Source organism: Salvia miltiorrhiza, chromosome 2, assembly GCF_028751815.1.
Source record: "Salvia miltiorrhiza cultivar Shanhuang (shh) chromosome 2, IMPLAD_Smil_shh, whole genome shotgun sequence".
NCBI lineage: Eukaryota > Viridiplantae > Streptophyta > Magnoliopsida > Lamiales > Lamiaceae > Salvia > Salvia miltiorrhiza.
In genome coordinates, this window is record NC_080388.1 from 73,918,793 (window position 1) to 74,034,158 (window position 115,366).

The 115,366-nt window shown below is 34.6% G+C and overlaps 21 protein-coding genes across 25 annotated transcripts; 8 read left to right on the top strand and 13 right to left on the bottom strand.

Moving 5' to 3' along the window:
* Window positions 1–3,949: 3,949 nt before the first annotated feature.
* Window positions 3,950–5,377, bottom strand: LOC131009331 (lysM domain-containing protein ARB_03442-like). 2 transcript variants are annotated; one of them, XM_057936637.1, is made up of 2 exons: window positions 5,233–5,377; window positions 3,950–4,343 (listed from the first exon to the last, which is right to left on the bottom strand). In XM_057936637.1, exons 1-2 carry the CDS (start codon window positions 5,327–5,329, stop codon window positions 4,153–4,155), a joined length of 288 nt encoding a protein of 95 aa, XP_057792620.1. In that variant the 5' UTR covers window positions 5,330–5,377; the 3' UTR covers window positions 3,950–4,152. The 2 variants fall into 2 exon arrangements, with proteins under 2 accessions (XP_057792620.1, XP_057792619.1); XM_057936636.1 differs by having other exon boundaries at window positions 3,950–4,346.
* Window positions 5,378–6,127: 750 nt separating this feature from the next.
* Window positions 6,128–8,435, top strand: LOC131009284 (protein SENSITIVITY TO RED LIGHT REDUCED 1). Its single transcript, XM_057936578.1, has 2 exons — window positions 6,128–6,276; window positions 7,414–8,435. Exons 1-2 carry the CDS (start codon window positions 6,256–6,258, stop codon window positions 8,272–8,274), a joined length of 882 nt encoding a protein of 293 aa, XP_057792561.1. The 5' UTR covers window positions 6,128–6,255; the 3' UTR covers window positions 8,275–8,435.
* A 4,414-nt stretch (window positions 8,436–12,849) lies between these two features.
* Window positions 12,850–23,783, top strand: LOC131009280 (protein THYLAKOID FORMATION1, chloroplastic-like). Of its 3 annotated transcripts, XM_057936571.1 has the most exons (6): window positions 12,887–13,253; window positions 13,727–13,994; window positions 14,320–14,536; window positions 15,166–15,281; window positions 15,437–15,556; window positions 23,774–23,783. In XM_057936571.1, exons 1-5 carry the CDS (start codon window positions 13,025–13,027, stop codon window positions 15,519–15,521), a joined length of 915 nt encoding a protein of 304 aa, XP_057792554.1. In that variant the 5' UTR covers window positions 12,887–13,024; the 3' UTR covers window positions 15,522–15,556; window positions 23,774–23,783. The 3 variants fall into 3 exon arrangements, with proteins under 3 accessions (XP_057792555.1, XP_057792554.1, XP_057792553.1); XM_057936572.1 differs by lacking the exon at window positions 23,774–23,783 and having other exon boundaries at window positions 12,850–13,220; window positions 15,437–15,737; XM_057936570.1 differs by lacking the exon at window positions 23,774–23,783 and having other exon boundaries at window positions 15,437–15,737.
* Window positions 16,373–20,599, bottom strand: LOC131009221 (diacylglycerol kinase 5-like). Of its 2 annotated transcripts, none has more exons than XM_057936480.1 (13): window positions 20,437–20,599; window positions 19,586–19,806; window positions 19,260–19,382; window positions 19,036–19,164; window positions 18,860–18,945; window positions 18,493–18,610; window positions 18,267–18,315; window positions 17,997–18,079; window positions 17,760–17,827; window positions 17,539–17,613; window positions 17,310–17,397; window positions 17,111–17,227; window positions 16,373–16,961 (listed from the first exon to the last, which is right to left on the bottom strand). In XM_057936480.1, the coding sequence occupies exons 2-13, from the start codon at window positions 19,784–19,786 to the stop codon at window positions 16,647–16,649; spliced, it is 1,452 nt and encodes a 483-aa protein (XP_057792463.1). In that variant the 5' UTR covers window positions 19,787–19,806; window positions 20,437–20,599; the 3' UTR covers window positions 16,373–16,646. The 2 variants fall into 2 exon arrangements, with proteins under 2 accessions (XP_057792463.1, XP_057792464.1); XM_057936481.1 differs by lacking the exon at window positions 20,437–20,599 and adding an exon at window positions 20,298–20,430.
* Window positions 23,784–26,594: 2,811 nt separating the features above from the next.
* LOC131009212 (pentatricopeptide repeat-containing protein At4g02750-like) lies at window positions 26,595–28,824 on the bottom strand. Its single transcript, XM_057936467.1, has 3 exons — window positions 28,733–28,824; window positions 27,790–28,632; window positions 26,595–27,529 (listed from the first exon to the last, which is right to left on the bottom strand). Exons 1-3 carry the CDS (start codon window positions 28,745–28,747, stop codon window positions 26,723–26,725), a joined length of 1,665 nt encoding a protein of 554 aa, XP_057792450.1. The 5' UTR covers window positions 28,748–28,824; the 3' UTR covers window positions 26,595–26,722.
* Window positions 28,825–29,632: 808 nt separating this feature from the next.
* On the bottom strand, window positions 29,633–30,675 carry LOC131009275 (cytosolic sulfotransferase 17-like). The gene has a single exon (XM_057936560.1). The coding sequence runs from the start codon at window positions 30,618–30,620 to the stop codon at window positions 29,682–29,684; it is 939 nt and encodes a 312-aa protein (XP_057792543.1). The 5' UTR covers window positions 30,621–30,675; the 3' UTR covers window positions 29,633–29,681.
* A 1,809-nt stretch (window positions 30,676–32,484) lies between these two features.
* LOC131009980 (pentatricopeptide repeat-containing protein At4g02750-like) lies at window positions 32,485–35,029 on the bottom strand. Its single transcript, XM_057937374.1, has 3 exons — window positions 34,558–35,029; window positions 33,594–33,826; window positions 32,485–32,574 (listed from the first exon to the last, which is right to left on the bottom strand). Exons 1-3 carry the CDS (start codon window positions 35,027–35,029, stop codon window positions 32,485–32,487), a joined length of 795 nt encoding a protein of 264 aa, XP_057793357.1.
* Window positions 35,030–38,014: 2,985 nt separating this feature from the next.
* Window positions 38,015–39,948, bottom strand: LOC131009236 (phenolic glucoside malonyltransferase 1-like). The gene has a single exon (XM_057936500.1). It carries the CDS (start codon window positions 39,626–39,628, stop codon window positions 38,258–38,260), a length of 1,371 nt encoding a protein of 456 aa, XP_057792483.1. The 5' UTR covers window positions 39,629–39,948; the 3' UTR covers window positions 38,015–38,257.
* Window positions 39,949–48,632: 8,684 nt separating this feature from the next.
* On the top strand, window positions 48,633–50,107 carry LOC131009981 (malonyl-coenzyme:anthocyanin 5-O-glucoside-6'''-O-malonyltransferase-like). The gene has a single exon (XM_057937375.1). It carries the CDS (start codon window positions 48,755–48,757, stop codon window positions 50,105–50,107), a length of 1,353 nt encoding a protein of 450 aa, XP_057793358.1. The 5' UTR covers window positions 48,633–48,754.
* An 892-nt stretch (window positions 50,108–50,999) lies between these two features.
* LOC131009982 (malonyl-coenzyme:anthocyanin 5-O-glucoside-6'''-O-malonyltransferase-like) lies at window positions 51,000–53,207 on the bottom strand. Its single transcript, XM_057937377.1, has 2 exons — window positions 52,694–53,207; window positions 51,000–51,923 (listed from the first exon to the last, which is right to left on the bottom strand). Exons 1-2 carry the CDS (start codon window positions 53,141–53,143, stop codon window positions 51,000–51,002), a joined length of 1,374 nt encoding a protein of 457 aa, XP_057793360.1. The 5' UTR covers window positions 53,144–53,207.
* A 1,191-nt stretch (window positions 53,208–54,398) lies between these two features.
* On the bottom strand, window positions 54,399–56,574 carry LOC131009983 (malonyl-coenzyme:anthocyanin 5-O-glucoside-6'''-O-malonyltransferase-like). The gene is made up of 2 exons (XM_057937378.1): window positions 56,122–56,574; window positions 54,399–55,328 (listed from the first exon to the last, which is right to left on the bottom strand). The coding sequence occupies exons 1-2, from the start codon at window positions 56,572–56,574 to the stop codon at window positions 54,399–54,401; spliced, it is 1,383 nt and encodes a 460-aa protein (XP_057793361.1).
* A 1,311-nt stretch (window positions 56,575–57,885) lies between these two features.
* On the bottom strand, window positions 57,886–59,768 carry LOC131009984 (malonyl-coenzyme:anthocyanin 5-O-glucoside-6'''-O-malonyltransferase-like). The gene is made up of 2 exons (XM_057937379.1): window positions 59,319–59,768; window positions 57,886–58,812 (listed from the first exon to the last, which is right to left on the bottom strand). The coding sequence occupies exons 1-2, from the start codon at window positions 59,766–59,768 to the stop codon at window positions 57,886–57,888; spliced, it is 1,377 nt and encodes a 458-aa protein (XP_057793362.1).
* Window positions 59,769–61,580: 1,812 nt separating this feature from the next.
* LOC131009233 (malonyl-coenzyme:anthocyanin 5-O-glucoside-6'''-O-malonyltransferase-like) lies at window positions 61,581–64,138 on the bottom strand. Its single transcript, XM_057936497.1, has 2 exons — window positions 63,479–64,138; window positions 61,581–62,768 (listed from the first exon to the last, which is right to left on the bottom strand). The coding sequence occupies exons 1-2, from the start codon at window positions 63,920–63,922 to the stop codon at window positions 61,839–61,841; spliced, it is 1,374 nt and encodes a 457-aa protein (XP_057792480.1). The 5' UTR covers window positions 63,923–64,138; the 3' UTR covers window positions 61,581–61,838.
* Window positions 64,139–66,574: 2,436 nt separating this feature from the next.
* LOC131009231 (malonyl-coenzyme:anthocyanin 5-O-glucoside-6'''-O-malonyltransferase-like) lies at window positions 66,575–68,888 on the bottom strand. Its single transcript, XM_057936495.1, has 2 exons — window positions 68,220–68,888; window positions 66,575–67,638 (listed from the first exon to the last, which is right to left on the bottom strand). Exons 1-2 carry the CDS (start codon window positions 68,667–68,669, stop codon window positions 66,715–66,717), a joined length of 1,374 nt encoding a protein of 457 aa, XP_057792478.1. The 5' UTR covers window positions 68,670–68,888; the 3' UTR covers window positions 66,575–66,714.
* Window positions 68,889–72,332: 3,444 nt separating this feature from the next.
* Window positions 72,333–74,756, bottom strand: LOC131009230 (malonyl-coenzyme:anthocyanin 5-O-glucoside-6'''-O-malonyltransferase-like). The gene is made up of 2 exons (XM_057936494.1): window positions 74,236–74,756; window positions 72,333–73,284 (listed from the first exon to the last, which is right to left on the bottom strand). Exons 1-2 carry the CDS (start codon window positions 74,683–74,685, stop codon window positions 72,358–72,360), a joined length of 1,377 nt encoding a protein of 458 aa, XP_057792477.1. The 5' UTR covers window positions 74,686–74,756; the 3' UTR covers window positions 72,333–72,357.
* Window positions 74,757–76,960: 2,204 nt separating this feature from the next.
* LOC131009238 (malonyl-coenzyme:anthocyanin 5-O-glucoside-6'''-O-malonyltransferase-like) lies at window positions 76,961–78,846 on the top strand. The gene is made up of 2 exons (XM_057936503.1): window positions 76,961–77,459; window positions 77,845–78,846. The coding sequence occupies exons 1-2, from the start codon at window positions 77,013–77,015 to the stop codon at window positions 78,730–78,732; spliced, it is 1,335 nt and encodes a 444-aa protein (XP_057792486.1). The 5' UTR covers window positions 76,961–77,012; the 3' UTR covers window positions 78,733–78,846.
* Window positions 78,847–79,935: 1,089 nt separating this feature from the next.
* On the top strand, window positions 79,936–82,091 carry LOC131009232 (malonyl-coenzyme:anthocyanin 5-O-glucoside-6'''-O-malonyltransferase-like). Its single transcript, XM_057936496.1, has 2 exons — window positions 79,936–80,530; window positions 80,994–82,091. Exons 1-2 carry the CDS (start codon window positions 80,084–80,086, stop codon window positions 81,918–81,920), a joined length of 1,374 nt encoding a protein of 457 aa, XP_057792479.1. The 5' UTR covers window positions 79,936–80,083; the 3' UTR covers window positions 81,921–82,091.
* Window positions 82,092–86,081: 3,990 nt separating this feature from the next.
* On the top strand, window positions 86,082–87,632 carry LOC131009985 (uncharacterized). Its single transcript, XM_057937380.1, has 6 exons — window positions 86,082–86,100; window positions 86,194–86,424; window positions 86,545–86,692; window positions 86,870–86,980; window positions 87,052–87,161; window positions 87,401–87,632. The coding sequence occupies exons 1-5, from the start codon at window positions 86,082–86,084 to the stop codon at window positions 87,107–87,109; spliced, it is 567 nt and encodes a 188-aa protein (XP_057793363.1). The 3' UTR covers window positions 87,110–87,161; window positions 87,401–87,632.
* Window positions 87,633–94,634: 7,002 nt separating this feature from the next.
* LOC131009269 (transcription factor MYB41-like) lies at window positions 94,635–96,186 on the top strand. The gene is made up of 3 exons (XM_057936554.1): window positions 94,635–94,978; window positions 95,102–95,231; window positions 95,369–96,186. The coding sequence occupies exons 1-3, from the start codon at window positions 94,846–94,848 to the stop codon at window positions 96,060–96,062; spliced, it is 957 nt and encodes a 318-aa protein (XP_057792537.1). The 5' UTR covers window positions 94,635–94,845; the 3' UTR covers window positions 96,063–96,186.
* Window positions 96,187–97,055: 869 nt separating this feature from the next.
* Window positions 97,056–99,253, bottom strand: LOC131009297 (myb family transcription factor PHL7-like). Its single transcript, XM_057936593.1, has 5 exons — window positions 99,071–99,253; window positions 98,858–98,977; window positions 97,843–97,900; window positions 97,692–97,761; window positions 97,056–97,612 (listed from the first exon to the last, which is right to left on the bottom strand). Exons 1-5 carry the CDS (start codon window positions 99,165–99,167, stop codon window positions 97,241–97,243), a joined length of 717 nt encoding a protein of 238 aa, XP_057792576.1. The 5' UTR covers window positions 99,168–99,253; the 3' UTR covers window positions 97,056–97,240.
* Window positions 99,254–111,164: 11,911 nt separating this feature from the next.
* LOC131009277 (transcription factor MYB41-like) lies at window positions 111,165–112,894 on the top strand. Its single transcript, XM_057936565.1, has 3 exons — window positions 111,165–111,435; window positions 111,534–111,663; window positions 112,048–112,894. The coding sequence occupies exons 1-3, from the start codon at window positions 111,303–111,305 to the stop codon at window positions 112,712–112,714; spliced, it is 930 nt and encodes a 309-aa protein (XP_057792548.1). The 5' UTR covers window positions 111,165–111,302; the 3' UTR covers window positions 112,715–112,894.
* The last annotated feature ends 2,472 nt before the right edge of the window (window positions 112,895–115,366 follow it).

The following is a 115,366-nucleotide window of genomic DNA, read 5'->3' on the forward strand; positions in this document are numbered from 1 at the left end:
GAGTTATACTTTAACCCTCTATAGTTATTGTTGGGATCCAAATAATAATCAATCAAATTATTTGGTGAAAACTTGCCTTTGTTTTATGTGCATGCACAAAATCACTGCCGCCAAATGTATCCAATTTAGATGGCTCTTAAACCTAATTGGATAATCCAACAAAGATGAAATTAAGGTTGAGAAAGTCAGCAAATCCATGTATGCAATATTATTGGAGAGCCCTCACGTGGAATCCGCATGGGCAACCACCACCTTTAACCTCAAATTCTTCACTTAGACACGACCAACCATGGCCACTCCCACGTGGCCATAATAATCTAGTTACATTGTACCATTAGAAAAAGAAAAATACAAATACAAAAAAACAAAACACAAAAAAAAAAAATTAAAAAAAATAACACACCTAAGTGGACTCGTGAGTAAGGTTTTTTTGAGTTGGACAAGCTTCTTGATCAATTACCTCTATAGATTAGAGGCTATTAGGTTTGATGAGCGTATTCTTATTTTGAGACTACCTAGGTATGCATTGGGTTTATGATTTTCTCCATCTTTATTAATTTGTCTTTGCAATTCACTCTCTAAACCCTTTTTCGGAGGCCGAAGCTTCGTAGACAACGTTTATATCCTTATTCATTTCAAACACTAATTCATAAGATGTACGTATTTGATTCGGATCCGACTCAAATAAACTCCAATTCAAATTTCGATCCATGACTTAATTGAATCGGGCTAGTTCAAATTCGACCTGAATCATACTCAAATCCTAATTCAAACTTATGTTTAAGTCGAATTCAGGTTTGATCCACACACACGAGAATGTGTCTCTTATATGAGTTGTATTGGAGATCAGATTTATTAAAAGAAAAAAAGAAAATCAAAATTCATTGAAATTGTTGGGAAACATCCCACACCGAATGAGACAGGAATCAGAAGCACTCTCTTAGTGCTGCTGTGCCTTTCAAACCTAAATCTATCCAATTTGAGCAGCAATTATGTCTAAATAAAATATTTAAACATTTTCTGGTTAAAATGGGAGTTATGATTACTTTTGCTACAATTATTGCTAACACTTTGTTGCTTTCGAATCTAAAAAGTTCATAGTATCAATTAAATTAATCACAACCAAGTTCCACTTCTACTTCCACCATATAATATATATTCCTTGAGATAATTAATAAAGTTGGACCTTACATTGTTTTCTATATAGATAAAGACATAATTAAATATCGACAGGTGTGCCAGAATCTGCAGAAATTATTGTCAAATCAAGTGAAAATCATTCAATGTATTTAAAGATTGATTTATAGATGGTTTCAATAATGGCCCATTTAAGATGTATATTTAATTAATGACGAATATATAAACTAAAAGCAATTGGGGATACTTTATATTTATATCGTCGTTATCTAGAAATTGCCATCACATCAAGAAAATTTTCAAGTTTGAAATTATGTGGTGGAGCCCCGAACTGATATTAATTTGTGATAATTCTAGGTTTATCTTCTGAGTTAACAATTCAAAATTAAATTAATTATAAACAACTATTCTAAATTACGCGTTATAACGATTTGAAATCTGGATAATTAAATTAAACAAACTTTTTTTATTCTCAACATAGTATAATGTACAATAGGATAGGTTCCAGGGAGATTGCTATTTTTCGTGAGATCGCGAGACTAATGAATAAGACAATATATAATGTTGAATAACGATATTCAAAAAATTAGTAAAATTTTCGTTTTCTCTAAAATTCGAATTCAGATAAAAAATTCTCCCTTCAAATAAATATCAGTCATATGATACATTACGAATCAATGTAAGATCTCACCATATATAGGGGATCTCACTGAAACGCTCCCCATGTACAATATACTAAAAGTCATTATTTTCTTATAATAAATAAAAACAAGTTAGTAAAGTGTAAATATATTTATTAAGCTGAATTAATAATTTTATAATTTCAAACTGTTAAAATAATTATATTTATAAATTAATTCACGAGCTAACGAGCGGAAAAGATGCATATAAACTCTAGCTCAAAGTAAATTATCTCGTTTTCAGCCCTAGTTCTCGTGAGACTTTGAATGGTTGGTGAAGGGTAATTTGGTAAATTTATAGAATTGGGCACACTGATTGGTTAAGGAAATCCGTTGGCACCCAAAAATGGAGCAAAGTTGGAATAGGAATGGAAGTAATCAATAATTTGAGGGTCTATTTGTAGAGCTTAGGTGTCATCCAACCATTGGTGGTATTTTTCTCATTATCTTAATTTCTTCGATTGAATTTTGTTTCTGAATTTCGGGCACTTGTCTATTAAATAATTTGACATACGACGATTTATCAAGAAAAAAAAATTGACATACGACGAAATTGATAGTGATTTGAGAGAAAATATGAAGAAGAAAGAAAATCAAACCAAGAGAAGAGAACGAGTCGGGGTCTACCAATCGATATCATTTGTGAAAGTACCGATTTGCCCTTGTTTTCTCGCCATCGCTATATTTCATTAGGGATGTCAAAAAAAGCCCGAAATCGACATGTCGATCCGAATAGACCGATAAAAAAGGTGGGTTAGAGCTGAAAATTTTTAGCCCGAAAAAATTTAGCTTGAATGGCCCGAACAGAAAATAGCCCAAGCCCGATAGGGTTGGCCTGAAAACCGAGTGGGTTGACCCGATTAATCGAACACATTCTTAATAATTGATTTTTAAACTTTAATACTCTACTTTTTAATTTGATAATAACATTTTGATGCTTGTAGAATATGTTTTGATTTTTTTTAACGGTTAATAACAAACATTTATGATATAAAAGTCAAAGAAAGATAGTCATTTATGTTAATCTATATACAATTTTTATCAAAAACGAAATTAAAGTTAGATATTATGTAAACTTATATTAAAATAACACTAATTTTTGTATCTAAAATAAAGCGAAATGTCTTGATTTAAAAAATATGACATATTTTTATTACAAGAATATGATTATCTATATATATAATTCGTAAAACTTACGGGCCCGAACGGGCTAGCCCGAAACCGAGTGAGTTAGGGTTAGGGTCGAAAAATTTTAGCCCGAAAAATAAAAAAATCGACTAGCCTGAATCGAAAATAACCCAAAACTAAATGGATTGGCCTGAAACCGAGTGGACTGGCCCGATTGACATCCCTATATATATTTCATACGTTGGTGAGGGGGTATGAATGAGATTTCGTAGGAATTAGTTATAGGTGGTGGTTAATTTAATAGGAGTTGCATAGCTCAATACATCAATTTTATAGGAGGTGTTTGGTTGGACTTATAAACTTTTTAAAATGTGTTTAATAAAATAAGCTTTAAAATAGTTTATAAATTATAAAAATAATTTTTTTTGAAGCATTGTAAAAATAACTTTTAAGAGCTTATAAGCTCATAAAAAAATAGTTCTCTAACTCTAATTTATTTTTTTATAATATTATACGCAAGTTATAAATATATTCAATCATAATTTATTATTTTTTTTAGAGAATAATTTATTATTTTCATTGTATAAGTTTGTATTTCTTCAGTTTTCTCTGTTTAGTAAAAAAATTCTCTCCAATACAAAATTTTATAGCTAGCTTGTAAATATAATTGTCCAAACACTTTGATAATTTATAAGTTATTGATAAAACTACATGTTATAAATTCTTAGAACAATTTATAAGATGTTGGAGCTTATAAGCTATTTGAAACAAGCTTAGCCAAACACCCCTTAAATATGATGAAGAAATAAGATGCAACTGTGTGCGAGTGTTGACCTAGGTTAATGCTTAACGCTAAATATTTTGAGTTCGAGTCCATCGTAATGCTATATTTAAATTTTCTTATTTAATTGTTAGTAATTTATATATATAAGTAAACTAGCTAGCAAAATCCTTTTTTTTTTAAATCCAGCAAACTGTAAAAGAAGATTACTAAAGAGTAATAGTAACATCATATAATTAATGTAGCGATTTTATAGAACAAAATCGCGTGACAAACTTTAATTGAGAGTAAATAAAACTTGCGACAAAACATCATAGTTTAAAGCTATGTAAGAAGTAGGAAAATGAAGTCGAATATTATAGTATCTCATATACTACTGTATATGGAAATGGTGGATCCCTTTATTGATGTGAGGTGAAGAGTAGTTTAAGCAGAGCCATCGACGCAGAGCCTTTGACCCACAAAGACTGAGTCGCAGTTAATATTGGGATTAATTGCGAGAAATTCATCCAAAGAGAGATTGAATTCTTGAGCCACGCTTGAACATGTCTCGTCACTCTCAGTTCCATGCACTGAGTTGCAAACTGCATCAGCTGCGTCTTGCTTTTTAAATCCAACTGCTGAGAGAGAGAGAGAGTTTTTAGAAATTTGCTATATTGTAGACGACGAGGGTTTTAATAAAATATGAGTGAAGTTGTTAGTAGAGTAAGGATCCTGCTTTGAATGAAGTGGAGTTGCGTGGATCCCACTATTATAAACGAAAGCGATAAATTTTTCATGGACGAACCAAAAAGAAAATAGTGATAATTTTTATACTATTATTATTGATGCATGCTAGTATATTATAGGGACAGATGCAGGAAAAAGAAAAAGAAAAATGGAATTGTATGTATTTTTTAAATTTTGAGTTCGAGATTTTAGGAGACAATTTACCTATGATTCAATTTGATTATGATGGGGAGTTTTGCAGAAATTCACATAGAAAACTGATAATTTATCTATTATATAAAAAAAGAGAAAGAAAAAAATTGCTTGGTGGGTGCTTGAGCCCCCCCACACCTCGCACCTCTTAGAGGGTATTTGATTAAAGCTTATTTTAAATAGCTTATGAGTATCAATAATTTATAAGATGTTTTAAGAGTTTATAAAATGTCGAGCTTATAAGTTGTCAAAATGTTTGAATAATTGAATTTATAAGCTAGAAAGATAATTTTTTTTATTAAAGAGAGAAAATATTTACTAGAAATAATTAGAAAATCGAGAAACGATGAACTTGAAATAGTATATGATGAAAACAACAAATAATAGCTGAATAATACTTGTAAAATGATTGTTACATATAAAATTATGAAAAAAAATAAGTCACGTTATACGTTGTACTTTCAAAGAGCTTATAAGCTCAGACAAACACCCTTTTAGTGTGTGCGCCGTTGCATGCATGCTTACTGCGAAGAACCCTTTTGAAAATTGTATATATAAAAAAACATATAATTAAGAAATACTTACCGCGAAGATTAACACTCTCAGCTATAGACATCATAAGAACTAGACTAAGCACAAGAGCCAATTTGAAGAAGAATGCGTTGTTAGTCTGATGAGCCATTGTGATTAATATTTAATCTCTCTTTCTCAAATGAATTTTATTTGAGATAGTATTGATGATGAATGCTTAATTATGTTTAGGGTCAGTATTTATAATAATTGCAATCGCATTGTAAATACCGTTCCCACTACTTTAATTATTTTTATTCTTATAAAATCGTTAAATTATCGAAACATCTGCAAATACTGTCTAAATCGTCGTATAACTATAATTTATTTTTTAATATGTTACAATGTTAGATTTGTGACTATAAATAATTTAAATTACACAAACTGTCGGAATGCTTGCCGGCAGGCAGATCGTGATCAAGTAATATGACATTTTTTTGATTCCTTCACTTTTTAAATTTTATCTCTTAAATAAATGTATAATCTTCAAAGAATAGAAATACACACAATGTAAATAATTCATCGTCTAAAAAAATATAAACTTAACTTAACTTCAATGTATGATAACACAAAATATAATTCGCGGAATAACATATAAATAAATATAAATAAAAATATGATCGAACCAAACATGAAATTCCAATATATGAAATCAACAAAATATAAATATATTGTGCCGTTGTGTTTACAATGTTATTGGTGACTATAAATAATTTAGATTAGACAAAATAATGTATAAATAAATAAATAAAAAGAAAAAAAATATAAGTACCATGATAATAAAATCGAATAATAAACCTAATTACCTTTATCATTGGGCCTTTCCAATTACCTTGGTCATTGGGCCTTTCAAAATAATGTAAAAGCCCAAACTTTTAAAACTAAAAGAAAATAAAATTACTACAGAAAAATAAAAATAAAAATAAATATGGAGAAAAAAAAAATCGTCTTCTTCTTCTTCTTCTTCTTCTTCACCCTACTTCTCCTTCAGAAATTTTCCTGATTTCACCGACAGCTGAAATAAGCTTCGCATATGTTATGTATTCAGAAGGATCTAAGGTAATTATGTTACTATAAGTTTTAATCAATTGATGGAGAGCATAAATACTTTTATTATGTCATATAAAAAATAGGTTTTATTTTTTTATATATGTGATAATTGTACTTAAAGAATGCGAATAGGAGGGATTCATAATTGTTAAATTTTTACTTTGTGCTAAAGAAGTGTATTTTCTGGATTCTGCTTTCTCGTTGCTGATTTCTTCACATACTTGCATTAGCTTTTGCATTTGTTTGTAACTTTCTGTGCCAGAGGGAGGAAAGTTATGATATTGGAAGTGAATGCTTTGGTTATTGAAGAGGGATATGTATATGTTTGAACTCGTGAATCAATTGATAAGCCTTCGTTTTGAGAGAGCATTGAGTTTTGTTTTCTACAACTGGAAACTAATGATTGGAGAAACTTAGTAAACAAATAGAGGCAATTATTTTGAACTTTTGGCTCGATTGATAAGCTTTTGTTTTGAGAGATTCTTGGATTCTGTTTACTCTTGTTGGAGAGCATTGAATTTTGGTTTTTAGAACTTGAAACTAATAATTGGAGAAACTTAGTAAACAAATAGAGGCAATTATTCTGAACTCGTGACTCGATTGATTAGCTTTTATTTTGAAAGATTCTTGGATTCTGGTTACTCTTGTTGGAGAGCTTTGAATTTTGATATTTAGAACTTGAAACTAATGATTGGAGAAACTTAGTAAACACATAGAGGCAATTATTCTGAACTCGTGTCTCGATTGATTAGCTTTTATTTTGAAAGATTCTTGGATTCTGGTTACTCTTGTTGGAGAGCTTTGAAATTTTGATATTTAGAACTTGAAACTAATGATTGGAGAAACTTAGTAAACACATAGAGGCAATTATTTTGAACTCCTGACTCGATTGACAAGCTTTTGTTCTGAGAGATTCTTGGATTCTGTTTACTCTTGTTGGAGAGCATTGGATTTTGGTTTGTTGAACTAGAAATTAATGATTGGAGAAACTTAGTAAACATATAGAGGCAATTTTCTTGGAAGTTTCTTCAAAGACTCTCTCTCCTCTAATTTTCCTCAGTGATAGAGAAGTCGATTTTGTATGTGAAGCATTTATGTTATCCTGAAAATTCAACCTGTAACTCTCATGTGGTGCCTTATCTTCAGAAGAAACTAGTGCCTGCGACGATGGCTGCTTCGGCAAAAACTCTAACTCCAGAGAGATCTGATCCATCAGAAGATTGGACTATTGTGCTACCGAGGCGTGGAAAGAAGAACAGAACTGTGAACAAGTTTGTGATCCCTAAACGGCAAAAGGAAGTGCAGTTATGGGCGCCGATAGATCTTGAAACAGATCCAGAGAGAGAAGCGAAGCTGAAGCAAAAAATGGAGATTTGTATTCAGAAATTTGAAAGCTCTGAATTCTACAGAAATTTACTGAGCCAAATCCGAAATCCTGATATGCTGGACAAGTTTTCCAAAGTTTTGGGATCAGAGGAAAAGATGCAGATGGTGATTTATGGGATTGGTAGCATAGAGTCATTCGAGCCCCCCCGGCTGCAGCTCAGCCTCGCCATTCTGTTGAAGAGGAGCTTCGATTGGATCGGAGGAATAGAACTCTTTGACCCGATAATCTCCCTGACAGAATCAAAGGTCTTGGCATCTCTAGGCTGCTCCGTTCTATCGGTCAATGAGCAAGGCCGTCGACAAGCTCTGAAACCTACTCTGTTCTTCATGCCACACTGTGAGGCGGAACTGTACGACAACCTCTTGGAAGTGAATTGGGAGGTGGATCGGTTGAATCGTCTCGTGATCTTCGGGAACAGTTTTGGCGCGTACGAGCAGCACGCGTCGCTGTGCAAGAGCTCGGCCGTGTCGAGCTCGAGGAAGCGTGTCTTGGCTGTTAGGAGCTTCGCAGAAGAGTTGAGAGTTGATACTTTCTCTGATGATTCGTTTCGAGCATTTCATGGTACGAGTTGGCATTTTTTTGGCCCCTCTGCGGAGGAAGATTTGCAAATGATTGTGTGAATCTACATTTTTTGGGGGGGGTATGTAGCTTCTGCAATTGATGCATAAAAGCATCTTATTAGTGAAATTCAATAGCATAATTGGCTATGTAGTTTTCTTATATCTAGAAAGACTAAAATTGAAAAGGATTATTGGGAATTTGAAGTGAAGAATCTTGGGAATTTGATGTGCTGAAAAATACATACTCCCTCCGTCCCACTAGAATTGACACTTTTGAGTTGGACACGGAGATTAAGAATAAAGGGTTAAGAGTGTAATGTAGGTAAGGTCCACTTATTTTATGTGAGTAGAGAACTAGAGACCACATACTATTTTAAGAAAGTGTTAATTCTAGTGGGACAAACAAAAAAGGTAAGTGTGCAAATTCTAGTGGGATGAGGGAGTAGTAAAAATGAATTGTACAAGTGATTTTTTTTTTTTTTTTGAGCCAATTGAATTACTAGGGACTAAAATAGTCATAAATATCATGTTAAATTAGTGTATTTCTTTAAGTGTTTGTTTTGAGTGATAACTTGTCACTGATAAGGCATGATTGATAAATTAGTCCACTTTAATAAAGTATTTAATTGGTATGATTGGACTCGTGATTAATAATTCAGTTCGTATATAATTATTCAAACGAGTGATTATTTATCAGTCTATAGTTAGGTGAATTATCTAATCAACCTTCCAATTTTATTTATTCGATTCACCAAATTAAACGCCTCCTTAGATATAAAATGACGTCGTTTCATCACAATTTGTTCTGTTTGGGCTTTAATTACTGCAATTCAGATATACTTGACTGAGCAATGTGTGTGTTGATTTGGTGGTATTGTGATTAATGCATGATGCTAGAGAGGTCAGGCTCAAGTCAATAGTAAAACGATCTTTAAAATTATTTGTTATTTTACCTGGTCACGGCTTGGAGACTGCTACAAGATCGTCTGCCAACCTGCGATAATCTTAGGAAGAGGAAGATCACTTTGGAAGAAGAGGAGCTTCAATGCTCATTCTGTCACGAACACGGTGAGTCCTCAAATCACCTGTTCGCCCTCTGTTCCAGAACGCAAGAGATGTGGAATGCCTTACAGAAATGGCTAGGGATCTCCACAGCTCGCCCTAGCTCGGTTACTGCGCACTGGATGATGTTCTGTTGTGTTGGCAATGAAAAGAAGATTAGGAGGTTCCTTAAGATGGTGTGGGTTGGTAGTTGCTGGATTCTGTGGAAGAAGAGAAACGACAAAAGGTTTGAAGGAAATGAATGGACGGTTTGAGGATGTGATCTTAGAGATTAAAGCTAGGACTTGGTGTTGGTATAAAACTTTTGGTATTTTTGATAAGGAGATGAATTTTTCTGTTTGGAGCTCCGAGGACTTGATCTCGAGAGTGTTGTAATTTTCGGTACTGCTGGTACCTTCTTTTGATTAATAAATTGCTTGATCAAAAAAAAAAAAAAATTATTAAAAAGAAGAGTAAAAATAGGACTTCAATTCAATGATATGAATTGATGGCCGCTGTTGGTATAACGTATGAGATTGTGAAAGTGTAAACGTTTGGATAAGGGGGTTTTAAAATCTATTGGCATCCATAATTCTATTGAATAATATATACTATAATTTTGTGAAATAAAAAAGTCATTTTCATTGTGTGAGCGGTTACAAAGAAACAAAAAAAAAGGAGAGGATAAGATTAAAAACAAATTGAAGTTGTTTCCGGTTTCATTGAGAGTTTGATGCTGATTGATTGTTGTAATTAATTAAATTTGGTATCCAATCACATATCATTAAAATCGTCAATTGCCATAAATAAAATTATATTAATGTCGATCACTATGTCCAAAAAGAATTTTATTTGTGATACTAACAATATAACTTGTTGATTAAACAATTTTTTTTTTCACTTAGATGGAGGATATTGTAATTAAATAAATATAATACCCTTTTCTTTTTATAAAACGCATTATATTTTACTACGAAACAATTAATCGATATTATATTAGTATCAAATATGTTAAAAAAGAAAATGGACCAGATCAGGTGGTCCAATTGGAATCAACAGACATTTTCATGTCATATTATTCTTACTTGCACCGCTTTAAAATCAGTTGTCTGAAATATTTAATTTCATTATACAAATATATATAATAATAATGATATTAATAACATTTTTAAAATAATAAAATTAAAATACATACATAAATAAAAAAATAAATACATACACAATTATAGTTCTTCACGGAAGATTTGCGTGTAGCATACTATTTCCTCCTTATTCAAATAAGTGTCATATTACATAAAATTACACTTATAAAAAAAATATAATTTTACAAGCAAGATATATTTCTATTGTTTTTTTAAAATATAATTTTACATATATGCCCTTCATTATATTTCTTAGTTATGAAGTGGAGAAGAAATAAAAATAATGCATTTATTGTTAATCTCAATTAAAGACATGAGCACTAAAATGATAGTATCACATGTTCACCGTTCATTATTAATACTCTCTCCGTCCGCCAAAAGTATGACACTTTGGCTGGGCACGAGATTTAATAAAATTGGTGATGATGTTGATGTAGTGAAGAAATGGTCCCACCACTTTATGAGATGTGTGGTTGAGATTGAATTTTAGGGTGAGTTTTTTGTAAATAAAGAATGTTTGTAAGGATAAAATATAAAGGTGGATGGTGGGACCATGACTTTAAAAGAAAAGTGGAATACTTTTTGCGGACGCCAAATATAGTAATTGTGCCATACTTTTGGCGGACGGAGGGAGTATTAATTAAGAATTTGATCGCAACAAGCTAACAACAACATTTGAGATACACTTATATAACCTTATCAAAATGCAAGAAAGAAAACTACACAATACTCGAAAATTTACGTGGTTCGATCTTAGGTGATTGAATTTGCCGTCACACTTCATAATTACTAAAAAACCCTAGGCCTAATAAAAATTAATAAAAAAAATATATTAAAAATCCAGCACCAAGATTTTTGCAGTGTGTAACTGTGTATCTTGTGGTGACAAATGCTCTCCCTCTCTCTCTCTAGAATCTAGCTCGTTGGTGATAACCGTAAAACCTGGGGCCACAGCCCCTTGTTTCTCTCTCTCATTCCACCACACAATTTTATTACAAATATCAAACGTGAAGTAGCTCAACTCCTTTACTTTTCTCTTAAGCTATAGTTGAGTTTACTCAAAGATGCTGCAGAGAAACAACATGGCCGGCGGCATCAACCCTTCTCCGCCGCCGCCTGATACCGGCCGCGCCAAATGGGTTTACGGCGGTGGCGCCGCCGCCGCGGAGAGCCTGAGGAAAGCTAACACCGAGCATGATGCAATGAGAAGAGCAAGGGAAGCTGAGAAGGCTGAGAAGATTATGCACCTCATTTGTTGGGGTCCTACTAAGTAGAGTTTCTGTTTTCGATCTCGTATTTTATTTCATTAATTAGTGCCCGTTGAATATATATTCTCTTCATTCCACTTCACTTAGCCTAGGTCTTTCCGATTCGATTGTTTAGAATAGTATAAGAGAGGAAATTGTAATTTTAATGTGTGTATGTTCATATTTATTTTAATGAAAAATAGTTATTAATTCATAAAGAAAATAAGCCAAGTTAAATGATATAACTAAAAAAATTATATGTAAATTTTAATGAGACGAAAAGAGTATAATATATGGTATTGCATCTTGTTGTTGTGTAATTCCAATGAATATGTGACATGTCAAATGAATTTTCATGTTCTACAATTTGAAGATAAAAATAATCAAGAATTTGAATAATTTGAGAAATTGATGTTCCATTTTAGTTGCAAAGACTATAATGATTACTCTTTCCTTCAAAGGTTTTCATTTTGCAATATAATTAGCCAAAATGATGATAATAATAATTATTAATAGTAATAATGTTCACAACTTATACTCAATACACTATAATTTTTAGCAATATTTGGAACGGTTTATGGCCACATAAAAATAGGAATCATTATTGATATTTTTAATAAAAACAAAGTAATTTAACTGCTGAAAAGAAAATGATGTTACTAGCTGATCATGTTTTGGCACTTTTATATTCATATTAACACATTTAAATATTTTATATGTATATGTGAAAGTTCGACTATTTGCAAACAAGGTTGAATAATTAATTCAACAATTGATGCACAAATTTAGAGAAATAGTATATAATCTAAGCTACAATATATTCCTAGCAAATTGGTTATATATCAATTTCTTCAAGACGTCAACTTTTTAATAATAAATTCTTATATTTTGAATGGAAAACTAATATACTAATAAAAAAAATATAAATAATATGTTTGAAAATTTAAATCCATACAGAACCAAAAACTCATATTTTCATTCGATTTAATTTTTCGAATTTCGTTGAACTTCTAAAAAGAATTACTTCAAAAATAAAAGCACAAATAAATACTCAATAGTATAATGAATAAAAACCAATGAGTCCAAATTAACAATAAAAATTTCATGAAAAGTTAACTTTCTCTGTGATAATTATGAAATTTATGAAAAAAATAAATAAAAAGAATTTAAATTTAATTTATTTTGGAATATTAATTAATGAGCAAACACCACCACCACACAAAACATGAACCAGCTGGAGTGAGAAGGTCAGCCTCACACAACGATGGATCCACGTGTCGGAATCCAATTGGACGACCCCTGACACCCCAAATCTAAAAAAGGAAATCGGAAACGGAAAACCGTTTCCCCCCTTTCCCCATTCCTCGGCGAGAATCAACAATGGCGGCCGTGGCGTCGGTGTCGTTTGCTTCAATAGCTCAGTCAGCCCACCGCAAGTTCTCGCTTCCACCTTCTCACGGATGTCTGGTGTCGAATTTCACCGCGCTCAAGCTCCGCTCGCCCCGTGGTTCCTGCAACTTCCGGAGCCGGAGCGTGCGCACCGCCGTGGCGGTTAACTGCGCGTCCGCCGCCGCAGGCACGCGCCATTCTCACTCTCTAGGGTTTTCCGGTGTTCTCTTTAGCTTAATTTCTGAGAATTATGTGATTGTGTGATTTTTTTTTGACGTATTTGCGTTTTTCTTAGTAAAGTAGGTCAATTAATGCATCTGTTATTGATAAGAATTTAATTACTCGTTAGAAGCTGGAGGTGTTAATTAATGATAGTATTCCAAATCTTAGATTGTACACTATATTATTATTATCATGGGCGAGATTAGGGAGGTTAGGCAAACTTTCCTGATCTACTAAAGCTATAGAACTGAAATGATAACTGAGATGCTGCCTTTGCTTCCATGAGTTGATAAGATTCACGATTGAGTATTTTTATCTTCATTACTAGGTTTTCTCCAAGTTCACTCATTCAATAGGATGTGAATCGAGCAAAATTAGCTCAAATGATAGAAATTAATCTCTTTGCTGTAGTTTTGTGTTTCTTAGCTGTAAATTAGTCATTCTGAAACATCCTACGGATATTGCTTTCAGACCCTCCTACAGTCGCTGAGACAAAGTTGAATTTCTTGAAGGCATATAAGAGACCAATTCCGAGTATATATAATACAGTATTACAAGAGCTGATTGTACAGCAGCACTTGACGAGGTACAAGAAGTCATACCAGTATGATCCGGTGTTTGCCCTTGGTTTCGTTACCGTGTATGATCAACTCATGGAGGGATACCCGAGTGATGAAGATAGAGAGGCCATTTTCAAAGCTTATGTTGAGGCTCTAAATGAGGATCCTGTTCAATACAGGCTTGTTTACTACACCCTTGAACTAATATTTGATGCATCATTAGCTTTTTTTCCAATCCATGTAATTTACCTGATAAAAATTATAGATTTTCTTTTAGGAAAGGTAGTAGTTTAATCAGTTTTTGATGTGAACTGATGCTTACATTTTAAAGGCATCTTCCTGAAGCTGACATCAAACACTTCATCTGTAAGAAAAACTTCAAATGCAATTTAAGTAGAATGTTAACTCTGCTGTCAGGCCATACCTATGTGGTGCTAAAAAACGATTTAGCTTTCTGTGATCCTAGTGGCGAATGTGCTATACTAAAGTAAGCTTTTGCAACAGGGCTGATGCCCAGAAGGTAGAAGAATGGGCCCGTTCTCAATCTGCCACCACTTTAGTTGATTTTGCATCTCGAGAAGGAGAAGTTGAGAACGTCTTAAAGGACATCTCAGAAAGAGCAGGGAGCAAGGGAAATTTCAGCTACAGTCGGTTCTTTGCTGTCGGTCTCTTCCGCCTGCTTGAGTTATCAAATGCAACTGAGCCAACAATCTTAGACAAGGTATAAGTTCGAGTTTGACATTCAATGATTTTTTTGATGATGCTCTTAAAAGTGGTCTGGATCATGTGAAACATTATGTTAGGTAATGATGTTGAATAGTTGTGAATTGATTTCTTTTCCAAAACTGTAACTCTTTTAGAAGCCTTCGTTAGCCCAAATCTCCATCTACTGGTATTCTAGTTGCCTTCAACTGAAAATGTAGGAAATGGGAGATGAGTGGCATAATTATTTTATTTCTCTTCGTTGAATGAAAAAATAAATAGTAAAAAAAAAAAAAAGTATATGAAATGCAGGAAATAATTTATGTTAGTATTATTTTTTGTGTGCCTTCTAAATATGGTGGAGATTTTGAAAGAAGTGCTTGTGAAACAGTTTCTCCAACTCTGTAGAGACCATACGATTTCTCATATATGCATGCACTCGTAATGAAAGAGAATGATCGTTAACTATTTTATGAATATTTTTCTCTTGCTTTCTCTCTTACTTGAAAAGCCTAATTTTTTCATTGAAGAGAAATGTGGTGGTAAGAAATGAGCTCTTTTTTCTCCTACTCACTTTCTTCCTAGAATCTCATAAACTTCAATACTACTATGTCTACAATTCTGAACGGTTCTTTTAAAATTCGACAGCTTTGCGCTGCTCTAAATATAGACAAGAAAAGTGTTGATCGCGACCTTGATGTCTACCGCAATCTGCTTTCTAAGCTGGTTCAAGCCAAAGAGTTGTTGAGGGAATACGTCGACAGGTGAAGACCTCCTCTCTCAACTTTCTTTTTTCGCTGATAATGTTAGATTTACAACTGATGTAGATGAAAGTCTCAAGACCCATCCCTTTTTCTGCTTTCTTATCCAAATACCCTATCGCTATATCTCACGCGTTTTCTGTGCGTCTAAACCTCAGAGAGAAGAAGAAAATAGAAGAAAGGGCAGCAACTCAAAAGGCGAACGAGGCTGTCAAAAAACTGGTTGGAGGAGTACCAATCTGATAACGATGCATTTCGACTTCTGCATCATCCTAGGTACCTCTTGATGTTGAACTGTTGTTTAATTAATTGAGAATGGTTTCTCCAAAGTTGATGCAGATTGTATGATAGAGCTTGCTGTAAAGTAGAAAGAGTTGAGTGCTTAAGAAATAGCTCAAAGAGTTGACAATCTGTTATTGAAATTAATGTAATTTTTGTTCATAATGTTCTTTGATAGTATTTTCTTGCTATACAACATCTTCATAGATCAAGCATGCTGTTCGAGTTTATTACTTTCTTTTTTTTTCTTTTTTTTGATGTTGTAAAATCCATTTGTACTGTTTGGTTGTAAGATTATCTAATTTGCGAAAGAAAATGATTTCTTGTTGAATTTTCATGCAACATGGAAAATGAGGAGAATCCTTAATATATAAGAGTTGGTTCAATTTTCAGCCCAATATATAAGAGAATATTTTAACAAACATTAAATAATGATTCTGAATAGAAATTAGCTAGAGTAGCATGTTAATTAAGATGAAGAGCACGTTTTAAATATTTTTCAAGCCTTTCACGAATTTTAACGATCTCGAACTTATCATTTATACGAATATCTAACGAGCTGAGTTTGAGCTCAAACTCAAATATAACATTATTGAATATCACATAAATCGAGCTCGAATTGGGTTAAAATTTGATAATTGAGTGACGAGTTGAGCTCGTTCAACAAGACAGAAGCTCGAGCCAAGCTCGGACACTTAAATATTTAAATAAGCCGAACTCGAGCCTATTAGTATTCAATTCGGCTTGATTCGACTTGTTTACAACACTGTCCACAATAATCACTAATTTTAGTATATAGTTCAAGATTAATTGATAAAATTAAAATCTTGACTAGGTAAAATCAGTATTGAACAATAATATTCCCAATAAAAATATTTTTTTGCAATCAAACCTAACTAACTTAACTAACCGGCCACTGTTTTTCCTACTCTAATGTACAAAGCTTCAAACTAATTTCCCCAACAAATATATTTTTAAAACGAAAAAAAGAATGAAGAAAAAGAAGAAAAAAACACCAATCTTGAGCTTATTCTTCACCTTGAAAGAAACAAACAACCAAATAAATCAGACTAGCAAGCTTTTTAACTATCAACTGAGGTGGGATAAATCAACCCCTTCTGGAATTCTGAAAGTGTCTGCTGCACCAAACTTCCTCCATTCTTCTTCAACCTCCTCATCACTATCCTTTTCATCGACGTCGAGAGCAACCGGAGTCGAGGGGTCGAGAGCACTCATGGCTCTACAATCATGGGTAGCAAGCATCTTCACTTGGCCAAGATGAGAGATTTCTATCACAACGGTCTCATCGTTCTCTGGGAGAGGTTGCTTCCACGGTTCCCCATCGACTCTCATGTACGTCTCTTTCGCGGAGCCTTTGTGAAACTCGAATCTGATGCGTTGTGCCTTCGATGCACACAAGAAAACAATACAAAAATGGTCATGCAAACTTCACTTGGAAATGGAATTTCTGCTAATCATGTAATAATCAAGACTTAAACTTTCATAAAATACTAAATCACTATGGTAGGAATAGGGGAAAAACGATATCTAACCTGCGCAAGACGCGTCCCATGCCCATTTGGAGCGAGCAAAACAAGCCCGTGCCAAGCGTTTCTGAAACCAACAATCTCAAGGAGGCCATCATCTACGTAAGGCGGGGTTAAGTCTCTCTGTTGCAAGTACAGAAATTCCAGTAGTTAGTTTCAGTTGAAGAATTGGTCGGAAAAGATATTCGTTGACAATATTACTGACATCACGACGTTTATGACTACTCGGAGTTCCCCAAGGATTTAGTCCTCCAGAAAAGCTGGGCAAATTAAGGCATACAATTGATCTGACACTGTATGTTAGACAAAAAGATGCATTAGTGCAAGTTGAAACTAAGGCAATGGACCGCCTCGTGATCTAGTAAACTCAAACCTCATGATCTCGTTTAAGATGCATTAAATGAGCATATGCATAGCGCAGATAAGTGCCGTACCTGTTGGGAATTTCGAGGTCTTGCCAATCATCAGTATGCTTTTTCTTGATCTTAACCTTAGAAAGTTGAGCAATGCTGCAATGGGAATATATATTCAGTGTAAGACAGTGACGAAGAAAGCAAAATCATGAGCACGTATACGGTATATGAGAAAATGCGTTTGGCCATAAGCAAAGTCGAGCAAAAACATCCATTAGAAAAGCTGAAGCATACAAGCTGACCTTGCAGCATGGTTGAAGTGAGAAGGCAAAAACCATCCTTGCGAGCATCCAAGCTTCGCATATGTACTCTGTAACGGAGCAAAGAATCACCTCTTCGATAAAGAAAGATTTAGCTATTGGTAAGAAAAGAGCTATATATAGATGCTAAAAACCATCTTATTTATGTGTAAGTGTAAGAATTAAGATACAGTGACAGAAATCACAATGCTTTTTAAGGGAAAAAAAAAAAATAAGTACTTGATTAACAAGCTGGTTTTTGAATTTTTCTGGATTCAGCTTGCGCTCGGTGTGGAATGCATAAGAAACCTGAGCATCCATACCTGAAGAGCAGAAACATAAAACAACAATATTAAAAAACAAAAAATGGGAAGAGAAAAAAGGGAGCATCCATGGAATTAATGGCCAAAATGCAAGCGGCTTCAGATAGAGTCTTGATTACACAACTCAATATTCGCTTACGATCAAAGGTGTACGTATGTTCGAGGTTTTTTAAGAAGATTCGCTTACCCATGCTAAAATAGTTCCAGAATCCTCCACGATATGTATCACAACCTTCCTGAAACATTAATATTGTGACAAGTGAGATTATTAGATCGAAGCATGAGATTCGATCACAGCAGTACAACGTAGCCATAGTTGAAATGGGAATTACATTACAATGAAGATACAATGCAATGGCACAAGATGCAGGGGAAAAAAACGCCTCAAACTAAAGGAAGAAAATCTTTCTTACCACATTGAGATCATCTGTTGGAGAAACCCGATGAAATGCATGCAACGAGTGTGGCAACTCCAGAGGAGCAACCGGATCACAAGCTTGTTTTGCTTTCATTCGCATAAGAATGTGCCAACTGGTAGGTACAGAAAATTTTAAGCACAAACACGAGAAAGGAAAACTATGTGTGTCATGCCAACACATTGTCTAGAAATAACAAACGAAGATCTTTGGTAAAATGGTATATATAACCTATATAATTTCAAACGATTGATGGTTATAAGACGAGCATTAAGAAAAAGCATGTCGAGATCAGCACATCTATGAAAAATCACATTAAAATACAAAAGAAAGATGTAATTTATGAAAGTTGAATGGAGATTACCTGTCTATCTTCATTTCTTTTGCTTTCCGTACTTGATCCATGAATGACAGCACGGAGCTACGATCAGTTCCAGGATTTCTCTTGCCCTAAAATGCAGCGGATTAGACTGAGAGCTCGAAAACCTAATATACTTGAAACATTACCTCAAAGAATAATAGGATTCATTTCATACTCACCCAGCCAAATGCAAATGGCAGATTGTTTCCTGTTCCCAAAGGCATAGTAGCGATTGGTGGCGGCTGAGATAATTTGAGATCAGAAACCACCCCAAGAAGCCATCCGGCTGTACCATCTCCACCAGCTACCTAAATGTCGAAACTATGAGATATTTACTATGCATTAAATTTCAATAAGAAAAGGAAAGACAAACATCCTTATATTCTTTTTGTTCACAACTTACAATTATCTTCAAATTCTTCTCAAACTCGGAAGCATTTTCATCGCCATGATTCTTCAGCCTTTCCAGATTGATATAAACCTTGCGAAGCACACTATCAGGAGTTTCTTCTCCTAAATCAATAACCTAAAAATAAGGGAGATTGGTTAACTGCTAAACGAATTGTCCATACTAAATGAGGTTAAAATAAGGTAAGCTAGAAATGCTTGCACAAATACAAAGTAGTTTGTCTATATTTGCTTTCATGTTTTTCCTATATTCTAGTGATTTGAAATTGATGGTTTTTCCGCAACAAGAAACTATATCGTGAGTGACAGCTGATTTTTCACCTGTTCTTTGTTTAGTATAGACCTATACGTGACAAGAAGCTCTCCTCCAAGCTGACCACCACTTTTCGAGTTGATAAACACGAGAACAGGGTGCTCAGGCTTAGAATCTAGGCATTGCACCTCCGTGCCTTGCTCAAGTAGAGAGCTCGGGATATGAAACTTCTTGATGAATTCATCTTTATCAAGATGCTCACTCGCCATTCCTATCTCCAAATCAACAACTGCAACACAAATTCAAGAAAATGATTCCTAACTCCAAATCAACAAATGCAACACAAACTCAAGAAAATGATTCCTAACTCCAAATAAACTACTGCAATACAATTACAAAGTGAAGAAAAATGATTCCCAACTCCAACTCAACAACTGCAATACTAAATTCAAGAAATTGAGGACTTATATTCGCTTATTCTCCTCACAATATCACCAATTATTTCTTGTAGCAAAACTCAAATAATGAAATCACATTTTTTTTAATTTATTCTTCAAGTTGTCACAGAAAGCACACAAATCAAGAAAATATACCCTATTAAAATAAAGATCAGCAAGAACATTCCATGTCCCAAGTTCGAGATAAAATCATCAATAAAAAACCTCTCTTGAAATTCAGCATTAAATCCTCTTCCGCCTCAAAACACATTCAAACAGCATGAAGCATTTCATCAAACACATAATTCTCACAACACCCAAAATAGTCAAACTCATCAATTACCAAAATTCAGACGCCGAATTGCTCCCCCAAACTCAACAACAATAATACTAAGATCCCAATAAGATCCACGCGACGTCAATCAAGCCAACAGAAAAAAGAAAAGAAAAAAGAAGATCCGAAAAGAATAAGATATCCGCACCCGGGAAAGATGAAGATACGAATTCGTGGTGGGCCCGTAGAGGAATCTGCAGCGAAGTTCGGATCTTGAATTCTAGCCAGATGGATTCAACGCGTGATGATGAGGTGTGACGATGACTTGAGAGAGAAAGCTTCGGCGTTAAGTGATTTGGTTGTTGTGAAATTTATACGCCTAAGTTAGCTATGGCTAGGGCTGTAAATGAACAGAGCCACTCGCGAGCTATTCGAGATTCGGCTCGAAAAAAGCTCGTTCGGAGCTCGATTCGATAATAAACGAGCCGAGCTCGAGCCTGATTTCGAGCTCGAAATTTTTATCGAGCCGAGCTCGAGCCTGACAGTGCTCGGCTCGTTGAGCTCACGAACATGTTCGAATTCGATTGTTCGCGAACATGTTCGCGAGCCTGTTCACGAACCTTCAGTCGAGCCTTCAATCGAGTTAGTACACGAGCCTTAAACGAGTCGAACTCGAACTCGAATAACATATTAATTAAGAAGATTTTCTTAAATTTATAACAAATTCGAGCTTGAACATCATATATACGAACATCTAACGAGCCGAGCTCGAGCTCAAGCTCGAATTCGACATTATCGAGCATCACCCGAGCCGAACTCGAACCGAGCTCGAGCTTAGTATGTGGGTGACGAGCCGAGCTCGATCATCAAGATAAAAGCTCGAATCGAGCTCGAGCCGATCTCGAACACCCGAATATTTAAACGAGCCGAGCTCGAGCCTGCTTGTATTCGGCTCGGCTCGGCTCGTTTACAGCCCTAGCTATGGCTGAGAGCGCAAGAGTCGTCGTTTCGCGGAAGAAAACTGCAGCCGTCGGATTAGTCGTTATTACAGTTGGCTGATTTCGTTAAGGATTCTTCCCTCGTATTTCACTCCAAATTTTATACTCACAACTTTTTTTTTAAGTAAAAAGTTAATTATTTAAAAATGTTTTAACAGTGGGTCCAGCCTATTAACTAATTTAAAATAATTTTAAAATATATTTTACTAATTATTTTATATATTAAATATACGTAGTTTTTTAACTTCGTGTCCAGAAATAGCGGAACATTAATAGGGTAAATATCAGTTTAAACCTAAAATTATTTTCTCATTATCAATTATATCCCAAACTATCGAAAATGATTTTTTAAACCTTGAACTATCAATTTTGTATCAATTGTATCATTCGCGTTTTTTTTTTTTGCTCTAAAAATTTGACGTGGGTCACCGAATGCCGTGATGTATTTAGAATTATTCTTTTTTGACCTACATTATGTAACATGACGTGATTATATGTCTTATTAATTAAAAATTCAAAAGATGAAAAATAGATGAATGATACAATTGATACAAAATTGATAGATTAAGGTTTAAAAAATTATTTTATGATAATTCAAGATATAATTGATACTGTGAAAATAGTTTGAGGTTTAAAGTGATATTTACCCTTAATAATAGAACGAAGGAAGTACAATAAAAAGGATTTTGATTGAATTCGGGACTTAATATTTTAAATTTTAGACATAATTATATATTAATGAGAATTGTAAATACATTTAAGTGTGTAATTTTTGATCGAAAATTTGAGTGAATTGTATATTTTATGTGAGAATTCAACGTGTTGATTAAGCTTTCCGACACCAAATTCTCAACCGCGAGTCAAAATTATTTATTTATTTATTTGCAAAGTTTGAGATTTTTAAAAAATAAATGAAAGTTCATAGTAATATTTTTCTACGAAAAGGCTTCAACATCTGAATTCAAACCTAACATAAAACTTCATGAAAGAAGGCTGTGATCTATTGAGATATCTATCTTTTTGTGATAAATGAGAATTAGGAATAAATTAATAAAATTTATGAATTAATCAACTAGTAAATGACCCGTCGAATTTCGACGGGATCTATTAAAATATAAATTTATAAAATTATTTAATATTATATTTTTTTGTTTTATGAATTTCTTTTCACTGAAATAGAGAATTTAATAAAATTATTTTAAAGTAAAAGGCTATAATATTTATTTGAAATTGATCTAATTTAAATGTCTTTATGAAATTTATATGTAAGCATAGTTTCAACCCACAAGATATTAAAAGAGAAATTGGAACAATTATTTGAAACGTACCTAAATTAGATGCCTGTAGCTGGAACCAATAACTGCAAAAAATAAGAAAAATAAATAAATTAAATAAAATCATTAATGACTTAAACTATCAAAGTTTGAATAAATTATTAAATTTGACATGTAGGGTTGTCCATGACTGAAAACAGATTTCGCATATAATCCTACATTTGAATGAGATTGTCCCTGATTTTTATTTATTTCCATAGCAAAATAAACACTCACGGAGAATTGTCTTCTCTAAAACCGAATTGAAAATTTAGTGAAATCTGATAGACTCATAATCATTCCAGCTATAGGAAACTATTTGCCCGCATTTTTTCCTGAAATGAATTTGCCTTCAATTACGCGTTCCCTAAGTTTAGTTACTATTAGCCTAGTGTCATTGCAAAGCTCATTAGATGAATCAATATTTCTAAAAAGCATGATTATGCATCCCTCTTAATTTCATGACTCGACAATCGTGAACACTTGATCGTGTTTAGATATTCATCCGAGAATATCTGTTCATCGAGGTCCACTTGTCCATCTTCTTTGCGAATGTTGTTTGAACTTAGGAAAACCCTTTCTTTGATAGACATTAAAGACATGACGTCATCATTTATCGTATCAACCATCTCATTGGTGGGGGCCAAGATAACTCTATTCTTAAACATTTATAGGTCAAATGCATGATATGTGTTTTCCACTATAACTGCAATAGGATTTGTTGCATCACGTATAAGAATGTCTTCTGATAATGTCACAACAGATTCTCCATCACCAAGACTTTGACCGGCAGTACAGTCACCTATATTTTTAAATATCCATTCCGCAAATTCTTTGGTTTCTTTTATATTCGAACCAGAAGCATTTGCCTATTTCTTATGAGAAAATTATTATATGTAATATGTATATTTTAAATAAAAATGTACTTTTATCAAATGTGTACTCATTCATTTTCTGTACAGAGGAAGACAATTAATCAAAACTTAAATAGCAAAATAACGAATTTTAACTAATGAGAAAAATATATTAGACCAACCATTATGACCATATAAATACATACATACATACATACATAAAGACAATTAGTAATTTTTATATTTTAATACTTTTTTCTATTTTCTAAAATGGAGGATGAACTCAAAACAAAATAAACTTGCATTTTTTTAATTTTCAAAATTAATAGCTATAAAAAATTACACTTTGTGGCAATCTAATGGTATACCGAATCTAGAGCGTGTAGTACTGCCCCTAGACAACATTATTGATGCTATAACACTCGAAGCTACCTGGAGTACTACCCTTCCTACGTATGATCGAGTATAAGGTGTTCCAAATATATGTCTTTCCTATACCACCATATCCATATAGAAAGAAAAATCCTCCCTACACCACTATCAACCACGACCATTATTTTTTGATAAATCATTCTTTGCTCATCTGTCAAAGAGGGATATAGACATATAGTTTAACGTTGTCCTTTTTCATTTCTTCCATATTGTAAAACATCTCTTCTAATATCAGTAGATTCTCTTAATCAGATATGACACTTTCGTTTGATAACGACATGCTAGGAAAATTGGTTAAACTGGTGAAATTAGAAGCAACTTCTCAATTTCAAGGTACCAATGCTAAGTTTTTTATTTGATCATCTGTGAACTACAAATCTGTTAAAGAAAAAGTCATTAGAACAATGTAATATCCAAATCAAAACTATAAACTATAAATCGTAGACATATTCATAAATTATTTTTATTAAAAATTAATTAAAATTTTGAAAAAAAAAGAATGAATGATTATTGAAAAAAAAAATTTAAACTTGGGATTTGTTATTGAAACTCATATGTTTCTGATCATATACATACATACATACATACATACATACATAAAGACAATTAGTAATTTTTATATTTTAATATTTTTTTCTATTTTCTAAAATGGAGGCCGATCTCAAAACAAATTAAATTTGCATTTTTTAATTTTCAAAATTAATAGCTATAAAAAATTACACTTTGTGGCAATCTAATGGTATACCGAATTTAGAGTGTGTAGTACTGCCCTAGACAGCAATAATGATGTTATATATATTCATATAGAAAGAAAAATCCTCCCTACACCACTATCAACCACGACCATTATTTTTTTCATAAATCATTATTTGCTCATCTGTCAAAGAGGGATATAGACATATAGTTTAACGTTGTCTTATTTCATTTCTTCCATATTTTTTCATATATCATTCTTTGCTCATCTGTCAAACAGGGATATAGACATATAGTTTAACGTTACCTTTTTTTCATTTCTTCCATGTTGTAAGACATCTCTTCTAATATCAGTAGATTGTCTGAATCAGATATGAAAGTTCCATTTGATAACGACATGCCAGGAAAATTGGTTAAACTGGTGAAATTAGCAATAAACAACTTCTCAATTTCAACAAATGCAAAAAAGATATTTCCTGAATCCGAAAGAGAGTACTTGGGTTCTCCCAATAACTCAAAAGTGTAGCATGCCTGAATCTAACTGGGGTTCGCGGTGGTGGAGGAACTGGATCGGAAAAAAGAGGGATTCTAGTTGTACGATATCTAATGAAACCGTCGCTGGAATTGAGATCTTATTCAAAGAGAAAGATATCAAATATTTGGAGTTTATTTGATCATCTGTGAACTGCAAACCCGTTAAAAAAAGTCATTAGAACAATGTAATATCTAAATCAAAACTATAAACTATAAATCTTAGACATATTTATAAATTATTTTTACTGAAAATTAATTAAAATTCTTAAAAATAAAAGAATGAATGATTATTGAAAAAAAAATTAATTTAGGATATGTAATTGAAACTCAGATGTTAACTATTTAGTATTTTGATGTATAGGATCTGCATATGAATCTAAAATTCGTTGGAATAAGTTGATGTATATATTCTGCATATTAATGTAAAATTTGTTGGAGCATTATATTGTTATTAATTGTACAACTTGAAACTCAAAAAATGCATATTAATGTTATATTCGTTGGAGTAACTTACATATATTATATAAGTGATACTATTGATTGATTTTTATAGATTTATATATTATTGATTTTTATAAATTTTTTAATAGATGGAGTTTGATTAGAGGTGGAGATTGATTAGAGATATTGAAAAATATAAGAATGAATGAGAATTGAGAAAAATAGAAATAGAGTGATTATATGCCGCCACGTAGGATAGAGTTTATTTTGCTTTTATATATATATAGATTTAACGTATAATTAGTTGTATTCAATTAATATAGCGAAAATTCCGCTTTATTTAAGATTTGAATTCAAGTTCAAATGACTATTCGTACCTTACAAACAATTTATTTGTAAATTTTATTAACTTATTTGTTATCAATTTTCATTTTCACAAAAAATATAATTCCCAATGGAATATTTTCTGAACAAATAAATATTACTATGATTTTTTTTTTAGAATTACAAGAGGCATCTAATATATAATCAAATTACCAACCCGTACGCAGACGGGATCTCTGCATCACACAAAGGTGGAAAAACAACCTCACGCAGGCGGAACATTACCCACAAAAAAGAGTCTTAAGGTGCCTCAACTTTGTTATTAAAACCATAATATCATTAACATTAAATATAGGTTTATTGATACAAATAGGTTTTGTCTTTTGAGGTCTAACATTTGGAAAGTTGCAATCACAGACAGTTTAGAATCACTAAAATAGAAATGATCATTGTTTATTATGCATAATCTTAACAAAATATGAAAAAATTATTTGCAATAGTGGTATGGAATCACTAAAATCCATCAACAAATTCAAATAAAAAACAAAACAAGACTTGGTTAGGTGAAACCTAAGGAATGAAACTTTTCTCTAATAATGTAGAAAGAAAGAATTAATTTAAGTCCCACAAATCGAATTGAATCTTTGAAGTATAGTCTAAGTCAATTAGATTACATTATTACTCATTAATTAGTTAAAGATAAAGTAATTAAATGAAAGAAAGTTTCATTCTAAAATTTTGGATTCCATCCTTCATCTGTTCTAACTTATCTAAGTGTATGTCGAAGGCACAACAGTCTTACCAAGGCTCCAAAAGAAAAGGAACTATTACACTATGGTAATTTCTTCCTTCCAAAACAAAGCAAAAGGAATAAGTATGCAATTTACCTTTCTCCATCTCAGACTTCACCAATAGTCTCCACAATTACACACACCTCCCTCAAAGTGGTGGAAACGCCTAACATCACGTAAGATGATCAATCTCCCCGTGATTTTCGCCATGTGTTTGATCGCAGTGTGGCAGTCCTCACAGACGCGCAAGTTCTTGAAAACTCGAACAGGTCTCCCACTTGGTATCATCATAATCCCATATGCAACAGCTAACCTTTCACTATGATGCTTTAGCATATGCTGCTTTTCTTCTTCCTCCACATCACGTAGCACTGATTTTGTAGCAGGAACATATCCATCCTCTTTCATCCTCAAATCCAACTCTTCCAGGAAAGCGTAGATGCTTTCGCTGTCAGGATGAGTGAAGTCTCCAACAGAAAACTTGTGAATCTTGTTTAGCACTTCAATCCAACTAAATCCCGGTCTATCGCTAACACCCCGACCCATCATTCTTAATCTCGTCTTCTTAACATCTTCCCATCTACCCGAAGCAGCATATAAGTTGGAAAGAAGAACATAGTTGCTCGAGCTACGTGGTTCCAAATCAAACAACATCTCAGCTGCCTTTTCTGCCAATTCTATATTTCCATGAATCCTGCAAGCACCAAGTAGAGCTCCCCATATTGGTGCTTCTGGCTTAAAAGGCATGCTCTTCATTAGGTTTTGAGCTTCGTCTAGTAGCCCAACTCGACCTAGAAGATCAATCATGCAACCATAGTGCCTTATATTTGGCACTATGCCGTGATCTTTGGTCATGGAATAGAAGTAATGTTTTCCCTTCTCAACCAAGCCCGCGTGACTACAAGCAGTTAGAACACTAACCTAAATAAAAACAAATGAATACATTCAATCAACAAAATGCAGATGAATATTTCACATAAACAACAATTAAAAAATCAGAATTGACAGATAGCTCAAATTAGTTCCAAGTTTAATTGTAGAACATGAGTCGTACAAGACTACAAATAGCTCTAAGTATTATTGGCAATCAAAAATCAAGTAGGCATCATATGACTTTTATGTTTCGATAACAAGAAAAAGAGTCACAAATACAATCAAAATTAAATACAATCAAAATTTACCATTGTAACTTCGTTAGGTTGGATAGATGCTTCTTTCATTAACTCGAAATGTTGAAGAGCTTCTTGGGCAAATCCATGTGTTGCATATCCATTAATGATTGTACTCCACGAGAAAACATTCTTTAAAGGCATTTCATCAAAAACTCTCTTTCCCTCGTCCAACATCCCATTCTGCATATACCCACACAAAATCGTATTCCACGAAACAACATTCTTAACTGGCATTTCTTCAAAAATTCTCGTGACCTCATCCATTAACCCAATCTGTACATACCCAGACAAAATCGTGGTCCACGATACAACATCCTTCACCGGCATTTCCTCAAAAACTCTCTTTGCCTCCTCCATCAATCCATTCTCCACGTACCCAGACAAAATCACGTTCCATGCGTAAACATCTTTCACAGGCATATCATCGAACAGCCGCTGTGCAGCTTCGAGATTGTTGTGCTTGATATTGCCTTTAATCATTATATTCCAAGCGAACGAATTCTTTAGAGGCATTTCATCGAACAGCTGATGGGCCAGCTTAACTTGCCCATTGGAGAAGCAGCCAAATATCATAGTGCCGTAGGTGACCTCATTTTTGCGAGGCATGGAGTTGAATAAATGCAACGCGTCGTCGTATTGGCCATTGCGTATGTGGTCTCTGATAGCTACCGTGCATTGAACCATGTCGGAGCGCGTAAAATCGTTGGTTCTAGGCCTCGCCGGTGGCTCAGTGGAGGGTTGTTTGAAGAGATGGTTTGCATTTTGAGGCTGCCCATTAGATCTTGCTCTGTTGCGCGACGAGCGCAAGATGGTTGTGTGGAGATGTCTGAACCGCATGGAATGAGAAAAACCCTAAAACGAATTTTGTAATTGATTAATTTGTGATTTGTGATTTCAGCCAAGCAGAGTAAATTGAGGCATCGCCAAATGCAAAAGTGTGAGAAAGACATACCTGAGCTGAATACATTTAGGAATTAAGCTCTGTTTTCTCTGCTCGCCGATTTTTGTGAAGAAAGAAGAAGCAAAAGTAAGACTGAATTTGAATATGCGGCGCAAAGATAAGGTTTTACATTTGTTTGGATTTTACTTCTTTTCTTATTTAGTTTTAGTTTGGGCTTTTGTTTATTGAGCTGGTCTTGCATAAGACACAAGAGAACAAATAAATATAAAATATATTTTAAAAATAAAATAAACAAACACACCAATTCCTCAATAAAATTTCAAATTTAAAAGCGTAAATTTTAAATTTTGTATAAAATGTAATGATAATTATAGTTATTAAATAATTTTTAATTATTTGATAATGAAAAGTAATATTACACATTATTATTATTATAGAGTATTATATGTGATAATAAATAATTAAATAAATATTATCATACAAAAAAATAAATAAAAATTTGTCAAATTTTAACGAAAAGTGAAAACAAAATATTTTAAAGTTTTCATAACTTATTTGTTTTAAATTCATTTTTGATGATTTTTGCACCATATTAAATATTTTGTCACGAGCTTATACATATAAAATGCGTATTAAGTATTTATTTATAAATCAAATTTGACGATATTTTGAAAAGAATTAAATTATATATATATATAAAATAGAGATAAAAATAATGAAAAAATTGATGGGAGAAGTGAGAAAGAAAAAAAAGAGGGAAAAGATGAAGGGAAAATACTCCTCTTATATGTATTATATAGATAAATATAGGTTTATTGAATCAAATACATTTTAACACTTGGAAAGTTGCAAAGTATCACTAAAAGTATAAATGATTATTGTTTATTATGCATAATCTTAACAAAGTTCATATAAGACATGAAAAAATTATTTGTAATAGTGGTACGGAATCGCCAAAATCCATCAACAAATTTAAACAAAAATACATAACAAAACTTAGTTAGGTGCCGTACATGAAACCTAAGGAATGAAACTTTTCTCTAGTAAGTGCATCGATGCGCTCAATAGTCACATCATTGAGATAATTTGTGTGATCTCCAATATTTCCTTTTCTGAAAAAAGAATTATACGGAAGTTGAAACCAAGTCGGAGAGTCCTCCGACTTGTTCACTTCGTAGTTACTTAGCACTTCAAAGCTACAAATATTAACAACTTCTTGCACTTGTTCCTCTTCATCCTCTCCTTCAAATGGACACCCCAAAAACTCAGCCAATTTCTTGACATGAGTTATTGGGTTAGTCCTAAGCTCCTCATAGGTTACAAAGAACACATTCTTGGGCCTCTCCAAGCTCAACCTCTTGTACCCCATCACATGGTCATAGTAGGGCCCACACGGGGTTTCCCCGTCGCAGAATTTATCGATGGCCACGTCGAGCGGCCAAGGGTCGCCCCGCGCCTTGTCCCACTTGTTCACGAAGTGCCACGTCGAGACGAGGGTGTCCTTAGGGTTCCTCGTCACGTACACGACGCGGCACTCGGACGAATCTAGGGTTTCGGAGAGGAGTTGATATGGGATGTGGGTGCTGAAAATTCGACTCGATTGATGATCTGTATTAATACAAGGGATGGTTTGTGTTGCATAAACTTGAACCTCCAAAGTTGGGATCAATTCATGAGGGTGATTTGTAGATAAACGATGTTTAGAGCATCGATGGATGATGGAGAAAACAAGTGATTTGAGCCATGTAGTGCCTGTTTTTGGGTAGGAAGCCAATATTATATCACTTGGGATTGGCTTAAAATGCTTAACAACCCTATAAATGGATTGGATGAATTGAGGCAAAAGCCAAAATCCACCAACTTGATAGAGATAGTCATCACCCCACCAATTTGCTTTTGGGAGGTTAGATAAATCCATCTCCAAAGATGAACTATCCATCAAATATTGATAATTTGTGAAAAAAAAAAGTGGGTTTTTTTTCCTTTTCTTTGAGGATGAAAATAAAGTGGGGTTACTATTGCATGATTGGTAGTGTAAAGTATTTATAGAGCCAAGAATAGTACATTTAAACTAATTTCCTCTAGTGATTTAGAGTTGTAGATAAACAATATATTTAATCAATATAAATAGATCAAGGGATTAAATTTCATGTGATGATCTGACAAACCTTAACTGTTTGTGCACATTAATTGTTGCCTGAATATGAAGTTATATATATACGAGGTTGTGTTATTCACGATAACAATTTATTGCAAAAAAGTGAAGTAGCTAGAAAGAAAGAGTTAACTTATATATATTCCAAATTTTAGCTGTCAATCAAATCGAATTGAATCTTTGAAGTATAGTCTAAATCAATTAATTAGATTACATTATTATTAATTAGTTGAAGATTCCATGCAACCAAAAAAAAGTAAGTATGCACTTTACTTAAATTGATATTTTTTAATTATTGTTGTGTATGCTTCTAGAACTATCTGTTTAGATTTTAATTCTATTATTATATGTTTCATTTTATACTATTACATTAGTTTGATATTACATAAAGAACGTACAAGAAACAATTAATATATTAATATAGACGGTTATAACATATTAATTTGTGAATCTTGTTTAGCACTTCAACCCAACTATCTCCGGGTCTATTGCTAAGAACCCGGCCCCTCATTCTTAATCTTGTCTTCTTAACATCTTCCCATTTGCCCAAAGCTGCATATAAGTTGGAAAGAAGATCATACATTGAAGAGTTCCAAAGTTCCAAAGATAACCACATTGTTGCCACCTTTTCTCCCAATTCTATATTTTCATGAATCCTACTAGCATTTAAAAAATTTAGGACCCAAAAAAGTACATCCTAAAAGAATTTCGGGGACCAAAAATATTACGATAAGGTCTAATAACAAATTTTGTGTATACTATGTGCATTGACTCTGTCATGAAACAATTAGAAGGTCTAATATCATTTTTTTTTAAGTATAGGAATATAGAGTCTTGCATCTAATATGACTATAGAGCCAATATTTTCAACAACACGTTGTATTACTAGAAAAAAATAATTTGACGAGGGAGAAAGTGTTGAAGTTTCATTATCACCCGAAGAATCATTTAGAATTTGAGTATTTTGTAGTTGTTTTGTACATGGAGATTGCTTCTTTAAAATGTAGATTTGAAGAAATAATGAAATCATTTGATCATATATTTGGTTTTTTGTTTGATTTGAAAACTTTAAAATCTTTGGATATTGAAAAATTAAGATATTGATGTGTTAATTTAAAATCTACTTTTACTCATGATAATATATTCAGTATTGACTTAGATGATTTATTTACTGAATTAAAATATTACAAATGGCATTGTTAAATAAAATAGTCAACTATTGAAATTTTTGAATTCGTGAAAATTGTAGATTGTTATCCAAATGCTGCAATAACTTATAAGATCTTGTTGACTATGCGGCTGAGAGTAGTTTCTCGAAGTTAAAATTATTGAAGACATATTTTCGATCGTCGATTTCACAAGAAAGATTAAATGGTTCAACAATTTTGTGTATTGAAAAAGATATCTTAGAAAATCTTGAAACAAATGATATTGTAGATGATTTCGCAAGTAAAAAGGCGAGAAAAAGTCATTTTTTTTAATTATTCATACTTTTTTTTCTATCCAAAATGTTATAACGTGACTCTAAAAAAATGCTACCTTATGTTTTTATTATGGTGGATAGAGGGCCTATTTATATCGTTTCACCCTGGGCCCATTTTTTGTCAGAAACGGCCTTGATAACCATTAATGTTTGTACTCTACGATATCACATCTTTATCTTCAATTCTTTTGAATACATCATATCCTTTAACAACTCGTCCATGTATTTGCTTGCCAAGCTCAAAAGCGGCAATATCTGCGCACGAACTTAAAACACTAGCAAAGGCATAATTGTTTAACCTTTTCCAACTTAAAATAAACAAACTCTGCTTGCCGCCTCCCACATAATTTTCTAGCGCAGCGCAATGCACTAGAAAACCGCTCCCTAACAGTATAAATCGTTCTACCCACCGCGACTAAAGAAACAAAGGGGAAAAAAGGGAGAGGATGAGAGCTGAGAGGTTTGCTTTAATCTCCGCTGCAATCAAAGAAACAAAGGGGAAAAATGGGAGAGGTTTGCTTTAATCCTACTTATTTTTATTGTTTTTCCTGAATTTTGCTTTAAGAATTAGAAATATATTATGAGATTTTGAATGGTAGATAATATCTATCTTTAAATCAATATGCCGATTTGGTCATTCTCGATAGAAACATACTGTTAAACTTCAGTTTGGCAATTTATTTTTACTGTTTTGAAATGGTTCAACAATTTTGTGTATTAAAAAAGATATCTTAGAAAATCTTGAAACAAATGATATTGTAGATGATTTCGCAAGTAAAAAGGCGAGAAAAAGTCATTTTTTATAATTATTCATACTTTTTTTTCTATCGAAATGTTATAACGTGACTCTAAAAAAATGTTACCTTATGTTTTTATTATGGTGGATAGAGGGCCTATTTATATCGTTTCACCCTGGGCCCATCTTTTTGTCAGAAACGTCGTTGATAACCATTAATGTTTGTACTCCCTATCATCATTTCTTCAAATTTCTCAAAAATGGGTTCTCGTGCCTTCTTTCGAAAACTTGCATTTTTTGTCAGAAACGGCCTTGATAACCATTAATGTGTGTACTCCCTATCATCATTTCTTCAAATTTCTCAAAAATGGGTTCTCGTGCCTTCTTTCGAAAACTTGGCACAGAAATACTGAAGCTGGGTGATCAAATCGCCGACATCATTTTCGGGCCTCTCCCTCCCACCGTGGTTCATCGCCGCCCTCCTCCTCCTCCCACTCCCACCCCCACCCCCACCCCCACCCCCACCGTGGCTGAATACCCACCCTGGGCTGATCACCCCATTCCTCCTCCTCCTCCCACCCTGGCTGAATACCCTTCTCCTCACCCCACTTCTCCTCCCACCATGGCTGAATACCCCCCTCATCCTCCTCCCACCCTGGCAACTGCTACTCCCACCGTATATCACATCTTTATCTTCAATTCTTTTGAAAACATCATAGCCTTTAACAACACGTCCATGTATTTGCTTGCCAAGCTCAAAAGCGGCAATATCTGCGCACGAACTTAAAACACTAGCAAAGGCATAATTGTTTAACCCTTTCCAACTTAAAATAAACAAACTCTGCTTGCCGCCTCCCACACAATTTTCTAGCGCAGCGCAATGAACTGGAAAACCGCTCCCTAACAGTATAAATCGTTCTACCCACCGCGACCAAAGAAACAAAGGGGAAAAAAGGAGAGGATGAGAGCTGAGAGGTTTGCTTTAATCTCCGCTGCAATCAAAGAAACAAAGGGGAAAAATGGGAGAGGTTTGCTTTAAGAATTAGGAATATATTCTGAGATTTTGAATGGTAGATAATATCTATCTTTAAATCAATATGCCGATTTGGTCATTCTCGATAGAAACATACTGTTAAACTTCAGTTTGGCAATTTATTTTTACTGTTTTGAAATGGTTCAACAATTTTGTGTATTAAAAAAGATATCTTAGAAAATCTTGAAACAAATGATATTGTAGATGATTTCGCAAGTAAAAAGGCGAGAAAAAGTCATTTTTTATAATTATTCATACTTTTTTTCTATCAAAATGTTATAACGTGACTCTAAAAAAATGTTACCTTATGTTTTTATTATGGTGGATAGAGGGCCTATTTATATCGTTTCACCCTGGGCCCATTTTTTGTCGGAAACGGTCTTGATAACCATTAATGTTTGTACTCTACGATATCACATCTTTATCTTCAATTCTTTTGAAAACATCATATCGATGCTTCCACACCTACAATATATGGAAACAAGAGCACTTCCCACATTGCATTTGAACTCAAATCCTCCTTTAACAACACGTCCATGTATTTGTTTGCCAAGCTCAAAAGCGGCAATATCTGCACACAAACTTAAAACACTAGCAAAGGCATAATTGTTTAACATTTTCCAATCCTTTGTCGCCTCAATAAAAAACCGTAATGCCTCTTCGCCGCCATTTTGACTGTACCCGGCTATCATTGTCGTCCAAGAGATCGAATCCCTACGTGCCATCTCATCAAAAACTCTTCTGGCCTTATCCATTAACCCATTTTGCACGTACTCATACAAAAACGTATTCCACGATAAATCATTTTTCACATGCATTTCATTAAAGATTCTTGTGGCCTCATCCATTAACCCATTCAGCGCATACCCAAACAAAATCGTGGTCCACGATACAACATTCTTCACCGGCATTTCATGAATAATTCTCTTGGCCTCATCCATTAACCCATTTTGCATGTACCCAGACAAAATCGTGGTCCACGATACGACATCCTTCACTGTTGGGTCACGCGGCCCGCGGGCCAAATTGGCCCGTTAGTATAAGGGCTGAAAATAGGCTATTTCCCAATAAAATAAGTCTGGTAATTAGGTTTTAAATCATCATTTTGAATTATATATTCCCTAATTAATATTAAATTCATTTTTAATTTGAGCATCTATCTAATTAAGCTTCAAAAATGAACAAAAGAAACAAAACTCTACCTCCCATTCCAATATGTTAATGGGTTTGTGGGTTTGAGATATTTTTTTTTGAGTTTTGATATTTTATAGTGTTTGGAGACTTCTTATTATTTTCGTTATTTTAGGTGTATTTATCTGTTAATGTTAGGCTATTAGCAGGTTTAAAATGCTTAACAACCTTATACTTGGGATTGGCTTAAAATTCTTAACAACCTTATAAATATGGATTGGATGAATTGAGGCAAAAGCCAAAATTTGCTTTGGGGAGGTTAGATAAATCCATCTCCAAATATGAATTATCCATCAAACATTGATAATTTGTGAAAATAAAGTGGGGTTAGTGCAAGACTTTAGAGGTTTTCTTAAAGAAAAATTATTTGCTACTATTGCACGATTGGTAGTGTGAAATTGTGAATAGTCCATTAAACTAATTTCTTCTATTCAGCTCCCTACTCAACACTTAACTTAAATTGACATTTTTTAAATTATTGTTGTGTATGCTTCTAGAATTTTTCTGTTTAAATATTAGGGATATTTCAACAAATTCTGATTTTTTCTATGACCTTTTAATCTATTGAAAGTTCATGTATTTACTGCAAATATTCCTAAATTTTATTCTTATTATATGTTTCATTTTATATTACATTTGTTTGATAGTATTACATAATGAACCTAAAAGAAACAATTAATATATACGTTAACTTATACTCTAGCTTCCTACTCAACATTTTACTTAAATTGATTTTTTTTAATTATTCCGAATATATAATTGATACACTTTAGAAATGATTGAATAAAATTTTAAAATTGGATGTATATGAAAAAAAAAAAATCATGAAAATTTAAAAATGGTTGTCGTAGAAAATGATATTGAATGGCCTATACATTACAGTTGAAATTTGGCAGCCCAACTCAAAAAGATTTGACATATAAATTGATGTGATTTAGGCCCAATAACTTTTTGCATTTAAGATTTAAAGCTAAGTGTCAAATTTGCCACCTCAAAATGGCAACTATATGAGTTTTTGATGATGCACTAATGGGAGTTGGACCAATGATCTAATTCATATACTGCATTATAAAATGGATTAGTTTTGAATTTTTTTTTTCAATAAATAAATTATTTAAAGATTGAGTGAAGATGGATTAGAATTTATCAAATATTAAATACTCTATCACTAAACTAAAACATATATAATTAATTGTTTTATTGCTTCTATATATTCGAAGTTTTGTTATAAGGTGAAAATAAAAACTTTGTGAGAGTTTTTTCTTTAAACTTTTTGTTATAAAGTTACAGTTTTAGCAATTGGTATATTTTAAGCTAATTTATATATTTGGCCAATTTGTTTTATTTATTTTTTTACTTGAAGAAGGTGGGTTCGAACCGTAGAGTTTTCTGCTTGTAAATTGAAGTGTATTGCTTAGACGTTCATTGGGGATTATATTTTTAACTAAAATTAGGTGAAGTAATTGTTACATATTTGGTACTCCATCCATCCATAAAAAATATAATATTTTTTTGTCATTTTTGGTATTCACAAAAATTATGTCATTTTTTTTACAAATGGCCACATCTTTACTATATTTTTTATCTATATAAATAACTCTTATTTACAAAAAAAATCACTTCTAATTAACCACTCATTTCACACTCCACTATATAGAAATTATCAATCATTTTATTAAAATTTGTGCCCATAAAAAATGTCATAATTTTGGTGGACCAAAGAGAGTATTCAATACCAAAATTATCTCCCAAAATTGGAAATTCGACTGATTTGTTGTATTTATTTTATATTACCTCCGTCCACAAAAAATAATCATAGTAAGGTACAACACGGACTTTAATAAAAATAGTTATTATATTGTGAGTGAGGAATATGACCCATCATGTAATAGATAATTTTTAAAAATGAGAATGAACTAATTTTTACGGACATTCAAAAATGAAAAAAATAGACTATCTTTTATGGATGGAGTGAGTATCATGCATAATGTAGTGATTGATTCGGTGTTAACAAATAATAATTTATTTTTCTTTCAAATATTTTAATATGCAATTCGAAAATCAGGCAGGAATCATATTCTAGTTTTATGTGTGCAACAAATAAGTGTGATATACGTGAGGTACGTATATTACAATTGTTTTCTGATTAAACCTTTATATCTTAGAGTAAAATAAACAATATATATATATACATATAGTATTTTTTGTATGAACAACCGATCCATTCCATTATACAAGATTCTCTGCATAAGAATTTTAAAGATGTCGCAAACCATTTAATTTATTTTCATTGACCCAACTTATAAACCGCGTACCAGATAAAGTGATGTAACCATTTTAATTTATTAATGCAATCATTACTAAAGCACAAAATCAAATTAGAGTTGACGATCATATACACTCCTAAAAATGTGCCTAACATGTAGACACATCCAGTTAGAAAATAATTATTTGAGTTGATTATTAAATCATGATATATAATTTTTTATAATTTTAAATTTTCTTATAAATATTCGTTTTATAATAACTATTTTTAAAATAGTAAAATTAATAGGGGAATAGACATGATAGGAAATAAAATTAGAATAAAGGAGATCGAGATAATAGTGATTAATGAATTAAATTTTGACGGCAGAGAATATTATCCAATATCCAGCTAGCTTTACGTAACGAATTACCAAATCACTAATCTACACAAATCAAACTATCAAAGCTTTGATTAAGGCTTAATCAAATTTACAAAACATTTGAATAATTTACTCCACCGTAGTTCATAAACGTTAAAACGGATTTACTATTTTATATGTACAAATCACAATCATATTCAATAGTTAAAAATGCATAATTAAATGAATCAACCTAAATCAAAATCTGTTAAATGTTAATAAAATTACCCGATTCCAGTAATTAAATATATCCACCGCCGCTGCCGGAAAAAATCCCAATTTCTGGAGCCTAATTATCGCCGCCGCGATTTTTCAGAGAGTCCTGATCGCTTCAGTGAAAACAGCGGCAAATGCATCCAAAATCCTCTTCGGCCGCGACAGCGTGAATTCCAATCCGCCGTCGAAATCTCTGGATTTGCAGAGCGACATCGACGTGTCTCTGTCGATCGAAGCCGATTCGAACTTCCGCGGCCGTCCCCAGCCGTAGTCGGCGTCGTAGAGATCAAACCGCGGCGATCCGGCGACGCCGAAGAGGCGCTTCCCGATCAGGTTCCGGAACTCCGCCGGCCAGGCCTCCGCGCCGTCGAGAATCCCCTTCTCGTTGTACACCGTCCTCTGTATCGCAACCCCGAGGCTCTCCGCCGCGACGAGGAAGCCTTCCTTCCCCTTCAGCAGTCCGTGCGTCGACTTCGCCTTCACGAGCGCGAGGCAGTTGCCGAAGTACGTCGCCGGCAGCGGCGGATCCAGCCGCCCGCGGCAGTCGGCGGCGAAGCAGAAGTACTCCGCCTCGTAGTCGGGAGCCGATCCGGCCTCCGCCCGCACCAGGCACGCCCAGACGAGCGCGCACGTCATCGTGAAGGCGGTGATATGCATCTCCGGCCGCCGCCGCGCGACGAAGGCCTTGAGCGTCTCGACGTCGTCGCGGCGGATCAGGAAGGTGGCGCGCACCTTGTTGAACGGGAACGAGAACCGCCGCGGCTCCACGCCGCGCGTCCGCTTCACGATCTCCCAATACTTCGCGTCCAATCCGCCGGCGTCGGCGACGGAGGTCCGATCGTAGAACGGCAGCGATTTCTCGTCGATCAGCTTTGCATCGCCGCCGAATCGGTTGATGGAGGCCCAGGCTTTGATGAATCGGACGATGGTGCTGGCGTCGCCGATCGCGTGGTGGTTCGTAAACCCTAGGCAGACGCCGTGATCGGGGAAGAGCGTCGCCTGCAGCGCGAGAACCGGCAGCACGACCGCCTCCGGCGAAATTTTCGCCGGCGGAAGCTCCGGCACGAACGCGTAAAACTCGTCGGAGAGCCGCGGATGGTTGCCGGTGAGGTGCTTAAAATCCTTATCGCACTCGGCGACGGTGAGCGAGACCGAATCGCCGATCACGAACCTGGAAAACGGTCTGCCGCAGTTGATCGGATGCACGATGTTTCCTGCGAGGGGCAGGAAATGATTGAGGGTTACGAGCAGGGAATTTTTGAGCTCGGGAACTATGACTTCTAAGAAATGGCGTTTGGAGCAGGGGAGGTCGAAGAAGAGGAGGCGTTGGACGGGGTGGAAGTAGAGCCACGTGATGTCGAAGTGGAGGAGCGGGAGAGTAAGCTCCGCCACCGTATCCGGCGACGGCTGGATTTGGCAGCGGTGGAGCACGGCGGCGGCCATCGGATTTTCATGAGTTTGTGCCATGAAAAAGGGATGATTAATGGAGGTGGAAGAGTCTGCATATTTACCGTATGTGCGATTTTAAACGTGATTTTTGGGAGGGGAGTTGCTGGGAAATAAATTTTTAAATTCAATATTAATATCGTTATATATCATGGTTTTTTTTTAAAATATCTTTATATATGGGTCGGCAAATGAATTCAGCACAAAATGTGGAACACATGGTCATCATCATGGTCCATGGACAATTATATCGGTAAGTACAAAGTAGGTGTTTTTTTTTTTTTGGAAATAGAGTATTAATTAATAATATCATATAAATTGTTATATTAGTAACACTTATTTTTATAGACCTAAGTGTATCACAATTAAATTTTCAAGTGCACCAAATTACATTTGAATTTGCTATGAAATATTATAAATTATCAAATATAAAATTATGAATTAAAATGAAATTGAATTATCATCATTTGTCATATTTGAATCACGAATTCATATAGTAAAGTCATAAATTTATTGTAAGCTTTCACAATTCAAAGGTAAAAACTTAAATATTACTCTCTCTCTGTCCCCCAAACATCTTCTTAAGGGAGGGTGAGACGGATTTTAATAAAAGTTAATTGTGTATTTGATGAGTGGAAAATGGATCCCACAAAAAATGAAGATTGTAAGAGTAATAGTAAATGTAATTATTTTTAAAAGTATGTTATGAAGATGTTTTGGAAACGACCCAAAATAGAAAGAGATGAAGATATTTGAGGAATGAAGGAGGTATATTTTATGCTTGAACTCATTTGATATATATAGAGAGAAAAAAAGAGATAATGAGTGGTACAAATAATCTCAAGTGTATATTGGAATCCCTCTTCCACTAAGAAAGCGTTTAGTTTGAGGAATAAGATATGATTGATAACATAATCTACATTAATCAAGTATTCGTTTGCATGATTGAGCCTGTGATTGTAACTAGTCTCGCATCTAATCATCCAAATGAGTTACTACTATTTATCACCCCCAAAGTTGGATGGATTGTTTAATTAATCACCCTTTCAATCATATCAATCTTATATATCCATCCACTAAACCAAACGCCTCTTTTGAAAAAAAACTTTTAATGGGCACATATTTAATTCGTCACACTTCAAAAGTCACGTTAAAATTACAATTTCGAACTAGTCTGTAATTTTATTTATCAAAACCCCTTCTTCAAATGAGTGTAATTAACTATAAAATATAAATTATTTACTGTCTTTAGAATGTGAAAATTTACAGTGAATTTATAGTTTTATTAAATAGGTCCCAATATAATAAATAGTGAAATTTTATTCTTTTCATATCATAATTGTTTACCATCTTTAGACAAGATCTAACATGATATATTAATATAAATCTATAAAATGGTGCAGTTATCTTATTAAGCAAATTGCGTGCAAAAGTTATTTAAATAATGGAGTAGCAAACAAACAGAAGACCGAAAATCGTTGATTAATTGTCGGTACTTTTTATATCAATTTTGGAGGAAGATCTAAAAAGTCACATTCTACTATACCGTGGTAATCGATATATTTGATAGTTACACGTATATGATTATGTAATTAATAAAATATTATAATTTGAAATTTTTAATTTTCAAAAATTTATCATTATAAAAATGATATCTTGGTGTCTTTGATAACAATCGCTGCTAATGCAGTTTATCTATGTGTTGGGTAATTAAAAAAATGATTGATGGATTTGTAAATTTCTCAACTCCCAACTTTAAATAAATTAGAGTTGTGTTTTGTTAATTAATATTTGATAGTTAGTTGTTAGTGATTGCCCCACAAAGGAACGGTTGCTGTTCACACCATTACCAACCCATTATAGTAAACCTAATATTCAATCAAGGATAATATTATTTCATGACTTTAGAGAAATATGATGTGTCACAAACACAAAGACTTACCAAAAAAATAAATTAATAGATGAATAAATATCGATTTTTCTCTTTGTTCGGATCATATAATTAATTATAGACTGACGCCTGTGATCTGAGTGTCTGGTTTCATTTTCGAATTTAATTTAGTTGTGCTAGTATTTAATTTTTAGGATGCATGCCAAACAATTTTATAAATAAAATTATGTTTTGATTAGGTGTATCTTTATGTAGTTTTTTGGGTGTTAATTGGGAATTTGGTCATCAATTAACCAACCTTTTTTTGTGCATTTTTAACTTGTGCAAAACAAATTTCAATTGATTGAAAAATTAATCATATATATATATCATGATCTCGTGGGCTATATAAATATAAGGGGTATTGGCTTATAAATATTCCAACTTTTTTCATTTTCTAGTTTTGCACTCCAACTTTAAAAAATCTGCCTATAAATACCTGAATTTTGTATTCTTTCAGATTTTACACCCGAAGATTTTTTACCCCTAAAAAGAATTTACGCCAGTCGGATTGAGATGAAAGTTTGAAGTGCATAATGAAGCAGATGAATTTGTTGTCAATATAGAATCTAAAACATGTAATTGTAGGATTTATAGGATATCAATCCGGCTGCCATGTCAGCAATGATTTGGGGGTAAAAAATTTCCAGGTGCAAAATTAAAAGTACACAAAGTTCATGTATTTATAGACAAATTTTAAAATTAAAGTGCAAAATCAGAAAATGAAAAAAATTCGAGTATTTATAGACCACGTACCTCCAAATCTATATATTATATAAAAGAGCAGTATAACGGCTATATTTTCCCGCCATTTGCTCCCTCCAATTTTCAAAATTTTAAAATATGTATTTGAATGCAATTATGAATAGTTTCGTTGGCAATTGCTACTTTTCAAAAAATTTATGTCGATTTTGAAACCCACGATTTTAATCAATTCTTTTACAGTTATTTTTAATAAATTTAATTTCACCACCCACAATTTTGATAACTGCCAATTGAAATGTACTTTTAACACCAATTGTCATAGAATTAATAAACAATATTTTTAACAGCCACGCTACGCCCACGACTGTGTTTTATCACATGCTTCAATTAAATAAATATTTTATAACAAATTTCGCACCACACAACTTTTAATTCCACCGCTGCATCAATTTTTAATAATTATTTAAATTATATTTTTGCACACACAACTTTTGATTCCACCACTGCATCAAATAAACTCCCACCCATGATTGCATCAATTAATGCACAATTAAATAAATCAAAATTAATAATTTGCAGTCTATAAATTCATCCTCATTTATTTATATTTTTTGTTGAGATGGCCATCAGTTCGGTGTTATCGAGAAGATGCAGCTGAGTAGAAGAAAGATCCGAGTAGGAAAAATATTGCAATTGCAACTGATTTGAGAAGAAGCTATAATATCTTGAAGTCCAACAATGGAAATAACGCATTTTCTTATATTAAATAAACTAATTAAAGATGCAGTCCAAATTATTTATAAAAGAAAAAAAAAAGAAAAAAAAGTGCATAATAGTATACAAAGGCAATGCAATGTCGAAATAATTACAAAATTAGAAAAAGAGGTGACAATTAGTTTCAGAATTCTAAATTAACACGTCAGAACCTTATCCATGTATTAATCTATCGAACATGATGATTAACATGTTGGGATGATAAATATAAGGATCACAAAATACATAAATAAAAATAGAGGCACACAAATTCGAAATAGAATTTAACAAAATTATTTAATCATATTACAAAAGTAAATTATATGTCTAAAAAATAATTATCCATATATATTTTGCAATAAAAAAATAAGCAAACTTAAAATAGTCATCTATATAATATATAAAAGAGGAGTTTTGTCCTCCATTTTTCCCCTCTATTTTTTCTCTCTTCTTCCACCAAATTTTTCAATATTTTCTCTTTTTTTTATATAATTTTAATTATTTTCTAAACATCAAAAAATTTTATTTATGAAAAAAAATATTCAATATGCATCTTAAATTTAATTTTGTGACAAGTTTTTTAATATGGTAAAAAAAAATCATCAAAAATGAATTTAAAACGAATAAGTTATGAAAATTTTAAGATATTTTATTTTCTCTCTCTTCCCTAAAATTTTATAATTTGTTTTTATTGATGTTAGGCCATGAGAATATTTATTCACTTAATATGTCGTGTAATACTCTATAATAATAATGTGTAATGTTAATTTTTATTATAAAAAAATTTGAAATTATTTAATAATTATGATTATCATTACACATTATACAAAGTTAAAATTTGTAATTGATAAGGTTTATCTTTAATTTATTTTTAATTTATTTAAAACATGTGATTGATTTCGATGTTTGTCGTGCATCGCACGAATGGTCATACTATTATAAATATAATTTCGCCTATCTAAAAATCCTAGCTCCAACTCTAATATGTGGGCTAGCATCAAACTGAAAAGCCATATGTGAAAATTTTATCATAAATAAAAACATATAGTATAAAGAAAACCAAGAAAGTCAAGGCTAAAGATGAAAAGATTATTTGGTCTTTTTGTTTTCTTGTATTTAGGGGCCTACTTTATCCTTAAACCTAACCACAACGTGGTCGACTCGTGGATTAGCACAAAATGCATAATCAACCAATTTTTTTTATAAAATTTTAATCCCGGTTCAACTTAAATAATTTAATTCTAATATGCAATTGGTCAATGCATAAGATCGATTCAAACTAACAACTTGATTGATATTTAGAACATTATTTACAATTTTATATAACTGTATACAACTGTATTAATAGATTCATTAATTATTATTAATTTCACTAGATTCTGAATGTAAGAAAGTATAAATAAATAATTAACAAAGCATAATATCCTTTAAATTGGGGTCAATAGAAAAATATAACTTTGTCTCCACGTTATTAAGTTTTAGAGTTGAATCGATGTTTTGATGAAGTAAAAATATAGTAATTAATTTATGCATATCATGTTTTGATTCTAGAGAATTATTGTTTGAATTCGATATCGAAAGTTGCTTGGTCTCCGTGTTAATTTTTAAAAGTTGCTTTTTATGAATTTAAAAGTCAGTATTTTTTGTAACTTTATTGACATTATAATTGAGTTAATGATTAGTAGTACTATTTATTTTAATTTTAATTTTAATTTTATTTTATTTTTATTAAAAAAAATGAACCCTTAAATCGAAAGTTTGGCTCTGCCACTGCGACTGTTCACCAAGATACTAGATTAAAACATTAAATCCTATATAAAAATGACCACCTCTCCATATTTTTTCTTATAAAAAAGGACAAACAAATTGAAGAAAATGATCTCATGAAATTTGGAATAACCTAATGACTAGGTCATGATCTTCAACTCCATTACTTGTCTTCCACTTATTCTCGACTTATTATTCAGCTCTATTCTCAACTTATCCAATAACTACTTATAATGATAATAAATGTTAATGACAAACTAACATAGATAAATTATAATTTCATGCCAAATGAATAAGGTGTTGGTTTACGAAATTGGAGATTCTAGATTCCATCTCTAGTGGAGTCGTTACATGTATTCAAATTTTGAGAAAAAAATATTTAGAAGTCAAAGGAAAAATAAATGAACATATGAAATTACGCAAATATATTTTTTAAACTTGAACATAGAGAAATATTTTTTTCTATTTTTTTTTAAAGAAATACAAATACAATATAAAGTTGTATTGTAAACTTACCATATCGAAAATTTAAAAGTGGATTTGGTGCGCCGCTAACGCATGTTTTAGTTGTTAATTAGGTAAACTTAGACCACAATTGTCATGTCATTTGCTCATTGTTATTTATTTATGTAGGCGTTCAACAAGCACTTAATTCCAACCATATATTATAGTTCATTAGTTCGTGCCAAAATAAAATAAAAATTGAAATTAAATATAGTATATTAATTTGGAGCAATTTTTATATGTATTGATATAGTCTATTTATTCTAACGGGAATGGTTCCAATGAAATCTCTCATATATGGTGCATATCTGAGATCTTATATTAATTCGTAAGTGTTGATTTAATGTACGTATCTATGACAAGATATATCGAATATATGTCAAAATGCTTATTTTCTCGAGCCCATCAAAATATAATTTTTTTGAAACCCCCATCAAAATATAATTAATCTTTTGAAAAATAACACAAATTTATGGAGTAATTATATGGGGTATTGGCATTAATTAAACTCACAAACTATTTAGAATTTGTAATTTTAATGTAATTTTTAAAGTGTGACGAATTAAATCATCATCTTTTTAATTTTTGCAATTTCGTCCATTCAATTTTTTTCGATCGCTAGAGTACGTTGAATTGGAACTTGCGTGGATTTGTAAAGACAGTTTCATTTTTGTGAGGCCTTAAGGACGGCCTTTCGTACAATTGCAGTTAAAAACCTTTTCAAATTACAAAGGAATTGTATCCTATATTTGCACCATAATTTTCAATATTCAATAATTTTATTGCAAACGACATCGTAACATAAATATTACGTGGAGAACTAATCCACTTAAATTTCAACTAAATAATCCGACAATGGAAAAAAAAATGGAGGACGTAATTGTAAAATTTGAAAAGATAATGATTTAATTCGCCATATTTCAAAAATCACGTCAAAATTGTAAAATTGAAATAATTCGTGATTTTATTTGCAAAAATCCCTATTTACGTTGATTGACCTTTAAGAATATAAAAGAAAAGAAAAACTAGTAATTGAAATGGTACCAGAAATAATCAATTGGTCAAAGAAGAAGCAAACTGGCTAGATGATCATTGCAAGTGTTAATTAGGTGCTTTTCAACTATTAAATCGTCAGAAATTAAGATGATTAGAGTTGAAATTAATTCAGTTTCTAACCTGCAGTCGCTTTTGACCACTTAAAAGCTTGATAATCAATTTCATCAACTTTTTTACATCAAACTGCCAAAAAATATATTAATAATAGATTAATAGTAATTGAAGACAACTAATATAAATCATATCTTAATGAGTGAAAATGTGCCTAATGCTATTTGACTTTGTAAATACGAAAATTCATGGGTGTTAATCAAATACAATACCAATTTCATAGGTTTACTATTGACTATTGAGAATTTTTAAGCTGAAAAAATTATAATTTGAATGGTCTGTATTGAAAAGCCTACAACTCGATAGGGAACTATGAAATAATTAGACAACGCTCAAATATAGCATAAACCGTGTAAACAAAAAATAAATAAATTAGAACTTTTTCTTGTCGGTGTCAAAAAAAAAAATGTTAAGTTCATGTATTTTGTGAGTAGAAAATAAAAGTCATGTTAAATTTTAGAAAAAAATGCAAAAAAATTGTATATTTACATGCTAATATCCCTAAAAATCCGAGATATGTTTTGATTCAAAAATAAAAAATTTAAATCAATTAGAAAAAAATATATGCTTTTCCTTATCTCTATAAAAAGAATTACTATATCTAAGTCGATGTTGATTGGCCCGATGGATTAATAGGAATTTTGAAAATTTAAGATTAGAATTGAGAATTTCTAACCCGAAAAAATTATAACCCAAATGATCCGAAGCCGATTAGCCTGAATTCAAACGGATTGGCTCGATGGACATCCCTAAAGTTTGTCCCACTATAAATTAGTCATTTGTAATATAAGAGTTTTGAATGAATTGGACTTTACTTCATTTAAGGAGAATTGGGTCCAAAAAGATGGAACAAATGGACTCGAATTGGACCAAGGGCCCCAGAATCTTGTAAATGGGCTATTTAAGATTTTTATTAGTACGTTATTATTAATTAGTTCACACAACTTATATTCACATTTATTTTTGTAGGACTGATATTCTGATAATACTTATAATTGAGTATTTTATTTTCATTATTAAAGTTTCTTCAATATTATTTCCTTCAATAAAATATGAATAAAGCAAGTTAGTCAAAATTTTAAAAATTATCAGATATATTGAGATATTCTAAAGTTCTAATCCATCTTAATTTACAAGAGATTGAGATATACTATCTTTATCTATCTAAACTTATTCTCAATAGTAAACACTTTTTAGACTATGTTTGGCTATTATTAAATTATATGGATAATTAAATTTATAAGCTGAAGATAGATTTATGAGCTAGAGAGAGAAATGTAGAGAGACGTGAATTTTAAGTACATGATGATAATAATTATGAAAAAAAAATAGATTTAAAAACTTACTTTTTAGGAAACTTATAAGTTGTTAGAGTTAATTATTTTTTTTGTTCATCTATTATTTAGAAATTTATTTTATCAAATATTTTAAATAATTATAAATTAATAACAATTTATATGTTGTCTTTTAAGGTCAACCAAACACCCTCTTAATATTAAAAAAATATAGTTTGGGTCAAAAAAAATATTAAAAAATATAGGTGGAATGATGAGTCTGAATCCAAACACAGCCAAATATTAATAAGTTATAAATATATATTCCAGCGAATATAGCATATTTCTTACCTGCCTAAAAGTCATCCAATATTAAATCAAGTTTATCTCGTTAAAATAAAACAGCAAATTGCATTTATGACTGGTAGTCGTTTTCAAAAATTGTAAAGATTCTATAGAATCTCCCAATTCAAATCTTTTTATTATAAGAAGGTATGATGTCTATTTTGGATCATAATATCACTTTATCTTTTCATTCACAATCACTTATTTCTATATTACAGAGTTTGATCAACACGTAATCGTGAGACAGGATAAATTAGTAATTGCTAAATATCAAAGCATGTCAAATATTCCAAATTGAACTGATGGGGAGCCTCACGATTCACACTCGATTCAACCACAATCACCCATTTATAAATAATGAATAATTTCTCCACTCAATATAGTATTTACCATATTATTTAAAACTTGTATTATTCACTCAAATGATACATTCTTAATATCTTATAATAAAGAGAAAGTATATATATATATATAATTAATGTCACATGCACGTCCCGGTGAGACACGTCATCTTTTAGAAATATTTTACAGTTAATACTTATATTAAATTATTTTCCATAATTAACGGAAAACGCTGGAATAATAACTTATATTTAACCTTAATTTTAATAGTCACAGATTTAATATTTCTACTTAAAGGAGGGGGAGAAAATGACTACTATATAATAACACAGTGATCAATTCAAACCCCCAAAACCCGCCATGACGACCGTGCTCGAAACCTGCCGTATTCCGCCGGCGCCAGGCGGCGCCGCCGAGCTATCACTCCCGCTCACCTACCTCGACGTCACCTGGATCCATTTCCAACCCATCCGCCGCCTCCTCTTCTACGACCACCCTTGCTCCAAACCCCAATTCTTATCCACCATTGTTCCCCACCTCAAACAATCTCTCTCCCTCACTCTCAAACACTACCTCCCCGTCGCCGGCAGCCTCCTCTACCCTTCCGACACCGCGGCGCAGAAGCCCGTGATCCGCTACGTCGCCGGCGACTCCGTCCCGCTCACGATCGCCGTCTCCACCAACGACCTCGATCACCTCACCGGAAACCACCCGCGCGACGCCGATCAGTTCTACGATTTCGTGCCCCCGATGCCGCCGGCGAGCGACGGCGACGGCTTTGCAGCCGTCCCCGTCTTCGCCCTCCAAGCGACGCTTTTCCCCGGCCGCGGCGTCTGCATCGGCTTCGCGAATCACCATGTACTCGGCGATGCCAGCTCGATCGTCGGATTCGTTAAAGCGTGGGCTTCGATCACGAAACTCGGCGGCGACGCCGAGTTTTTAGCGCCGGTTTTCGACAGGGGAGCGGTGAGTGATCCCCACGGATGGGACATGTTAAATTGGGAAGTGATGAGAGAGATTCCTTTTAGACCGCCGGTTTCGGCTAACCCGGTTCCCACGAACCGGGTCCGAGCGACGTTCGTGCTGAACCGGACCGATTTAGAGAGGCTGAAGCGCTCGATAAAACCCGGTCCGGTTCACGTATCGTCGTTCGCGGCGGCGACGTCGTACGTCTGGAGCTGCATGGCGAAGTCCGGAGACGCCGTCGGGGAGGAGGCGGGGAACGGCGGCGTGGACTACTTCGTATTCGTGGTGGATGTGCGGGCGCGGGCGGATCCGCCCGTGCCGGCGAGCTACTTCGGGAACTGCCTGAGCTTCGCGGCGGCGAGGGTGGAGCGGCGGCGGCTGGCGGGGGAGGAGGGGTTCGCGGCGGCGGCGGAGGAGGTGGGCAGGGTGATCGGAGAGAAGGTGAATAGGAAGGAGGAGGTGTTGAGAGGTATGCAGAATTGGCGGGAAAGCTACGAGGAATTGAAGCGGATTAGATCGATTGGGGTTTCCGGATCGCCGAGATTCGACCTGTGCGCGGCGGATTTCGGGTGGGGAGAGGCGAGGAAGATGGAGGCGCTGTCGATTGACGGAGAGAGGTATTCGATGTCGCTCTGCAAATCGAGGGGCGGCGGCGGCGGCGGCGGATTGGAGGTGGGGCTGTCGTTGGAGAAGGAGAGGATGGAAGCTTTTGCGGCAATATTTGCTCAAGGGCTGAGGTTTGGGTAGGAATATTTTGATAATTGATTTGTGAGAATGAATTTCTCTATTTCCATTGTTCTAATTAAGATATTTTGTTATTAGAAATTATAAATCGAATCACAATAATTATGGGAAATTGGAATTTTATGAGATTATTTGAAATAACACATCGTTCAATTGCTAAGACACATCTTGTTCAATCATTAAATTGGGAATTTAAGTCATGAAATGAAAAAATGCAAAATTATTAATCTTCTTTTATAAGGAAAAAAGAACATATTTCAAAATTTGCACATTCGCAAATTAAGTTTATCATTTATTATATATGAATTATTTTTTGGTATAGTCTATAATTATAATTTATTTATAATTGAAATTGATTTGTTTATAATTATTTACACATTTAATTTGTTGTTTTAGTTATTATTTTATTATTAATATTAATTATTCCATAATTAGGGTATATCTCATTTTTAAGCTTCATTTAGTATTGAAATTTTATAGAGGTTTAATATAATTTTTATTTTTAAAATAGATCGATATTATTAGATTAGTAAAATTAATTGTGGGATACAGTTTAATACAAATACAGATATTTAATTTGGTAGATGAGATAAATAAAATTAATAGAATTGAAATGTGATTAAATACATCACCCAACTTAATTTGAGATGATAAATGATAAATAAACACTCAATCAGATGATTAAAATATGAGTTAAGTTATGCATTACGATTGAATCATGAAAATCAAATCTTAAATTAAATTATTTTATCAATCATGCATTATCACTCAAATCAAGCATTCTTAATTAGTACCTTCCTATAGAATAGAATAGAATAGAATGTAGGACGATAAATGCATGACAATTTATGAAATAAATTAGAAATAGTAAATGAACTTGAAAATTTCTCATATTTTATTTGATGAGACCATCCCTAAATATAGCAGCAAAAGCTTCCATTCTTTTCTTAGGCAGCGAAAGCCCAAATTCCAAACCCCCTCCCCCTTCTCTGGCATTAGCCAAAGACATCGAATACTTCTCTCCATCAAGCGTCAAGTTTTCCATTTTCCTCGCCTTTCCCCACCCAAAATCCGCTATCGCCAGATCAAATTTCGGCGATCCAGCCACCCCTAAACACCTCATCTTCCGCGCCTGATTTCTCTTCATCTCCGATATCCAATTCTCCGCCCCTTTCAGCAGCGCCGCCGCATCGTTGACCCCGCTCTTGATCTCCTCCGCCACGGCCTCCGCCACCGCCTCGAACCCTCCCTCCCCCGCCAGCTCCCCGTGCCGCACCGTCGCCACCGCGAACGCTACGCAGTTCCCGAAGTAGTTCGCCGGCACGGGCGGCTCGATGAGGGCGTTCCGTCGCCCCCTCGCATCGACGGGGACGACGAGAAACTCAAGCACGTCGTCCCCGTCGGGCTCGGACTTCGCCATGCAGCTCCAAGCGTAGCACGCGGTGGCCACGAACGACGAGACCCGGTTCAGACCGGGTTTCTTCGCCGAAACCCGGTTCTTCAACTTCTCGATGTCGGACCGGGTTAGAGCGAATGTCGCTCGGACCCGGTTCGTCGGTAATGGAAAAGACGGCGGCGTGAACGGAGTCTCCCTAATTTCCTTCCAAAAAATAGTATCGATTCCGGCGACATCTTTAATCACAGATCGATCAAAAATCGGCAAAGATTCACCTCTTTCTCTCAGAAACTCTTCATCTCCGCCAAATTTGTTGATCGAAGCCCAACCGAAAATCAAGCTCGCGTTAACCGAGCTGCCGTCGCCGAGGCAGTGAAGATTCACGATGCCGAGGGCGACGCCGCGGCCGGGGAAGAGCGTCGCCTGCATGATAGTATACAAAAATCAAATGAGGATTCAATCCTACGCATCATATTACCTCAAGATAGCAAGTTTCATATTGAAAAATAAAAAAGTTAATTTAGTGGAATTTATATTGTTCATACTTGAACATCAATACATCATAAATGCTAACTCTCAATATATTTTCATTACATACTAAATCATTTATTGTGAAACTTGACCCGAACAATAACAAAATAAACCAACTTAGTCTCTCTATTAGACAAAAAACATCACCGCACTAAAATAAAGAATAAAAAAAATTAAAATACTCTTTTCGTGCAGTTAAAAATATAGGACTCGTTTTTCATTTTGATTAGTCCTATTTAGCTGAGTCTGCGAAAGAGAATAATTAACTCTTGAAAAAGTATTGAAAATGTGTAATTCCTTCCACTTCTCTATGTCGAAAAGAAATATCCCATTTTAGTGCGACAGAGAAAGTACTATTTTTTAATTGTATTAAATACGACAAAATACTATCCGATTTGTTGTTGTTTTGAGATGTTTCACAAGAGTGTGTATTTTTCATCTTTAGACGCTACTCTACCCCATAACATTACAAGCAAATAGATCATTTTCTCCTCTCACAGCACATTCACCTAATATTTATTAAAACTCGGCCATAAAAAACGATGCACACTCTTAATGCCCACCAAGCAAAGATTTTCTATTTGTTCATTCTTAAGAAAATCGTTCAATTATCATAATTTTTGGGAAATTTTGGGCAAAATTTATATTGGGTCTGCCCCTACCTGCACGGCCATGAGAGGGGCTAATTTGTAGTCGCCGTCGTCTCTCACCGGCGGGAGCTCCGGCACAAAGTCGTAGAACTGATCGGAGTCCCGGGCGCAGCTCGCGGTGAGCTCGTCGAAGTCGAGGCCGGACTCGGCGATCGTGAGCTGGACGGAGTCCCCGGCGGCGTAGCGGATTAAGGGCTTGTTTTTGTGGGTGTCGTTGGGGTAGAGGAGGTTGCCGGCGGCGGGGAGGAAGTGTCTGAGGGTGAGGGAGAGTGATTGTTTGAGGTTTGGAACGACGGCGTTGTGGAAATCGGAGGCGGAGCAAGGGTGGTCGTAGAAGAGGACGCGGCGGATTGGGTGGAAATGGACCCACCACATGTCGAAGAAGGTGAGCGGGAGTGTGAGCTCGCCGCCGTGCGCCGGCGGCGGCGAAACTCGATATGTTTGGAGCAAGGTCGTTGTCATGGTGCATGCATATATGGTTCTTGCTTAACAGTCGTAGAGTATTTATAGCTGTTTGTGTCTCTTGATAGATATTAGATTGAGATGTATAGATCAATGGATATGAGATGTATAGATCAGAAGGAATCTAACTTTTTCCACTGAAGATTACGTAAATTGCATCCAATTCAAAAAAAAAATTGGACTTATTTCATAATTATTCCATACATCACTAGCAAAATTAAGGTTACATATATACTTAATTGTTTTATTTAATTAATAATAATTAAACTACGATATGAAATGCAATGCTTTCGTTCACAATAAAATTTCATAGGAAAAAGTGACACATATTTTAAGACGATGTTGAGTGTATTAATTGAGAATGGTGAAAAAGAATTGTAATCAGCATTGTATTATTGTAATTAGTGTAAATATGACGAAAAATAAGAGTAAATGGGGTATTATTAGTGGTGGGCTAGAATTCAAAAATAGAAAAATAAATTTTTTAATGGACGCCCCCGTAAAGGAAATTTAAGAAGTTTTATTGAGGACGGAGAGGGTGTAATATTTATTTTTGTATGAAATTAGTAATTACATTTTTTTGGGTGTAAATGGATGTAGTAGAATTAATGTTCGAAATGACATAAACTACGAAATGAGTTTGACACTGATGTAAACTAGTGGAGATGGTCTAAATGAAAAGTGTTATATTTTCAGTACACCTCAAAAATAAGCAAAAGTGTCACAATTAATTTTAAATTCGTGATTAATTGTAGGATTAAATTTTGTGATGTTTGTATTGTGAATACATGTTCTATATATAATTTATTGAAATTACAACAAAATGAATTAGAAGAATTTCATGCAATGTCAATGCACCTAGATATCTAATATAATTTATTGAAATTTACAACAAAATGAATTAGAAGAATTTCTTGCAATGTCAATGCACCTAGATATCTAATACTCTCTCTGGGACATCGAATGTGAGACATTTGTTTTTGGCACAAGATTTAAGTAGCTAGTGTTTTTTTTTGAGAAAAAGTAGCTAGTGTTTAATTAGTGAAAAAGTGAAATGAAAGAGAGTGAATAAAAAAGTAGTTTTAATTTATTCTAAACGACTCAATTTCGTTGGACGGCCCAAAAAGGAATACAACTCGACTTCGTTGGGATGAAGAAAATATTACATTTGATGAAATACATTAAGACCAAACCAAATAAACCTTATTTTGTGACATACAAAACATGTAGCAGAATACATAAAATCATTCATCTCTTATTCAATGAGACCATCTGCAAATACAGCAGCAAAAGCTTCCATTCTTTTCTTAGGCAACGGCAACCCAAACTCCAAACCACCAGCTCCGGCATTACCCAACCACATCGTATACTCAACCGCATCAAGCGTCAAGTTTTCCAGCTTCCTCGCCTTTCCCCACCCGAAATCCGCTGCCGCCACGTCAAATTTCGGCGATCCCGCCACCCCAAAACACCTCATCTTCATCTCCTTACACTTCTTCACCTCCGATATCCAGTCCCCCGCCCCCTTCAGCAGCCCCGCCGCGTCGTCGACCCCGTTCTTGATCTCCTCCGCCACGGCCTCCGCCGCCGCCTCGAAACCCCCCTCCCCCGCCAGCTCCCCGCGCCGCACCCTCGCCACCGCGAACCCTATGCAGTTCCCGAAGTAGTTCGCCGGCACCGGCGGCTCGATGAGGGCGTTCCGTCGCCCCCTCACGTCGGCGGGGATGACGAACAGCTCCTCGGCCTCGGCGTCGTCGTCCCCGTCGGCGGCTTCGGACTTCGCCATGCAGCTCCAGGCGTAGCCGGCTGCGACCACGAACGAGGAAACCCGGTCCAGACCGGATTTCTTCGCTCGAACCCGGTTCTTGAGCATTTCGATGTCGGACCGGGTCAGAGCGAACGTCGCTCGGACCCGGTTCGTCGGCAATGGAAAAGATCTTAGCTTGAACGGAACGTGTTTCAATTGATTCCAAAAAATAGTATTGATTCCGTCTACATCTTTAATCAAAGATCGATCGAAAATCGGCAAAGATTCACCTCTTTCTTTGAGAAACTCTTCGTCTCCGCCGAATTTGTTGATCGAAGCCCAGCCGAAAATCAAGCCCGCGTTAACCGATCTGCCGTCGCCGAGGCAGTGAAGATGGACGATGCCGAGGGCGATGCCGCGGCCGGGGAAGAGCGTCGCCTGCGCGGAATGGCGGACACAGTAAGAGGTGAGGGGGGCTTAAGCCCCCACCATTTAAATTTATATGATTTCATTCTTATAAAATGGTCACATTATCGTAATATAACAAAATGTTCCAGTGGTGACATGATTTTGAATAATTGTCAATTTATATAAAATTGTGATATCTTGAGAGGAGTAACAATTATGCAGTGAGTCTCAAAACTTAAAGCATGTCATGAAATTTAGTGATATTTGGTGGTGTATCAATTTCTATAAGTAAAAGTATATAGATGCATGTGTGGATGCAATTAGAGGGTGCATGGTTTTTTTTTTTTTTTTTTTCAGGATATTAACTCAGATTGATTAGAAAATTAGGACAAAAATCTTTGAGCTTGCGCAAAAGTAGGATACCAATTAATAAGTAATGTACTAGCGTCTTAGTTTGGCAAAAAATTTAATTTTCGGCCCCATTTTAGTTTCGATTAAACCTGAAACTCTTAAAATATATCAAAAATTATCCTGCAGGTGCATCACTTATTAATTAGTGTCCTATTTTTATAAACCCAAACACTTGTCTCCTAATTTCTAAAAAAAATATAACAAATTTAGTGTCTTCTAACACTCTTGATATCACTAAAATTATATCAGTATTATATAATTCTGTTGTAATGCCAATTTTATTTGAGAAATTTTGTGTAAAAACCCTATCATCAAATCCAATCATATAGAAAAATTGTCTTTCTAAAGATTCCGATATCAAAATTTAAAATATGCAGCTCCTATCAAGAATTTTTTTTGGGTCCGCCCCTACCTGCACGGCCATGAGAGGGGCTAGTTTGTAGTCGCCGTCGTCTTTCACCGGCGGGAGCTCCGGCACAAAGTCGTAGAACTGATCGGATTCCCGGGCGCAGCTCGCGGTGAGCTCGTCGAAGTCGAGGCCGGATTCAGCGATCGTGAGCTGGACGGAGTCGCCGGCCGCGTAGCGGAGCAACGGCATGTTTTTGTCGGTGTCGTTGGGGTAGAGAAGGTTGCCGGCGGCGGGGAGGAAGTGTTTGAGGGTGAGGGAGAGTGATTGTTTGAGGTTTGGAACGACGGCGTTGAGGAAATCGGAGGCGGAGCAAGGGTGGTCGTAGAAGAGGACGCGGCGGATTGGGTGGAAATGGACCCAAAACATGTCGAAGAAGGTGAGCGGGAGCGTGAGCTCGCCGCCGTGCGGCGGCGGCGGCGGCGGCGAAACTCGATGTGTTTGGAGCAAGGTTGCCATGGTGCATGGTTCTTGCTCAATAAAAGTGGGGTATTTATAGCTGTTTTTGTCTCTTGATGATAAAGAGATTATAAGATTAGAAGATGTATAGATTGGAAGGAATCGATCGAACTTTTTCTAGTGAAGATTACGCAAAATCATCCAATTCGATCAACTTTTGTTTGGTCTTATTTAAACTAAATAGATTCATAGTTTGATTAAGTAAATTTATGTAAAATCTATTGAGCTATTTCCACTTCACCTGAAATAGTCTCACAAGCCCATAATTTTTAACAAAGGTTGTGGAGGAAATGTTGCAGTTATAGCAACAACAATATTGCATTTGAAGGAAATTGGAGCAAGACAAATAGCTGCAGCCTACCTTAATTCTCGGCAATGGGGCGATTACAAGATATGTCGATCTTCTTCTATGAGTTCATTCTACAATTGCGGTTGTAGGTGGCTACAGGAAGAAATTTGGAACTCAAATTTCTCTATAAATTGAGCTGAATTCTGACGAATGAAAGTGTGCAAGAGTGCAAGAAGAGAGAGGCAAAACAAGAGAGAGTTTGGTGAGTGCATTTTGAGAGAAGAAAAATGTGAGGAAAAATTATATAATTTTAATATAAAGTAAATTATATAGCTCGTTGATTTCATTAAATATTTAAATATAATATATAGTTTGGATCTTATATTTACCAATATTAAGTGATCAATCTTTAATTAATAATTCTAGCTCGACAATTAATTTGATTTGTTAAAAAGGGAGTACATGATTAATGATACCATGTTAATTTGATGAAAAATACTCCTCTCTAACCTCATATTTATGCATAGAATCTTTCAGCACAAATTTTAATTAAAAAATTATTGAGAGTATTAATTGATATATAGTAGAGAAATTAAGAGTATTGATAACGAAGAAATGGTTCTACATTGAAATTATTGCTAATGGAAAAATAATTTTATATTAATGATGTGTTATCTTTGATTGATAAATGTATCATGAAAAATGAAAGTATAACAAAAAAAAATTCCTTTGCTCTTTTTCCTCCTTTTTCACTTCAATGAGAGATATAAAATTCCAAAAGAGAATTGTTATCCCTCATTTTCCCAGAATAAATTTATTAATAAAAAAGAACATGCAATCTAGCTAGGGATAAAATTGTCAAATTATATATGAGGTTATATGTGAGAACTTATTAGAAATGAAATAAATGCATAATTTTAAAGAATGAATCGAACCAAGTATATTAATACCACACCAAATAAACATTTATTCAGATTAAAAAGATATGTAGCAATAGATAAAACACACATATATTCATCTCTTTAATTGATGAGACCATCCCAAAATATAGCAGCAAAAGCTTCCATTCTTTTCTTAGGCAACGAAAGCCCAAACTCCAAACCTCCTCCCCCTTCTCTGGCATTAGCCAAAGACATCGAATACTTCTCTCCATCAAGCGTCACGTATTCCACCTTCCTCGCCTTTCCCCACCCAAAATCCGCTACCGCCAGATCAAATTTCGGCGATCCAGACACCCCAAAAACCCTCATCTCCCGCGCCTGACACTTCTTCATCTCCGCCATCCAATCCTCCGCGCCCTTCAGCAGCGCCGCCGCGTCGTTGACCCCGCTCTTGATCTCCTCCGCCACGGCCTCCGCCGCCGCCTCGAACCCTCCCTCCCCCGCCAGCTCCCCGTGCCGCATCGTCGTCACCGCGAACGCGATGCAGTTCCCGAAGTAGTTCGTCGGCACGGGCGGCTCGATGAGAGCGTTCCGTCGCCCCCTCACGTCGACGGGGACGACGAGGAGCTCGTAAGCGTCGCCGTCCCCGTCGGCATCGGATTTTGCCATGCAGTTCCATACGTAGCATGCCGTCGCCACGAACGAAGAAACCCGGTTCAGACCGGGTTTATTTGCCAGAACCCGGTTCTTGAGCTTCTCTATGTCGGACCGGGTCAGAGCGAATGTGGCTCGGACCCGGTTCGTCGGCAGCGGAAAAGGCGACGGCGTGAGCGGAGTCTGCCTCATTTCGTTCCAAAAAATAGTGTCGATTCCGACGGCATCTTTAATCACAGATCGATCAAAAATCGGCAAAGATTCACCTCTTTCTCTCAGAAACTCTTCATCTCCGCCAAATTTGTTGATCGAAGCCCAACCGAAAATCAAGCTCGCGTTAACCGAGCTGCCGTCGCCGAGGCAGTGAAGATTCACGATGCCGAGGGCGACGCCGCGGCCGGGAAAGAGCGTCGCCTGCATGAAATGGCGGAAATAGTAATAGTCAGTGGTAGAGCCAGAAATAACATAGTGTATATATATTTGAAAAACAGGGTCCAATTAAATTAAATATGATTGCCCATAATATTTCTCTTTATTTTTTTATATTGTTAAAACTTCAGATAATAATTTTATTACAATCAACTCTCAAATATGCTAAAAAAAAATTTGGAATAAAAAAATAGAATAATTTATTATAATTATATTCATTTCCCCATAGAAATAAATGCTCCTTGATAATGTGAACAATATACGTAATGAAATAATATAAATAAGTATTTATGAATTATATATGCATATTTAAATTTTACTTAGAGGAGGGGTCTTAAGCCCCACCAAGCAAAAAGTTCATAATTTTTACTTATTACAAAATTATCAAATTATTGGGTTTTTTTTTGAGGAATCATCAAATTACATTATAGAAATTTTATCTTCTCAAAAATCTCAATATCAAAATTTAAAACATGCACGTCCGTGGCTACCTGCACGGCCATGAGAGGGACTAGTTTGTAGTCGCCGCCGCCTTCTCGCACCGGCGGGAGCTCCGGCACGAAGTCGTAGAACTGGTCGGCGTCGCGGGCGCGGCTCGAGGTGAGCTCGTCGAAGTCGCGGTCGGACTCGGCGATCGTGAGCTGGACGGCGTCGCCGGCGGCGTAGCGGAGCAAGGGCTTGTTTTTGTGGGTGTCGTTGGGGTAGAGGAGGTTGCCGGCGGCGGGGAGGAAGTGTTTGAGGGTGAGGGAGAGTGATTGTTTGAGGTTTGGAACGACGGCGTTGAGGAAATCGGAGGTGGAGCAAGGGTGGTCGTAGAAGAGGACGCGGCGGATTGGGTGGAAATGGACCCACCACATGTCGAAGAAGGTGAGCGGGAGTGTGAGCTCGCCGCCGTGCGGCGGCGGCGGCGAAACTCGATGTGTTTGGAGCAAGGTTGCCATGGTGGTTTTTGCTCAACAATCTCATTGTATTTATAGCTGTTTGAGATGAAATTTCAGTTATGTTTTTGTGTTCACATTTTATTTTTATTTTCATTTGGGGATAGATTATAATTTATTGCGCAGTTGGAATATGAAGTGTATTTGTTTGTGACATTAATGATGGTTGGATTTATGTAATCATTTGGTTACACAAATTCTTATAGTTCACCTACTCTGTTAGAATACTTTTAAGTGTTTTATTTACTTTTTAGAATTAGATAAAATTAGTCTATACTTTTTTTTTTATTAATGACATAAGTAAAAAAATAAATTTAAAGACCGCACGACGAAGGACTCGAACTCAAGACCTCAGGTCTTGGGCATTAACATCCTACCGCTAGGACAGCACACGCACATATACGATTTGATACTTAATCTCAAGACAATGCCACGTAAAATTAATCATGACTTGTAAGTCTCGGCCTACTCCTGTGAAAAAAAGAAAAGAAACAATCTTAGGACAATTTCGTATCAAGATAATTCAATTTCAAATGACCCCTTAAAATATAAGACATATTAAAATATTTGAGTAAAATATTTGAGTGATTCGTACTGTGCAAAAGTCTAAATAGAAGACTCCTCCTCATTTGATTAACAATAATTAATCTAATATATCCTAATTAATTTATTTATTACATATCTTATTTTACAGGTGTTAATTATTTATAATCAAGCATGTGTGTTAAATGGAGAGTTTGAAGGTCTTTTTTGTGACAGTGACGTCAGATTATGGAGAGTTACACTATTCAAAAAAAGTTGAATCATGGCATTAATAAATGAGTAAATATCATGAAAACCTCTGAACTATATTCACTTTATTAAAAATACCCTGAAACTTTTGAAATGTTTTCTAAACGCTCAAACTATGAGATTTTTATCAAATATATACCGCATCTATTTTTCGGTTACCAGAAACGTGATGTGGCTCGTCGGGTGCCACAATGTAATTTATATTCTATTTTTTTTTAAATGACATGAAAAAAATGACTTCGTTTCGTACCATATTCTATCGTGTTTATCTCTAATTCTAGGTTATTAGTGTGAATTTCAAACACGATAAGAGTGAATTTTAAATTTCAGCGTGGATTTTTTTTTAATGATATGGTACGAAACGATGTCGTTTTTGCCATTGCATTTTAAAAAAATAGAATATAATTTATATTATGGCATCTGGCGAGCCACATCACATTTTTTGTGACCGGAAAATAGATGCGAGATATATTTGATAAAAACATGATAGTTTGAGAGTTTAGAGAACATTTTGAAAGTTTAGGGTATTTTTGATAAAGTAGGTATACTTAAGAGGTTTTCATGATATTTACCCTTAATAAATGTGTCTTAATGAAATTAGAATAGTATAAGTAAAATGTAGTGGTATATTATATCATGTAACTGAAAGAAAGAATACTAGTCAATGTAACTGAAAGAATTCACCAACATAACCCGGCATTATTTAAGGAATGTTCTCGATTTCATTTTCTTTATTTCCTTTTTAAGGGGAAAATGCCATCACTCTTTTAATCATCAAATTTGTTGCATCTTGTATAGTTGTATTAGTTGTCTTAATAAATTATATATATGATGTTATTCAATACTTACAATTAATAAAAGTGTTATGTACTCCACTAAAAAATAATAGTATTAATTATATTTTAAAGTGGTGAAAACATCCATCATGTAGTAGAAATATAAAATAGGTAAATAAGTCAATATATAAACGGTAATCTATCATAGAGTAATGAATAAAATAGAACTATTTTATGTGGGTATCAAAAAAAAAGAAAATTATGACTTTTTAATAGGACCCAGAGAGTAGCTTGAATTTTGACATTATATTGATTTTTCGTTCGAAATTATACTTTCTCTGTCTACTAAAATTATGTTACTCTTATTATTTTCGACGTTCACCAAAAATATCAAACACTTAGACTTCTAAGTTTTGTCATTCACGGTGGGAAAGATTGGTGTTGCATCATTTTATTTGGAAATCAAAGCTAACAAGTGTACAAAACGACGTCGCTTTATGTTTCCTCACAACTTGAGACCACCTGCAAATATGGCGGCAAAAGCTTCCATTCTCTCCAATGGCAACGACATACCGATCTCCAATCCGCCGTCGGAATCCCTAGAATTGCACAACGACATCGTATAACTCTCCGCGTCAATCGACACCACCTCCACCTTCCTCCCCTTCCCCCACCCGAAATCCGCCTTATACAGATCGAATTTGGGCGAATCACTCACCAAAAAACTCCTCATCCCCATATATTTCATCATTGCCCCCGGCCAGCCCTCCGCCCCCTTCAGAAACTCATCCTTGTCATGAACTCTGCGCTTGATTTCCCCGCCGATTGCCTCCGCCGCCGCCGGAAACCCCTCCTCCGCCGCCAGCAACCCGTGCTCCGCGCCCGCCATCCCGCCGCCCAAGCAATTTCCGAAGTAGTTCGCCGGCACCGGCGGATCTATCATCGCGTTCAGCCTCCCTCTCGCGTCGGCGATGAGGATGAACGCTTCGGTTTCCTTGTCGTCGACTTTCTCTCCGATCGCGTCCGCCGATTTCGCCAGACACGACCAGGCGTACGCCGTCGCGGCGACGAACGACGACGCCGGAGCTGCGCTCGGTTTCTTCGCGAGAATTATATCTTTGAGCCTTTTTAAATCCGATTGGCGGAGGATGAACGTGGATCTGACCTTGTTTGTTGGCCGTGGAAATGTTGGCGACGGATTGATCGGGATCCGCTTCACGGCGTTCCAAAATACGGAATCGACTCTGGCGGGATCCTTGATGACCGATCTGTCGAAGATCGGTCGGGATTCGGCTTGCTTGAGAAACTCGTTATCTCCGCCGGATCTATTGATCTCAGCCCACGCCGATATGAATCTGACGATTGATCTCGCATCGCCGAGGCTATGGTGATTGGCCGCGCCGATGCATAACCCGCGGCCGGGGAAGAGCGTCACCTATAGACAATAAAGCGCAACTTAATTTTTAAGACCATTCCCTCAAGGAACCATTATTGATTTTTTTTAGAGATAAAACATGTAAATTGTTGAACTTTGAGTCTTTGACAATATTATGATTTTGCACATCAATTTAAAGATCTATTGATAGTTATTGAATTTTGACTAAATTATGATTTTTCCAATCAATTTAAAAACACAAATTCTCTTTTGCAACCGTCCGCACGACATTGGAATGCGATATCTCCTCGTTTAAAAATTTGCGAAACAATTAGTAAACTTTTAATTTAATTTGATTTTGTTAACGATGTCATAATTCGTCTTGATTTATTTGTCGAAATAGCTTAGTCATCGGTAATTTATAAGCGATGTTTTGGCGAGTGAAAAAAATGACGTTGTTTCATTCGTTGATCGATTTGGTCATCTCGAATATTTATGCGGTCATGTTAGTATTAAAATTGGACTATAATGCAACTCGTTATCAAAAATCAAATGAATATGAAAATTCAATAATTATCAAGCAGCTCGGGTGCATCATGAGCTCCCACATAAAAATTCAATAATTAATTATTAAATAATTACATTAATATTGTTAGAATGGTTCTCTTCTCACCGTGCGTTCGAGCGTACAGGAGACCAATTCTTTTTAAATTAGCGTAGAAAAAAAAAATTTGGTCAAATTTCAGTAATTTACCGAACATTAATTATACCTGCAGGGCTAAAAGGGGGATTATTTTGAATCCGGCCTCGTCCGTCGGCGGCGGCAACGGAGGAACGAAGTCGTAGAACTGATCGGCGTCGCGAGGGTGATCTCCGGTGACCTCGCCGAAATCGAGGCCGGATTCCGTGATCGTGAGCGGGACGGCGTCGCCGGCCATGTAGCGGAAAACGGGCATTCGGTCGGTGTCCGAAGGGTAGAGCAGATTGCCCGCGGCGGGGAGGAAGTGTTTGAGAGTGAGAGAGAGCGATTGTTTGAGCTTCGGGACGACGGTGTCCAAGAAATCGGCGGTGGAGCAAGGGTGGTCGTAGAAGACGAGGCGGAGCGTGGGCTGGGCGTGGACCCACCAGATGTCGAAGAAGGTCAGCGGCAGCTTCAGCTCCGCCGCCGCGCCGGGCGGAGGAGGAACTCGGATGGTTGTGTGTATGGTCGGCATGGTGTTTAGGAAAGGTGCAAAATCTGTTTCTATCTTTTAATTTTAAGACTTTTCAGTGCGGATTATATGCTGGAAAATGCGACCTTTTCAATTGTTGAAGCGAAAAAAGGTATAGTGAAAATAGATCATAATTTAAATTTTGTTGGAAAATAAACTTAATTTGTGATGTTAATCAATCAGGATGAGGCTTTGGTATGCATCCCTCACCAAAAAAAAAAAAAAAATCATAGTAGTAATAATTTGAATTATTGGACTGGAGTTGCTGGGCCGAATTAGGGCCCAGATTAATTTCAAGCCTACTCAGCCCGTTTGAGAGAATGAGCCTTATAAAACAACTGTAACTTTCGAGATCATTGTTCCAAAAAATAATTACTAGGTAAAATGGACGGTAAAATTGTTTAAATATTATTTTAAAAGTAGGTACAATATAGATAAAGAATATGGTGAGTGAGCTCATTAAATTTCTTTAATTATTTGCCAGAAAAGAAATGAGACATTTGTAATGGGACGGAGAGAGTATTATATATATAAAAGTAAAACTTGTACGCTCATCCGTCCGATATATGGTGAATATCAAAATTAAAACGATATGTTTAAACAAATAATTATAAATATTAAATATAATTAAAATATATTTTAGAAATAAAATAAAATATAATAATCCACATCAATTACTCAATAAAATTCTAAATTTGAAAACGTAAATTTCTAACTTTGTTTAAAGTGTAATGACTAATGATGAATATAATTATTAAATACATTTAAATTATTTAGTAATCAAAAATAGCATCACATGCTATTGTTATAGAGTATTACGTGCCATGGTAAATAAATAAATATTTTCATACACAAATGGCGAATATAAATAAAAAGTTGTAAAGTTTTAATGAAGAAAGATAAAATACAATATTTTAAATTTAATAATTTTCGTAACTTTTTCATTTTCAATTCATTTTTGATGATTTTTATGTCATATTTGTCAAGAACTTAAATTTAAGATACATACTAAATATTTTTTTATGAATCAAATTTGACTATATTTAAAAAAATAGAATAAAATAGAAAAACGAAAGAGAGAAAATTGGTAGGAGATGGGAGAGAAAAATAATGGAAAAATTGGTGGGAGAAGAGAAAAAAAAAAGAGAAAAAGAATGATATTTTTATATATTATATAGATAATAGATGATTATGTATATAGTCTCCTTAATGCAAATTCTTTAGTTGTTTTATGCAATTTTGTGTACATTGATTGTATCCAAGTTTTTGTGATTTTTATGGATTGAAGAAAAGGGTGATAATACCACAACTTTCATGGTATAAAATGAAATAAACTATGATGATGGCCTTCTCAATGTTTGACTATTGTTTTGTCATTTTCTAATCAACTTTATTCGAACAGTGTAGAGATCCTATTATGCCTACCATGCATACAATTATTATTGTCAATAATAAAATAAATCTTTCACGATATAAATAAATATAGCTCTTCAGATCAAGGACAAAGTTCTTTTTTTTTTTACTTGGGGGAGTTGGGGAGGGGAAACAGTGAGATTTGGACCCGAGATCTCACTGTTCACACACAGGAGGTCGCACCGCTTGGTGTAGTGGGATCAAGGACAAAGTTAAAAATTTAAAAATGATCTAGCAAAATTATGTTTTGGTATATACAAAGTTTTAATTTTTAATAAAAAAATTTGAAAAATAAAAATAAAGCATAATCTAAATATAATAAGTAAAAATAATACTAGTAAGTGAATAACAAGTGCTCTATGACTCATATCCCTGGTCAAACTTCTAGAAGAAGACATTATTTTCCAAGATCTCTTCGTCTGAAAAATACATGCACATGCTATCTTGGAAAGCCTTTTAAAAATATTTACTTTTCAGTTTTAAATATCACTCCTCTTATAATATAGTAATATTCATTATCCATTTACATATATTTATTTAATAATTATTAATACTCGTATCATAAAAAATATCGCATATTTTTCGAAGACATAAAGAATCTATAATCCATCATGATGATTGAGGACGACTTATTGTCCTAGAATCTTTTATTTTTTGTTTCTTTTTCAAAGTATCTGTAAAAGATTTTACTGGCCATGACGTAATTTAGATAGTCCAATCTCATTAAAAATTCACTATTTTAATAATTTCTTTTTGTTTTGCCATGTAATCATCATAGCAAATAAAGAAATTAGAGTGATTCCTTTCAAAAGAAAAAAGAAATTAGGGTGACCTAAAATCAACATGCTAAAGTCGTAATAACCACGTTAAAGTCAATACCTACCAAAATTTACAAGAAGTCAAGAACTAATTGAGTTAAATACATGACATTTGATTAAAATTTAGTTTCATGCTTTAATTAAAATTCGGCCTTCAAATATAAAAAACATTCATTTGTTCTGATTTCTCATCCGATTATACGTTGCTTCAAATTAATGTTGAGGTAGAGGCTGAAACACTTAAATAGTTTCAGTGATCAATACACACTAATCGATGTAATTGAATGTTTACGTTTCAATTAATCATAATAATAGTAATTTATTACATCAACCAATCACAATGATATTAATTCGTTGAAAGTCGATAACCATGTACAAAATCAAAATAATTGAAAGTTTGTATATTTTTGTGCAATCATCCCAATTGAAATTCTAAAGCCAAGCTGCTTCACATCTCCAAAATTTTTGTTGATTTTTTTTTTATACAAATCATGTATAAGTTCTTAATTTGGAAGCAACAAAAGTGTTCAAAAAAATCATACAACAAAGACTCATTCATAATTTTCAAAATTTAAGGCCTTCTGCAAATATAGCTGCAAAAGCCTCCATTCTCTCCGCCGGCAGCGACACTCCGACGACCAATCCGCCGTCGGATTCCGACGAATTACACAACGACATCGAATACTTCTCTTTATCCATCGATAAAACCTCCAATCTCCTCCCCTTCCCCCACCCAAAATCCGCATTCAACAAATCGAATTTCGGCGAGCCAGAAACCCCAAACGTGCTCATCTTCCCAAAATTCGACATATCCGACAACCAATTTTCCGATCCTTTCAGAAAATTCTCTTTGTTGTTCACTTGCGTTTTGATTTGATCGACAATCGCCTCCGCCGCCGCCACAAATCCGACCTTGCTATGCTCCATCTTCACCATCCCGCCGCCCAAGCAATTCCCGAAGTAATTCACCGGCACCGGCTGGTCGGTTATCGCATTTGGCCGCCCCCTACCGTCGGCCGGAAAAAAGAAGATCTCCGTCCGATCCCGATCAAATTCCTCCCCGGCGGCGGCGGCGGATTTCACCACGCAGCTCCAGGTGAGTGCCGCCGTGACGACGAAGGAGGAGATGTAACCTAAATCGGGATTGTTTGACAAAACCAGATTTTTTAACCTTTTGATGTCGGATTGATGGAGTGTGAATGCGGCCCTAACCCTGTTCGTCGGTAACGGAAGAGTCGACGGCACAAACGGAATATTCCTCATCACGTTCCAGTACTTCTCGTTAGCGCTGCTGCGGTCTCCGTAAACGGACCTGTCGAAAATTAACGGCAACGACGCGCCGTTTCTTACTAGAAACTGCTCCTCGTCGCCGCCGCTCCGGCTGATCTCGGCCCACGCCCACATGAATCCGACGACCGATCTTGCGTCGCCGAGGCAGTGGTGGTTGCTCAAGCCGATGCAAATCCCACGGCCGGGGAAGAGCGTGACCTGCAGACAACGAAGCACATCTCAAGTGATAAGACTTTTACATGCAATCACGCGCGGAGCCAAGGCCGGGCATGACTCGACGACCGCCTATATTTTTTTTTTATTGTTATTATATTTAGGTTGTAGTTTGAATTTTCCTTACTTTTTATATCCAAAATTTAATTTCATTAATTCTAAATACAATAGTGTAATTATGCTTGTCTACCCTTACCTCCAAGAGGGTTCGAGTTATGATTAGAATTGTAAATAAATCAAATAATTTTACTCGACTCAATATTCAATACCAAATTTTGATATTTATATTTGAAATTATTTGATTTGAAGAATACAAATATTTAATTCGATTTCAATAATTAATATTCAAATATGAATATGAAATTATAATATTCGATTCAAAACGATTTTATCAGCTAATCAATTAATTTGTATTTGAATTTGATATTAGTATTCGATTCGATTTAATTCGTATTCAAAAAAATGACATTTAATTTAATTTATTTATAATCCTAATTACGAAGAAAAATAGAGAATTATTATTGATCATCGTATTTATATAAAAAAACAGAGAAAAAGAGAGTGACCTGAAGGGCGATGAGAGGGGCAATTTTGTAATTTTCCTCCTCCGTGAACGGCGGCATCGCCGGCAGGAAGTCGTAGAACTGATCGGATTCTCTGGCGTGGCTTGCGACGAGCTCGTCGAAGTCGCGGCCGGAGACGGCCACGGTGAGCGGGACGGTGTCGCCGGAGACGTAGCGGATGACGGGCTGCGATTTCTCGGCGTCGAGAGGGTAGAGGAGATTCGCGGCGACGGGGAGATAGTGTTTGAGGGTTAGAGAGAGAGAGTGTTTGAGGTTTGGAACGACGGTGTTGGAGAACTCTGCCTCGGAGCATGGGTGGTCGTAGAAGATGAGGCGGCGGATCGGGTGGAAATGGAGCCAGATTATGTCGAAGAAGCAGAGCGGAACCGTCAGCTCGGCGGCGGCGCCCGGCGGAGGAGGGATGCCGCAGGTCTCAAGCACGGTGGTCGTCATGGCGGTTGTGGACTTCTTAGCTTTTAGTGAAGAAAGTGGTGAAATTATTGGGCTTAGTCTTCATTTGCTGCTGCTGTGTGCGTCTATTTATATATTATTGTACATAAATTGTAGATTTGAATTTATTAATGTATAGATATAGGTAGAAGTTTAAATGGGCCGACCCCATATATATTATTATTATTAAAATATTATTATCTTGGCTTTAAATCGTCAAGAGTCCAGATCTTGGCTTTTAATTTTTCTATATTCATTCTTTTTCGCACCGAATATATACTGGACATTTTATATTCCACGAATCTTAACACGTATTCTTTTTTGAGCCGTCGCACGATTCTTGATACATTTCCAAATAAGGTAATAATTAGTCGAAAAATAAGAGATCTTAATTACATTCTCTCTCCTACTTTATCACTTTATTATCTACACACTTTAACACTAATCTACAACTCCTTAATTCTCGTGCCAAAATCAAATGTATCAAGATTCATGGGACAGAGAGAGTAAGTCTTATTTGTATAATAATCACTGTCATTATATACCGTACGGTCCATAGGATGAAAAAGTAATGGTAAACAGGGTATTATTAGTGTTGGGCTATAGTCCAAAAATATGGAAGGGAATTTTTTTGTGGACATCCGAAAGCGAAATTTAGGAAATTTTATTATGAACGGAGGGAGTATATAAATGTAATAGATCATACAGATTTTAGTGATCGAGATTGATTTTTAATTATCATGGATGTATAAAATTTATCGTAATTTTAGATTCGATATAAAAACATAAATAAACGATGTATTAAACGATTTTTAAAATTTAAAATAAATTAACATTATATTAATCTATGTATCTATATATATATATATATATATATATATATATATATATACTATAATATGTGGAGGAGGTTAGGTTTCTTGTAGAGTTGTGGTTGTGCACAATTTCCAAACCACTCTTTGAATAGCCGACTTCCTAATGCAATAAAACACTAGAACTTAACGTAGGGGGTCTTAATCAAAGTTAGGGTTTTGTCTCTTTTAGATTTTAGCAATTTAATATCTAAAATTCATTAATCAAAACTTGTGATCGTTAATTTATAGGTACTAAGCCATGTTCATAGTAATGTGAGGTTCTTAAAGGCCTGCGCGATTATTTTTTTATAAATTACATAATTAAATAAAAAAAATTAGAAATTGCACGACGGAGGACTCGAATTCATGATATCGGATTTTGGACATTAACCTCCTACCGCTTGACCAACACACGCATATTGGAAAAGGTATAATTGGAAAATAACTCGAGGCGCCATATGTAATAATGAATTAATAATGTGAAGTGTTACCTATAATTTAATAATTAATGTGAAGTGTCATGGGGTGTCTTTGTTATGGGTCAAAATTATTAATGGCCGACTCGATCTTTCTAGAAGATGGAGAAAGATATAGTTTTAAAATCTTTTGGACTGCTTTATCTCAGGTAAATCCATATACATGGTCCATACACAATCCAGCCAAATATTTCATATATTTTTTTAGGTTAATTATAAATTGTAGGAGTAGTATAATACTCCCTCCGTCCCAACTTTTTATATCCACTTTTAGTATGGATACAAAAAGCTGAGACGGAGGAGGGAGCATGAATTTTACAATTTTTTTTTTTTATGTATCTTAAACTTTAGGATATCGTTTAGTTATAATTCCATTAAATTTTTTTGGTATCAAAAGTTTGACTAGGATGTCAAGTAAGATGAGGTGGAATTTTTTTATTTTCCACTTCATCAAGAAATGATGTCGTTCTTGTTTACATAACAAAAAAAAATATTAAAAAACATAATTTTCTCATCCTTTCAGATTTCTCAATTTTCACAGTATTACCATCAGATATCCTCAAAGACGATTTACTTTTTATATATTCTGAATTTTGGGATATCAACTATTTACAATGTCATTTGTGGTTCATACATGATTATCTCTCATTTCATTTCGAAAATAATAACTTCATTTTCCTCTTCTACTTTTTTGACAGATATGTATCCTCAAAGAGTTGGTCTCTTGTGAGACCGTTCTCACCCCTGAGACCGAATCTCACCAGAAGACCATAAATAAAAACTATGCGCTACTAAATACTCCCTCCGTCCTAAACGAAATGTCCTGTTTTCCTTTTTTAGCTGTCCCAAACGAAATGTCCTGTTTCCTTTTTTGGCAATACACTCTCTCTTTATACTTAATATTTAAATAATTTTCACCAACCCACTTTATCTACTTTATACACACTTCTTAATCTCCGTACCGAAAAAAAAGGACATTTCGTTTGGGACGAAGGGAGTACATAATATGTGTTAACTCAATGGTGAGCTTCTTTGTCTGCCATCTCAATGTTGTGGGTTTGATTGAGTAGTGATTTTTATTTTATTTTAATCTAATGGTACGTTTCTTCGCTTACCATCTGTGATGTTTATATCAATGATTAATTTAATAATAATTATTTGACCAAATAAACTTAAAGTACACATTCTCGTAAATAAAAATAACAATTGACGTGAAAAAAGTAACGTTTTATTTTTCTTTTATTTTAATCTAATGGTACGCTTGTCCGCCTATCATCTCTAATGTTTACAACAATGATTACTTTTGTTACGACAATAATTATTTGACCAAATAAATTTAAAGTGCACATTCTCGAAAATAAAAATAACAATTATTGTGGAAAAAAAAGTAACGATTTACAAACATTACTTTTGTTCTTGTCGATTATTATTTTTCATTACAACAATAATCATTTTAAATTATTCATGTTTTTCAACCAATATTAGACTTGCGACCTGCGTCCGATTCACCCCGACCAGTCTTGCCCGTACATTCAGCCTTATTCAAATTTTTGCCATTTAAAAAAAAATTAATTTCTCTCTCATATTTTTTTTATAAACCTATTCGACTCTTAACATTTGTGACCAACCTCTATGGTCGCTGGCGGATGCAGCTAGGAACATGGGGGTGCAGCTGCATCCCCAAAAAAAAAAAAAAAAATTAGTAGTATTAATATTCATATATAAATTATTTTAGATTTAGTTTTTGCACCGCCAATTAAAAGTTTTAATCCAAAATAAAAGAGAAATTCAGTTTTTAAAATCCTAAATTCCATTGGCCCAACTAAAAAGAGAGCTCATCATCTCTTTCTTTTTCATTCTTTTGATCAAGCCCATCATTTAATCAATCAATTACCTCAATTCTTAATTAAACAAAAAAGTTGAAAGTATACATTTTGCATTTGGAATGCAAAGTTATTACTATTATATTTGTATTTTAGTAAAAAAAAATGTCTAAAATGTATTGAAGGCCTCAAAAAAAATCCCAGGGGCTACCGCCCCCGAACCCCCGTACGTAGAAGTTCGACTCCCTCAAAAAAATCCTAGCTTCACCAGTGTTTATAAGATTATTTTTTGCATCCCCAATTTAAAAATCATGGATCCACCACTATCTATGGCGTGTTAATTTGGGACTAAAGGAATACAAATCATGCAATAATTTATTAACTCCGAAGCAACAAAACTGTAAAGTAAATCCATACAAGAGAAGAGTCATTCATCTCTAAAAAAAAAAAACAAAAAAAAAAAGGCAAAAACAAAACACACAACAATCATTCATAATTTTTTTTTTTTAGGGGAATCATTCATAATTTTTAAAACTACTCAAACTTTAAGCCCATCTGCAAAAATAGCTGCAAAAGCCTCCATTATCTCTCTCGGCAGCGATATTCCGACGACCAATCCGCCGTCGGAATCTGACGAATTACACAACGACATCGAATATTTCTCGTCATCGGTCGACAAAACCTCCAATCTCCTCCCCTTCCCCCAGCCAAAATCAGCATTCAACAAATCGAATTTAGGCGAACCAGAAACCCCTAACGTGCCCATCTCCGCAAAATCCATCGGCGTATCCGACACCCAATTTTCTGATCCTTTCAGAAAATTCTCTTTATTGTTCACTTGAGTTTTGATTTGATCAGTAATCGCCTCTGCCGCCGCCACAAATTCGACCTTGGTATGCTCCATCATCACCGCCCCACCGCCCAAGCAATTCCCAAAGTAATTCACCGGCACCGGCTGGTCGGTTATCGCGTTCGGCCGCCCCCTGCCGTCGGCCGGAAAAAAGAAGATCTCCGTCCGATTCCGATCAAATTCCTCCCCGGCGGCGGCGGTGGATTTTACCAAGCTGCTCCAGGTGAGCGCCGCCGTGACGACGAAGGAGGAGATGTAACCTAAATCGGGATTGTTGGACAAAACCATATTTTTTAACCTTTTGATGTCGGATTGATGGAGGGTGAACGCGGCCCTAACCATTTTAGTCGGTAACGGAAAAGGTGACGGCGTAAACGGTTTATTCCTCAATACGTTCCAGTATTTCTCGTTAACGCTGCTGCGGTCTCCAAAAACGGACCTGTCGAAAATTAACGGCAACGACGCGCTGTTTCTTAATAGAAACTGCTCCTCGTCGCCGCCGCTGCGGTTGATCTCGGCCCACGCCCACATGAATAGGGCGATCGATCTCGCATCGCCGAGGCAGTGGTGGTTGCTCAAGCCGATGCAGATCCCGCGTCCAGGGAAGAGCGTAGCCTACAGACAACGAAACACAGCTTAATTGATAAAATATTTTTCAGCAATCGAGGGCGGAGCCAAGGCTGAATGTAACTAAGCAACTATTAGATTAGTGGTTTGTGTTATGATCAACGGTGGATGAGCAAAATACTCAAAATCTGAATATCCGATTCTAATTTAATTGAAATTTAAAATTTGAAATTTGATTTGGATTTTACGTATTTTTGAATTGGATTTTATCTGAAATTTTTCCGATTTGAATATTCTTGAATAATATGGTTCAGATCTGATTGAATTTTAGTGAAATTTGAATTTTCAAATTGGATCAAATTAGGTAAAAATCGATCTGAAATCCTAATACTCACTCCTATTGATTAGGGTAAACAAATCAAATAATTTTACTCAATTCAGTATTTGAAATTATTCGATTTAAACTTGAATAAAATTCAATTCATATTCATATACAAGTATAAAATTATGATTCGATTCTAATCGATCTTTTGAGTTAATTATTTGTCAAATAATTCGCATTCGATTCAATATTTGAATTTTGATATTTTTATTCGAAAAATATTCTATTCTATTTGATTAGTATTCAAGCACAAATACATAATCGCAAATTCACAATATTCGATTCAATTTGATTAGTCAAAATCATTATTGATCGTGTTTTTTTTAGAAAGAGAAAAAGAAAAAAGAACGTGACATTCATCTACAAGTAGACATTATTATGTTTGATTCGAATTGAATTATTTGAGTTAATTATTGATCAAATAATTCGTATTCGATTCAATATTTGAATTTTGATATTTCTATTCGACAAATATTCTATTCAATATTGATTAACATTCAAGCACGTACGAATACATAATAGCGAATTCACAATATTCGATTCAATTTGATTCGTAAGTAAATGAAAAATCATTATTGATCCTGTTTTGTTTAAAGAGAAAAAGAAAAGAACGTGACCTGCATGGCGATGAGAGGGGCAATTTTGTAATTTTCATCCTCCGTGAACGGCGGCATCGACGGCAGGAAATCGTAGAACTGATCAGATTCTCTAGCGTGGCTTCCGACGAGGTCGTTGAAGTCGCGGCTGGAGACGGCGACGGTGAGCGGGGCGGTGTCGCCGGAGACGTAGCGGATGACGGGCTGCGATTTCTCGGTGTCGAGAGGGTAGAGGAGATTCCCGGCGACGGGGAGATAGTGTTTGAGGGTTAGAGAGAGAGAGTGTTTGAGGTTTGGAACAATGGTGTTTGAGAACTCTGCCTCTGAGCATGGGTGGTCGTAGAAGATGAGCTGGCGGATCGGGTGGAAATGGAGCCAGAACATGTCGAGGAAGGTGAGCGGCACCGTCAGCTCGGCGGCGGCGCCCGGCGGAGGAGGGATGCCGCATGTTTCGAGCACGGTGGTGGCCATGGCGGTTGTTGACTTCTTAGCTAGCAGTGAAGGAAAATGGTGAATTATTTTATTAATTTGGTCTTCATTTAGTGCTGCTGTGTGCGTCTATTTATAAATTGTTGTACATACAATGCAAATATTGGCCATTTTTTTAAGTTCCATGTGCTTCAAATTAATATATTCCTATTTACTTATTTAATTCCTATTGGAACTAGACCACACGTATAGAAAAAGAAGGTTAATTAGCTCAGAGGTGATGACGCGCACTTTGTTAGTAAGACGCTTTTCTTTAAATTATATTTTTTTTATTGTAATTTTCACATGAATTCGACTTTAGGCGAAATTAGAGTTTAATTGGCAGTCGGAAATTCACCTAATGTTGATCTAACTTATGATGATGAGGAGTATTTAAGAGCTCGGGGGTCTAAGAAGGCAAAAATTAATATATTTGACTTAATTTCGACTGTCTATTAAGCTTATAATTTCATTGAAAGTCAAGCTAAGGTGGAAATTGCATCAAAAATATAAATTCGTGTATTTTTTAGCTTAATTGAAAGTTTAGATGAAAATTACAATTTTTTTTTAAATTCGTGCATTTTTTTGTCATAATCCCTTAATAAATTGAGGTTTGACTTTTGAGTCATTTAAAAGGATAGAGTGTGCGGTGTGTGTTTTTTTTTTTCTTTTTGTTGATAATAATTTAAGAAAAAAAATCAAAATATATCTCAAATGATTTCCACGCAGATTTGCTTAACGACTTTTTAATTTATTTATTGGCCATGTGCTTCGATGTCTTTCATTAAAGATCTGGTTTCCATTCAGTGCAGATTTGCAAATATTGGTCATTTTTTTTTTGCGGATAAATCTATTAATTTATACATCTTATTGTCTCCGTTCACAAAAAAATTACCACCTTACAAATGATACGGGTTATAATAAAAAAATGAGTAAAATTGTTAGTATAGTATGAGTATCACTTTGTGGTTGGAGTTGTGTGCACCCTACTATTATAAATAAAAATGGCAAATTTTTTGTAGCGAACCAAAAAAAAATTATGGCAATTTTTTTGTAGATGGAGCTTGGAGGGAGTATGTATAAACATAATAAGATATTTTAGTAAATCACTATCGATTGAAATAAAATTTTACTATTTTTGAAAATTATTTTAAATTTTAAAATACATCTCTTTCATAAATAATTAATTATTTTCCCTTATATATATTAAACTAATCATACTATTTGACTAGTAATTAAATATTACCTCAATAAGACACGACGTTGTTTTTGTTTAATTTTTTATATATATGTTCTGAACTTTGGGAGTTCAATTAATTATTACTCAACTAAAATTTTATGTTGCCAAAAGTCTAACTAGGATGTTATGTATGATGAATGTCGTAGTTGAATATTTACGTCACTCCAATATATGTAGCATTAATTTGATGCTTCAATTAGTCACCATGACATTACATCACCAAAAACTGATAATCATGCAAAAGTTAGAGTAATTGAATGATCACATATTAAGCAATAAATTTAAACTTTATGTGAAAAGCCAAAATTGAACAAAATTATTCCAATCAAAAATTCTAAAGTCTGCCTCACATCTCCCAAATTTTTGTTGCAGAATTCTAAAGTCTGCCTCACACCTCACAAAATACCACGCCGTCTCTTTACAGAAACTGCTCCTCGTCGCTGCCGCGCGCTGTGGTTAATCTTGGCCCACGCCCACATGAATCCGACGACCGGTCTCGCATCGCCGAGGCAGTGGTTGTTCCTCAAGCCAACGCGCGCAGATTCCTGCAGATAATGAAGCATACTTTAGTTGATAAGATGCTTTCCTACAATTAAGAGCGGAGCCAAGGTCGGGCTTGACTCCGCGATTGCTAGCAAATTTTTTATTATTGTTGTTATTTTTAAGTTGTATTTTACTCACTTTTTTTAATCAAGAAATTTAATTTCATTTGTCCAAACTTGATTCTAAATACATGAATGTAATTTAACCTGTCCATTTGATAAATCCTAGCTCTGTCCCTAATTAAGAGTATTCATTCAGTTGACTCGATGGCTTGACTCAAGTCAGTTGATGGCATGAGTCAACCAATGCAGGTCTCACTGACTCGAGGTTCGACTCGATGATATGAGGCCTTCAAATAAAACAAGATGAACGGTTGAGATGAGATAGAGGGAGTGGAAGCTAAAAATGAGTCCACTCTCATTACACCCACCTCGTGTCAACCACTTTTCAAACAACCACCTTAATTAGCTAGGGGGCGCCCCCATGCATACATATCTCTATAAACAGCCGCCTCTTCCAACCAAAAACCAAACACAACCAAAACGCCATGACATCAACACTTCTCGAAACGTGCCGCATTCCATCGGCGGCGGCGGCGGCGGAAGAGCTATCGGTGCCCCTCTCCTTCTTCGACATCAAATGGCTCCACTTCCACCCCCTCCGCCGCCTCCTCTTCTACGACCACCCTTGCTCCAAACCCCAATTCCTATCCACCGTCGTTCCACAGCTCAAACATTCTCTCTCCCTCACTCTCCAGCACTACCTCCCCGTCGCCGGAAACCTCCTTTACCCTTCCGACACCGAGAAAATGCCGCGGCTCCGCTACGTCGCCGGGGATTCAGTCCCGGTGACCGTGGCGGAGTCCGCCGCCGACTTTGAAACCCTCACCGGAAACCACGCGCGCGACGCCGATCAGTTCTACGCTTTCCTGCCTCCGATGCCGCCGATCGAGGAGGAATCCGATTGCAAAGTAGTCCCCGTTTTCGCCGTGCAGGTAAGGGAAGACGCAGAAAATAGTCTTTAGTTACACCAAAGTACACGAACTTTAGTTACGTTAATTTTCATTTTGCATACGAACTTTAAAAATTACATTTTAAATCATGAATTTTGAAACTTTTTTTCCATAAAATTCAATTCCAGCATCTTAAAATCCGATGTGTCATTTAACATGTCACGTATATATACACGTGTCTTAGTAAAAACGACGTCGTTTCGACATTGCGTAGTTAAACTACATCGTATTGCTGTTAAACAACATCGTTTTGACGTTTTTGCTCAAATTAATCTTCTAATTACGGCATTATACTAAGAGGGAAATAGAATTATCGAAAAGTTGAACGAGTTGCAAAGTTCATGGTTGAAAATGTAATTTCGCGCAGGTGACTCTGTTTCCCGGCGCCGGAATCTGCATCGGCTTATCCAATCACCATTGCCTCGGCGATGCCAGATCGATCGTCGGATTCATGTCGGCGTGGGCTGAAATCAACAGAATCGGAGGAGATCAAGAATTTCTCTCCAAACACAGCGATTCTCTCCCGAATTTCGATCGATCGTTCATCACAGATCCGAACAAAATCGACGCTATTTTCTGGAAAGTAATGAGAAACATACCTTTAAAAGCATCTTCGTTTCCATTACCTACCAACAGAGTCAGATCCACATTCATACTCCATAAATCCGACATCGGGAAGCTCAAAAGCGCCGTCGCCGCGCCGTCGTCGTTCGTCGCCGCGGCGGCGTACGTCTGGAGCTGCATGGTGAAATCCGGCGACAAATCCGACGGCGACGCGCCGGAGCTTTTCATCATCCCCGCCGACGCCAGGGGGCGGACCGAGCCGCCGGTGCCGGCGAATTACTTCGGAAACTGCATCGTGAGCGGGGTGGCGAGAGCGGAGCGCGGGGAGCTGGCGGCGGAGGGCGGATTCGCGGCGGCGGCCGAAGCCATCGGCGGGGAGATCGAGAGGAAATTGAACAACAGAGATGAGATTCTGAAAGGCGCGGAGAATTGGTTGTCGGATATCTGGAAATGCTTCGGGATGAGTGTGCTCGGAATCTCTGGATCCCCGAAATTCGATCTGTTGAATGCGGATTTCGGGTGGGGAAGGGCGAGGAAATTGGAAGTGTTGTCGATTGACGGAGAGAATTATTCGATGTCGCTGTGTAATTCTAGGGATTCCGACGGCGGATTGGAGGTGGGTTTGTCGTTGCCTAGAGAGAGAATGGAGGCTTTTGCCGCGGTTTTTGCTGATGAACTCGCGAAAATGTGAATGAAAGACTTGAGATTTTCTGATCTAAAATTGTTTTTGTTGATGGATTAGAAAAAGTATTTATGAATAATGATAGATTCATTTATGCGATAATAAAATGGGAGATGCAGTATATATACGAGTGCAACATTATTCATGGCACGTGCCTTTTTAACACAGAAATTAAGGAAAACAAAATTAGGAATAAAGATGTTCCATTAGGTGATTAAATTAAAATTTTACTCAACAAGATCAACAACATTAAATGGATTCTCTCGAGATCAAAAGCAACATTAAACTTTACTCAACAATGGGGTTAATTAAACTTTTAATTATGTTATAGTTTTAGCCCAAAAATGAAACAGACCATGTAACGTGGGACGATCCAAAGAGGAATACGTACTATTGATAATGTGACGGAGGGAGTAATAAATTTTAATTAATATTTATCACTGAAAATTGAAATTTTTAAAAATTATATATCCTGCTTTAGAATTAATTAACTCAAATAATATAAAAAAATAAAAAAATTATAAATTATAATTAAATGAATGAACCTTTTTTAATTACTCCCTCCGTCCCACGAATCTTGACACGTCGAATCTTTACACGTTTCTATTTTGAGTAATAATTATTACATTCTCTCTCCTATTTTATCACTTTTATTACATTCTCTCTCCTACTTTATCACTTTTATACTATTTTATTGACTACACACTTAAAACACTAATCTACAACTCCTTAATTCCCGTGCCGAATTCAAACGTGTCAAGATTCGTGGGACGGATGGAGTATCTTAATAATACTCCCTCCGTCCACTAATTGTTGGCCTACTTGCCTTTTTGGTCCGTCCACCAATTTATGTTCTATCTATTTTGGGTAAGTTTATATTCATATTTTAATCAAAATTGTGGGTCCCTTTAATAAATTGTGGTCTAATTGCATTGTCTTTAATAAATTGTGGGTTCCTTTTTTCACTCAATTAATAAAAATACACTTTTTCTTAAAACCTGTGATTTGCCTCCTAGGCCAATAAATAATGAACAGAGGAAGTAATTAAAATTTATAACAAATTAAGAGTAAAATACGACGACATACAATAAATTATAGGACATATGATCTCATATGATTTTCAAGACACAAATCTCATGATTTCTACAACATAACCATTTTAACCCATACATCGTACACACGTTTTTTCCATTGGCATTAATACTCATTTATTACATATTGTCCACAACCACATGATTTCTACGACAAACCTAATCGACAAGACATAACATTATTTAAATTTATAAATTATTTATCATTTATAAATAGAAAGACCAAGGCCAATAATTCACTATAACCATAAGCTAAGTCCCAAACCGCCATGACCACCGTGCTTGAGACCTGCGGTATCCCTCCTCCGCCGGGCGCCGCCGCCGAGCTGACGCTGCCGCTCACCTTCCTCGACATGTTCTGGCTCCATTTCCAGCCGATCCGCCGCCTCATCTTCTACAACCACCCGTGCTCGGAGGCAGAGTTCTCCAACACCGTCGTTCCCAACCTCAAACACTCTCTCTCTCTAACCCTCAAACACTATCTCCCAGTCGCCGGAAATCTCCTCTACCCTCTCGACGCCGAAAAATCTCAGCCCGTAATCCGCTACGTCTCCGGCGACTCCGTCCCGCTCACCGTCGCCATCTCCGGCCACGACTTCGACGAGCTCGTCGGAAGCCATGCTAGAGAATCCGATCAGTTCTACGACTTCCTGCCACCAATGCCGCCGTGGACAGAGGAGGAAAATTACAAAATTACCCCTCTCACCGCCCTGCAGGTAAGGGTGTAAACGAATCGAGCATTCAATTCGATATTCGAATATCTTTGGTATAGCAAATTTGATTCGCATTCGATTCATATTGATATTCGAATTATTCGTATTTGATATTTTTCTAGTATATAAAAATAATATTATTTAGATGCGTTACTTTTAAGATGTAAAAATAGAATAAGCTTTATTTAGTTATGATTTTATACCACATTTTATCCTTTTAATTAAAGGATTTATACAATATAAAAAGTGAGATAAATATATTATATTCAAATCAAAAAAGATACAAAAATATGGCCCTTCCATTTTTTGAATTTAAATGTTGCATTCATTCATTAATACGATGCATCCATTATAAATTTTGATCAGAACATGAGTTCGAATAATAGAGGTAGGAAAAATGCATTATCTCTAAATTTTCACGAAAAATATAGTTCTCACTATAACCACACTATATATATTTGCTCAGGCAACGCTTTTTCCCGGCCGTGGAATTTGTATCGGTTTGAGCAATCACCACTGTCTCGGGGACGCGAGATCGGTCGTCGGATTCATATCGGCGTGGGCCGAAATCTATAAATGCGGCGACGACGAGAACTTTCTGTCGAGAAACGCCGAGTCTCTGCCGTTAATTTTCGACAGATCAGTTTTCGGAGATATTGGTGAAACTACGGAGAAGTACTGGAACAGAAAGAGGAATATTCCGTTAGCGCCGTTGTCTCCTCCGTTACCGACGAACAGGGTTAGGGCCGCATTCACCCTCCATCAATCCGACATTAAAAAGCTCAAGAATTTAGTCATGTCCAAGAATCCCGAGCTAGTTTACATCTCTTCTTTCGTCGTCACGGCGGCGTATACCTGGAGCTGCCTGGTGAGATCCGCCGCTCCTGCCGCCGGTGAAAACTACCCGGAGGTGTTCATTTTTCCGGTCGACGGCAGGGGGCGGCCGAACGCTCTAGTCGAGCCGCCGGTGCCGGTCAATTACTTCGGGAATTGCTTGAGCGCCGGGGCGGTGAAGCTGGAGCATGACAAGGTGGCGGCGGACGGCGGATTTGTGGTGGCGGCGGAGGCCATTGCTGATCACATCAAGAACTACGTAAACAATAAAGAGAATTTTTTTAAAGATTTGGACAATTGGTTGTCGGAATTGCCGAAATTGGCGGCGATGAGTGCATTTAAAGTTTCCGGTTCGCCTAAATTCGATTTGTCGGATGCCAATTTTGGGTGGGGGAAGGGGCGGAGATTGGAGGTTTTGACGATCGATAAGGAGAAGTATTCGATGTCGTTGTGTAAATCGTCGGATTCCGGCGGCGGTTTGGTGGTCGGAATGTCGCTGCCTAGAGAGAGAATGGAGGCTTTCGCAGCTCTCTTTGAAGATGGCCTTAAAATTAATTGAGCTGAGTGTTTAATTGTTGTATTTTTTAATTTATTTTTTACGTATCATTTTATTTGGCTTAGTTTCTCCTATTATTTAAAATAGTCAAATTGTAGTATAAAGGTATGTAGATGCATATTTATTGTGTGTTTTTAGGTTTTGGTAAGTGGTCTAATAATTAATTTACAATAAGACTATGTATCGTGCGTGATTCGTGAGATTGATTAAATTTTGAACTTGAATCAAGGTTTAAACCTGGCAATATCCCTCCTTGCCGCCTTGCCGGCGCCGCCGTAGAGCTGACGTTGCTGCTCACCTTCCTCGACATGCTTTGGCTCCATTTTCTTCCCGATGGGCGGCCCTCATCTTCTACCACTACAAGAAATTGAATATTTACCCACACATAATTACCCACACATAATAATGTGTGGTAATTTAGCCACACATAATTTTAAAATGTGTAGGTAATGCACACAAAAAAATGCATTAGTTATTGACATTTAAAATGTGTGGCAAAAACATTTTCGTGACATTTATTATTTTACGGTTATTTTTATTTTTTATTTATGTGTAATAAAATTTGTTTTTGAATTAGTTTTGCCAACGTGGCAAACTAATAAAAATTATTACCCACACGTAATTATTATTTATCTATGTGTGGGTAATGAAATTTTATCATTATTTATTCTTGACATGTAAGAAATGTGGAAAAATATTTTTAGCCACATTTATATTTTGTCTTTAATTAATTATTTATGTAAATATTAATTGATGTTTTACCCACACATAATTATCCATACCGTATTCTGGAAAATGTGTAGGTGAATCAATTACCCACACATAATTGTAATTTATCTATGTGTGGGTAATGAATTTTTATCATTATTTATTCTTGACATGTAAGAAACGTGGGAAAATATTTTTAGCCACATTTATATTTTGTCTTTAATTAATTATTTATGTAAATCTTAATTGACGTTTTACCCACACATAATTATCCACACATATTTTAAAAAATGTGTAGGTGAATCAATTACCCACACATAATTGTAATTTATCTATGTGTGGGTAATGAATTTTTATCATTATTATTCTATTAGATATATTTTTGTTAGCTTCAGTTCACCAATATCTAGGAAAAGTACTATAAATTTGAAAACATCACAATTTAAATCACTGTTAGTATTGCTTCATTTTTTTAAGCTAATCAGAATTAATAGAATTGTATACATCAAATTTGAAAAAAAAATATTATTATAAGGATTGAAGTAAATTAAATTTAAAGCTTATATTGCATATTCCTTTTCACTTATATAACATTGATATTCCACCAAGATTGACCGAAAAAGAATAGAAATTTGTATTAATTTTAATATAAATTTTAAAAATAAATAATTATATATCCATAAAAGAAAAGTTCTTATATGATCTAAATTTATGTAATTTTAATATAAGCATATCCGCATTAGTTTTGTACGGATTTAAATATTGGATTAATTTGTATGGATTAATTATATAAGCATATCTGCACTAGTATTTATATAAGCATACCCACACTAGTTTTTAAGTTAATCTCTTTAATTAGCTAATCTTCCGTGACAAGAATTAAAAATTTAGTAAAAAAAATACCAAATAAATACACGTAATCACTAATTTGTAGAATATAGTATTTAGTTTTTTAAGATATCTAATCAATTATTACCGTGACAAGAATTAAAAAGGGATAAAATGAACAATAAAAAATTCACAATAAATATGTTAGTCAGTTACAAGATTTTAGGATTGCACGATCCCTTAAATATTTCTACTGCTATATATCTATTTTTGAAATATAATAGAAACAAAAGAAAGGAAATACATAAAAGCTGGCAATATTTTAATTCTTATTCTCAATTCTAAATTAAAATGGGTTACGCATAAAAATTTTCATTATCCCGCCAAATGCCTCCAAAATTTTATAAAAAATAACTCCCTCCAAAAGTCATGAAATGAATCTACAAAACGGTTTTTTCATTCATATTTTCAAATCACAAAGTAGTGGTAGCAGGATCTCTTCTCCCCTCGAACCCTTTTCAATTTTTTCTTTCTAAAGCAAGTAAGCAACACTACATCTTGTCAGACGTGCGGCTGCACATAACGAGCGAATGTTGTGTCAAACTTGGGGACGTCTGGATACGATGGCTTGTGTTTCAAGGTCTTGTGTTCTTCCATATTAATTGTATTTGTGTTCTTGTAAAACTGATTCTCACTATTAATTTGGATACATGTATAGGCCGATGGAAATCAGTAGCAAGAAGCCTGTTCGTAGATTCCGAGAAGTTATTCAAAGCTCCTAAAAGGTTGGTATTTGTGCCTTTTCTTTTGTAATGGCCCTATTGTTGGTTTTTTTTACATTATCGATTCACTTTGGAGAAGAAGTGCTTGTACTTGATGTTTATGAATTACAGCCTGAGCATCGTGTTCAAGGAATGGAACTAGGAAAAATTCTTAATGCAACCACTTGAGTTTATTGCTTCTCAGGTATGGTTATATGTTCGTATTTTCATTTGGCTGTAATATATACTCTCATATAAATTTTTTAGTGATGCTCAGTATAGCGGTTAATGAGGTGGGTTAACGAGCAAGTCTGAAAACTGACCAAGTCCGGTTTGATTTTTTTGGAGCTCAAGATCTAGCTAGGCTCATGCTTGGTTGTGTATTAAAAGGTTGAATTTTGGTTGATATCTTTTTCCAATATACACTACAAGAAAAATGCAAAAACACTACACCTAAAAGACAAGTGTTTTAACAAAAAACCGTGGTCATAGACTCTAAAAGCGTGGTTGTAGATAAAACCGTGGTCTTTTAGCATTTTTCATGCTAAAAGACCACGGTTTTTTAGTAGCCTAGTCGTTTCAGTGTGGTGGTACTTAATGTATGACATCGGTTTTAAAAAACACATGTTAAAGAGGTCAAATAGTGTAGTCTTATTGAATTAATTTTATTAATAATTAAAAAATACTTCAAATCCCTAATTAATCCTAACACACAAATTAACCGCGTCTGCTCTTCACACCCGTCGCTGCGCTCTGCCGCGCCTCCGCGCGCTGCCTGCTCAGCCATCTCCCTCCGCCGCCTGCCTGCGCGCCGCCTGCTTCGCTTGCTCCGCCTACTCCGCGCGCCGCCTGCTTCGCTTGCTCCGCCTACTCCGCGCGCCGCCTGCTTCCCCTGCTCCGCGCGCCGCCTGCTCCGCCTGCTTCGCCTGCTCCGCTGCCTGCTGCGCCGTTTGCTTCGCCTGATCCGCCGCCGCCTAATTCGCCTGCTTCACCTGCTCCCCCGCCGCCTAATTCGCCTGCTTCACCTGCTCCGCCGCCGCCTGCTCCGCCCCCTACCTGCCTGCTCCGATAAGCTCGGCCCCTAATTCGAAACCCTAGCCTAAAATCAGGTAATAGCTGAATGCAGGGGCTATCTGTAATCAATTTTTTTCTACTTCCCCATATATGGCTGAATGCAGGGGCTATCTGTAATCACCGTCAAGGGCGCCGAGGACGTCCTCAATCGCCAATTCGCCTTCGAATTGTCCACGCGGAATGATACCATGTATTTCATCGCGGATACGGAGAAGGAGAAGGAGGATTGGATCAATTCGATCGGGCGATCCATTGTTCAGCACTCGAGGTCGGTCACGGATGACGAGATCCTTGATTATGATAGCCGGAAATAGTTTCGATTAAGTAGCAGGTAATTTTCCGGTTTTTGTTTGATCTTTGGATTATGTATATGGCTCATTGATGTATGTTCCTCTTTTCTGGTTTTGATTTTGGTTTCTGTTTGGGGGTTTAGGGTTTCGGACCCTGTTGTGTGTAATTTGATTTTGATACGACAATGTGCAGTGTGATTTCCACTTTGATAATTAGGGTGAAAATAGCTTTGCAGTTCTAACTTGTAGCTTCAAGTTTATGGCCAATCCAAGTTTATGGACAGAATTCTGCTTCTTTGATTCCTTGTTTCTCAATGTGTTTCGACGTTTTCAGTTGTCTGAGCTTAAATTTTTCAATGTTGTTGAGTTTGTGTTCTGTTTCAGAGCACCATCTAAACCATTGTTGCCCCTGTAGATGATAAGGCCAATTATTACCCATAGCTTATTCATTGGTTTATTTTCTAATTAGTGATTGCATATCTTTTCCAACTACTTGGAGCTACATGACACAAGTTCTAAGTGGTTAGCATATTTTCTTATCAAAAAGGGTGAATCATAGGAGTCAAATAAGGTTCCTTGCCATTCTCTTATTATGGAGCAGAAAATAGTAATAAGGATATCCAATATCAACAGTTGCAGTGTTGTTGATCGACTCAGAGAGAGAAAACTGCCTGCTTAAGTGTGATGCTGTCGCTGAAGGGGTGTGGTCGCTTATTGAAAAAGAGATCAACGAGTTTAGCACAGATCAAGAAATACGGGCAGAAGAAAGAGCAGGTAAGAAGAGGAAATTAAATGATCATAGTAACTTTCTGCAGATCGGGTTTGATGCTGTGAAGGACGTTGCAGGTATGCCATCCATCATTATCTCATCATTCAATGAATCTTTAGATTAAAAGACGTTATTGCAACAATATGATTTGAGGTTTAATTCGTATTTTGCTCGTGTCCGTTTTGTTGCATGTCTAGGCATCGAAGTTTCTGACATTGAGGTGTTGGAGGCTCATGTTGTGTACTCATTGACCAAGGAGAAGTCAGCTGCTCAGTTTTATATGATGAAATGTAACCAGTCGTTCGACATAAGGCAGAGATCCACTCTTGATTCTCTTGTTGAGAGGTCAGTGCCATTAACTATTTGTTGACTTGATTTTGCTCATTGTGTTTGTGATTACAAATTTGGCTGGATAAGCTGCGTATAGACGGGATTCGTTGTTGCCTTGAATATCTGCATGCGAGATTGCCCATTTTTTCTTTGTTTGTCTTCTCTTATATGATCCTAAGTATTTAATGGCAGTTTGCAGGGCCCTTTTGCAGAACAATATGGTGATACTTGGGTGACTACCTCACTCATTGAGTATCATCGCTTGCTTCCTTATGCAGAGTTGATCTCTAGCTGGCTTCCAAGGTATAATATCATCTGTGGATTTGGTGTTTCGTGTTGGCAGTTGTTTGACAGATTTTGCCCAAATCCCACAGGAAAGATTTATCGGTTCCTATTCTAAGCAACTGTGTACAAGATCATATACTTGAGTAAAGAGGTAATGAATGGGCGGACTGTGTACAAGATCATATACTTGAGTAAAGAGGTAATGAATGATCTTTATAATTTTGCAATACGTCGTGCATGTGTTGCTACATATATTTCTACATTTCTTATATCAAATTATTATAATTTATGTGTTCTACTTATTCTTGATATTAGGTTATATATGATATGGTGCGTTATTGATTCTATGTATTCATTGATTTTATGTGTAGCTATATATTTTTTTGCTACGTGAAGTAATGTATTTTTTCTTTATTTTTGTCCATTTATTTTATGCAGGTATGACGTTGCTAGTTTGGATGCAAAGTGGAAAAATGTCATATACACTTGAAAGTTTTAGTTGACGCTTAGTGAAGAACATTGCTTAGTTGCATATTTTGGTTGGTAGAATTATGTTTAAAGTACAATGCAAAAAATTCTAGTCCGTTGAACTAATTCCCGTTTCTAGATTATTGTAATGACTCTTGAATATTAAACTTTATTTAAATTTATGTGTTTTGATTTGTGTTTATTATTTATGAAATTAGTTGGATATTAATTAATTAGATAATTATTGAAATAGGGGGGAAAAAAATGCTAATAGACCACAATTTTAAATCGTGCTAAAAGACCACGGCTTTTAAACTGTATTCTATTTTGCTTGTGTTACGCTAAAAGACCACGGTTTTAAAAGTGTGTCTGTCAGCGCATGTGATATGCTAAAAGACAACAATTTAAAAACCGTAGTGTATTAGCGTGTGCGATATATATACGACCACAGTTTGAAAACCGTGGTCTATTAGCACCCATCTACCACTACACAACCTACAACAACACTCTTTTTACCCCTACGACTACGGTTTTTAACACTAGTCTATCAGCATTTTTCTTGTAGTGATAATTTTGTTTTTCGAAATCAAGATACATGCAGCACATAAATTGACCAGCTTGTTTATGCCCCTTTAAAATTCTTTGTGTCCTTTTGATGATTCTTATTTGTGTTTGTTGGGGTTCTGTATGCAGAGCTAATGATCGAGAAGAAATCTTGATTACCAAAGCCGATTCAGTACAATGGTGTCGGAGGGGGACTTCCTTAGCTTCTTCAACAGATTAGGACAATAGATTAGGAAATTGAGATACAATTTGTTTGATTTTGTTATGTACATTGCTGTTTTATGTTGATATATGTCATTTTTTTGGTGATATATGTCATATTTTTATTCTTGTTCTTAGGCTTGAAATTTTTGGGCCACAATTCTACTTTGGTTAAAGATTAGTACTACCAGATTGTAAAATAAATATACAAAAAATAAATAAATAACTTAAAATATATTTTATCCATAATTATTTTTCCTAATATTTAAATATTAATTTTTTATTAAAATCTATTACCTGTGCATATTATGATAAAAATTTATTACCCACACATATGATATAACAATTACCTACACATATAAAGTGTCACTTGTCAATATCAAATGCCACGTCACCATCCACGTAATTTCCACATCAGCATTATATTATGACAAAAACCTATTTAACTACACATAAAAAATACTTTTGGCGACATATATATGTGTAGGTAATATTAACATATTTATCCACACATAAATATATGTGTGGGTAAAAACATTTCTCTACACTTTTATTGTGACACATGTTGACATTTGCATTATGTGTGGGTAAACATCTATATCTACACATAACCTTATCTATAACCACACATACGTGTGTGGGTGAAAACTTAATTTCTTGTAGTGTACGGCCGCCCATGCTCAGAGGTAGGGTTCTCAAACGCCATTGTTCCAAACCTCGAACTCTCTCTCTCACTTATAAATATGCAAATCCTTGAATATGAATATGAACACATTCTTAATTTGTTTCATTGTGATATCTCACAAGATTTTGTGAAATAAAATGTATAGCCATAGGATATCTAGCTAGATTGTGTGTGATGTGGGTATTTTTATGAAAACTTCAAAGAAAAAACGATCGTATAATTCGTGGATCAGGAAATTTAGATGCATTAAATAAAGGAGTTGAAGTTTTAATTATCACTAAGCAATTATGCTTAGTGGGTTGTTGTATGATATGAAGATTTATAAAGGGCCTACTTCAGCATAATGTTGGCCTTACTTTACTTGAATTAATATATTGGGCTTACAGCCCAAGATATATTGTGGGTCATGCATGTTAACTTGAATTAATAACTTGTGATCAGATACGAGCTAAGATTTTGCCAAGAAGGTCTAGTCCATGCGGCAAAGTTGAGGCACCAATGACTCTCTGTTTTAAAAAGTCATTGATTGAAGTCCCATCGACTTTAACGTGTTAGTTGTATTTTGTTTGGATATTGAAGTAATTGGTTTAAATATTGGTCTAGTTTGTAATATAGTAGGATTGTTCTCATTTCTTTAGCAGCTTTTTCTAAGAGGGTGTTTGGCTAAACTTATTTTAAAGAACTTATAAGATGCACGTAGTTTCATAAGAACTTATAAGTTGTTAAAGTGTATGAATAATTGAGCTTATAAGTTAGAGAGAAATTTTAGAAATCTTTATCAGAGAGAGAAAATGAAATTAGAATGATATATAATAAAAATAAAAATTGATTTTTTTTTTGTAAAATAAGTATTGTTGCTTATAAGATAATGAAAAAATAATTTGAAATATAAGAACTTATTTTTTAAGGAGCTTATAAGTTGTTTAAGGGCTTATTTTGTCAAACACTTAGTTTAACTTTTACAAAATAAAAACTTGGTCTTAAAAGAGGGAATGCTCATATATTCGCAAGAAGGGACAAAAAAACATCATCATTTTAAATCAAACGTGTAGGGTTACAACCCTAAAATATTATAGAGATTATATTCAATTCTAACATTTTCATACAACAAAAGAAATTCTATCTATGTAGATCAAATGTGGAAACTATAATTATCACTTTTGACTATTGCCTTTACACGCTTACACAACTTATACAAATTTTTCGTCTAGCCAAACTATTACACGAAATTTACGATTTTTTGTGTAATCATCGAATTAATCATGTAAGGATATTAAAGTAAAAAAATACTAATATTTTTCTCTCTTTTTTTTTTTTTTTATCCCATGGCTACAATTTCCTATGACTATATGCAGGTATATATATATATATAATAGAGAGAGAGAGAGAGAAAAGTTAAATAGAGAATGCTAAATATTTAGAGAATAGAGAATTCGTGAAATAAAAACGAACAGATCTACAATATTTACGAACAAATCAATGTACCGCATGAACAGCAATTTGCCTCGAGTTCGAATCCTGCCGGTGACGAGTTTTTCTCTTTTTTCACTAAATATACGTCTGTTCGTTAGTTATGTTGATCTGTTCGTAAAATGTATAGACTTGTTCAAATTCCACCTATAAGTTTTACTATCCTTACAATGTAAGCAGGTCTTATTTTCAAAATTGTTATTTCAGTAAAGATTCACAAGATCAAACGAAATAATTTTGTACATCGATAATCGAATTATATAATTCTATTTGTACCTACTTAGGAATTCTATTTACTAATTGAACCCTAACTTAATGTTTTTGCCACCTAACTACAGATATTAATAGCTTTTACTTCTTAATCCGTTTTCTTATTGACCGATTCCATTAAATAATTAACCTTACACAATCTCAGATTTGGTGTTTAGCAACAGAAACATCTGGATATGTCTCCTTAATTATTTAATCTAAATAATCTATGACAATTTATTAATTAATTAATTATTATTCACACTTTACGTATACTGTCTCCATGCAGCCATACACGTATATGCATGCACTGAATTTACTTTGACGTAATTTATTCAACGGTTTACACATCCACAAACTAATATATAATCATATTTTAATCCTATGGTTAATATTAATTAATTTACTCAATTTATTTAATTGCATGACTCGTCAATCAATGTATGCTCTTATCCAGATATCAGATTTTAAACGAATTATTCAATGGTGACGAAATAAATAATTTAAAAGGGGTAGAATAAATTATTGAATGTTTGTTGAGGATTATTGAACACCTCATACAGTGGAATCAACAAAATAAAATAATAGAGTTTCTAAATTAATTAATTAACGACGTACGTGGTGACTAATTAGGGTAAGCCTTTCATTAAAAAACATAGACTGTTGACAACTAATTACTACAAGAAGTATGTTTGTGCAAGAAACCCAGACAACTTTTTCAATCCTAATGACGAAATAGTATATTAATTAATTTAATTAACATTTAATAAAGTTATTATATTAAGTGCTGTATTATATTAAGTGCTGTATTATTTTAAATTAATACGTGTTATGGAAGTATTTATTATATCGAAACACAAAATTTGGAAACATAAGTAGAAGTTTCTTTATACTTTAGCATTTATTATTGAGATTTTTTTTATTGTGACTTCGTGTATACGTAATTCTTCGTATAGGTTACTGATTTATTTTATTTTGTTTTGTCTTAGTGAAAGATTAAACCCTAAATATGTCAGATATATTTGAATTGAGTGATGCTAAACAGCCACATTATGGTTGTCCACAAATTAGTGAAATAGAAAAAAAAAAAACATATGTAATTTACTGTATTATTCACATAGTAGTTTTTTGTAATGCTTACTTTATTATAAAATAAAATAATAAATACTAAAAAATAAAAATAGTAACTATAATGTAAACAATACATTAAAGTAATTGAATCTCTTTTATTTAAGAAAATAAATTACTTTTGTTTCTTACTTCACTAGTTTGTGGGCAGCCGACGTTATGGCTGCATAGATTTATTGATTTAATTTGAATTTAGTTAATTTATACGTAAGTTATTTTAATGCATTTTGAATAGGGCTATAGTAGTCTATGAGTGAACTGCACACTAGAGTAATGTTTGTCTTCATTTACTGAGAAAATTAAAGTTACGAGAAAAAGTAAATCACGTAATTAGACAATATGGGAAGAGTGTTTTGACTTAGGGCCTAGTGAAAATATAGGGTTGAGAAAGTAATTAAAATTATAAAATTGTTTGACCTAAATTTATACTGTTAGCTAAGAGTTTGATGAATTAGTTACCTAAAGTTTAACGTCTTTGAGTTGCTTGCAATGTCCAAATTAATGTGGTAAACTCACAATAAATCGTTATACAATATTCAATATTTACGCAAACCAAGACTTGAAATAACGAACTTTATTAGAAATATAAAGAAAAATTCACAATCAAATTATATACTTATAATTAGGGATGTAATCGAATCGAGCCAAACCGAATAATGATATGTTTAAGTTTAATTTGTTTAGTATCAAGTCGAATCCCGAACTTGAATATAAATTAATAAAAGGTTTTGATATGTATACATTAGTGTTAGTGTGTGTGTGTATTAATTTGTGGCTAGTTACGTACAGCCGATGTTGAATAATTTAATTAGATTATTTTGAAATAATGAAAATAATAGGTGAGAGTGGCTGTTGACTTAATTATGATTAAGGATCGAGATCATTCAACGTCATATATATGTACGTGGCCACACAAATTGCCCCAATTTGGAAACTGGGATTTTGTAGCAGGTAAACACGTGTTAGACTCAAACTCAAATAGGAAATCATAATAAGAAAATTATAGTAACAGCTATAGATGCAAATTATTATTTTTTTCAAGATTGGCCTCCTTCATTCATACCTAAATAAAAATTTAAATTTTATACAGGTATAAAATATTATTCTTTGATAATTTTTACTTATTTACTATTATATTTTTATTTAATTCTTTAATTTACTCCAACTTTAATTCATCATTAAATCAGAAATATAGACATATCAGGAAATCTATTTATATATTTTCATTTGTAATAATTTTTTTAAATTCTTGTATAAATTCCAATCAACCCATATATGCAAGACGGATGGATGGAGTATGGTTTTCTAAATTATATACAGGCATTTAGAGAGTGAGAGAGATCATGGAAGTAACTATTAACGAAACGATAATTAAATTTATGCAATCATTAAGGCTAATCATAAACTAGTCAAATATAAAAGATTTAGTTATTTTACTATATTAATTACCTACATTGTAACTAATTTTTCTTTTTCATTTTATTTTTAGAAAAATTACAAAAAAATACTCAATGTGGCATTAGTTATACATACCTAAAAGGTATTAGTGGTGAGATACAAATTATAAACCATTTATTAATTTATGAGCTCTACGCTTCTCCATTGCATTATGTTGATTATTTGGCATTTATAATTTAAAAGTATGCAATTGACTCGCTGTAAGGTGACAAGATTTTGAAAATTGTGTCTCAATCCTAAAAGTATAATGTCAAAAGAAAAAGTTGAGAAAATAGTTTTTTATGTATTGAAGTAATTGATGGAAAAATGAAACCTATGCTTATAATTGGTAAGGGATGTAACCACCAAACCCACCAATTAGTCTTGTTTTGAAGATTTCATGTTTTTTTTTTTGATTGATTGAAGATTTTATATTAAAAGGTCAAACCATTTTTTTGGGTGACACTTGTCCCTAGCTAAAGTTACCGAGAATTAATCTTTATTTTCATCGTTGAGTTATCATAAATTCATTCATATTTCATGCCAATAAAAATAAACCGATTAATAAATAATACCCAACTTCTTTCGTCTATAAAAAAAATTATCATGCCGTAAACAACACGAATTTTAATAAAATATGAATGGAGAGTGTCACTCTATATGCGAGTGAAGCTGTGTGGAGTCTGTGGACCCCACCACTGCACTATAAATATAAATGAACATTTTTTTGTGATTGAACCAAAAAGTAAATTATGATAATATTTTTGCGGACGGATAAAATAAAACATGGCATGTGTATATACATTATATCGTAATATCACATTTATTTGATTTATTATGCAGATATGGAGTATCAATTGTAATTGTAAGAAAATAGAAAATGAATAAATAAACAATAAATTAATCCTTAAAAAAGTAGAAAGTCGTAGTTTGGACGACATTCAACTGAAAAACCAATGTATCACGATTGAAAAATAAATTCGAAAATGACAATCTATTTGGTCTTCGCATTTACTCTTTACATTTACTCATCAAGACATCTTAATTTCTTTTATAGCTCCAATATTTCATACTATTCCAAACTTCTTTCACATTAACACTCGAGGTTGGAAAAAAACTTAATCAAAAAGTTCTAGTATTTCATTTATACTTTTAGACTTTCATTTTTTTCTTTCATCTTATTTTCTACAATCAATTTCAATTTTTATTTAATTTGGTATGCTAAATATTTGATTTTATAATACTTAACAATAGGATATGATATGTTCCACCTATATAATTATTTTTATTTATTAATAATTTACAATAAATTTTATTTGTATAAAAATATTAACAAAATAATAAAACACTGAATTAAGAGTCCTTAATTAAGCTAGGATTTTCTTTAATCTCCAACTAATTACTTCATTATCCAATTATTGTATTTTTGTAGTATAAAATTGACTCAACCTAGACAGCACACTAGAGAGAGAGGACAGCAACATTACACTTATTTTTCTTACAAAATTATTCATTTTTCCTTCTATAAATAAGCACTTTTTGTCATCACTTTCTTAACTCGGACCTACATCAACATTTCACTTAATTTTCTTACAAAACTTCATCTCCAATTCTCTCAAAGCTTGTCCAAAACTCATCACATTCTTCACTCTCACACATCTCTCTTTCTCTCTCATCAACAATGGGAAGAACACCTTGCTGCGACAAAAATGGCCTCAAGAAAGGCCCATGGACTCCCGAAGAAGACGAGAAGCTCAGTCGATACATCCACGCCCACGGCGCCGGAAATTGGAGAAATCTTCCCAAAAATGCTGGTACTAATTTTCTCACCGCAAAAATCCAAAAAAAAAAAAAAAATGGCATAGTCCCCTGTACATATTAATTAGGGTTTAATTTACGTATTATTGGATCACGTGATTGAATAATTCGTGTTACAGGGCTTCAAAGATGCGGAAAGAGTTGTCGACTGCGCTGGACCAATTATCTGAGGCCAGATATCAAGAGGGGAAGATTCTCATTCGAGGAAGAAGAAACCATAATCCAACTCCATAGCGTACTCGGCAATAAGTAAGATTCTCGTCATCATTTTTTTAAGGGGTAATTGTATATATATAAATTACTAAAAAATTTTAAAATAATTATATTTTGCACATCAACGTTAGAATCTGTATTAAAATTACTCAATTATTAATTTTTATGTCTAGATGGTCGGCCATCGCAGCACGTCTACCGGGAAGAACCGACAACGAGATCAAGAACTACTGGAACACGCACATCCGGAAGCAGCTGCTCCGGATGGGGATCGACCCGGTGACCCACGCGCCGCGGCTCGACTTGCACGACCTCACGTCGACCCTCCTCAACTCGCCGCAGCTTAGCCTCCTCCGCCTCCTGAATCCGGAGGCGCTGAGGCTGGCGATGACCCTAGCGTCGTGCAACGGCGGCGGCGAAGCGCAGCTCATGTTGAATTCGCAGCTCCAAAATCAGCTGCAGCAGGCGGTCCCACACATCCAACCTAATCACTTTGAATATATTATCGGCCAACAAATCCCACCAAATCAAAGCAATATTAATTCATATCACAATCAACCTCAATATCAACAATTGTTTCAAGAGAATGTGATGCCTGCTGCAAATGCGAGCGATCATCATCGGAGTTTTCCGGCGGATTTTGGCTACGATCAAATTAGGGCAGATTTGTCGGAAAATTCGAGTTTTCAATCGATGAACACAAATAGCAGCAGCAGCAGCGATAACAACAGCGCTCCTACGTTTGATTCGGCCTCCGCCGTCATCAACGGCGGCGGCGGCGAAGATGAGAGAGAAAGTTTCTGCAGTAATCTGTTGAAGTTTGAGATTGCGGAGAGTTGGGATTTGGATGATTTCTTGGAAATTTGATTTCATTTGTTTTACTTGGTGAAGGGCACAGAAAATTTTATTGAGGTTTTATTATTCAAATTTCATGTATAAATTATAGAAAAAAAAAATTAAAAGAATAGATCTTGTCATATTTGAGTTTAAATGGACTTTTCTGTTAGGGTGTGTTTACTTTGGTAGTAAAATTTTCATTTGAAAAGGATGAATAATAAAAGGTGAGATAATATTATCTTTTTCTCATTTTTTTATTATGTGTTTACTTTGGTAGAAATAGATGGATAAACAAATTGAAATGTTGGAAAATATTTTCACACCCTCTCAATAGGATAATATTATCCAACATTTGTGAGAAAATGAGTGAAAAGGGGCTGCCCGAATAAATTTTCCAGCCTGACCGGAGAAAATTATCCATCATAGGAAATATGTTAAAATGATGGAAAATATACTTTTTCTAACCTTTTTTTTATCAAAGTAAACACACCCTTATTTGAAAATTTGAAAGTGGGGTTTTATGTTCTTTGGTTAATTTGAATCATTTTTAACATAATTTTAATTAGGTAATTAATTGAATTTGAGTATTTATGTATGGGGGTGGGCTACCATGAGCGCACATCTTAAAATAAGAAATAAAAGCAATTTTTAATGTATGAATTTTATATAGAACACGTATGAATTCGCTGTATAAAGGTATGAATTGTGAATAATAAATTTTTGCTACCTTTGGAATTCGAACTCAGGACCATAAATCCATTCAACAGGATTACGAATCAACCGTAGATTTTGATGATCTAAGGGCTGGAAATGATTTTTATTTTATATCTTAAAAAATGCTCTTATTTTAGCCCTTCCCTTATGTATGTATATATATAGAGACACACATATGTGTGTACATACAAATGGATGTGCAAATGTAAATAATAGTACTCCACATGAATTATAATTAAAATTATGAATAAACCAACCAACCAAGAAATCCTTTTTCTAAATATAAATAAAGTAAAATCAAGAGATGGATGAATGAAATAAAGATTATAACATACCACGAATTAAAATAGAGAGGGCATATCTATGATCAAGTACATCTCTCAAACGATCGACAATATACACTGGCCATTATTCAATAGAAACACACATCGACCATCAATTTCAATCCACAAACACATCAATTTTATTTCACTACACACAGCACTATATCATCGTCACCGATTGAGATGGTTGTACATGCCCAGCAACGGCGATGGGGATAACGCGCGGTCGACCCACGGGAAGGCCAGTTCTTGGTTGGTGATGCCATCGACGGAGAAGAGATTCAAGTGGTGTGAATCAAGATTGAAGCATGGAAGGTTGTGATGCTGCTGAATCTTGATCCTCTTGGGAGGCTGGAAATCTTCCTTGGATGAAATCTCACTCACATCTTCTACATCGGAGTCGGATTCGTCGCTGAGAGAAGGAAGTGAGAGAATGGGAGAGTATGGCTTGGTTCCTGCAGGCGACCTATTCTTGTACTCCTCCATGATCTTGTCCAGAAATCTTCCCTGCGCTTCGATTTTCATCTTCAAGCTTTTCTGGACCTGCATGCATGCGTAATACGACGTCGTTTATATGTATAATGTAAAAGGGATATGATAATGTCTCTTAACTCTGATGCACCTCAAGCTGATCGCTCAGTCTTCTCTGCGCTTCCATCTGTATGAGCAACGCCTCGTTCAGCTGCGCGCCGCTGCAATTTTTCATGCCGATGTGCGTTAGTTTGTGGTGCAGTGGTGGGCATTAGTAACGAATCGAGATCGAGGTGACTCACGAGAGGGCACAGAAGTTGGGAAGCATCTCGGATACGCTCCGTCTCTCGAGCTTGCCTTCTGCATCTTATAAGTTTTAGTACGAATACGCGCTACGTATATACTCCCTCTGTCCCGTGTATATAGGCTGATTGGAATTTACGTAAAGTTTTAAGAAAAATCGTTGAAAATGAAAATATATATGTAAACCTCCTGATATGCCCATATTTAGTATTTAATGATGAATTAAAGTTGAAGTAAATTAAAGAATTAAATAGGGATATAATAGTAAAGAGTTAGAGGATTTTTTAGGACAATAACTTAGGTTGATTTGGAAATTAGGACAATAACTTTCGAATTTTTAAAAATAGGACACTAATTAATAAGCGTTGCACTCGCAAGACATTTATGGGTCAATTATTAAATTTTGGGACTTTTTTGCACGGACCAAGCACATGACAACCCGCACGGAGGGGTTGATTATGTGGTAAGCACGTCATTTTTACGACTCCAGATAGGATGTCATGTGCTTGGTCCATGCGGGAAAGTTCAAAAATTCGATAATTGGCCGAGAAATGTCCTGCGGATGCAACACTATTAGATAGTGTCCTATTTTTACATGTCCGAAAGTTATTGTCCTAATTTCCAAATCAACCTAAGTTACTGTCTTAAAAAACCCTCTGACTCGTAAAGAGTAAGAGGATTTCTTAGTAAATGAGTAAAAAAATTACTTTTTATGAAAATAAGCCTATATTAAGTTACTGTCTTAAAAAACCCTCTAACTCGTAAAGAGTAATAGGATTTCTTAGTAAATGAGTAAAAAAATTACTTTTTATGAAAATAAGCCTATATTAAGTTACTGTCTTAAAAAACCCTCTGACTCGTAAAGAGTAAGAGGATTTCTTAGTAAATGAGTAAAAAAAATTACTTTTTATGAAAATAAGCCTATATTAATGGGACATTCGAAAAAGGAAAACAAGTCTATATATGCAGGACGAAGGGAGTATATGGTAAGAAATAAATCGACGGTTTATTTACTGGTATGGTCTTCTTCTCGAGTGAATACCGACATCCTGTACTTCTGTAGGTGACTCTTGACATGAAAGATGGTCAATCCGGGAATAGCCATAGCTTTCAGAATACCTTTGGGAGTTGCTCCTAAAGAAAATTAAACCCAGAAATTAAGATTTGAATGTGTTATTGATCAAGTGATGATGATGATGATGATGAGCAAAGTTTGGTTGCACTTACTATCTGGACCTCCAATCTGATTGACTGCCTTCTCGAACAAGTCGTGCAATTCCTTGGTCCACTTGAGCCTCTCCTTGGACGACCGGTGAGACCCCATGTTGTCTCACCAAATAATCTCTCACCAAATAATCACTCACTTAAAATACAAAATTCATTGCTAGGCGATCTCAACTAGGATCAAATGAAGTAGATGTGTGAAAAAGATACCTAAAAATAGCAACCATGTAAAAGATAAAACATAGTTTCAAACTTAACATCACATCTTCTCTTGTTTTTATCACTAGGTGAAGAAACCTAAAAATACAACAACAGCTAAGGCAATTACCTGCCAATCAAAGACAGCTACAAACAAAAAGACAACTACTTTAGTTTAATTTGTTGATTTTAACTCTTTTCAATCGCAATATTTTTTTTTATTTGCTATGATGATTACATGGCCAAACAAAAAGAATTAGTGGTACAGTTTTATCCTGTAAAATTGATATTATCTACTCCCTCCGTCCCATCGAGATTGAGTCGTATTCCTTTTCGGGCTGTCCCATCGAGTTTGAGTCGTTTTCTTTTTTGGCAAAAATTAGGCAATTTAAAGCACTAATTTACAAAACTAATTGCACCCCTTATTACCTCTCTCTCCTACTTTAGCACTTTTATACTACACACTTAAAACACTAATAATTCTCGTGTCCAAAAGAAACGCCTCAGGCTCGGCGAAACGGAGGGAGTATAAATTAATTGACCAAACTAGGCACGCATACGTCGTACTATTCGAAATGAATTCATCTTCTATGATATGAATTGTCACGAGTTTTGCTGCTTCAGTATAGGCCAAAAAGGTGCCTAACAAAAAAAAAATATATATAGTTTTATGAATATTGACATATCGATAGAAATAGGATCTCTACACGTTTCTAAATCTAATAAAGTTTATTAGAAACTGATGAGATAATAGTCTAACTCTAACATTGAGAACTCCGTTATCATGTTCGTCCACCAAATGAATACGCATTAATTAAGGATTATACGAGTTTTAAGAAATTAATTAAGTGTATATAAAATAAGAGTCTCATATTTTTATTGTGAGTGAGTTGTATGGAATACTCTTACAAAAAAAAAAAAAAAAAAGCAAATGAGTGCTCATTTGGTGGACGAATCGAAAAGAAAATATGAGTACTTATTTGGTGGATCGAGTGAAGTACTCCATTCGTCCCATAAGAATGTGCATGATTGTTGGTGACACGAATTTTAATAAATATTAAGTGGAAGAAAGAGCCCACTTTTATTAGTGGAAAAAATGTCTAAAAAAGAAAAGTACACACTTTAGTGGGACGGGAGGAGTAGTTTGTTTCATTTTATATACCATGAAAAATTATGGTATTATTACCCTTTTATTCTGTCTATAAAAATTGTGATATTTCTATTTAAGTACACACTCTTATTGTACAATTTTTCTTATAATATAATTATCCACTCTTTATAAGGTTGTATAAAATTTTACCATCCTCCAAAATTATCACTTTCTCAAGGGAAAAGGTGTTGTCAGAAAATTTATATCATCTACCCGAACTTTTTATTACGTCAAAGCAAACGAGTTATAAAGTGGTAAATGAAGCTCATCGATCCCTTTCTTCTACCTCAAAACAAACACACTGTAAGAGTCAAATCGTACATCTATTTATATTTTTATTATTTTCTAAAATATAAAACTATTATCTCTCAAACAGGCCGAGCAAGCTTCAAATTAATCTGGGCTCTAATTCGGCCTAGAAAATCCAGTCCAATAATATCATGAGGCTTTCCTTTTTTCTTTTTTTTCTCCTCTCTTTTTTTCTTACTCTATTTATTTAGTGATATTTAAATACATGATCCATAATACATGTACATTGATGATAGTGAAATACTAAAAAATACTAACTCCAACAGTGATGAACATAAAAAAATTATTGAAATGAAATTATAGTTCGAATTTCGTAAAAATATATCGAATGCTATTTTATAGTTTAAACATATCTCCAACCTAGCTTAATGATAATATACTCCCTCCGTTCCACTTATCTTGACAAAATTATTTTGGGCACATGCAGAAATTAAAAATAAAGTGTTAACTATTAAGAATGTAAAGTAAGTAGGGATCGCTTATTTAATTAATGTGTGTAGAGAAGGTAGGGACCACATACTATTTTTAAAAAGTGTCATTATAAATTAAACAAATTAAAAAGAAGTTTTATAAATATTATTTTATTAACAATTATTTTTCCAATCGTTTTAGAGCTGCATTTTCTAATAATGCATAAATGTAAAATCGAATCATTACTTCTTAAATCACAAATTAGCATTATCTAAGCAACGAGTAAGAGGATCAAGGTAAATATTTCTCGTGATCATCGAATTACATAATTCCGTTTGTACCTATTTTCTAATAATATTTTTAAATTTCAACTGCACACATATTTACCTACTTAGGAATTCTGTTTGCTACATTTGCACCTCGACATAATACGTTGCCACCTAACTACCGATATTATGCGCATTAATTTATCTTAATCCGTTTTTCATAGACCCTTTCTTTTTAAATTAATTAACCTTAATCACAATCTTATATTTGGCGTTCAGTAGAAACATCTGGATATGTCTCCTTAATTATTTAATTAATCTAATGACGATTATTCATGCACACTTTACGTATACTGTCTCCATGCAACCATACACGTATTTATTCAACGCTTTACATATCCATATACTAATATAATAAATTTTTAAATTTTTTAATCCTAATTTTTTATGCATTATCCACGATACCAAAATTTCACAGAATTCTTGGAATTAATAAATAATCAATCGTGGCGAAATAAAATCAATGGGGCAGAATAAGTTATTGAGAGTTTGTTGAAATGTATTGAACACCTCATGCAGAAGAATGAACAATTTAAAATAATTATGTTAATTAGTATATAAGCTAATGACGACGTGGTAGCTAATTAGGGTAATCCTTCTATTAAAAAAAATTAGACTCGTGACAACTAATTAATTACTTGAAGAAGTATGATTGTGCAACAAATTAATTAACCCAGATTTTTTGTTTTTCAAGTCAAATGACGAAACGGTAGATTAATTTAATATATATGTATGTTTAATAAAGTTGTTAAAATCAAGTGCATGCAGTACAAGGTGTACTTGATTTTCACCAATTCCTAATTTAAAAATTAGATTAATTGTTTCGAGATGTTTGAGAAACCCTAACAGGGAGCAGAAGTGGAAGCTAGTTTGTTTATTTTTTTAATTTTCTTCTAGTAATTAATTTTGAGTTCATACGTAATGCTTGCATATATATATATATATAGGAAGAGGTTCTAATAAAACCTCTGTTAAAATGAGAACTAAGAACCTAATCTTGACCTTTTAAATATTAGATCTAATGGTTAGGATTTAGTCAACAAAAGAATCTGTGCATCTATTATATTTTACTGTGCACTTAAAAAATATGCAATTTATGCAAATGAAATCAACAATGCAAAATACTCAAACAAATCTAAATTGTGCATCTATGCAATTGAAACTCTGCATCTATGCAATCGAAATTGTGCATCTGTAGTTTAATCTCAGCCCTCTATTTTATTTAAATCAATGGCTTTAAATTGGTTCCTAGTTTTCATCTTAAGAGGGGTTTTTATATTAACCCTACCCTATATATATATATATATGTTCAATTAGAATTTTAATTGGATATATATTATAATATTTGTTTCATTACACTTAGTGAAAGATTTAAGTTATCTATAGATGTCAAACAAAATTTTGAACTTTGACAGATTATCCAGTTAAAATTATAATTATATTCACCTTTTTTAATTAAATTTATTAATTTTGAGTATGAATTGATGTATATGTAAGAGTAATATTTGTATTCTTTAACTAAGAAAATGTATATATATATATATAGTTACTTTGGATAGAAGTATATAAATCACATAATTAAGACAAGGAAGCTTCGTTTAAGAGTGTGTTTGACTTTGGGGATTCTGAAAATACAGTTGATGGGAAAGTAATATTGTAAAATTAATGTTTGACCAAAATCTCTCTCTCTCTCTCTCTCTCTCTCTCTCTCTCTCTCTCTCTCTCTCTCTCTCTCTCTCTCTTTTGTTTTTTTTTTTTCTTTTCGTTTTAGAGTATCAAAATCTATTTGTTAGCTAAGAGTTTGATGAATTAGTTACCTGAAGTCTAACGGCTTTCATTTGCTTGCTTGTCTGATTCACCACTCTATATGCGAACGCACAATAAATTTAGTATACATAATTGATTTATTCAGATGGAGTCAGGATTTTGTATTTGAGGATGCAATAAGTAAAAATAAACATTGAAAAATATTCCCCCTTTCTATTATTGATATCTTGTTTAATTATTTTATTGGGATGTTATCAAATTTAATGTCATATTTTTTTTTTTGGGTAATAATTTTACACTACAAATAATATTGCTTTACACACCTCTGCACAATTTTATACTATCTTATTATCCTAAATACTCGTACCCAAAAGAAATAGATCATCAATGCGGAGACGAAGGGAGTATTTAATATAAGAAGGTGTGATATAACGTAAGAGTCAGATGGAATAGCTCAAGGCAGAATTGGACCTGACAGCGGTCAAGAGTTGAGAAGAAAGGAAAGATTTATGTTGGACGATCATGAGAAGATATATTTTTTTTACTAAGGGGGCGTGTACTTTGCATGATTGAGTATTTTTATCCCGAAAAATAAGATATCTCCAATCTCACCCTATTTATGGAATAAGAACCAAGCAAAACTAGCTTGAATGATAGAAATAATCAAGGACCTTGAGATATCCCAAAGTTGCAATCCATCAAAGTAAACAAGGGATTAGCCTTATTATTTTTAATAATCAAGGCTAATCCTCCAAAGTAAATGTCCCCTAAGAGGTGGTTTACTTTGCATGATTGATTATATGTAAGATTGAGTATTTTTATCCTCAATAGTAGGATAGCTTCAATCCCACCATTTTTCATGGGATAAAAGTCAAGCAAAACTAATTTGAATGACATATAGAAATAATCAAAGGACTTGGAATATCTCAAAGTTGTAATCCAATATTCAAGTAAACAAGGGATTAGTCTTACGACTTTTATCTATCAAGTTTAATCTTCTAAAGTAAACACCCCCTAAAGGTACTAACTTACCTAGTCTGCAAAAGTAGATACAGATAAAAAAAAAATTAGAAGTTTTTTTTTTATTATTAATTTTACACTATATACTAATAATTTTATTTCGGGGTACAGTCCTATACAACATTTTGAAATGACATAACTATATCATTTATTGCATTGGCTATTTAATTTTTTTTTTATAATAAAAGTTAGGATTTTTGATACACATATACCCCACACATATGATCCACGAAAAAAAATACATAAATATGAAATATGTACACACTGACAAGCACACATACGTGGGTGTATGTGTGTGGCTACGAAGTGTCTATTTTGAGTAATTTAGATTAATGAGAAATAATGAAAAGAATAGGTGAGGGTGGCTGTTGACATGAATCATGATTTAGGATAAAAGATTAGCAATGGTCATATATATATGTACGTGGCCACACAGATTGCCCCAATTTGGAAACTGGGATTTTGAAGCAGGTAAACACGTGTTAGCCTCTCAAACTCAAAATAGGAAATCACAAGAAGAAAATAAATAATTAACCTAAATAAAATTTAAATAAATAATTGTTTTTACTTAGGTACTGTGCGAGCCATGCACGCCAAAGATCGCATGACTAAAGTTTTTGCACCAAATAGCTAATAAAATATTTGTAATGTCACGTATGTATATTTGATTATAAGTACATACAATTTTAAGATAGAAAAGAAGATCCTAGGAGCATGCAATTATATAATGAAATAAAAAAATATATAGTACATCTTTATTTTGTCAGTATTAAGCAATGTAGCCTTTTCCCTTTCTCACTTATATATATTAAAGATGATTCTATTTTTTAGTGCACTTTAGGGTGGAGTCAGAGGATTTTTCAGGACAGTAATTTATGTTGATTTGGAAATTAGGACAAAAATTTTCGGACTTGTAAAAACATGACACCAATTTTTTTAGAGTAAAATAGGACACTAATTAATAAGCATCGTAAAAATAGGACATTTTCTCGGCCGAGAATTGGCCGAAAAATGTCCTGCGGGTGTAACACTTATTAATTAGTGTCCTATTTTACTCTAAAAAAAATTAGTGTCCTATTTTTACAAGTTCGAAAGTTTTTGTCCTAATTTCCAAATCAACCTAAGTAACTATCCTAAAAAACCTTCGAACTCCTTTAGGGTGCGCTATAAGTATACTTTATTTATGTTCGATAATTTATATGAAATAAAACAAGTCACAATTGTGACTTGTTAGAGACTTGGAGAGTTTTTTTAGGACAATAATTTAATTAGACTGATTTAAAAATTATTATAAAAAAATTCAAATATATAAATATAAGACACTAATTAATAAGTAATGCATCCACAAAACAATTCTCGGCCCATTTTAAGAGAGTTATGGACTTATTCAAAAGCCGAAACTAAAATGGTCTGAAAACTAAATTTTCAAGTTTGTAAAAGTAAGACATTAATTAAAACACACTGAGTGCAGTCATGATGAATATAATAATTATACATGCACGTCAGTACAGTGTTCTCAATTCTCACGATAAAATATGATTTTTACGACAATCGATCCCTATTAAAAGCTACAACCGATTTTCAATTAAAAGTACATGGTTGATTAATTACTTTAAAAGGAGTACCAAGATTTTCAAAACTGTGGCTTAATCATTTAACTCTAGTGCCAACAAAGTTAAAGAAGAGTTTTTTATACTTGGAAGCAATTGATGAAAAATGAGACATATATGCTTATAATTGGGTAGGGGATGTAACAACCATACCCACCAATCACCCTTGTTTTCAAGGCATTATGGCATAGGTCAAATACACTTTTTTGGCTGCCACGTTTCCATATCTATATTTATCATAATTTTTTCATCTTTGAATCATATATTATTTTTTAATGATGGAATTAAAATGCAATTTATTGGAGCTTTTTTGTGCTTTTTTTTACACAATATTAGAGGTATATATACACTGCATCAAAATATTATGGAGGACTGCATGTTATATTTGCAAGCATTATAAATCATTTAATATAATATACATATACATTATGTGAATTGACAAATTAAATATAGACGGAAAATATTGTCTAAATAAATAGATATTCCTTCGTAGTATGAAAAACATAAAAGGAAATTAATAAATGATAGTGTGGACTTTATCAATTAATTAGGAAGCATTAATTGATCAGATGGAAATTAAATAATGTCAATTTGAAAAAAAAAAATTAAATGCTAATAACGACATACGTCCAATTTCTTAAGTCTTCGGACCTATATATGTTAATTTCTTCTATACACTTTCTTAATCAAAGAACACTATGCAAAAATCAAAGTTCCTACTCTTAGCACTTAGGCACTTGTTTGTCAAACTAAAATGCCTTTAATACTCGGATGAGACGTCCATAAAAACATGCATAATTTTTATTTTTCGTTCGTCCTATAAATAAAATATGCATACTCTATTTATAGTTATAATTCTCCCACTATACATTACAATCAATGTGAGACCCTTTCTCAACTAACACTATACTTTACATAATTTCTTAAAACTCGTGTCTTCTCATACTATGCATGTCTTTATGGGACGGAGAAAGTATAATTTTATGAACTACACTTAACTTTTATTTCCAAAAATTGAAGTTGAAAAAATTATAGATATCCTAATTTTAGACTTACCAATCCTAATAATGATTTAAAATTAATAAAACTTAAATTAAATGGTAAAAAATAAATATATACCTTAATATAATTGATTTATTCGTTACTGATTTATTGGCTTATTTGGAAAATTTATTGATTTATTCGTTATTCTCCACTCTCTCGGTATATAGCATTCTTCCATGGAACTGTTGGAATATAAAAATAAACTTGATTTTTTAAGTGAAGATATTTGTATTAGAAATATCTAGAATGAAGATATTTGTATTAGAAATATCTAGAATCAAGATATTTTAAGAAGAAAAAGAAAGAAAGAAAAATATAGAGAATTCTAGAAAAAGTGACAAAGTGAAGATATTTTGTAATAGTAAAATAAGTATAAAAATCTAGATAGAAATCAAGAGAATTCTAGAATTCTCACTTGATTACTATATATATATATATGTGGAGGTTGTATCAATTGTTTAGAATGAAGTGAATTAAAGAAAGATTGTGTTAGCAAACTCCAATCCTCCCACTAAAATTCTTAAGCACACACACGTCCACAACCAATTTCTTCAAATTTCCTCCTACCAATTAAATAAATTCTCCATTATATATACTTATATTCCAACAAAGTGGTATCCGAGCCATAAAATCCTACCTGTGGAATGGCCAACCTACAATCGTTTCAAGTCCCCATGCTCAACAAGAGCAACTTCGACAATTGGAGCATCAAGATGAAGGCGCTATTAGGAGCCCACGACGTTTGGGAGATCGTGGAGAACGGCTACGAGGAGCCGCAGGACGAGGCCGCACTATCCCAACAACAAAAGGATAGATTGCGAGACGCGAGAAAGAGAGACAAGAAGGCTCTCTATCTCATTTATCAAGCGCTGGGGGACGACGATTTCGAGAAGATCTCAAATGCGAGTACCGCCAAAGAAGCGTGGGAGAAGCTCCAGAACGCGTGCAAAGGAGCGGAGCAAGTAAAAAAGGTACGGCTTCAAACTTTAAGAGGAGAGTTTGAGTCTTTACATATGAAAGAGTTCGAATCGATTTCGGATTATTTTTCAAGAGTCTTGGCGGTGTCTAATCAAATGAAAAGAAATGGTGAAAAATTGGAGGATGTAAGAATTATGGAGAAAATATTGCGGTCACTAACCCCAAAGTTTGAGCACATTGTGGTAACGATCGAAGAAACTAAAAATTTGGAGGAGATGACGATCGATCTCTTGTTGGGATCGTTAGAAGCATATGAGGAGAAGCAAAAGAAAAAGCAAGAAATTTCAGAGCAACTTTTAAAAATGCAAGTAAGCTCAAAAGATAAAGAAGAAGGTTCGAGCAATGGTCGTGGACAATTCGTGAGAGGGCGTGGCCAAGGACAAGATCGAGGCAGAGGCCAAGCACGTGGACGTGGTCGAGGACGAGGAGGCTTCATCAACAGTGGTGAAAGAAATGAGTTCACAAGTGGTCGGGGGAGGAGCAACCCGCAGTCGAGGTACGATAAATCTTCAATAAAGTGTTATAATTGCCATAAATTTGGGCACTATGCTTCCGAGTGCAGAAGTGAAAAAGTAAGGATTGAAGAAAGGGCCAATTATGCCGAGAACACGAGCGAAGCAAATGGTAGTGTGCTTCTGGCATATAAAGGAGAAGCTGGAAGACAAGATGACACGTGGTACCTCGACACTGGTGCTAGCAATCACATGTGCGGGAAGAGAAGCATGTTTGTGGAGCTCGATGAGTCGGTAAGTGGCAACGTCTCCTTTGGTGATGAATCTAAAATTCCAGTTAAAGGAAAAGGAAAAATTTTAATTCGCTTGAAGAATGGAAATCATGAATTTATTTCCAACGTTTATTACGTGCCCAATATGAAAAATAATATCTTGAGTTTGGGACAACTCTTAGAGAAAGGTTATGATATTCACATGAGAGATTATAACTTTTCAATAAGAGATGCCAAAAATAATCTTATTGCCAAGGTGCCAATGTCGAAAAATAGAATGTTTCTATTAAATATTAGAAATGATGTGGCCAAATGCTTGAAAGCTTGCTACAAAGATCCATCTTGGTTATGGCACCTACGGTTTGGGCACTTAAATTTTGGCGGCTTGGAATTGCTATCAAAGAAAGAGATGGTGCGAGGCCTACCATCCATCAAACATCCCGATCAACTCTGCGAAGGTTGTCTACTCGGGAAGCAGTTCAGAAAGCCATTCCCAAAGGAGTCAAGCTCAAGAGCTCAAAAGCCACTGGAGTTAATTCACGCTGATGTGTGCGGGCCAATCAAGCCAAGCTCCCTCGGTAAAAATAATTATTTTCTGCTCTTCATTGATGATTTTTCTAGAAAAACGTGGGTATATTTCTTGAAGCAGAAGTCAGAAGTATTCGATGCATTCAAGAAATTTAAAGCTGCCGTCGAGAAGGAGAGCGGACGACAAATCAAGGCCATGAGGTCTGATCGAGGGGGAGAATTCACGTCAAGGGAGTTTCTAGAATTTTGCGAAGCAAATGGAATTCGACGGCCCCTGACAGTTCCGAGATCCCCCCAACAGAACGGAGTGGCGGAAAGAAAAAACAGAACAATCATGGAGATGGCAAGGAGCATGCTAAAGACGAAAAATTTGCCTAAGGAGTTTTGGGCCGAAGCAGTGGCGTGCGCGGTGTACCTATCCAACCGATCGCCGACAAGGAGCGTGTGGGGAATGACTCCACAAGAAGCCTGGAGCGGGAGAAAGCCAGGAATTTCCCACCTAAAGGTATTTGGGAGCAAAGCCTACGTGCATGTACCAGATGAGAGAAGGAAGAAGCTCGACGATAAAAGCGAAGCATTCATCTTTATCGGGTACAACTCTAACTCTAAAGGCTATAAGTTATATAATCCAAATACCAAGAAAACAGTGATAAGTCGAGACGTGGAGTTCGACGAAGAAGGAGTCTGGGATTTCAGCTCCAGCGGTGACTTCACCTTCATCCCACAATTCGATGATGAAAGGACAGTCGAGCAAGTTGGAGAAGTCCAACAAGAGGTAGTGACTCCGCCAGCTTCACCTATACAAGTTACTGAAGACTCACCTCCATCTTTCTTAAATGAAAGAGCCACACCACGAGCAAGGAATTTGGATGAGATATATGAAGACACTGAAAGGTTAGAAGATCTCACCTTGTTTTGCCTATCTGCTGATTATGAACCTGAAGCAGCAAATAGTGAAAATTGGCGAGTTGCAATGGACGAAGAGATCAAAGCTATAAACAAGAATGATACGTGTGAGCTCGTGACACTACCGGAAAGGCACAAGGCCATTGGAGTCAAGTGGGTGCATAAGGTTAAGAAGAAGTCCAAAGGTGAAGTTGAAAGATATAAAGCAAGGCACGTCGTGAAAGGATTTCGCCAAATTCAGAAGTTTGCTCGGAATGAAAAATCAAGTTTAAGGGGGAGTGTTGGAATATAAAAATAAACTTGATTTTTTAAGTGAAGATATTTGTATTAGAAATATCTAGAATGAAGATATTTGTATTAGAAATATCTAGAATCAAGATATTTTAAGAAGAAAAAGAAAGAAAGAAAAATATAGAGAATTCTAGAAAAAGTGACAAAGTGAAGATATTTTGTAATAGTAAAATAAGTATAAAAATCTAGATAGAAATCAAGAGAATTCTAGAATTCTCACTTGATTACTATATATATATATATGTGGAGGTTGTATCAATTGTTTAGAATGAAGTGAATTAAAGAAAGATTGTGTTAGCAAACTCCAATCCTCCCACTAAAATTCTTAAGCACACACACGTCCACAACCAATTTCTTCAAATTTCCTCCTACCAATTAAATAAATTCTCCATTATATATACTTATATTCCAACAGGAACCACACTATAGATATTAATATAAACTCATCTTAAAATATAAAATACGAACCACTGAATTTTATGTAGAATACGTCTGAATTTGTTTTTGTATAGATATCAGAATTTAGAAAATTAATTTTTTTACTACTTATAAGACCATGAATTCATTCAATAAAATAACGAATAAACCTTAGATTTTCATGAACTAAAGATTAAAAATAATTTTTATTTTATAATTTTAAAATAGTTTCTATTTTTGCCCACATATACCGTGGTAATCTTTTCTTGGTCCCTAACTAGGAATTATTCAGACAGCACACGAGAGAGAGAGAGAGAGAGAGACGCGTAGACCGGAGGGCCGGCGCCAATCACATTGACTTCAATCAGTTTCACACACTGTTCCATTTCCTTCTATAAATAGGAGCTTTTTGTCATCAATTTCTTAACTCGGACCTACACAACTTAGTCTTCTTACAAAACATCATCTCCTTCTCTCAAAGCTTCTCCAAAACTCATCACATTCTTCACTCTCACACCTCTCTCTCTCTCTCTCTCTCTCTCTCTCTCTCATCAACATGGGAAGAACACCTTGCTGCGACAAAAATGGCCTCAAGAAAGGCCCGTGGACTCCCGAAGAAGACGCGAAGCTCACTCAATACATCCACGCCCACGGCGCCGGAAATTGGAGAAATCTTCCCAAAAATGCCGGTACTAATTTTAATTTTTTTTTATATAAAAAAAACCCTATTTTTAGGGTTTAATTTATGTATTATTTGATCACGCGATTGAATAATTCGTGTCATTAGGCCTTCAGAGATGCGGGAAGAGTTGTCGACTGCGCTGGACCAATTATCTAAGGCCAGATATCAAGAGGGGAAGATTCTCATTCGAGGAAGAAGAAACCATAATCCAACTCCATAGTGTTCTTGGCAACAAGTAAGATTCTAATTATTATTAATTAATCTTCAGAATAATTATTAAAGAATATAATTATTTTTCCGTAAGTAACTTAATTTCTACCCGAATTTGTAATTTTCACACTATTGTGAACCTTAGTGGATGTTAATATAATTGCAAAAGATCAAAATTGGTGATGTAATTAAAACCTTTTTGAAAGGCATGTAAAAATTTCTACTACCTCCGTCCTAATTATATAGGCTGATTGAAATTTGTACAAAGAATACGAAATTATTAAAAAAAAGGTTATAAAAAAAACCCAGCCTAATTCCAATTCATCCGAAAATGCGATGTTCAATGTTATTTTCACTTTTCGTCGTTAATCCGTCGGTAATTACTAACGTCCTTTATTATTATGGCCAGATGGTCGGCCATAGCGGAACGTTTGCCGGGAAGAACGGACAACGAGATCAAGAACTACTGGAACACACACATCCGGAAGCGGTTGCTCCGGATGGGGATCGATCCGGTGACCCACGCGCCGCGGCTCGACCTGCTCGACCTCTCGTCGCTCTTCAACTCTCCGCAGCTCAGCCTCCTCCGCCTCTTGAATCCGGAGGCGCTGAGGCTGGCGGCGACCCTAGTGTCGTCCAACGGCGGCGTCGACGCGCAGCTGATGTTGAATTCGCAGCTTCAAAATCAGCTGCAGGCGGCCCCACCCATCCAACCTAATCACTTTGAAAATATAATTATCGATCAACAAATCCCACCAAACATCAACAACAATTCGTTTCACAATCATCAGTCTCAGTATCAACAAGTGTTTCAAGATGATTTGATGCCTACTGCAAATGCGAGCGATTTTGGTCAAATTAGGGCAGATTTGTCTGAAAACTCGAGTTTTCAATCGATGAACACCAACAGCAGCGGCAGCAATAACAACAGCAGCTACAATTTCAACTCTCTCTCTAGCTCTCCTACGCTTAACTCGATCGGCAATGGCGGCGGGGAAGATGAGAGAGAGAGTTTCTGCAGTGATCTGTTGAGGTTTGAGATTCCGGAGAGTTTGAATTTTGATGATTTCATGTAAATTTTGGGAGGGATTTTTATTTTTATTTTATGTTGAGTGATTTAGGTGTGGTGTTTACATGTACTAGATTGGGTTCGATTTTACAATGTTTTAGCATTGATAGGAGAATTCTTTTGTAATCTTATATATGTATAATCATTGATACTCAGTTAATCTTATATATGTTTGGTTACATTTTAATACTCTCTTCGTTCCGTAAAATAAGTCATAATTTTCTATTTTGCGACTGAAGTTCACAAGAAAGCATCTTAATTATTCCATTTAAATATATCACCTCGCCACAAAATCAATACATGTTATTCTCAATATATAATGACGGACAACGACCGTCGGTTGTTCCATCGGCTATGATGTCAGCTTTTTGCGGCACAAGGTGTCAAAGAACGCTGACGGCGTGGAGTCCGTCGGCTTCTGAGATGAAGTTAGGATTTTAAAAATGGACAGATAGAACTATAATTTTGTATCCAGTTGAGAACGGCACAGGTTTTAATAAAGTGATTGATGTGTTGTGAGTGGAAAAAGGGTCTCACATTTTATGTGAGAGTTAAAATAATTAAAGTGGAGTAAGAGCCTCACTTACTTTTACCAAAAATAGAAATGGATACTAAAATGTGGGACGGCCAAAAAAGAAAAGTTGGATACTAAAAGTTGGGACGGAGAGAGTATTAATTAAAGGGGTGAAATCATTCTTTTGTATATATATATGAATTACTATTAAGAAATATACAAAATGTGTAGATATGGAGAAACTAAAGCAATAATATAATTAGCTCAACTAAATTAAGCTTTTCATCATTTATTGGGAGCTGGTATATTATATATTATTAGGGGTTGCATGGAATTACAAAGTATTTTAGAAAATTAATCCTTGCATAAAACGAATTAAACAAGATTAGTTGCATTCAAACATTTCAACATGCCTTATAATTTGTAATTCAACATTTTTACGTAATTAACATTTCTTTTGGAGTTATATGCAAACAGTTTTTATCAAGAAGAAAAAACTGCTGTCTTTTGATGAACTAGAAAATATCGTTCAATTTGCCAAAATAACAATTTTTATTTTATATTCTAAAAAAAACACATTTTTTATTTTGCCGGCCACTTCAAACGCCTTTCATTTTTGAGAATGAAAAACTCGTGTGCTCTATGTTGAGTCAAGTCAAAAAGTTAAATTTTGTCTTTATACTATTATTTTCTAGTATTTAATTCGTAATATTACGAGCTATATTTATGCATAGACTTAGGAGCCGTTCTCATTTTGGAATTGTCTTCTATATATGTATAGTAGTATATATAATTGATGGACTTTTGTCTTAAAGAAAATATTTAAACGGTGCAGATTTCACTACGTAAATAATCAAGTTTAAAATTTAATCTTGTCACTACACTCTCCCAAATAAATAAATAAATAAATAAAATTAATGGAATTGTTAAGTATACTATCGTAAACCTGATTAATTAGTTGGAATCGTTGTACCAATATCTATTAGGCCATTCAAATTATTTGCTATAAATTGAATAATACTCTTATTGTCCCACAAAAATATAAGGCATTTTTAGTACGTGGAACAAGTTTTAAAAAATGTTATACGAATATTTTGTGAGTGAAGAAAGGTCCCATTTTGTTGCAAGTGGAATGATGGGTCATAGTGATTTTTTTATGAATAAGCTGCAAAGCATGGATTAAAAATAAGGAATTTTGGTGAAATAGTGTTCAAAAATAGAAAGTGAATTGTACGCCATGATAAATTGCACGTATTTTTATGGAATAGATGGAATATATATTTCATGTGCATCTATAAAACCTCAATATAATTTTCATCTTGTAGTGCTGTAAAGTCATACTTTTTGTATATATAATAATTATACATCTTTTAATTGATGACAAGTAGTGTGTAGATATATAAAGATTAATTAATGATTTAGATTGATTTCTATATGACAGAAAGTTAAACATGTTGTTTTGGAGCAAGACGATATTATAGACCGGAATTTTTGGCACTTATATATATAATATTCTTTTTCTTCTTTTGAGGGAATTTAATTTGTACCACCCAAATTATTTCCGTACAATTTTGATTCAAGTCTACTTTACTTAGTGCAAAAATTGAAATATTGTGTGATTCACATGGTGACTTTTTAGTTTTTGTCTTCTATTATTAGTATGTTGAAAAATTGCCGACTTAATGGGAATTTGAGATAAGGGCATGACGTGACATAACTTTTATAGGATAATTAGCTATCAAATTAAATTTCAATAAATTACAAAGAAAAATATGTCCATAAACAAAAATGCATTCACTTTTCTACGCATGATCATTGCTATTGAAACAACATATCATGCTTAAGATAATGGGTTGAAATTCTCAACATAATGCATGGAAATACATGTATATGATCATGATGACAAAAACAAATATCCATATAATGCTTCGCTAATAATAATAAAAAGTTCTTTTTTAAAGAAATAAAAGATAAAATGGTGCTCAAATTCTTTCATAAATTCTTCTTTTCAATATTGGTTGATGCATCTGCAGATGGCGGAGTAGAAGAGTGGGCGAGCGCAAAGGGCTTCCCAACGTAACTTGCCGCCACTGCTGAAATGCGATCGATCTGCACAAGATGTATTGACAGAGTAAAACACTGGAT

Coding starts and splice junctions, on each gene's coding strand:
- LOC131009331 (XM_057936636.1), bottom strand. CDS start 5,329: ATGGCTCATCAGACTAACAACGCATTCTTCTTCAAATTGGCTCTTGTG. Junction 4,347..5,232: donor TGAGAGTGTTAATCTTCGCG/GTAAGTATTTCT, acceptor TCTCTCTCTCAG/CAGTTGGATTTAAAAAGCAA.
- LOC131009284 (XM_057936578.1), top strand. CDS start 6,256: ATGTATTCAGAAGGATCTAAG. Junction 6,277..7,413: donor TGTATTCAGAAGGATCTAAG/GTAATTATGTTA, acceptor CCTTATCTTCAG/AAGAAACTAGTGCCTGCGAC.
- LOC131009280 (XM_057936571.1), top strand. CDS start 13,025: ATGGCGGCCGTGGCGTCGGTGTCGTTTGCTTCAATAGCTCAGTCAGCC. Junction 13,254..13,726: donor TCACTCTCTAGGGTTTTCCG/GTGTTCTCTTTA, acceptor TATTGCTTTCAG/ACCCTCCTACAGTCGCTGAG. Junction 13,995..14,319: donor GAGGATCCTGTTCAATACAG/GCTTGTTTACTA, acceptor CTTTTGCAACAG/GGCTGATGCCCAGAAGGTAG.
- LOC131009221 (XM_057936480.1), bottom strand. CDS start 19,786: ATGGCGAGTGAGCATCTTGATAAAGATGAATTCATCAAGAAGTTTCAT. Junction 19,165..19,259: donor AGAAGAATTTGAAGATAATT/GTAAGTTGTGAA, acceptor TTCGACATTTAG/GTAGCTGGTGGAGATGGTAC. Junction 18,080..18,266: donor CTGGAACTATTTTAGCATGG/GTAAGCGAATCT, acceptor TCTGCTCTTCAG/GTATGGATGCTCAGGTTTCT.
- LOC131009212 (XM_057936467.1), bottom strand. Junction 27,530..27,789: donor AACCTAACGAAGTTACAATG/GTAAATTTTGAT, acceptor GTTTTTATTTAG/GTTAGTGTTCTAACTGCTTG.
- LOC131009275 (XM_057936560.1), bottom strand. CDS start 30,620: ATGGATAGTTCATCTTTGGAGATGGATTTATCTAACCTCCCAAAAGCA.
- LOC131009980 (XM_057937374.1), bottom strand. CDS start 35,029: ATGGATGAGGCCAAGAGAATTATTCATGAAATGCCGGTGAAGAATGTT. Junction 33,827..34,557: donor TGCTCTTGTTTCCATATATT/GTAGGTGTGGAA, acceptor GTTCGTGCGCAG/ATATTGCCGCTTTTGAGCTT. Junction 32,575..33,593: donor GGGTGATCAGCCCAGGGTGG/GTATTCAGCCAC, acceptor GTTCGTGCGCAG/ATATTGCCGCTTTTGAGCTT.
- LOC131009236 (XM_057936500.1), bottom strand. CDS start 39,628: ATGGCACAAACTCATGAAAATCCGATGGCCGCCGCCGTGCTCCACCGC.
- LOC131009981 (XM_057937375.1), top strand. CDS start 48,755: ATGACGACCGTGCTCGAAACCTGCCGTATTCCGCCGGCGCCAGGCGGC.
- LOC131009982 (XM_057937377.1), bottom strand. CDS start 53,143: ATGACAACGACCTTGCTCCAAACATATCGAGTTTCGCCGCCGCCGGCG. Junction 51,924..52,693: donor CCCCTCTCATGGCCGTGCAG/GTAGGGGCAGAC, acceptor ACTATCATGCAG/GCGACGCTCTTCCCCGGCCG.
- LOC131009983 (XM_057937378.1), bottom strand. CDS start 56,574: ATGGCAACCTTGCTCCAAACACATCGAGTTTCGCCGCCGCCGCCGCCG. Junction 55,329..56,121: donor CCCCTCTCATGGCCGTGCAG/GTAGGGGCGGAC, acceptor CATTCCGCGCAG/GCGACGCTCTTCCCCGGCCG.
- LOC131009984 (XM_057937379.1), bottom strand. CDS start 59,768: ATGGCAACCTTGCTCCAAACACATCGAGTTTCGCCGCCGCCGCCGCAC. Junction 58,813..59,318: donor TCCCTCTCATGGCCGTGCAG/GTAGCCACGGAC, acceptor CATTTCATGCAG/GCGACGCTCTTTCCCGGCCG.
- LOC131009233 (XM_057936497.1), bottom strand. CDS start 63,922: ATGCCGACCATACACACAACCATCCGAGTTCCTCCTCCGCCCGGCGCG. Junction 62,769..63,478: donor TCCCCCTTTTAGCCCTGCAG/GTATAATTAATG, acceptor TATTGTCTATAG/GTGACGCTCTTCCCCGGCCG.
- LOC131009231 (XM_057936495.1), bottom strand. CDS start 68,669: ATGACGACCACCGTGCTTGAGACCTGCGGCATCCCTCCTCCGCCGGGC. Junction 67,639..68,219: donor CCCCTCTCATCGCCCTTCAG/GTCACTCTCTTT, acceptor CGTTGTCTGCAG/GTCACGCTCTTCCCCGGCCG.
- LOC131009230 (XM_057936494.1), bottom strand. CDS start 74,685: ATGGCCACCACCGTGCTCGAAACATGCGGCATCCCTCCTCCGCCGGGC. Junction 73,285..74,235: donor CCCCTCTCATCGCCATGCAG/GTCACGTTCTTT, acceptor CGTTGTCTGTAG/GCTACGCTCTTCCCTGGACG.
- LOC131009238 (XM_057936503.1), top strand. CDS start 77,013: ATGACATCAACACTTCTCGAAACGTGCCGCATTCCATCGGCGGCGGCG. Junction 77,460..77,844: donor TCCCCGTTTTCGCCGTGCAG/GTAAGGGAAGAC, acceptor AATTTCGCGCAG/GTGACTCTGTTTCCCGGCGC.
- LOC131009232 (XM_057936496.1), top strand. CDS start 80,084: ATGACCACCGTGCTTGAGACCTGCGGTATCCCTCCTCCGCCGGGCGCC. Junction 80,531..80,993: donor CCCCTCTCACCGCCCTGCAG/GTAAGGGTGTAA, acceptor ATATTTGCTCAG/GCAACGCTTTTTCCCGGCCG.
- LOC131009985 (XM_057937380.1), top strand. Junction 86,425..86,544: donor TGCTGTGAAGGACGTTGCAG/GTATGCCATCCA, acceptor TTGCATGTCTAG/GCATCGAAGTTTCTGACATT. Junction 86,981..87,051: donor ATCTCTAGCTGGCTTCCAAG/GTATAATATCAT, acceptor CAAATCCCACAG/GAAAGATTTATCGGTTCCTA.
- LOC131009269 (XM_057936554.1), top strand. CDS start 94,846: ATGGGAAGAACACCTTGCTGCGACAAAAATGGCCTCAAGAAAGGCCCA. Junction 94,979..95,101: donor AAATCTTCCCAAAAATGCTG/GTACTAATTTTC, acceptor TTCGTGTTACAG/GGCTTCAAAGATGCGGAAAG. Junction 95,232..95,368: donor CATAGCGTACTCGGCAATAA/GTAAGATTCTCG, acceptor TTTTATGTCTAG/ATGGTCGGCCATCGCAGCAC.
- LOC131009297 (XM_057936593.1), bottom strand. CDS start 99,167: ATGGGGTCTCACCGGTCGTCCAAGGAGAGGCTCAAGTGGACCAAGGAA. Junction 97,762..97,842: donor CCCAACTTCTGTGCCCTCTC/GTGAGTCACCTC, acceptor GAAAAATTGCAG/CGGCGCGCAGCTGAACGAGG. Junction 97,613..97,691: donor GACTGAGCGATCAGCTTGAG/GTGCATCAGAGT, acceptor GCATGCATGCAG/GTCCAGAAAAGCTTGAAGAT.
- LOC131009277 (XM_057936565.1), top strand. CDS start 111,303: ATGGGAAGAACACCTTGCTGCGACAAAAATGGCCTCAAGAAAGGCCCG. Junction 111,436..111,533: donor AAATCTTCCCAAAAATGCCG/GTACTAATTTTA, acceptor TCGTGTCATTAG/GCCTTCAGAGATGCGGGAAG. Junction 111,664..112,047: donor CATAGTGTTCTTGGCAACAA/GTAAGATTCTAA, acceptor TATTATGGCCAG/ATGGTCGGCCATAGCGGAAC.